Genomic DNA, 144,179 nt, shown 5'->3' on the forward strand with positions numbered 1-144,179 from the left:
CTTCTTAAACTCATAATGACGAAACTATACAAGATGAATACCAGACAAGTCAATATTCACAAATACAAGACTCTTATTATAACAACAACAAAAGTCAAAGGAAGTAGTGTCTTCTACACTGGAGCTTGCACTCGCTGACATATGTTAGATATAATGGAAAAACTATGTAAGATGAATACGACACAAGTCAATATTCACACATACAAGGCTCTTACTATAATTACGGTAACTCACACTCCCTGACATATATTAGAAAATAGGTTGTGATCCTGTGCAAAGAGGATATCCATCAATTTACCATTGGTATCTCTTCAGCATGAGAAATGTCCTTCTCTAGGTCAAAAACTCCCTTTTCAAAAAACATTCGCCTACATTTTCAAGATGTTGCCTAGCTTATACACAACCCAAGGATTAGGATACCTCGAGAATGACAGGGAATGTTGCCTACTTTAGACAACCAAAGAATTGGGATCTCTCGAGAATGGCAAAGTGTTCCCTCTCTGGCTCAAGAATTTCACTTTCAAAACGGCATTTCACTACATTTTCAAGATGTTGTATAACCTCTAGACAACCAAAGGTCTAGTACATATTTTGTGAGGAAGGTGCACCCACTGGAGCAACAAAAATTGAGGACAATTTCCTCTAAAAAGGGAGGAAAAGTAGTTTTAGTCATTTCTTATCATTAACAAGTATCTATTTTAATATTTTACAAATTAACCATTTTCAGCCCATATTTGTGTGAAGTTATTTATTAAGTAGCCTATTCAAGACTACTTTTATAATATGTGAAGAGATATCCTTATCCTCAGCAACCAATTCTGTCACAAACTTGTATATTAAATATGTACTTTTGAGTGCTACAAAGCCATAGTTTTGAGGAAGCCATTGTCTCTTTTTCACAATTTTTTGTGCATTCTTCCATTTTCACATTGGTGCGCATTGTTTTGCGGTATACAATGGGGAAATTAGTATAAAACTAGCAATGCTATCTCCAATTGATTCGTCATAGAATTTCAACTCATGCATTGTCAAAATAAAGTTGATATAAGCGATGTTAGTTAATTGCACAACTACATCCAAGAATCTCAAAATCCTTGCTGAGAGTGCCCTGGACGGCCTACCAACTCCTAAAGCATCTTCCAATAACAAATATGCAACAGTATTAGTAAATATAACTCAATGAAATCAGCAATATTATTCTTTGACCAATTCTATTTGCTCATACTGTGATGGGCAATCAATCTTCCCCCATTTTAGAACAAAAGGCAAACAAATTGGAGTCATTTGCTAGTTAGAATATGGGTTGAATGAATCTCCCAAGAATCAGCTCACCAGATGTATGTTTACATCATTCTCCAGGAACTAGCACTACAGGTGCTGAAAGGATAGCTACATGATCCATATAGTACTTTCATCTACTGGATTCTAATGTACCGATTGGTGCCATGCTTGGCCCAATGGTTCTTCAAGTCAACAGGATATTCCAAACTATATCCATCAGCAATTAACCTCGCTAACAATTTTGCAAATGCTCCTCCACTCATTTTCCTACCACCCAGGCGAGCACCCCGTTTATTGGGGTTCATTGGGAGAGGATACATGGATATAGATGTGGTGCAGCAGGCAGACTGCCAGCCACCACTACCCCACCTGTAACACTGTTGAGGAACCCCAGTGCAAGAGCACACAGGAATGGGTAAAGCTGAAGCATCAAATGTAATGGGTAAAGCTGAAGTGTCAAATGTAAAGGGTAACCCTGAAGTGTCAAATGTAGTTTTATCTTCTGTGTAATCTTGATCCCTCATTTCATGCTTGACCACTGCAAGTAGTCCATTTGTGTCTTGCCCAGTTGTGGCACCCTTTTTTTGTTGTATCTTAAACACTGGAGTTATAGGTTCATAACCATTAAACACCTTATTTGATGGAGACTCCCTCTCACCTTTTATTCTGTTATCTGCCTGATTTGTCTGCTTAGGTTGCTCAGCTACCAGAGACTCGGAGTCAGGATCAGGAAACACTTGTCCAACTGACTGGACCTTTATACCAACTAATGTTCCACATGATGGACTTCTCTGGCCGCTCAAATTCATTTGTCCAGAATATCCAAGAGCAGCTGCTGCTGCATCACGCTCCAAAAGAGCAGAGTTACGATCAGAAATGGCAACTTCCCTTTGCAAGAGAGCAACATCACGTTCTGCATAGGCAGCCTTCTTCTCTGCAATTGCAGTGTCCCTTTCCAAGATTGCTACATCTCGCTCTGCAATAACAGCCATGAGTTTCAATGTCGGATGGTCGTTCATAGATTCTTCATATGTACCCCAATCCCCAAAGTCCAGTGCATTGCCGCCTTCCATGGAAGTAAGACCATTAAAACCTTTGGTCAATTTGAACCGACTCCACTTCTATTTGAAAACTTGATAGACTGAAAGCCTTTTCCTGCAAGAATAAGCAACAAGCTTTACATATGACAACTATAATGTTAAAACTATTTTTCAGAAAATCTTCTCTGTACTCTGACTAGATTTAGAATATCCTCCGTGGGCTTACTGAATGACAACAGATCCAAGCCATGTACACCATAAATTAATTCACCATTTATTATTACGCCTTAAAGCACACAATATCTTAAAGTATCAGCATATACCTCCTATATGTAGTTGCTGATAACGTCCTCATATTCCTCCTACCAACATTTGCCAAAAAGCTAATACTTGTGGACTGAATACAAATCGATATGTTTCCCAGATGCAGATGAGGTCTGATTATCTACTTGACCATATTCCCGAAATCTACCAAGATGTAAACTTGTTTCAAGTGCTGCATTATTTCTATATGTCTAAGATTGCCAGCTCCTACAGTTCAATAACATCAGATAAGAATGTGAGATGCAGATTAAGTTTGTTCCAAGAGACATTATTTCTACATGTCTGCAGCTGCCAGCTCCTACATTTCAATAGCATCAGAGAAGAATGTGATACAGTGTGTGCCATGGTTTCCCCAACCTATTACTGCCATGATATCATAGAAGCTATGTCCATAAACAACAACGTTCAAACATTGTTATGGATCTAACTTGTACATGAATTGCATTAGATAAAATATTTGGTAGATGAAAAGTCATTATGTCATCACCTATGAGTTGTGTTCGAGAGGAGTACAGCTGATTAAATGGATCAAAATTTTCAAATGTGTGGCTAATTTTTGCTGATTGGCAAACAGTTATTGAAGGCACGAAACTTATAATATTTGTTGGACACATACCTAAAAGAGTATATTTTAAGTTATATTACCGAATGCCTAAACCAACTGAAAAAAGGATTATCAACCACTGCATTGAACCTTAGACAAACTGCTGATTGGCAAGCAGTTACTGAGGACATGAAACTTCTGATGTCTATTGGACACATACCTGAAAGAGTATGGTTTAAGTTGTATTACCGAATGCCTAAAACAACTGAAAAAGGGATTATCAACCACTACATTGAACCTTAGACAAAACAAAATAAGTCTCCCTAATGTTGAGAGTGCTCCCCAGCACAACTATATACTGTTGCCATAAATTCAAAATTCAACAAGAATGCCTGGATACTAAAAACATGAACTCAGAATCTTCCAACCTTGCAGGCAATGTCACATAACTCAGATGCAGGAAAAACCTGCAATAAAACTTGACAAATGAAAAATCTTAAAACCAAAGGTTTCACAAAATAATTGGCAAATGAGGTTTCAGAATGCACATGTTGAATTTTTCAGATACTCCCCAAGTACTTGCCAAGTCTTGGAAACATCACTGAATCATTACTAGTTTGACTGAGTTATGACTTGGCAAGCAAATGTTGAGTATGTTGTCATTGATGTCAAAGCAAGTATAGTTGGTATAGTTGGAGGTCAATGATGTGATGATGCCCACAAAATAATACAAGTGATGATGATGCAACTTAATGATGCTCACAGGATGATGCAGCTTGATGAAACCCTAGCTCTAGGGTTTGGTTTCCCTGGACGATGGACCTACCCTGTACTTGTTGAGGATTTCGAGGAATTCATCATGAAGACCACTGCCATTGGATTCTCCTCGACGAGCCGATTCCAGTAGTATGTGGATCGTCAAAAGCGGCTTTACAGTTGGAGAGATATGCTCAATCAAAGTTCGTGACCCCAACCAATGGTCCAAAACCCCAAGGGTTGCTGAGGTAGCATCACACTTTGGTTAAAAAGTTGATGATGTGGCGGTTTCTCTTTGGCTTAAAATCATAAGGTCTTTTATCATTAATTAAATTAAATAATACTATGGAAAAAGGGGCACTTATGGAAGGTTTCAAATTTATTAAAAAGTAAGGGGTTTTTGGCAAGTCATGTTGAGAAATCTAGGGCATTAGCATTAGGTGATTTCTCTTCGATTAGTAACTGCTTGTGAATGCTTTTTGCTACTTATATTAGAATCTTCTTATAGAGATAGATAGATAAGAGACACAGAATGTAGGTTATCTGCCATTGCCAAAACCTCTCACTCTTTGAGAGGAAAACCACACAAATTCTTCTTATAGAGATCCCAATTGACGAATACCAAGACCGAGACCCTTGACCTATTAGCCACTTCAAGACCAAGACACAAGTCCTCTTCCTCCTTGTTTACTCTCTCTAGGTTCCTTCTACTTCAAACTTCGTACCATAAGTGATGACATCGAACTATGGTCACTGTGTTAGTCAAGGGTACAGAACCTATCCTTCAGTTGTAACACCGAATCCTGAAGACATACCATTGAACCATATTCGTTGCCCTTTGAGACACCACCGAGACCTTTTTCCTTGTAACAACACTGAGATCTTATCACACTCTTGTGACCTTCCTTCCGAATTCTCCTAGCAGTGGTGGCATCGAATCATAGTCTGATTGTGTATCCTTATCCGAATATCAGAGATATATGCGAACTTCACTCTGCCACTGTCCATACGAAGTCACAAAGACATCCAAACTTCTGTTCCTAAAGATCCTCGTTGTCCCTACCCATCCAAGTTCTGTTCTGCGATTTAACATCCAAACTCCTCACTGTAATTGTCCACCGAAACTTCAAAGAGATATGCGAGTTTTTCACTGTGGAAATGTGAAGTGCCTTCACTCCTATATATAGTTGTTGACCCATAAATAAGCCGACCTTTGATCTCGAACCGGTGTCTCCAAATAGGTGCGCCGACATGAGTTGGTTACTTCATCTTGAAGCCGACATGAAGAGGACTTGTGCTTGTCATTGGAGGGCTATTAGACACTTTTATAGACTCATATACATTCTTCATACATGACATTGACTCTATATGACTTTTATGACAAATCCTGAAGGCTCTATATGGGAACCATCTAAAACAAAAACTCTTGCTCATGAAACCCATGAAGCAAGGCATTACAAAAATAATTTATTTTCTTCTTTTCATCATTTACAAAGATCATAATTACATGTCATTATGAAGACAGAACCTAGTTACACTTTTCTACAAGTCAAAGGTCAAATTAAGTTAAAAGGGCAATAAAAATTAAATTCAAATTTGAAACGATGGAGGACGGCCCTAATCTTTGGCTCTAATATTTTTCTTCCTTCTCATCTCATGGGTCAGCTCCAAATTTTGTTCAGCCTCTCTAGAAGTTTTTCATTTATTATAAACTGAGGCTCGTCTCATTTCATAAAATATGAATTGACAATGAAGTATCTGCGACTGTTCTGATTGACTCATTCGCTGGAAATCTTGGAGACACTTCACGCTTTCTGATGTCCATTGTTCTGGGTTTCGGCTTTTTTTTTTCTCTTTCATAGGGATTCACTAGTCATGATACATCTTTGCAGGTACCTCTTCTGCAGTCAAATAACCTTCTTCTGCGACCAACCTTATTCTAGGGATACACTCGAACTAAAGATATATGGACTCACTGGTAGCAGAACCATAAGAGTTACGCTAAATCTTATAAACCAACCCCATACTTTGTGGCCTTTGTTTTGATGGCATTTTTCTGGAACGATTTGCAAGGGTTATGAAGGTTGTATTAATTGGGTCTCAATTCATTCTATGCAGCCACGTTCTGATCAAATCAAGTGTGGATCTCGTTTATGCTTTGCCTGTGGAAATCATATATCTGAAGGCTTGGAGATATTTGAAAAAAGGTTTCGTTGAATTCATCAACCCGCATTATTATTGCAATTGCAGAGCTCCAATATGATCCGAGTTCTCCTTATTAATCCTTTAAACCTAAATCATCATTGAAATTAAACAATATCGTGTCTGTGTTTTGGAGCATTCACGTTTCTGAGCCTCATCTAAGTTTGATCCCCTCCAGCTACGTTCTGAAGTCTAGACTGTCATCAAGAATTGCTGAAGCAAGGAGAAAAGTGCACAAAACAGACATTAGGCAACCTTTTAATATTCAGAAGCCTGCAATTTGTTCCGAACTGGTGCGATTCATCCTTAACACTGAGATAATAAGAGCACAAGAATTACACAATTAATTATCAACATAAGAAAATATTTCTGCCTTTCTGAATTTCTAACAAATGGATGGTATTGGCACACTGCAATGAGATTGCCATAATTTTGAGTATATTGATCTATCACATGCTGTTGTCTTACAAATACACATTGATGATTGTTAAGAAAAATTAACGAGCTGAGTCATGTATGAACAATAGGGTAATGAGCATGTGTTATATGCTGTCAAGATGTGTAGTATGTGTTTGAGCAAAATTTGTTGTTGCAGCTAAGGGCAATTTGGTTTGTGATTGTTGAGTGATCAGTTATAACTTATAAGCATTGCCAATATCTAGCTAGGCTGAGACAATAGAAAAGGTTTGAATTGTTAATGCTGGGCTCTCTGTCTAGAAGTTGATGTAACTCAAGTGTTGCAACATTCACACATTATTATGATTTGGTCATAGTTATGATGTACTTGGCAGACTTTTGAGCTAGGGTTTGCAATACTTCTATGACAAGTTGATGTAGTTTAAGCAGAAGAACAGTTGTTGATTGTCAAAGATGCATTGGGACAATGTTTAACGGACATTGAGCAGTATGCGTGTGTTGCTGTATCTTGTAGGATTGACATGATTTATGATACACAGGGTTTGATCTTTGATGAGATAAGCAAACTTGATTATTGACCAGTGCTAGGGTTTTACAGTTTAGCCAAGATCAGAATGTTTGCTGGTTGTTCTTGATCCATATATGATAGTATTAACTATTGCTGCTAAAGGTTGTCATTTCTGTATGAGGATGCCATCTTAAGAATGACATACATTTCTTGAGACAGATATGACATTGTTGGGGTTTCACAGTTTTTGCAGAGATTTGTTGCACAGGATAATTTGCATGATGATGACCATGTTGATCAGTGATGAGCAGAAGTAGATCTTGTTGAGCAGAGATTAGATGCCGCTAGGGCTTTGGTATTGCAGAGGAATGGCTGGCCTGTTGATGTATTGAGCAGTAAAGAGCATTGGCTTGTATCACAGAGATCATATTGACAATTGAACAAGTTGTATTGCAAGTTATTTTGTATTGATATTGAGCGCAGGTGGATCCAATCTGAAAATTGTGAGACGTGGTCCCCCTGCTGATTTGGGCGGCAGGTTGGTGTTAGGGCAGGTTGGTGCCTGCATAAGGTGTTGGAGCGTCCTTCCAGTTGTAGCTAGTAAACAGTTTGTTGGAGCATCCTTCAGGTTGGAGCCTGTAAACTAGGGCGTTGGAGCACCCTTCCGATTGCAGCTAGTAAACAGGGCGTTGGAGCATCCTATAGGTTGGAGCCTGTAAACTAGGGGGTTGAAGCCTCCCTCAATTGGAGCTGAAAATATTGATGTGCATTTTATAAAGACAAATATTAAGAAGCATTCGGTCTTTTTTGTACCAAAAAGGTTTCCACCTAAAATCTGTTGTTTATTGTCTTGATGTTTGCACATTGTTGAATGATGTTGCTTATTGTTGATTTATGTTGATCCAATGTTAGTGATAATTAATGCTCTATGAAGTTAAAAATACTAACTAAAGAGAAACACTGATTCACTCCCCTCTCAGTGCTTCCAACATTCATTTTCCTCAAGTTGATAATCATGGGTGTTGACATAGACCTATAATCCACCATCTCAAATTTCTTTAGTATTTCAACTGCATGCTTCCCCTATTCAAGGAAATATCGCCTATCTGCTACCACACCTCTAACCCCAAAATGTAGTGCATCATGCCGATGTCCTTCATCTCAAACTCTATAGCTAGGTCTTTCTTGCACATCTCTATGAGCTTCCCTACCCTTGTAAGAAAGAGGTCATCCACATAAGAATCAGAATGAGTGTATCATCGCCAACTAATATATAATACAGGTTGGGATCTGGCTCACTCTTGGTGAAGTCCATACCTAGAAGATACCCATCAATTCTCAAGTGCCATTCCCTAGGTGCCTACTTGAGACCATACAAAGCCTTCTTTAACCTGCATACATGAGAATCTCTCCCATGCACCTCAAAACCCTGCAACTACTTGACATACACTTCCTCCTTAAGTTGATAATCATGAGTGTTGACATAGGCCTATAATCCACCATCTCGAATCTCTTTAGTATTTCAACTGCATGCTTCCCCTATTCAAGGAAATCTCGCCTATCTGCTACCACACCTCCAACCCCAAAGCGTAGTGCATCATGCCAATGTCCTTCATCTCAAACTCTATCGCTAGGTCTATCTTGCACATCTCTATGAGCTTCCATACCTTTGTAAGAAAGAGGTCATTCACATAAGTATCAAATGAGTGTATCATCACCAACTAATATATAGTATAGGTTGGGATTTGCCCCACTCTTGGTGAAGTCCATACCTAGCAGATACCCATCAATTCTCGAGTGCCATTCCCTAGGTGCCTACTTGAGACCATACAAAGCCTTCTTTAACCTGCATACATGAGAATCTTTCGCATGCACCTCAAAACCCTACAACTACTCAACATACACTTCCTCCTTAATCACTCTTGTTAAAAAGTGATGTCTTCACATCCATCTGATATATCCTCCACCTCATCTTTGACGTAATAGACATAATAGCCTTGATAAAAGTGTATCTAGTAGATTAAGCAAATGTCTCCTCATAATCCACTCCCTCCTTGTAGGAGAACTCTCTCACCACGAACCTAGCCTTATACTTCTCAATGTTGCCATCTGCAACATGTTTGATCTTGAAGATCCATCTCAAAGTAACCATTAGTTTTCCTACAGTCATAGGCACAATATCCCATACATCATTCTTCATAATGAAAGAATAATCTTCCTTCATAGCATCCCTCCAAACTTGTTGGTTTGTTGCCTCCTCAAAGCTGGAAAACTTCTGCAGTGGTTTGCTCTCCCCGAACATATTTCTAGGAGCTTCCACATGCTCTTCAACATCCCTAAGAGTATTCTCTACCCATCTCGACCCCCTCTTGATAGAACTAGAAGGTGCCTCCTACTCCTCTTGATATAAAGACTAAGTACTCGTTGTTGGTCATGTTGGACTCTTCTCATCCTTCGAAACCTCTCGATCCTGATCATTTGCCACTGATATGGTATCATGTGACTTCTTCAAGGCTCTATGATCAAGTCTCACATACCTACTCACCACAGTCTTCCCTTGTGATAGAATGTACACCTTGTATGTTGAAATTTGGTAGCTCGGAACATATTTCCGATTGGAAAAGCCCTTGAGGCTTTTTGGTTTGTTTGCTAGGCTTTTGCACCCAAAGAAAAACATTTAATATTTTAATTTAATTATAAGTCAGCGTAAGGTGTCAAGTCAGCTCATGTTGACCAGCAAGGACAAGAGACACAACCCTTGGGGTTTCACACCCTTTAGACAAGTATAAATAAGGCCAAAGGAGAGACTAGTGGACAAGAAGGATAAGGACATTATTTTTGTGTGTAAGGAGGCTAAAAGAGCTAGCCACATGCGACAAGCCTTTGAGAAGAGTATAGTCATAGCAGCAACGAAGAGAGGAGTATCTTCTTTTTTCTAAGGCCAAGTAGGTCTGTTTGGACAGCTAGAGGACAAGCTGCAACTGCGAAGGGGATGTTGCAGTCAGGGGGAAAGAAGGCCACAGGGCAGTCGCAAGCCTGGTTAGGATTGGTTGCTGGCTTGGTGTGGCAAGGGAGGCCTAGCTGAGGCACAGAACAACGAGGCAGGGGTGTTGGTAAGGTTTGCCACAACAAGATAAGGACAATTAAGGGTCTGCAACAACAAAGTAAGGGAGACAAGAAGTCTATTAAGGCCTGTTGCAAGCATGACAAAAGCTAACAACAAGGTGCAATAGGGTTGTCAAAGGTTTAAACAATGACAACAAAAGACCGTGGGCTAAAGGATCATGCCCAGGTAAGCTTATTTGTATTTGAGTAAACTAAAGTGGGTTGGTAATGCCCTAGGTTGTTACAACATGTTATTCAAGTGTTGAAGGTGTCTAAGTATTGGGCAGGAAAGGCTTAAGGACAAACCCTTAACGTTAGGAGTTTGGTCAAAAGGAATTGACATTGTATTGGGATATAAAGGGCCATTATCCCTAGTATGGAAGCCCTATGAGTTTTCTTGTTAATGGACTAATAAGAAACAAGTTTTGGGCATACATCTTGTTTACTATACTTCAACCTGATTTCTTGTGTAATTTCCCTATGCAAATTGTTTAAAGTTAGGCATTGCTAGAGTGTTTATGTTACCTAGCTAAGGCATAGACCAAACCTAGGGTGCGTGGATTTTTAACATGGTATCAGAGCATCTTCGAAGATCAATTAGATCTAAGATGTGCAAAGGTGTCAACTATAGGAGGGAGTTATGAGACTGTTGCAGGAAGCAACAATGTTGCAAAGAGAGTTAGCTAGGTATGCCTTGTGAGACATGGAGCAGAATGTTCAGACAAGGAATTGTAGATTATTGTAGCTTAGGGTGGAAAAATTGGAGTTCTGGTGGATTGGCGGAGAACTCGGTGCACAATAGTATGTTGAGTGGTGAGTTGCTGATACCATTTATGGACTTTTGTTGACTTGTCAAAGTAAATTGTAACAATTCGTGCCTTGACAAGGAGTGCTTTGGCATGGATGAGAAAGTATCTTCATTGGGTTGCAAAGTTGCACATCTAGTAGTGGAGCCATGTGCATATGAGGTGTTTGAACCGGGAGGATGAGCACACTTGCAGAGTTGAGTTGAAAATGGTCTAGAGTAGACTAGGCCAAGTGTTCAACCGTGGCTCAAGACTGACCTTGGAAGGACACAAGTTCAGTTGCAACATGTGCATAACTTTTGGAGAGGTTACTTTCCTGGAGGGAAAGCAAAGTGAGCCAAGGGAAGGTCGTGTAGGATCAAAGGGAGTTTGGCTTCAAAGGGAGATTGCGAGCTCAGAGTGAGAGTCAACCGCCCAAGGGAAGTCTAACCTTCAGGTTCAAGCGACAAAGTGGAGCCTTCTAGGCCATGCAAGGAAAGTCACAAACTATGCAAGGAAAGTCGTGGTGCGTGCAAGTAAACTTGCAAACCATACAAGGAAGTCTTGGTGCACGCAAGAAAATTCATGGCACGTGCAAGGAAGTCAGGCCATGTACGGAAAAGTCGTGGAGTTGGAGATTTCTAGGAACAAGGGAAGTCACGGTTCAAATGGCCATGCATGAGGCTTTGAAGCGGGAGGCTTCTAGGAGCATGGTGTCTTCGAAGATCCAAGTCTTCCAAAAGGATATGGTTGCAGACCAAAATTTAGAGGCAAGGTCACTTCTAAGTGGTGGTGGAAATACCTTCCTCACTAAGAGGGAATGTTGAAATTTGGTAGCTTGGAAGTATTTCCAATTGGAAAAGCCCTTGGGGCTTTCTAGTTTGTTTGATGTGGTTTGCACCCAAGGAAAAGCATTTAATATTTTAATTTAGTTATAAGTCAACTTAAGGTGTCAAGTTGACTCAAGTCGGACAATAAGGCCAAGAGACATAACCCATGGGATTTCACACCCCTTGGACAAGTATAATAAGGCCAAAGGAGACGCAAGTGGACAAGGAGAAGGACATTCTTCTTGTGTGTAAGAAGGCTAAACGACCTCGCTGCAAGCAACAAACCTTGGAGAGGAGTATCTTCTTTTTTTTTTAGGCCAAGTAGGGTTGTTTGGATAGCTAGAGGACAAGCCACAACTACCAAGAGGAGGCTGCAGCCAAGAGGAAAGAAGGCCATAGGGCCACAGGTTGCATGGCAGTTGCGATCTTGGTTAACGCTAGTCGCAGGGCTGGTGTGGGAAGGGAGGCCTGGCCAATGCATAGAACAACAAAGCAAGAGTGTTGGTAAGGTCTGCCATAACAAGATAAGGACAACCAAGGGTTTGCAACAACAAAGAAAGGGAGGCACGAAGTTTGTTAGGGCCTATTGCAAGCAAGAAAAAGCTAGCAACAAGGCTATCAGAGGGTTGACAACAAAGACAATAGGAGACCATGGGCCAAAGGATCATGCCCAGGTATGTTGATTTGTGTTTGAGTAATCTAAAGTGGGTTGGTAATGACCTACGTTGTCACAAGAAGTTATTTAAGTGTTGTAGGTATCTAAGTATTGGGCAGGAAAGGCTTAGAGAACAAAGCCTCAACCCTAGGATTTTGGTCAAAAGGAATTGAATTTGTATTTGACATTGTACTCGGATATAAAGGGCCATTATCCCTAACATGGGAGCCCTGTGAGTTTTCTTGTTAATGCAATGATAAGAAACAAGTGTTGGGCATATATCTTGTGTACTATGTGTTAATTTCGCAACTCGGTGACAAATTCCAATCATTGGACTAGATTGCTCTTTCTGAAAGGGACCAAAATGACCTTTGAAGCACTGGATTCGGATAAGGAAAAGTGTATTTTTGAAGTGAAGCCCACAATGTCACATTTGATCAAGTTGGCCTAGAGGACAAATTGTCCCTCCAATGCCTATAAATACAAGTCAAGGAGCCTCATTTGAGACATCATCATCACATCATTCATTCTTCTCTTCTTGGGTTCAATACTTCTGAAATTGCACGGATCTTCTTTACACGTGTGAGCAAAAGGAAAGCAAAATTGCAAGAGGTCAAATTCTATTTTGATCAACACTTTGACTAGACTAAAGTAGACTTTTGTAGACTGGGCACGGTTTGACCGATTTTGACTTGAGTTTTTGGACTATTTTGGAGGACCAAATTTCTGGGCATAAAAATCGAGAATTTCTATGCACTTTGACTATGGTTGACTTTAAATCTGCAACTAGGGTTTCAGCTACCTTTGACTTTGACTTTGACTGAAATTGGAGAGTTTTTTTACGGTTTTTGAGGCACCTTGACCAGCTGATCAAGCCACATTTTTTTACTACTGACCAAGTTCATTTGGAGGACTGTTGACTACTTGTTGCTACTACTGCTATCATTGACTTTGACCAATGTTGATTTTCACCATATTGACTATTGGCTCATGTTTTTGTTAAAATTGGGAACTAGGGCCAAACTCCATGTGGGTCATCTTATTTATGGCAGCTGATATTTTTCTTGGATCCCTCTCATTGAGAGGTGTAGGCTCAAAAGCCCAACAGTGATGTCTATTCAACCTCTACGTTTTTAGTATAAATAAAAGAGGACTTGAAGTCATTTGGGACACTTACTCGTCATGTGATCTCCTCCTCTTCACGTCTTTGGGTTTTGTTGAAGGAGAGACACCAAGAGTATACGCTAGCCTACAGATGATGCCCTAAACGCAGTGAAGGTGAAGGCCTTATACGCAACCCTAAATTACAATCATGGAGGAGACATCAAGACGCAGTTGAAGGGAGAGGATCCTAGCCGCAGTTGAAGGAGATCTTGCCATACCCTAGCCGCAGTAAAGGAAAGATTCTAGACACAGATTGAATGCCCTAATCCGCTGTCCTAGAAGGCTCCCATACGCAGTCCTAAAGGAGAGACTTAGCCACATTTAAGGGTGCCCTAGCCACAGCATTTAAGGGTTCCCTAGGCCACAGTCAACAAGGGTTTTTATGCAGCAAAGGAGGCACGTATACACAGTAAAGGAAGAGGCCTTATCCGCAGCAAAGGAAGGGCTGATCAGCAGCCCTATACGCAATAATAAGGAGGCCCTGATACACTGGTAAAAAGGAGACCAGATCTGTTGTTCAAGCCACAGTCCAACCGTGAGTTCTAACCACAGTTGAAGTAAGGATTCTGTTGTGCCCTAGCCGCAGTAGAAGGAACCATAATGCAGCAAGGTTAAGGGACTGTTTGAGCATCCCTTTTGCAACTGTGTGAGGGTGGTTTCTTCTTGTTAGAAGGCTGAGTTAAAAGGAGCAGTGGAACAAACCTGTTGGGGTATCATTGGAAGAACAAGTATAACGTTTATGCTGCTACAGGAAAACTGTGTGTTAGGCCGCAAGCCATAACACCACAGTCAAGCATTTCGTATGGGTATTTGAGGGCTCAGATCATTAGCATAATATATGGAGTTGTCGTGTATAATACTGTTGAGATCTCAAGCTATTAGAGGGTTGTATGATGTTGTTGTAATATGAGATGGACAAAGCTATTGTCATGGGTTAGTATTACTATGTTGAGGATAAGTCAGATAACAAGGATGCAGCATGGTGATGGTTGCAGCATGATGGGGGCAGCAAAGTGATGATGGATGTTGTATGATGAAGTCATTGAGTGCAGATCAGCAATGAGTACAACATTGGGTACAGATCCGTGATAAAGAGCAGCTCAATAATTGGAGCAGCTCAGTGACAGGAGCAACAACATGAAGTGCATAGCATGGTCATGATAAGTGCAGCATGGTGCAACACAGAGAGGTGCAGCAAGTGGACGAGATGCAGCACTGTGAATGGTGAAGGAGTCACCTTGGAGAATCAGTTGAAGCAACATGTCTTCAACTGATCTCATGTAGATATAGAAAGTCAAAATGTTGACTTCTGTTGTAAATGTACTATCTCTCTCTCTCTGCTGAACTATTGAAGAACATAAAAGAAGAATTGATCAAGGGTTTCCCCACATTGGGGTTTGTCCCTAGCTAGCGCCATATCTTGTGTCCTCTTGTCTTGGCTTGTCTTCTGCAATTTATATTTATGTTCTATCTGCAGTATGCTAATGTGATTGCTAATCTAAAAAAGATATCGAGCTAACAGTGAAAATTGAAATAAATTGCTCTAGCATAGAACATACCTAAAATTAACAGTTTTGGATTTTGGTTGGTAGTGTTGTTGGATAAGTCAAAAGCTGAACTTGACTCTTGTTGATGAATTTTGGATCATTATACTCTCTGTTGAACATTTGAAGACAATCTAATAGAAGCAGAATTTCAAAGGGTTTTCCCCCTTGTGGGGTTTTTCCCTAGTCTTTGACCAAATAAATGTCTTTTGTTGATTCTCTTATTGTCATTACGTTTAGAGTTCTATCTTCAATTATTGAATTGAATTGGAAGAATTAATTGTTATTGAAATTGCTTGTAGAAGAATTGAATTGGGCTAAAGTAATTGAAATAGCATAAAGCAGTGGAAAATTACATGGTTTTCGAGCTAAGTTGAAGGACAAGCCCAAAGGAGACGAGCTAGAGCAATCATCTTTGGAAAAGTTGAAGGAGCCTATCTAATCAAGTCAATATGTCTACCTCTTACTTCAAGGAAAATGAGAAGTTGGGTGACTCATCTAATTTTTTTGCTTGGAAGATTAAGTTAGGAATCATATCAAATGACAATGATGCCTTGGAGTACATATAAAGGAAAAGTTCCCGAGCCTCTAGAAAATGCTCTTGTTGCTACCAAGAACAAGTACAAGAAAGGTGAGTTAAAAAGCAAAGAAAATTATCGTTGATGGTTTACAAAATCATTTACTTGCCTATGTTGGAAATTTGAAAAAGTTTAAGGATATGTATGATAAGCTAGTTGACATGTATGAAGTTAGCAATTTGAATGAAATCCTCTCCTTGAAAGATCAACTCAAAGATATGAAGATGAATAAAAGAGAATTTGCGCAATCCTATGTCACGAGGATATCTCGTCTTAAAGATCAATTGCAGAGAGTAGGGGAAATTGTGCCTGACAAGGAGTTGGTGTTGGTGACACTTAGAGGTCTTCCTCCTATTTGGGAAACCTTCATTACCACCATAAGCAACAACAATAGTTTGTCATCATTTGATGAGCTCATTGGAAAACTCACTCAAAAATATTCAAGGATGATCTCAAGATACAAGATAAAAAAACATGAAGAAGTATAGCCTACTGCTTTCATTGCTCATAACAAGCAAAAGAAAGGAAAAGGAGGTTCTTTAAGTTCTAGGAAGCCTACTCCCTAAAATTCAAATAGGAGGAATGGAAGAGAAAAGGAATGGTTGCACATTGAATGCTACAATTGTCACAAGAAGGGTCACTATGCTCAAGATTCCCAGAGAAGAACAATGCTCCAAGATACAATACTAGAAGCAACAATAGCAAGTTCAATAATCAAAGGGAGGGAGATGATCGGAGGAATGATTGTAATGGAAGAGATGGAAGAAGAAGAAGAGATGCTTTGAATAATCGCGATGAACGCCACAATCCTCAAAAGAAGTTAGAAATTTTAGATATGAAAGTAATGTTGCTACAAGTCAATCTAAATATATCCTTATTTCCACACTTTTTAGTTCCTCTCCCCTAAATACCTGGGATAGTTGGTTGGTTAATAGTGGGGCCTGTTGTACCCATTTTGTCACAAGCCCAAGGAATCAGTGTACAAAATTTTTCAAGGATCAAAATCATCAACCAACTACATGTTGTATCATTGTAAACCCAATTTTTGCAAGTTGTAATGTAAATGACGCTAGTATGACTGTTTAATTATGTAACCACCTAGGTAAGCATTTGAATTTGGTGATGAATTTCATCCTAGGAGGTTTTTTAACCTCACCAAATTATGTGTGTTGCTAAACACAGATAATCGAAAAAGTTTTTCCTCCAACTTGAACCCCAAAGCTAGGGTGGAATTCATAATCAAAATCTTAGGTGAGTCTTAGGGTTATATCAAGTTTTTACAAAAGCGGTTTAAAAATAATTTAAGCTATTTGACTAAATTATTTTATTACAAATCACTTGGTCAACTAAATCATATTGTTTCACAAAATTAAGTAAGTCATTGAGAATATATGTGTAAAAGTGTATTCCCCCTTTGAGGGCTGAATTTGTAATCTTTGATGTAAAAAATATTTTAGTGCATGGTTCCTCATACTTAAACACTATGGCTAAAATATTTGAGGATGGAAAAAATAATTAATCCCCTCTACTGCTAATTAATTTTTTTGGCAAAAAATAAATTTAAATCCTAAGCCGGAAAATTAATTAATTTAGAGTCAAAATTCATTTTAGAGGAAATAATTCTTCTCCAAGTGGAAAATCCATGGGTCAAAAGAAAACTAATTTTTGGAGGTCCCCCACCAAGGAAAAATGGATATTTTAAGAAAAATTAAGCTCTTGGACCTTGGTGGTTGAGTCAAGGTCAAAATTTTGAGCAAATTAATCCAAAATATTAATTTTTGTATTAATTATAGTGGTTTTTAAGAAAATTTCAAATTTTCCTCAAAATAAAAGTATTTGACGGTGGAGATTAAAAGATAATCAAATATTTATCAATGGTCGAGATTATTTTGACGGAGATAAAGCCAAATAACCTTTATTTTCCACTTGGAGGGATTTCTTTATAAAGAGAAGCCATTTTGCTTCTCAAGTCATGATGAAAATTCTGGTTTGGGCTATCAGTGGATGATGTAAATTTGTAACGTTGATATTGAGCCATTGCTTTGCTAGGAACGTTTGATATCATAATAAAAAGACTTTGGGGTTCAATTCATGGTGTTCTTGTTCCATTGATCTGTGGTACGTTCTAATTATGCGTTGTCCTATATTGTGCTAAAATTATTTATGAGTTCGTTATTTCATTGTCAGTGATAAGAACATTCTTTTGATAAAATTTGGTTTTCTCTTAGGTGATCTGATTCACCATATGATCTAACAAGTCTACTTGAGAAAATATATAGTGATTTGCAAGTACACTAGCCCTTGGGCTCCAAGTTCACAGACTTTGGGGAAGAGCCAACCTTGTTTAGGCTCTAGGAATTTTTACATGGTGTTCTTACTTTGCTAAAGGGTGTGGCCAATATTCTAACTTTCAAAAAATACATTGATCCATTACCATTATTCATAATTTTATTTTTCTCAAAAAATATATTTTACAAGCATTGTATACTTGTGAATATCTTGTAAAATAATTTTGTAAATTATTTCTAACCCTTGTTTTGAAACAGTTGGGGTTTATTTTAAATTTTGTAAATAGTGGGGTTTTGGGAAAAAAATTATTTCATTTGTGCAAGTGAAATCTCAAGCCATATCGAATTTTGTGAGGGTTTCTAGCCTCCTTGAAGAAAATCGTTGGGGTTTTGAGGTGGATCTAGGCCTAGGAAGGCAAGATCCTCCCTTTAGCTTCCCTCCAAGCTCAACGCTCAAGAGGAAGCCACAATCCCTCAAGGAAGATTTTGTGGCAATTTTTAGGCGATTTTGAAAATCTGAAGCAATTGTCAATTTTGCAGGGGTCCGAATTTTTTTTTTGGCCCACAAGGCCTAGCGTTAGCCTTCTTTACCCTAGCCATTAGCTACGGTTATCCTAAAAGTTTGATTATTGCTCATTGGATGTCATCAGAACATAAGTTACATAAAAGATTTTATTCCATTGATAAACATAGCATATTGTGGAAGGATTGTTAGTCTTGATTGGATTGTTAATTGGTTAAGTGGTTTTATTGTTCTCTGATAAGAATATTAACATATTGCATGTCATGGGAGTTTCATAATCCTAAGAATTCCTAATTGTGCACTAAGTAACTCACTCATATAAGCACTAATCAATCTCAAGAATTGAATAACATCTTGAATGGTCAATATTGCTTAAGGGAATTGGAAGCCTAATTGTTTAACATCTAATTGGCATTGTGGTAATTTCTTGTAATCATCTAAATTGTTAATCTCTTGAGCAATCTTTCAATGGCCTCTTTTTCATTCTTGTATTGTCTCTAAAGAACCTTTGGTTGATTGTTCTAAGTAATATCATGGATAAATGCTCTAATCTCATTGTCATTATTGTTTCATGGTTAAATTGGATACATATTGTGGATGATAATCTATCCTTGACATATTGGTGAATTGTTATTTGGAACATCTATCTTGTTTTCATTTGGTACTTGAGCAATTATCTCTTGGATTCGTTGGATTCATCTTGAGATTGAGCACTCTATCTTGCAATTAAGATTGTCCTTTTTGTCGATTAAGTAATCCTTATTGTAACTAAAGATTAATTGTAACCAAGTACTTAAAATCATAAGCAATCTTAACTAAAGATCACTCGATCAATTTGCATTTGCATCCTAGGCCTAGACTTGCATTAATTAACTTGCCTCCAAGCATAAGCTTGGTTAATAGAAAGATAGGAACACCCTGTTACCCACCATTTCGTGGGTTATATCCCCAATAGAATTTTTTCTCCATGATGAGCCTCAACCGACAGCTAGCAGCCCCTTGCAGCCTTCTACTAGCTCGTGTGTGATTTCTCTGCCACCTGAGCCAACCATGTGGTCCCTCACCCACTTGTATTGATCATATGTTTGAAGGTGGGCCTTCCGAATCTAAAGGTATGTCTTGTCATTTGGTAATTGAGTATTGGGTTTACTTATCATGGATACTTCTGGGTATGGATTGTTGGGGGGATTTGGCGGCAAGGGTGGGCTTAGTTTATGCTCTTGTCCCCTTGATCTCTTTTGGTTGTTACCCTTGGATCTTAGTCCCGTGGGATCTCCTTTATTGACCACTTGGTTCTAGGGTGGTACTACTTGGGAAACCCCGACTTTGGGTGCGTGGTTTCGCTTCGTTATCGGCATATATTACTCCCTTTCCACTCACTATACCCCATTCATTATTTCTCCCACTTGGGCCCACATTTCCATTCTGGTTCCACACAGGGCCAGCCTCCCCATCCCCTTGCCCCCACCTTGGTTCAGGCCTAAAATGATGCCCCCGAGGTTGAAGTAGTTAAAAGAAAATAAAAAGGCATAATTGGCCAACTTTAACAGTAAATTATACCACAAAATGCAAAAGATGCTCAAGACAAAATAATTAGCGCGTGGGCAAAAGCCAATACATGAGCTCTAGCCCAATCCATGGTCATCACCCTAGTTCAATACGCCCTAGATGAGCCTTCTTTATCAATTAGGAACCCATGATTGTCCCAACCCCTGGAGGGCAATGAACCGCCCTACCACAAAGGGGGTAATCACTGCTATATCTTACACATCATGCTCTTGTCGTTTGAGCCCCAAGCAATTAATTAAAAAAAAATCATAATAGGCAAAAAGCATATAAAGAATGGTGAAAAAATCAAAAAAATCAAGACCAAGGCAACTCATGTACCACGATCGCTCCCTCCTACACATTACATACCCAGGTGTGGGCTTCCCCTTAACTAGATACCCATATGCCCCAATATGTGGCCCAAGATTGCCATCCTCATTCCCTACTCCATTCCACTTATTTATCACTTGCCACCCCCATTAGAGGGATGTACCTTGGACATACTATCCCCTTTAAGGCCTGAAACCACCTAATAAAGCACTTGGTTAAACCCCTTTAGAGCTTGGAGACACTAGCACATGCAAAAGCCCACCACAGAAGGGCATGCCATTATGAAGTGCTCACTTTGCTATCCATGATTTGTAAACTCTTTTACCGGATTATTTTAATGATTGATTGTATTGGAAACCTAGGGGACACATTGGATCTTACACACGATTACAGGTGGTTTCCATTTGGTTTTGGTCTCCCTATACGAGATCCTAACTCCTAGACATCTACATTGGCACATATAAGGTGTGCATAGAGAGCCATTGGCCGCCACAGCAACAGACAACACTCCACAGATCTTCAATGATGCTTAGAGACTACTAGCAATCCACTTTTGGGATGATGGTGATATGATTGGTACATTATGCCCAACAGGCCCCCACAGGAGCCCCACACTCTTGGCAACTGTCCCAGGACTTGTATGATGTCAAGGCAGTGTTCATTCCACCACTCGAACCCTTGCAGAGGATCTACAAGCATCTCCGATTCATATGGAGACCCATGGGGTCATTTATGTGCCCTCAAACCCACTGGGAGCACCACAAGTCTACTACTTGGAGAACAAGGGGCCACCCCCTTGTCCATCATATTCCGATGAATTTATTCCTCAGTGTGGCATTTCAAGACATTATTTAATTATTAGGCCTTTGGAAGGCCCCACGACATGTACATATTATTATTTGGCCCCTTGTGAGGCTTATTTTTACACTTGTGAGCTAGTTTGGTAGGCTTGTCACCAATAGGGGTTTTATTTGCACACTATTTTATCATTAGGGGCTAATGTAGGCCCATAGGCTAATTTGAACTCCTTAGGAGGCTATATATTGATGTTGGATACATTCATTTGGATCATCACTTGAATTGGGATCTCTCTATCTCTCTAATCATAGAGAACTTCACATTTTTTCCTTGGAGGATATTTTTGGAGATGGATGAATTTTGACGTATGGATTTGGGCTATTTTTCTTGTCTTGGAGCTTTGTCTTGCAAACAAAATGTTGGATGGATATATTCTATAACATTGTCAGTAAATTTTGACGTTGCTATTCTTGTCGCTGCATATCGCTAAAATTAAGACTAATTGCTACATATTGAAATGTGGAATTAAGCATGTTTTAGCTAATTTAATGTATGGGCCAATGTTATATGAAATAAATGTCCTAGAGATTATTTGTCTCGATAAGCTTGCATCATTTGCCCTAAAATATAAATGTTTGAAGGTCACTTTTCTTTTCTTTCTCTCGACATTGGATGAAGTTGACTTTATGGGCCCCTTTGATCAAGAAACCAAGTTCTTACTCATCATCATCCTTGACTCCATATCCCTAAGTAAATTAGGCATTGATCCCTAAAAATAGTGGTCATCTCCTTCACCTTTTTCACCTTTTTCACCTTTTAACACTTTTTCCCAGGTTTGGCCCTCAACGGTCTCCTAAGGCATCAATTTCTCAGGAATTGACCCAAGGAAAAGCTTCGATCTCCTACAGGCTACTGCATTGGTGGGTCCCTTCCCTCTCTTCCAAATTTGTTAGGCACCGATCCCTAAAAAGGGTGGTCATCTCCTTCACCTTCACCATTTTTTCCCAGGTCTAGCCCTTAAAGGTCTCCTAGGGCATCAATTTCTCAGGAATTGACCCAAGGAAAAGCTTCGATCTCCTACAAGCTACTGCGTTGGTGGGTCCCCTTCCTCTCTTCCAAATTTGAGTCAACTCTAACGGTGGAATCTCCGAGAATCTCAAGCCCTAGCTCCAAGATCAAATTTTGCCTAAGCATCCCCAAGGCTAGACCTCAACTGGATCAATTCAACCTTTTGAAGTGAATATTCTTGTTTATTCCTTTCCTTTCACCTTGTCCAGGATAGGAACATCATTAGTTGTTGCATTTCATCCTCGAACCTGGGCTGGAGCCTAGGTCCATTTGGCCCTGTGGTCCCACTTCTCAATAAAGATTACTTGTCAAGGACCATTTGGGAATCCAATCTTCCAAAGGATTATAGGGATTGAGAACCTCGTCTATAAGCATATTCCTTTTCCCTCAACCCTCCAATCCTCACTCGTTACCCCTAGAAGAACAAATCCCTTGCTTAAAAAACAAGCAAGTTCCATTCTTCACTCCATCCTTGGGAAAGGGTTTCCAGGGTCACTTCCCACCTATCCATTGACATATACTTTACAAGTGATCCCTGCACTACTAGGACTCGTCCCATTAGTGAAAGTCTGTAAAGAGCAAGGAGACATAGCTGTGGTTGTTGAAAAATCAGAAAGGCGGTAAATATTTACTTGATCTTGATAATTACTTGTGATGTTACTTGCTATTACGATTCTTTATATCTTCTTTCTTTAGTTCATCAAATAATTACACAAAGCAACAACACATAAAACAAAGAACACAAGATGTAGGCACATGCCAAGGCAAAACCCCCCTCGAGGGGAAAACCCAATCAAAGTAATTTTTCCTTTCAATAGTATTCTTTGAGACTTTTCACCCTAGACCTTGACCAAACCTTCCCTCCACACCAAGTCAGCCTCCAGAAGATTGATCTCTTTCCAGCAACTTCGACTATGCAGCAACTTGCAGCAGCTCACGGCTTCCAACAGCGGTCCAACTTGGGAGACTCCATTCTCCCAATCCAAAGCACGAAACAAAGAGAAACCCCCACCAAAATTTTGATTTTCCTTGACTCCTTAGACTCCTCCAAACTCACATTCACTTCGGCATCCCTTTAGCAGACTTTACCAGCGTCCTACTTCGCACTTCTACCCGACAAACAAATTTTTGCACTTATGCCCAGAAGAGAGAGAATGAGAAGTGATGCACCAAATGAATTCAAATTCCTTCCTTTTATAGGCTTCTTGTGGGGCTGAATGGGTCCTTAGGGTGACTTGATCTTCTCTTAGGCCGACATGGTGTGGAGGTTTCATAATTCATATTTGACTCAATACTAAACCGATTTACATGATTCAAAAGCCCAAGAAAGGTCTCTTTAAATGTACAATAATTCTAGACTCGGAATAAATCTTAGAAGTCCTAAATGGGGGCTTTGACCTAAAACATGGTGACCCAAGCATGAAACTCATGCTTTAATAAGTCACAATAATAATAATAATAATTCTTTTGACAAGTACATTACATAATGACTCAAGTACATTATTGAAGATCAAACATAGTTACTCTTTCTAACAGTGGTGAAAATGGGCAAAGCCTCCATCGTTTCCCTTAACCTAGCAATTGCCCTCTTAGGTCCCCTGTTTGTTTGAGTGGTAACACACCCTTCATCTTGTAACTTGCGAAGGGCAGACCCTCTCTAGTGGTTAACACTTTGACCTTGCAATTATCAAATCCACAGTCTCTGCAGCGTCGGAGGCATCGGGTGGTTAGATTTCAAGGGGGGTATCATTAACCAAGCCTTTGCTTGCTTCGCCTTGACTTCTCTCTACAACCTACTTTAGAGGCTAGCCTCAAAACAACTGTGGATTGTTGAGAATTCTAGGGCATTAGGATTAGAAGATTTCTCTTTGATGATAACTGCTTGTGAATGCTTTTTGCTTCTTTAAATTAGAATCTTTTCTTTAGTTAGATTATTATAGTATTCTTCTTCATCAAACAACTAGCACAGCATAAACAATAAAGAGGCAAGAGACAGAATGTAGGCAATCAGCGAGGGCCAAAATCTCTCCAACTTGAGAGGAAAACCCAAAACAAATTCTTCTTCTTATAGAGACTTCAATTGATGAATACCAAGGCCAAGTCACAAGATCCTTCTTCATTGCTTCTTGCCCATGTCAAAACAAGTCAAACCACCTTCATGCACTGCAGTTTTCGGCTACCCTGAAATTTGTACCTCTACAATTTCGTATGTGGGAGGTGAGGGAGAGAGTTTAGGGATTCTTTACTTGAAGATTTCTCTTGGTGATCTCAGCTAGCAAGGGAGATGGAATGAGACCCTTTTGATGACTTTCTTAAGGACTGATATGTTACTGCTGCAAAAACCCTAGTTTCTACCACACGTGCGAGGAGATTAACCCAAAAATAGTGCCAAATATCTTCGCTCTTCTTCTCTTCCTTCTCACTGGTTAGGAGGTTGTTCTTCTTGTGATTTTCATGCTTCTTATCTTGTCTTAGATGCTTCACCGAATTTTGTCCTAGGTGAGGCCGAGCTACCCTATATATAGTGGTTTGTTCATCAAAATAAGCCAACTTCTCCTTGTGACAAGGTCGACATGCCTTTTCTAAAACCATCCTTAGGCCGACTTCAAGGATAACTTGTGACATGGTCTTCGAGGGTTAACAAGTTTTCTTTTACAATGAATTACATTCCCGAATGGGTCTTCGATCCTTGACATTGACTTTACTAGACTTTATGACTTGATGACCAACCTAATAGCTCAAAATGGAACTTCAACTAAAAACAAAATTCCTTGATCATGAAACCTATGATTCAAGCAGTACAAAAATAATTTTATTTTCTTCTTTACATCAATTACATAAAATCATAATTACAAATGTCATTATGAACAATGGACCTAGTTACATTTTTCAACACTCCCTCTTAACCAATGTTTTCAGAACCAGACTAGTGTTCGAACCGAAAAACCTTGTCGGCCGTGAACTCGTCAGAACCAGTAAAAAACCATAAAAGAAACCGTTTACAAAAAACACAAAATATTCATATTTTAAAGAAAAACATATATATTCATGTGCAACCATATGAATCCAAACCATTTGTACACAAGTATGCAAAAGTTCTCATTTACATAGCATGTAAGGTTGCACATAACCAAAATAGCATTGAGTGCAATCCATCTCTGAACCGAAAATACATCAACAAATAGGCTCTAGATTGCCTCTAGCATCCAAAAAAAATCATGCTACAACAAATCACTACATATCATCAAAATCATTTCCTATATTGGGGTCTTCATCATCAATATAACCATTTAGGCATTAAAATAAGATAGAAAAAACATAGCATGGCATGTCAAGATTTTGTTTGAGTGATGGGTACATTTTTAGTAGTCATGATAGAGGAGTTTGACAACCAATGCCACTAACATCAAAGTACATAGAGGGCTTGGTTCTCTTTATTAAATACTAGTTCCATACCCTCATACGTGACAAAATCTAATGGAAACGTTGCAATCCCCCCAATCCTGAAAAACTGTTAAGTCTATTGAATTTTGAGTGAAAGCTAAAATTATACTTTCTCCATATGAAATCCAATGTGGTTGGACTCACTCTCAAACATCCTGAGTCATTTCATGGTGATGTTAAAAATTTAAGTAAAATGATGAAAAAAGATAAAGGAGAATGTCACTTTTACTTTAAGAATTTAATATTACCATGAATTGCATAACAATACTATGGCCATAGGCTTGATCATTAAGCTGAGGGCCATAGGCTAGCCTATGGGAGAATTAGAAGTGGGCCAAACAACAAAAAAAATAAAAATAAAAATAAGGCAATTTTCTATGTTGGCCTACATAGGTACACAAAACCGGTCTTGAACCAACCAATTCCATTACATAACAAGTCGATTCGATACCGAACCAACCTATTCTGGTTCAGATCGATTTTAGGCCAAAAATGGTTGGATCCACCGATTCCTATCTGGTTCTAGTAACACTACTCTTAATTAGGGAGGTATTCATAATCCATACAAGGTACTTGCACATTCTCAATATGAAGAATTCTTATAAGAAGAGACGGATTGGTAACCCATTTGTATAACATCATATCATCTAGCATTGTCACATAGTTAGGCCTTGACTAACAACCGTATCTCTTCACAAGATCAGAGCACAAAGCTGATGAGACCAATGATTTATAGACACCCTCATTATTTTCTCTCTTGGAACATACCCCACCCGGGTTCTCCCAGAGTATGTTCCACCAGGACTATTCTTATCTGTTAGCCTCACTCTCACATTAAAAACAATTCTAAGTCCAAATAATTAAATTAATTAAAATCAAGAAAGTTGGATTTAATTCTACCTTTCTAGATTGAGTTTGTTCATCATGGTTAGGAGTCAATTTAGGCTTAATGGGTTGAGAGATTCTCTCCAACTAGGTAGGCTCCTAAATTAGTGTGTTGTTGAGATATTTTCTCAACCAAGTTTGTTCAAGATAGATGCACTATCTTGAAACAACTTCCTCATGTATTTATATGTATCATAAACATTATTTTGATAATGAGAATGAGACACTACAGGAAAGTCTCTCATGCATTTTCCGCCATGTCTAGTTTCTCTATATTTCTGATATTTATTTTATGAGTGCGTGTGTGTGTATTATTTGTTTATTAGTTTTCTTCATGTGGTATCGGAGCCTAAGAATTGGTTAGCCAGTGCGCTTTTGGATATTGGAGAATTTGGGATGTGAAAACCCAAGGAAATGTTGAGAAGTTTGATGGGCACAATGGTGTCGTGACTAATATATCTTTTTTTCCTCGCGATCTTCAGTTGAAATGTTGTAATTGATAGGGTTACACTTGCAGTGAAATAAAGAATGCCTTTCCGACAATGCAAATCCAATATGTTGTTTGAATGAAGCATTCATGTGTTTCCAGCATAAAGCATGCATTTCTGGAATGGAAATTAAAGATGGAGAAGGAATCAGTTTCTTGAAATTGTTTCCGCAAATGGATTTGAAGGAATAAATTATGAACAGTCCAAGAAAGAACATCGAGGGAGCACAAAGACTGTGCAGTTAATTTCATTTACATTGTTGGTGATGACTTTTTGCCTGGTGACATTAAGGGTGTGGTCGCAGTCACACTCACAGTTCAAAGAAAGAATTAAGAGAGAGCTGGAGACATTTGAACTGAGGGAAAACACTGCAACAGAATTGAGAGTTTATTCGAGAGGCAGATAAAGAATTTAGAAATTTCTGCAGACATTTAAAGGGTAGAGACTCCTCTTGCTTTGTGTTTCTGAGTTGAAGACTCTGAAGCACTGTTGGAGACATTGCAGCCATGCTGAAGTTTAAAACTAAGGGCCCTGCTGATATATGGTGATTGATTGACGTGCACCATATATCTGTCATGTTGAGGTTTGAGAAGCCTTTCCCCACTATGGAGTAGTCGTGGTTTTGAAGGGAGCCTCACGACGAATATCATCCGGATTACTGCTCCCCATGGTGCAGTTCTTCTGTTCTGGTGCAGTTCTCTCGTTTGATCCAACCTCCTCCAGCAATTTATAATCAGAAGCCGAAGCAAGACTGTTCTAGACAAATCCACCGCCATTGCCAGCAGTAGCAACATTGGTTGTCCTATAACAGACTGGCGCTTAAATTGCAATCGCTTCAACTCAATTCGTCGGGCATGGCGATCGACGGATTGGGCTCGGCTACCATCCGGGCCATTGGCGTTCAACGCGGCTTAACGCAACAGAAGGCTCTCGCAATTTAGTTGCAGGATGGCAACGAGAGCACTGACCATTTATTATTGTTTATCTGCTCTGCGCACATCTATTCATTTAACCTCTGTAGCCGTGTGCAAAGAAAATTTCTGATATCAAGAATCTGGAAAGAAAGGACGACAATTCTACTCTAGTTCAATGCGATCTCAAAGATCCTCAAATTACTGAGCGACATATTGTATTTGTGGCATACTTCTCCTAAATTGCAGCCAGCGTACTTAACAGAAGAACTGCACCATGGGGAGCACACGAGAGGTTCGCGTGAGGATCAAACGAATATACAGTGGAAGGAGATAGAAATGCAAGGGATGAGCTCCGACTCGGTTCCGAGCTGCCCACATGGATAAGTTCTTATTCTGCCTGCATTTTTGTTTTATTTTATTATTCCATCGTCAAGAGATGATGTAACTGTACAATGTCGGCCATACCCAAGAACTTTTCTTAGGCCCCATTACGCTCCCTCGTGGCGATTTCGTCATCCCCGCATGGTAATTGGAAAAGAAGAGTGTTTTTTGTCTGAGTCCACATCCTCAGAAAGCTCAAAATCCTTCAGTTTTGCCTCGCCACCAACCTTCTCTTTTACGGGTTCACTATCTGATCTTTCTGGTATGGATCGATGCATTGGCTCGATGTGCCAAATCTGCTAGTTTCCCTTCTCCTTTTCAAATAGCTTTGGCATTTATCTATATATGTTGTTGTTACTTTAGTTTTTAGTTTTCAATACTGTATTTTGCCTGCGGAGCACAACACCGAGAGGCTGGAGATTCTGGACGAGGATTTTAAACATTTTGAGCTTCTAAAGTCATGGAAGGAGAAAGTTGGGATGTTGGTGATCATTTGCTATCGGATTTGATATATCACACCTGATATATGCTGCCTTAGGGACTCGCAGCGGATCCAAGAGACTAGTATTTCAAAGCGCAGCAAAATATATTGATTTTTTCGGAAAAAGGTTTTGGTCATTAACCTTGCAATACAGCAACCCCGATTTGCAGTGAGGTGGCAGCCCCGCAGCGAAAGGCTGGCGGTGTGAACCGTAAAGGTGTGAAGGTGATGAAAGTTTAATGAAATTAGTTGCACATCTTGGGAGAATATAAGATGGATGAATGGCTTTAAAAAAAAAGGAAATCTTTAAAGTAACTTCATTACATTATTTTGAAGAAAAGCTTGATCATAAATTCTTTTTTAAAGAGTAAATTTTTATGAAGAGATAAGAATGTAATAGTGAGGGTATATTTTGTAATATTTTTGGAGTGATAAGTGCTTTTTGGAGTAATAAGTGATTTTTCCAATTTTGGAGTTATAAGGGTGTAGTTGATTGTTTATGTACTCAATACTGAATAAAAACATATTTTTGGTGGTGCTTGTGTCCTAGATCCGCCCAAAATTGAATAAGGGGATCTTAGGTACACCATGTGTATGTTTGTGATGGCGCATGAGTCTTGATATTGTTTTTGTTTTGTGTCTAGTTTTGGCACTAACCTTCATGTGGTATCTTTCTAATATGGTACACATGTAGCACACAACAAATTAGCGAATTGCATGCACATAATCAATTCCAATCAAGCTCCTGTAATCAAGCTTAAGTACACAAGCACAAAGCGTCACATCATCAACTTGATAAGATGATCTTCCAAGCAAACACATTTCACATCATGTAATCAAAGCAATCAAGTTAAGGACACTACAAAAATCAAGCATTTCAAACCAAGACGACATCAACATCATCAACACTTTTTGTATCACTTGCAGATAAACATTTTTTAACTGAATTGTACGGGTGCATTCTCAGTTGTAACCGACACCCTAATTTGAATTGTTAAGGTGAATACCTTAAGTAAGTCTTCAACTGAGTCATTTGTCATTTGTCATTTGTCTCTTGGGTGCATTTTCGACAGTGTTTGACACCCTTCCTTTTTTTAAAATTAGCACATTCAGTGAGTACATTAAAGAAAACACAAAGTGTCAGTAATCAATCAAGCAAGTTCACGCAAGCCATCTAGCAAGCAATCATCATCAAACAAGTGTGAATTCTAGTATTATATTCTTCAAGTGAGCATCAAATCAGACCAGTATTTAACACAAGTGCAATAAGCAATAAATCAAGGGCGCATGTCATTCAAACAACAAAGCAAGCGAGCGTGTCATTCAAACAACCAAGCAAGCGAGTGTGTCAAAATCAAGTGCGAAAGTTCAAAGCACGACATCTACAACAAACAAGCCAGTGTGAAGTTGACTGAAGCATTCACAAATTGTCAGTGAAGCTTTCACTGAAAGCGATCGTCATCAAGCGAGCGTGAAATCAAGAGTTCAAGCAACCAAGTTATAAAACTCTAGCAAGTGTTTAAAACATCAGCAATAAGCAACAATACAAGCGAGCCTAAATTCAAAGTGAGCAAGCTAACATGGCAACACACATTCAACTATCCCAAATTCTTAACAATTTGATTTTATCATCAGCTAGCGACATGGTGAACATCAGCAAAACAACTCTTGCTGATATTCAAGTGCATCTTCAACATGCACATGAAATGATTGAGTTCCTTCCATTGGAGTCGCAACTACAAAGAACTAAGTTGCTAGAGAAGAGTGATGCTTCCAAGTCTTTGAACAATACAAATACAGCTGATGATTCCAAGTCACTGATCCAACCAACTTCAAGTGTTGAAGTGGTCCCTGATCCAGTTCAACTTTCTTCCAAACCAATTAACAAGCCATGGGAAGAAATCCGAAGTAACAGAAATCGACGAGGCTTAAGATATGTCAAAGATGACACCAACCTGCATATCCCAGATTATTTAAGGCCCGTTAAGTTCATCAGTGCAGGGTTTCTTGATCAAATAACATCAACAAGCCATGAGAAAGTTGCAAACAAACAAACATGTACGCAAACTGAAGTTGCAGTCAAACCAAAATGCCTTCATTGTCAAAGAAAAGGTCACATGGAAGATCAATGTTTTGATCTCCATCCTTGTCACCATTGTGGCAAGAAGAATCATTCATCAGAGAATTGCTACAAACAAGACCAACCTGCCAGATTAAAGATCAATTATGCATGGATTGATCCTTGGGAATGGTCGTCAACTGTAAAACGATTGTATAAGTTTTACAACAGAATTCAATCTCAACCCTTGCAGCCAACAATCAATTGAAGATGGTACTCTCATGCACCTGAAAGCGGGAGTACACCAGTGAAACACTCCTACACCTGAGAGGGGGGTCAAAAATAATTTGAAGAAGATTGTCTCTCCTTTCAGCTACCAAAGGGGGGAAAATGTTAATGAAATTGACAGTGGTTGTTAGACTGAAAGTCTTGACAACATCAGCGAAGCAGCCAGTGGGCATTTTCATCAGCGAGTGAGCATCAACAAATTCGTCAGTGGGCGATCGACAACAAAGTCAGCCGTGAACAGTTTTCAAACACAACAAAAGCAACAGTGAGTTGTTTTTCAACGTCATCAGCCAGTGGGCGTCCTCAATATTTTGTCAGTGGGCAAAGGATGTTGATTGCAAGCAAAGGACAGAGGATCATTTTTGCAGCGTGGCACCTGATGGAGTTGTCAAGCAAAATTTCAGAGATGACTCAGACTTTCAGCTGACTCATGTTCTCTTCGGATTAGAGTTTTTTTACAATCCAGCTTTGGCAGTTTTTCAAGCAAATGTTTTTTGAGGATCAACAATTTTAGCATGAGAACTTGGAAGATGGTTTCTGGTTCTTAATTTGGACTTATCATTGAGGGGGGGAATGTTAGCCTCACTCGCACATTAAAAACAATTCTAAGTCCAAATAATTAAATTAATAAAAATCAAGAAAGTTGGATTTAATCCTACCTTTCTAGATTGAGTTTGTTCCTCATGGTTAGGAGTCAGTTTAAGCTTAGTTGGTTGAGAGATTCTCTCCAACTAGTTAGGCTCCTAGATTAATGTGTTGTTGAGATATTTTATCAACCAAGTTTATTCAAGATAGATGCACTATCTTGAGACAACTTTCTCATGTATTTATATGTATCATAAACATTATTTTAATAATGAGAATGAAATTCATGAGAATGAGAGACTACAGGAAAGTCTCTCATGCCTTTTCTGCCATGTCTGGTTTTTTTATATTTCTGGTATTTACAATATGAATGAGTGTGTTATTATTAGTTTTTTAGTTTTCTACATTATCTTAGATTCCCAGTCCTCAAAGAATATCGGTCCTCCACAACTTACTGTTATCTTAAATGCCCTACCACATCCTCAAAGAGTATCGGATGTTAGATGCTTACCCAATCCTCCATTCTACTTTCTAGGTGAAGACAAGAATGTTGTGTCTATCTCTCCTCATGGCCTTCACTAAGAGTTACGGCCATTAGTCCTAATCTAGTGCATGACACATGAAGTAGAGAACCATATCTGTCACTCCCTTTTAACCAAGGATGGCCAACCCCTTCCATAAAAGGAATGTACCCAAGCTCCCTCTTGACCAGGGACTTGCTTCTAGCAGCTCTTTAAGTGGAGATCATGGGACAACCAGCTGCTTGTAGAACTCCTTCCTTTGATGTCATGAATTTCTTCTTTGTCATAGAGTCTACATCTTTCAGGACTTCTTCGTAGGGCATAGACCATCCATCACTTTCATCCATGAATCAGTCATGTCATTATTCCTTTCATTGGAAAGTGATCCATTAGTCCATATCTGGTCTTCCTTCATGCCATGTTGCCTTCTTCATGCCATGTTTCCTTAAGGATCTTTCATCCTGCTACATGGGCATCAGTTGCGGAAGACATCCACAACTCTTTCCTTGGCAGCCCTACATAAGCCCATCTAGATATTATTTAAAATAAGAAATGAACATTAAATCAAAGTTACCTTTGTGATGGTCTTTCATCATGACATCTTCCTATGAGCATCAACATCCTACATACATATTGACACATCTCCAAAAGATATATGTTCTCCAGGGTATCTTTCTTTTTTAGACTTCATCAGGGTCTTCATATATTTCATGGAGATATTATGGTCAAATCTTGCAGTCCTTGGATGTTGATTGCCTCTTCCATAGTTGCATATTTCATGCTCTCTTCACACATTTCTTTTCCAGGAACTTCCAATCAAAGTTCCCCCAATTTTAATCAACCACCTCATATTTCATATGAGGACATATTGTTGATTTTGGGTAGCATCGGATGTGATTTAGCTCCAAATTTTGTGGAGGGGCTAATATTCATGAGATCTCCAAGACCCAGAAATCGTTTGGAGAAATTCCACCCAGATGATGAATTATTAAAATAATTAATATTTTTAATCAAGTTCCTAAATCTAAACTTAGGAAAATAAAAATATTAATGAGTATAAATAAAGCTATGGGTGAGAAGCTTCTAAGAGAGGAGGATCAAGTCTGTATTAATCTTATTCGTTGATTAAGGACTTGGACTTGATCGTTGATTCATCAACAAGAAAAGTATCAGAGAAGACTTGAGAGTCATTTGGAGACACACAGGGCAATGTTTTACGACTCCGACTCGGCCGAGGATCGACTTCGACTCCGACTCCAAAACGGTAATGACTCAGCCGGCTCGATTTCAATGACTCGGTCGTTGTAAAAAATACATTAAATATTTATTTATTTTTTATAAAAAAACATAATTTTAAAGATTTTAAACATAATTTTAAAGATTTTCATTCATGTTTCCAAACACACAGCATTATAATATAGATGGAAGACAACATATGATCAAAGTAGGCTCATGAACCAATCCATTATATCAAAATGGTACCCAATGGCAATACATAGTCAACTGTCATACATGATCAAAGACTCAAAACAAAAAACACATAACCAAGTAGGCTAGAAATGGCCTCTACAACAAAAGTAAACTGTGACCAGACTCCAGTACTAGTACTACAGCTACTGGCTAGTAGCTACTGCCAGAGGAGCCAAGATCATGTCGATCAATCTCTGGATCATCATTAGAGTCAGACAGGGGGTCCATGGCTCCTCCTCATCATCATCATCTCCAACTGCAGCTGTAGAAGTGGTACCACTAGCAGGTTGTGCAACTGCAGCAGATGCAAGCTAAGATAGAGTAGATATGCGGCTGCGCTTCTGTCGTGGCTGAGCAAATGAAGCACCTACAACTGGAGTCCTTGCTGGCTATGAGACTGAGGATGGTGGATTGGGATTTGCATTCAACTGAACAACATGTTCAAGTTCAATTGATGTCTCGATATCTAAATCTAAATCAAGATCCTCATCAAGATCAAACTCTGTTGGACGACTCTCCACTACCCAATCTGATGTTGGATCAATGTCTTCCAACACAATGGGATTTGAATCAAGTCTTTTGTTCAACAAATGGTTTCATCTGAGTCGGAGGTTGTATTGGACATAAACTAGATCATTTAACCATTTTTGATCCAAACGGTTTCTCTTCTTTGTGTTACTTGGGAGCAGGAGCGAAAATGGGAGCGGGAGTGACATTTTCAGAAGCTCCTGGTTTGGGAGCGAATCCCAGAGGAGTTCGACAACCAATGTCACTAACATCAAGGTACATAGAGGGATTGGTGCTCTTGATTAAATACGAGTTCCATACCCTAATACATGACAAAATTCAATGGAAACATTGCAATCCTCCAATCCTGAAAAACTGATAAGTCTGCTGGATTTTGAATGAAATCTAAAATTCTACTTTCTCCATATGAAATCCAATGAGGCCGAAACCACTCTCAAACATCCTGAGTCATTTCATGGTAATGTTAAAAATTTAAGTAAAAGGATGAAAATGAATATTAAGAAGAATGTCACTTTTACTTTAAGAATTTAACATTACCATGAAATTTGAATAGCATATCAATAGTAGAGAGCATTTGAATGTGTTAAATAGGGTTTGGGAGGGGGAATGGACCCCAAATGACATTTAGCAAATTCATATAACACCTTGGAGTCCAAACTAATCAGAAGTCACCTTAAAAATCCATTAAAAAAATATTAAATTGTTGTTTAACGTGTTCTGGGCTGGCTTTTTGTGACTCGGCCAAGTCATAACAGAAACGGCCGACTCGGCCGAGTCAGCCATGACTCGGCCAAGTCATTGAATGACTCGGCCAAACGTACCGTTTCAAAGGCCGAGTCATGGCTGAGGATATCGACTCGGATCAACTCGACCGTTTCGGTATCGAAACGGCCGTTTTTTAAAACAATGACACAGGGCAAATACTCAGTAACCTGAGGGAAATCGATTCTCAAGGAGAAGTTCAATTTCAAAGGGAGAGCAGCAGGGTAAAGGAAGAAGAGATTATCAACATCAATTAGAGACTGAGGAAGAGGTGACACAGAGCATTTGAGAGAAAGCTCAAAGGAAAGAGTAGTGAGACAGCGCAGCTAGAGATGCAGTTCTCATGCAGGCTGATGCAAAAGTGATGCAGAGGAGGGTAGAGGGTCTCCATGGTGTTAGAACTTCTCTAGGAGGTGGAGAAAAATTGTCCCAAGTGTTTTCTCTCAGAAGTGTCTCAATATTTTGTAGAATCTTTCTTTGTAAAGAAATTGTTGCTGAAGATTAATAAATAAACCCTCATTTGTTGCACTTGTTTTCCCGCATTGGGTTTTTCGGGGACAATTGTCCAAAAATAACTATGTTGATGTGATTGATTCTTGTCCTTGTATATCACTAGTATTTTCTCTATGTTATTATGTGATAACTACAGTAGAATTTATTTTAATGTTTACTGAAGGGTTTTGTAAATAACTTATTGTAGAAAATAAGTAGGAAAAGTAAATTAGTTACTGCAGTAGAATTTCGTTTTAGAAAATTTCACATGGTATCAGAGTAGAGATCGGGCAACAGGATGAAAGAATCTGCTATGAGTCAAGAGCATGATGTCGGGGCATCAACTCAGAGGGACTCACGCAGATCTCCAGAGGAAGAAGAAAGCACGAAGAACATGGATCATGATTATTCTATGTTAGCTTCCAGACTCGAAGAAGAAGTCACTTTCCTAGCAAGTTCTACCTCCTCTAAGGTTTGGTATATAGATAGTGGAGCTTTCTGACATATGACAGAAATACGAGAATGTTTTTCGAACTCTCGAGAAGAAAAGATGAACTTCCAGATCACCATGGGAAATAAGTCAAAATGTATCGTCGTAGGAAGAGGTACTATAGTCTTTCAAACAGTAAAAGGGGATCAGCTTGGAGCAACCAATGTGCTGCGTGTGCCAAGAAACGGGATAAACTTACTCTCTGTACCTCAACTTCAAAACAAGGGCTATGATGTTTTCTTCATCAAGGAGAAACTATATGTCAAACACCTGAGTTGGAAAAAGAAGGCCCCGATAAGAGTCAGAAGTAACATGCTGTATAAATTACAGCTAGAATCTCCAATGGCACTGATAGGCAGCAGTGGGGAAAAAGATTTGAATGAACTATGGCACAGGAGGATGGGACACTTACACCATGGGGCTCTAAGAATTCTTGGAAGAACAGTAACAGGAGTTCCAGAGTTGAGTACCAAACGAGATGATGTATGCAGAGGGTGCGCACTAGGCAAGTACGCCAAAGTAGCATTTTCCAGAAGTAACAATAGGGCTAAGAGTGTTCTAAGATTGATACACTCGGATATCTGCAAACCCATGTCCACAAAATCTCTTAGTGGCGCTGAATACTTTGTCATCTTCATTGATGACCGTTCCAAAAAGATTTGGATCTACTTTCTAAAAAACAAGGATGAAGTTTTTGGTCGATTCAAAGAGTTCAAGGCTCTAGTTGAGAATTTGACAGGAAAGAAGATAAAGATATTGTGCTCAGACAATGGTGGAGAATACATTGACAAGAACTTCACTGTTTTTTGCGCAAGGGAAGGCATCAAAAAAGAGTGGACAGATCCCTAAATCTGGAGCAGAATGGAGTAGCAAAAAGGAAGAACAGGGCTATTGTTGAAGCAGCCAAGGCAATGTTGTATGATCAGGATATGCCCAAGTTTCTATGGGCGGAAGCATGCAACACAGTCATTTATGTCCAGAACATGACTCCTCACAGGGCATCAGGTAAGATTACTCCAGAGAGTGTCTTCACCGGTAAGAAGCCTGAAGTGAGTCATTTCAAGATATTTGGGAGTTTGGCGTACTTCCATATACCCGAAGAAAAGAGGAAGAAATTGGATCAGACTGCGAAGAAAGGATATCTTGAGGGATATAGCGAGAATGCTAAGGCATATAGAGTCTATCTTCCAGGGAATAGGAAGATCGTAATTCGACGAGATGTAAAACTCATGGAGGATAGAGCTTTCAGGAAATCCCAAGAAATGCCTTCCAAAGAGCAGTCAAAGGATGATCCATTGGTCCAGCCACTTTGACTAGCAAAAACTGGCACCAGTGTTTCTCTTAAAGGAAAAACTCCAGAGGTATCACAACAGGTGGAGTCTCAAGAAGAGGAGGAGCAGATAGACATACCCACTGCCAGTGGAAAAATGAGTCAGGATCTTCGACAGATACTACAAGATGTAGAGGATTTCGTTGGTGCACCCAAGAACAAGAAAAGGGAGCGTAGACAGCTAGACAGATACCAAGCCTTGGTGGCTCAAGTTGGAGAACCCTTTAGTTTTCAAGAGGTTGTTCAACATCAAGTATGGGTAAATGCTATGGTGGAAGAATATAGTGCCATAATGGTCAATGATGTCTGGTAAGTGGTACCTAGGCCTCGGGACAGGTCAGTGGTAGGTTCGAGGTGGCTCTACAAAATTAAATATGTTGCAGACGGCAGTGTGGAAAAAAACAAAGTCAAGTTTGTGGCTAAGGCGTATGCTTAAAAGGAAGGGATAGACTACGAAGAAACCTTCGCCCTGGTATCCAGGTATACTTCTATTAGATCCGTGATATTCCTTAAAACACAAATGGGGTGGGAGATTCACCAGATGGATGTCAAGGCGACGTTCTTGAACGGGGTGATAGAAGAAGTATACATTGAACAACCAGAGGCTTTTGAGACGAAGAAATCTCATGTAAGCAGGTTGAAGAAAGCCTTGTATGGGCTTAAACAGGCACCTAGAGCATGGTACGGTCAAATTGATGGTTACTTGCAGAAGATGGGATTCGTCAAGAGTGACGAAGATCCTAACCTCTACTATTTAGTTGTAGAGAATGAGCCTCTAATCCTAGTGTTATATGTGGATGATCTTTTTCTGACAGGATCATCCAGGCTCATCAAAGATTGCAAGGAAAACCTAGCTACAAAATTCGACATGAAAGATTTGGGAGAAATGCATTATTTCTTGGGGTTGGAAGTTTGGCAACGAAAGAGTGGGATTTTCTTTGGGAAAGGGAGATATGCTACAGAGATTTTGAAAATATTCAGAATGTAGGACTGTAGACCTATGGCTACTCCAATGATTACCAACTGGAAGAAGATTGATGCATCTGAAGATAAAGAAGTCGATCCCACCTTGTACAGGCAACTCATAGGATCCCTGATGTATATGGTCAATACCAAGGCGAACATTTGTTACACTGTCAACACCCTCGGTCAGTTCATGGTGGAACCAAAGAGGGCGCACTGGGCAACAGCCAAGCATGTTCTCAGATATATACGAGGAGCAATTGAACATGGACTAATGTACACCCAAGGCAATGACATCAGGCTGAGTCAGTACACTGATGCAGATTAGGCTGGAAGTTCAGTAGATCGGAAAAGTACCATTGAGTATTGTTTCAACATTGGATCAAGAATGACCTCCTGGTGTAGTAGGAAACATAAATTCGTAGCTCTGAGCTAAGCTAAAGTTGAATATATGGTAGCTAGCACAGCGTCGTGTGAAGCCATATGGCTTAGGAAATTGCTTGTGAATCTATGCAGGCAAAGGATGGAAGCGACCAATATTTTGTGTGATAATTAGAGTTGCATCAAGCTCTCCGAGAATCCTGTATTTCATGATTGGTCGAAGCACATTGACATCAGATGTCACTTTATCATAGACTGTGTCCAACGAGGTCGTACAGTTGAGGTACACCCCGATAAAAGAACAGGGGGAAGACATTCTCAGCAAGGCTCTAAGAAGAACAAAGTTTGTTTATTTCAGGGAGAAGATGGGGATGGTTAAGAATCTGTTTCAGCAACAGAAGCGGATATTATAAGGAGTTGCAATGTAGCAGTTAGCAGTGTCAGTGCTTTGGGCAACATGATGCAACTATTCAGAGGGAGTTGCAGTACAGATGTAGCAGTAACAGTTGCAGTGTCATGGGCAGCAGTACAAGGTGTAGCAGCGCAATAGATGAGGGGTAGCAAGCCAAACATCAATAGCGCAGAGGACCGATGACGTGGATCAATGTGATGCTTCTATTGGGAGGCATTGTTAGAACACATTCATCGCTAAGAGGGAGTGATGATTTTGGGTAGCATTGGATGTGATCTAGCTCCGAAATTTTGTGGAGGGGCTATTATTCATTAGATCTCCAAGACCCAGAAATCGTTTGGAGAAATTCCACCCGGATGACGAATTATTTAAATAATTAATATTTTTAATGGGGTTCCTAAGTCTAAACTTAGGAAAATAAAAATATTAATGGGTATTAATAAAGATATGGGTGAGAAGCTTCTAAGAGACGAGGATCAAGTCTATTTTAATCTTAGCCGTTGATTAAGGACTTAATCTTAGTCGTTGATTCATCAACAGGAAAAGTATAAGACAAGACTTGAGAGTCATTTGGAGACACACTGATACTCAATAACCAAAGGGAAATCGATTCTCAAGGAGAAGAAGTTTGATTTTATAGGGAGAGTAACAAGGTGAAGGAAGAGGAGGGTATCAGCATCAATCAAAAATTGAGGAAGAGATGACGCGGAGCATCTGAGAGACAGCGCAGACGGAAGAGCAATGAGACAGTGCACTGGAGACGCAATTCTCACGTAGGCTAACACAGAAGTGACGCAGAGGAGGGTAGAGGGTCTCCAGGTTGTCAGAACTTCTCCAGGAGGAGGAGGAAAATTGTCTCAGGTATTTTCTCTCAGAAGTGTCTCAGTATTTTGTAGAATCTTTCTTTGTAAAGAGATTGCTGTCGGAGATTAATAAATAAACCCTCATCTGTTGCACCAGTTTTCCTGCATTGGGTTTTTCCAAGGACAATTGTCCGAAAATAACTGTGTTGATGTGATTGATTCTTGTATATCACTGATATTTTCTCTATGCTATTATGTGATAACTGCAGTAGAATTTATTATAATGTTTACTCAAGGGTTTTGTAAATAACTTATTGTGGAAAATAAGTAGGAGAAATAAATTAGTTACTGCAGTAGAATTTTGTGTTAGAAATTTTCACACATATTATGTTGATTTCATGTAGTCAATGTGTGACCCATGCCTTCCTACATCCTTTCAAAAGAGGAGATCCTATCTTTTGATTATGCTCTCGAGATAGAGAATTATCCATGTTACCTGCAACCATATGACATGACTCTATTTAACCAAATACAAGCATACATAGCTCATTATCCTTTTAGGTCATCTAGACATTTTTCAACAACTTCCTTGATTGAAAGAACTTCAATTCCTTGATCTGCTTCACTTCTTTTGACATCATACCATCATTCCATGAATGCCATATAGGCGAGACACTTGCTTCTTCTAGTAGGTGAACCTTCCAATGAAGATTCCAACGAATGATCTTCAGATGCTCCTTTTGAATGATGTATGATGATCTCTATGTTAGATGACTTTCTTTTTCCCATAAGTACTATGAGGTTACCAAGAGCTACATCTTTCTATAGATGACAGCCATAGACTTCTATTTCAACTATCTTTCATGCTTCTTTATGATCATGTCATGAGCTCTTGCTTTCAATCGTATGCTTCTATGATGCCATCTCCTAACATGATGCATCCTATCATGTTAGGAGATGGCATACGTATCTTTTGGAGATGTGTCAATATGTATGCAAGATGGGATGCATACATATTGACAAGGGTGTCAATATATGATGTCAAGGGTGTCTTTCTTTTTTCAGACCTCATCAGGGTCTTCATATATTTCATGGAGATATCATAGTCAAATCTTTCAGTCCTTGGATGTTGATTGCCTCTTCCATAGATGCATATTTCATGATCTCTTCACACATTTCTTTTCCAGGAAGTTCCAATCAGAGTTCCTCCAATTTTAGTCGACCAACTCATATTTCATATGAGGACATATTGTGTTGATTTCATCTAGGCAATAGGTGACCTGTGCCTTCCTGCATCCGTTCAAAAGAGGAGATCCTATCTTTTGATTATGCTTTCGAGATAGAGCATTTATCCATGTTACCTGTAACCAGATGGCATGTCTCTATTTAATCAAATACAAGCATACATACCTCATTATCCTTTTAGGTCATCTAGGCTTCTTTCAACAACTTCCTTGATTGAAAGAACTCCAATTCCTTGATCTGCTTCACTTCTTTCGACAACATACCATCATTCCATGAATCCCATATAGGTGAGACGCTTCTTCTAGTAGGTGAACCTTCCAATGAATATTCCAACGGATGATATTGAAATGCTCCTTTTGAATGATGTATGATGAGTTCTATGCTAGATGACTTTCTTTTTCCTATAGTACTATGAGGTTACCAAGAGCTACATCTTTTTATAAATGACAAGCATAGACTTCTATTTCAACTATCTTTCATGCTTCTTTATTATGACGTCACGAGCTCTTGCTTTCAATCGTATGCTTCTATGATGCCATCTCCTAACATGATGCATCTTATCATGCTTCTGATGATTCCTACCATGATAGTTATATTTTACAACATAAGCTTGAAAGGAACATAGGTGAGGAAGACCTATCATAACAATATCAAAGATCTTATACTTCCCCCATCTTGAATTTCTTCCTTTTAGCTTCTTCCACTTCTTCAGTGATGTGGGCTTCTTCCCTTCTTCATTTCTTGCTTTCCTTCTTGAGCTTTGGACAGTGTCTCTTGAAGTGCCCATATCCTTGACATCCATAACATTGGATCAATGACATATTGATCTTTTTCTTGTTCTGAGGACCAACCTTGTCAAATATCCCTTTGCTTCTTGACATGACAACAAATGTTTGACCCTGCTCGTCTGATCCTGTATCACTTTTTGCCTTCAACTTGTTTTCTTCAATCTTGCATAGTGACCACAAATTATTTAATGGAATAGCTTTCTCCTCTTCACAGGCCTTTGATACAAGGTTTCCTTGTTCATCAGTTAGAGTATTTAGAACAATGATAATCATCTCCTTATCGGATATCATCTCTCCTAGATCTTGAAGTTGATCCCTTATTAGAGATGTTTTGTGAGACATGTAGGTATCCCTTCATCCTTTGATGCTTTCAATTTGCATAGATAAGATCTTAGTGATATGATTTTTGCTGTTGTTCTTTCAGAGAATAGTTCTACTAGCTTATCATATATCACTTCTGATGTCTCCAACTCTGCGATATAGGGGATGAGGGAATCCTTGATGGATTCTATAAGAATCCTTTGATCCATTAGATCCTTTTTCATATATTAAGATACTTCTTGCCCTTCAAATGGTTTGGAGACTTTGCCATTGACATGATCAATAACTAAATTTTCCTTGAGGACTAAGTCTATCCTCCTTTTCCATGTAATAAAGTTCGATGACCCAACCAACTTGTTGTTCTCCTTGCAAAATGAAGTCATTTTACTAAATTTAATTATAGAAGTAAAGATGCTTACTTGTCAAGTGAAGATGAACTCTTCAACTTGATCCCTTTTTTGATGATGATTGATGACTTCTTGATGATGTCTTCATACTTCTTGGATGATCTTCTTCAAGGATAAGGATTTTCTTTTGAGATGAAATCCTTTGCTTCAAAGAGAGGGATATTGCCTTGATATCTTTGATGATGACAACGCCCTTGATCTAGCTACCCTTGGATGAGTAGTCTTCAAGATGCTTCAAATCCAAGTCCTTCCTTTCTTGAGTAGAGATAGGGTATTTGAGGCCCTTTTCTTTGATGATGACTTGGGCGAGGATCCCAAGACTTCTTATGGTGAAGACTTCTTTGATCTAGGGGTTTGACACTTCCTTGTAGACCTTGACTTCAAAACGCTTTTTGGATGAGATGATCTTGTAGATATGTTATGATGCCCATCTAAAGTTTTGGTCCTTGAATGGTTGAATGTCCCTTGTTGAGATACCCTTCCTTGATTTGTTACCTTAGCTCTAATACCATGTTGAGAAATCTGGGGCATTATGATTAGGAGATTTCTCTTTGATGATCACTGCTTGTGAATGCTTTTTGCTTCTTTAGATTAGAATATTTTCTTTAGTTAGATTATTATAGTATTCTTCTTCATTAAACAACTACCAAGGCATAAACAATAAAAAGACAAGAGACACAGAATGTAGGTGATCAACTAGGGCCAAAACCTCTCCAACTTTAGAGGAAAACCCAATACGCATTATTTTTCTTATAGAGACTTCAATTGACAAATACCAAGACCAAGACCCTTGACACAACAACATCTCCAAGACCACGTCACAAGATCCTTCTTCAATGCTTCTTGCCCAAATCAACATAAGTCAAACTGCCTTCATTCACCACAATTCTTGGCTACCCTGGAATTTCGGTTCCTTTCGACAGACCTGCAATTTGTACCTCTACAATTTCACACGTGGGAGGTGAGGGAGAGACTTTAGCGATGCTTTCCTCCTTTGCTTTACTTGAAAACTTCTCTTGGTGATCTCAACTAGCAAGGGAGTTGGAATGGAGACCCTTTTGATGACTTTCTTAAGGAATGATATGTTATTGCTGCAGAAACCCTAGTTTATGCCACACATGCGAGGAGATTAACCGAAAAAAAAAAGTGCCAAAGATCTTCGCTCTTCTTCTCTTTCTTCTCACTGGTTAGGAGGTTGTTCTTATGATTGTCGTGCCTATTATCTTGTCTTAGATGCTTGACCAAATTTTGTCCTAGGTGAGGCCAAACTGCCCTATATATAGTGGTGTGTTCATCAAAATACGCTAACTTCTCCTTGTGACAAGGGTGACATGCCTTTTCTAGAATAATCCTTAGGCCGACTTCAAGGATAGCTTGTGACATTGTCTTGGAGGGTTAACAAATTTTCTTTTACAATGAATTACATGGCCAAATGGGTCTTCAATCCTTGACATTGACTTTACTAGACTTTATGACTTGATGACCAACCTAATAGCTCATAATGGGAGTTTCAACTAAAATAAAATTCCTTGATCATGAAACCCATGATTCAAGCATTACAAAAATAATTTTATTTTCTTCTTTACATCAATTACATAAAATCATAATTACAAATGTCGTATGAAGACCGAACCTAGCTACATTTTTCAACAAAGATTAAGGGATATATTTAGCTAGCAATATAATTAAAATAAACCAAGATTTTTGCATCACTTAGATTGTAGGACTTGCATTTAATCTAGGATAGCTAAGCATCTTGTAAGCAGTGATTGTTCATCCGGTCATTTGGTATTTAATCAATACAAAGCAAGTAGTTGACTCCACAAGGCACTGGTCTCATAAAAGAATCTAATCTAATCTTTAAACTTGCTAAATCAACCAAGTAGCTAGGCCATTCAATTTTGTCTCCCGAACTTGTTGGTTACCAACAAGTCTTGCATTCTCACATTTCATAGGGACTACCCCCCAATAGCTTGTTGTTGGGAGACAACTAGAATGAAAAGGGCGGAGATCAGAGTGACAACCCCCGCCTTGAGTCGTTGTCGCACCGTCCCTATATAATTTGAGTGACAACATTTTTTGGGCGCCATTGTCGAGGATAGACTTTTTAGTCCTTGGTTATCACGACATCCTTTCTTATCATATCATTTTGTGATCTTTCATGCTTTATTTTAGCCATCAAGCCACATAGTTTTTGGCGCTTTTCTTTATCTCCTCTCACCAATGTTTTCATCGATTTTCTATCCGCACCTTTAGCACCTGGACGTTTTGGGTTAGTTTCGTGTTTGGGTGACAACTCCATTGACTCATCCATTCACAAAAGCTTATATTAGAAGAAATCCTAGTAGCTTGGTTAACCTCGCTCCTGATCCTAAAAAGGATTTAAGGGATCTGTTAAACAAATTACATTCTAGTAAGCATTTATTATTTCTCAGACAAGAAGCCCTCCTTGACATCCACTTAATTTTCCCTAATCCCATCAGTCAAGATCTCACGGACTTCTACAAGCCTTCCAACTTCAACAACATTTAGGGATATCCTCACAACCTTCTAGATGTCGATATAGACAAGATTCCTCTTTTCCAAGGGAATAATGCGATCAATGTTGATGCTCACATCAAGAAGTTCACATCCTTCATATTAAGACATGCTCATGCTACTCAATACAATCATGAGGATGTTAGAATGAAGCTCTTTGTCCTTTCTTTAGAAGATGATGCCTTGCAGTGGTTTTTGGATAAGCCCGATGCTACTTTTGATTCTTTGCAAGCCATCTTCAATGCGTTCAAAGATAAATATGGGGACAAAAGAGAAGGAAAATATTTATTCAAGGAACTCAATTCTATCAAGAAAAGGGAAAATGAGACAGTTGAAGAGTTTAATCAAAGATTCAATGGTATTCTTAAAGATATGACTCAAGATTACAAGCCACCTAACAAAAAAATGTTGGAACAATATCTTGAGGCATTTTGTGTTGATACATCATATGAGATAAGACGTGCTAAGCCTACAAATTTAGCTGCCACTCAATCCATAGCTGAAGAATTGGAAAAAGATAAGAAAGCTTCAGGTAAATCAAAGATTCCTGATTTTGAAAGAGGTCAGGTTAGGTCTAAAGGAAAATAAATAGAGGTAGAGCATGACCCTATTAAAGAATTAACTCAAATGATTAAGGAAATGAGAATTGAGCATACTATAGAAATAAGTGCCATGCAGTCTCGACTGATTCAGATGGAACGAAATCAAACTCAGAACTGTTGAAGTTTCTAAGTTTACTTAGTTAGAAACCCTTTATGCACTTTACCTTATTTATTCCTACCTACTTGTTATTTTCCTTAACAAGTTATTTACAGTGTAAATACTGAAAATAAACACTAGTGCAGCTCAACATATTACAGATCAACAACTAAAAGAAACAGAAACAAACACACCATATGACACCATTATTTTTGGACTAATGTCCCTGGGAAAACCCAATGTGGGAAAACCAGTGCAGTTATTTAAGGGTTTTCTTATTAAGCAATATCAGAGTACTATCTGGGTGCCGAAACTAGCCTACCCAACAAAGAATTTCCTTGGCAATGATACCTCTCAATTTCTGACAAATCCCCTGGCTGAAACCCCAAATAATCCTTCCAGTAGCTACTCAGCACAAATCTGCCCCAAAAACCCCAGCGTCAACCTCCCTCTGGACTGTGTCAGCCCCTCTCTATCCCACGCTGGCCCTGCGTCACCCCGGATGGGTCTGTGTCAGCCCTAGGATGCCCTATGTCAACCCTCTAGCCCTCTGCATCAGCAACTCTGGCCTCTCTGAGGCTCTACGCAGCTCCCAGCTGCCTCTGCGTGGCCCTGCGTGAGCCCTGGCTGGATCTGCGTCACTCTCCCAGGCTACTGCGCTGCTCATCCGACACTATCTCTGCCTCTCTGTCTCTCTGTACTCAAATGCCCCTCAGCTGCATCTCCCGATCAATAATCCTATCTCTCTTAGCAAGCCCCGCTCTAGAGAATATAATCACTAATCACTCTGGTGTGTTCTCCAAGTGACCCTCAAAGCCTCCTCTTATACTTTTCCTGTTAACATATCAACGGCCGAGATTAAGTCCCTAATCAACGACTAAGATTAGACCTAGCTTGATCCATGTCTTTTGGACCATTCTAACACAGATCCATATTAATACACATTAATATTTTATTTTCCTTGAGTTTAGACTTAGGGACTCCATTAAAAATATTAATTATTTTAATATCTCCTGATTTGTTTAGAATCTGCCCAAATCCTTTCTGGGTATTGGAGATTTCATGTGCCCCAACCTCTCCACCAAATTTCGTGCCTAGAGCACATCCGATGCTACCCCAAATCAACAAAAACGTTTAGCTTAGAAATTAGAAGGAATCCTCGAACGAGCAAAGACCTCCTACTCCTCTTGAGTCTATAAAATATTGTTGATCAGCCTATTCCATTTTGCAGACCTTGTGAAAGTTTTCACGAGGAAAGTTCATATGCTCTTGCTAGAAAACTTCTTGAGGAAGGAACAAGTGAGCAGATAAATAATGTTAATGATTCAAAGGAAGGTCGTTGCGCAGAAATGATCTCTTCATCTTTTGCCATCAATAACTTCAGTGATGAGAAAGATCCTATCACACAAATGCATGGTGAAACTCCTCAAGAGCAAATTTTGGAAATTTCTAAAAGTAAAGGTTACACATATCAGAGGAAGATCAAGGAGCCAAGTCAAAATAAACAAGTTGCATTCGAGAGATATAAATCATGATTGAAAATCGATTGGGTCGCATGCATAAATAGTATTAAGGTGTTTGTCCCAGTGCCTTAACTTCTAAAGGTTCCTTCTCAAAGGGCAACATTCTCTATAGCTTTAGGCATGGCTTAGCAAGATAAGGTTGATACACATCCAAAGGATGAAGAAATCAAGTTAAAAGATCTAAATTGTTATATGACTAATGAGGATAATCAACCTTTCTTTCTCACATTAGAAGTTAATGATCGATTGCTCTATATTTGTATGCTAGATTCGGGTGCATCAACCAATGTCATGACTAAGAAAGTTATGGACCAATTGAATTTGAGGATTTCCAGGCCCTATCACAACATTTGCTCAATGGACTTGTGGCACTCATTTTGTCGAAGTTCCGAAGAAGCGAGTGTACCATATTTTTCTTCAAGGATTGAGATCATCAGCGATCACCACTATGTTATTGTAAACCCATTCTGCAAATTTTTAATTTAAATGATGTTAGTAAGACCATGAATATATGTAACAACCTAGGTAAACCTACTATTATTTTGGCGATAATTTCATCCTAAGAGGTTTTTCGTCTCACTGACTCGTGTGTTTCTAAACACAGATGGTCGACAAAGTTTTTCCCTCCAATCTCACTCCAAAGCTAGGATGGAATTTGTCGTCAAATTCTTAGGTGAGTCCTAGTATTCTAGTCGAGTTTTATGTAAAAGTGACTTGGGAATAATTTAAGCTAATTGGCTAAACTATTTTATTACAAATCACCTGGTCTACTAGATCATATTATGTCATAGAATTGGGTATGTTATTTGAAAGTGTAAGCCGAACAAATATTCCCTTTTTGAGGGTTGAATTGTAAAAATCTCTTGTAAAAAATATTTTAATGCATGGTCCCTCATACTTAGACACCATGGCTAAAATATTAGAGGATCGAAAAAATTATTTAATCCCTTGAAGTGTCAATTAATTAAATTTTCTGGCAAAATTAAATTAAAATCCTAAGACAAAAAATTAATTAATTAGAATCAATATTAAAATGTCTAGAGAAATTAAATTCTCCAAGTGGAAAAAATCGTGGGTATCAAAAGAATTAATTGTTGGACGTCCTACACCAAGGAAATATTGGATATTTCAAGAAAAATTGGACCCTTGGACCTTGGTAGTTAAGTCAAAGTCACAATTTTGAAGACATTAGCTCAAAATAATTAATTTTGAGCTAATAACATAGAATTAAATGAAAATTTTGAAAATTCCTCAAAAATAAAAATTCAACAGCTAAGGTTAAAAAATGATCAAATACTTTTAGACGACCAAGGTTATTTTGACGAGGATCAATCCAACTAGCTGTTATTTTTCCACTTGGAGGATTTATCTCTATATAGAGAGTCATTTGTATGTCAAAGCCATTGGATATTTGGTTAAGAAATTGCTGCAGACGCATTGATGTAACACTATTGTCCCGCCGGGAATGTTTATTTGAATCATAATAAAGACTTTCGGGTGCAATTCAAGGTGTTCAGAGTTCATTGATTTGTGGGATGTGCTGAGTACGGACTTTCCTATATCATGTTGATTAACATTAAAACTTGTTTTTCATTAGATGGGGATAAAGCCATTCTAGTGATAGATTTTGGGTTTATCTCAGATGATTTGATTCGCCATATGCCTAACAATTTTTCTTGAGAAATATATATAGTGTTTGCAAGTTTCCCAGTCCTTGGTCTCCAAGTTCACAAATTGTGAGCATGAAATGACTTTGTTTGGAAACCAAATATTTATGTTGTTGATTTAACTTCGTTAAGGCTATAATGTGCATTAATTTTCCAAAGTATTATTAGCCATTTATCAAAGAAAAACTCCATACAAAAATTACTTATCAAAATTTATTTTAAAACCCTTGTATATTTGTAAATTTTGTAAATAATTTGTAAATTAATTTTGATAATTGGGGTTTAGTATATTTTTGGGGTTTCAAGCATTTGTAAATCTATTTGTGCAGGTGAGATCAAGCGGAAAAAGCAAGAATAGAGCTAGATCTAGGCCCTTGAGGGTAAGATCTACTCTCTAAATTTTGTGCAGGGCCAGCCACAGAACCTTTTGTCAGAAATCGAAGAACTGAAGCAAAACAATTTTGGAGCAAGGGTTTCAATTTTTTTAGGGCTCCTAGCCCTGATTTTCTCCTCCAAACCATCAAAGTTCCTCCATCCCTCTACGTCACCCTTATTGACCTCCCTAAGGTTGGTCGTAAGCCATAGGGCTCTCGACCTTCCCTCTAGCCCTTGTCGCAAGCCCTAGAGGGCCTTCCCTCTCCCTCTGCCTTCCTCATCCACCTTCATGGCCTCTCTTCCTCTCTCCTCGGCCTTCGTCCTCGTCCGCTAAGCTCCCCTCAACTTCCTCTCTTCCCTTGGCCCCTCTGCTTGCCACTCGGTCACCTTTCTCCCTTAGGCTGCAACCCTAAAGGTCTTGTGGTTTCCTCTTTTGAGGCCTCCCTTAGGGTGCCGCAAGCCTTAGGCCCTCAAAACCCTAGGTTGTAGCCCTTAGTGGGCCTTTAGGCCCTTCCTTGCCCTAACAAAGACCTGCTTAGGCTTGCCGTGAGGCCTACTAGTCCTCTTGACCATAGCCACAGGCCTATTTAGGCATTTTTCCCCTTCCTTTTGCCCTTTTCCTAGCCCTAGTCCATCTCTGATATTTTGGAACTGAATTCTAGGTGGGTTTTGCAGAATTTTGGGCTCAAAAAGTTTGATTTGCAGGTGACAACTTCATTGCAAAATTGTGGCGAGTTTGGGGAAAGTGATCTTCAAGGATTTTGGCCTAGGGTTTGCTCTTTAAACCCTAAATTTATCTGTGTTTTGTTACAACTGCAAATTAATCATCATAACAATGATATAAATGCCCTAATAACATATCTAATTAGTCAAAATACTCTAAAATTGCATAATAAATTTTTCCTAAATTTTTGGCCACTTGGGTATTGCATATCTAACCTAGATCTAAAGTTTAGCTTACTAGAATTTCTCTGCATAACTAAATAATCAGATCTGACATTTTCTGAATATCACACCTAAGAGGGCTCAAAAGTTCAGTTTTTGGCAAATTTTTCCAAGTTTTGGGCCAAATTTGGCACTTGTTGTGGCATAAATAATTCATTCATTTTTTGTTCTACTTACTGTTGTAACAAATTAAAACAGATCTTATATAAGTCTGAACATTGCATCTTAAAGTGGGCTAAAACTCATAATTTACATTAGAAAAGTGTGGGGCATCTCATTGATCATTTGTGGCTATCATAGGCTTGTTGTTTCTCGAATCTAAAGTGATTTGGTTACTCTTGTTATAAGGATAACAAGCGCTGATATTTCTGAAATATTACTACTAATTTTGATTATTGGAAATATAACATTCACTTGTCTTGTCTTAAGCTCTAATAATTATCAAAGTTTGCACTCAAGACACTCACACATCTAAGCTCTAAGTTTCTAAATCAGTTACTTTTGACATTAGGATCAAATTGACATTGTGATTGAATCATTATTGAATAAGTGCTCTAATTTAAGTTCATAATTTTAAGAAGCTAGGGTATTTGCATCAGTTATCTTGTGGGCTTGGCATCTTGTGGATTTGATATTGGCATCATCATTGGCATTTATTTGGTTGAAATATCTTTGAAGACCTCTAATTGTTTCAATTGTGGCATTGTCTTTAAAAATCTAGCAATTGATATCTTGACTAAGTGTGAGTTAAGTTATAATTGTATACATCCCATAGTCATTAGAACTTTGTGATTATATTTGGTATCTACTTCACACTTGAGTATTTGGCACATTCTTGTTTGGTTAAGAATGTCTTTTCATTCATCGTTAAGTACTCTTGTCATAAAGAATAATCATAACTTAAGAACTTAAACATTTAAAACAATCTTAAGCTAAGAACTTTACTCATCCATCTTGCATTTCATTCTAAGAGTAGTTGCATTTAACAACATGTCTCCAGGCATAAGCTTGGTTGATAGACTCCTAGGACAACCATTTTTCATTTAGTTTGAGGGATTCAACCCTTCTTAGTGGTTAGCACAGTGACCTTGCAGTTTTTAGAGCCACAGTTTTTGCAACGCCTCATTTAGCGTGAGGGATTCAACCCTTCTTAGTGGTTGGCACAGTGACCTTGCAATTTTGAGAGCCACAGTCTTTGTAGCGCCGGAGGCACTGGGTGGTTGGAACATGAGGAGAGGTATCGTTAATCAAGCCTAAGCCTACTTCTCGTTGGCTTCCATCTCACAACCTACTCTGAAGACTCTTTCTCAAAACAGTTAAGGGAAAGGTTCCATTTATACTAGGCATATAAAATAAAATTAACCAAGATCCTTGCATCACACTTACATCTTAGGAGTTGCATTGCATATAGGCTAGTCAATCATATAAGCAATAGTTGTCCATCCAGTTCCTTGGTCATAATTTATAATAAGCAAGAGCTTTTGACTCCGTAAGGCACTGGTCTCAATTCTAAAAATAATCGAATCCATAATCTTGCTAAATTTTCATCAAGTAGCTACGCTACTCAACTATGTCTCCCGAGCAAGTTGGTTCCCAACTTGCTTTCCATCATTTCATTTATGTTGTTGGGAAATAGCTAGAACGGAGTGGGCAAGGATCAAAGCGACAACCCCCACCCTAAGCCCTTGTTGCAGTGCCTGTACAATCTAAGTGACAACAAGACTCTAAGAAGATTGAAGTCCTTGGTGTCGTTAAAGACTTATACTTATGAAATTATCACCATGGACGTAGCAATTAATGATGTGCCAGATGTGTGGGGAATTCTTCTATCAAATAAATTTGCAGCTAACTTGGGTGGATGTATTCAAATGGACTTATCATATGCTACTATTCTCGCAGCACCAGGGGGTATGGTCAGATTATACAGAGAAGTTGAAAGAAGATATCATGTTGAAAATCCAAAAAGGCCAGATGATGATTAGGAAGTTGAACCACAGGGTCATCCTTCAAAGCATAATGCAGTTGTGGCTAAGTTCTTCCAGCCTGTATATCATTTTTCTTCAACTCATTTTCTGAGCAAGAAAAGAAGACGATATGAATTTGATAGAGGTGCGCAACACAATAATGAAAGTTTGCGTCAACCAAAAAGGGTCAAGCTTCAACAAGGGACATTTGATAAGCAGCGGATCGACCTACCTGTATGTAGACAGATGTTCCAGATTGTGCCACAGGGATGTCATCTGATGCCATGGGGCATCATTTGTATAGTATTTCTAACCCTACACTCTTAATTTTGTCATTAGTTAGTTTTTATTTCATGCATTTACTTTCATGTTTTTACGCTTTGATGTGTTAGAGTAGATTTTTCTATTCCAACAAAGGTTCCATATATGCATGATGATTGTGGTTATGAGCAAATATCTACCTTATATATCTTGTTTCCTGGGATGCAAGATTTTGGATTCTCACATTACTTCAAGCAACGTGTCCCCATATGGAGCTAAATGTAGTACCCATTTTGTCACAAGCCCAAGGAAGCAGTGAACAAAATTTTCCAAGGATCAAAATCATCAACCAGCTACATGTTGTATCATTGTAAACCCAATTTCTGCAAGTTGTAATGTAAATTATGTTAGTATGATCGTTTAATTATGTAACAACCTAGGTAAGCCTTTGAATTTGGCGATGAATTTCATCCTAAGAGGTTTTTTAACCTCACCGAATTATGTGTGTTTCTAAACATGGATAATCAGCAGAGTTTTTCCTCCAACGTAAACCCCAAAGCTAAGGTGGAGTTCATAATCAAAATCTTAGGTGAGTCCTAGTGTTATATCGAGTCTTTGTAAAAGTGGTTTGGGAATAATTTAAGTTATTTGGCTAAATTATTTTATTACAAATCACTTGGTCTACTAGATCATATTGTGTCGTAGAATTGGTTAAGTCATTGAGGGTATATGTGTAAAGGTGTATTCCCCCTTTTAGGGTTGAATTTGTAATATCTTATATAAAAAATATTTTTGTGCATGGTCCCTCATACTTAGAGACAATGGCTAAAATATTTGAGAGTGGAAAAAATAATTAATCCCTTCTACTGTCAATTAATTTTTCTGGCAGATATAAAATTAAACCCTAAACCAAAAAATTAATTAATTTAGAGCCAAAATTAATTTTAGAGAAATTAATCCTTCTCCAAATGGAAAATTAGTGGGTCAAAGGAAAATTAATTTTTTGAGGTCCCCCAACAAGACAAAAACAGATATCTTAAGAAAAATTAAACTCTTGGACCTTGGTGGTTGAGTCTAAGTCAAAATTTGAGGAAATTAATCCAAAATATTAATTTTTGGATTAATTAAAAGTGGTTTTTAAGAAAGTTTCGAATTTTCTTCAAAATAAGAATATTCGACAATGGAAATTAAAAGGTGATCAAATATTCATCAACAGTCGAGATTATTTTGACAGGGATCAAGTCAACTAGCCGTTATTTTCCACTTGGAGGGATTTCTCTTGGTTTCATTGGATTCGTCTTGAAATTGAACACTCTATATTGTGATTAAGATTGTCCCTTTCATCGATTAAGTACTCCTTGTTGTAACTAAAGATTAATTGTAACCAAGCACTTAAATATCATAAGCAATCTTAACTCAAGATCACTCAATCAATTTGTATTTGCATCCTAGGCCTAGACTTGCATTAATTAACTTACCTCCAAGCATAAGCCTGGTTGATAGAAAGATAGGATCACCCTTCATCTTGTAGCTTGTGAAGGATAGACCCTTTCTAGTGGTTAACACGGTAACATTAGGGTAATTTTAAGGTCTAAAAGAGGTCTCCTAAGGAAATTATAAAATAATAGTGGAAATAATAAAATAAGATTACATTACCTCATCAAATTTTAGACGGAAGAAAGAAAAAACTACCTTTTCAACTCATATTTTCAACTTATCTCCCTATGGGTTTACTCAAATTTCGAGTGGGAACACTCGTTGGATGTAGAATTTGATTCCTCATCCAATGAGTACCCATGTTGCATACTTTCGATGGACCCTGCTACACGAAAAATGAAAAATATATGTAAAACGTCATTGCAATCACATTTTTTTCATGTATTTCTCATTTTTTGTATAGTAAGGTTCATTGAATGTATACAACATGGGTATTCTTTGGATGAGGAATTAAATTTTGCATCCAACGAATACTCCCGCTTGAAATTTGAGTAAAACATTATGGAGATAAGTTGAAAATACAAGTTGAAAAAATAGTTTTATTATTTTATTATTTTTTGATCTTTTTACTTTTTTACTCCAAAAATGGTGAATCATCCCCCATGGTTGACATCATCATCTTGTATCCTATTGGTTCTTATAAATTTTGTTTTGACTGTACATTTTTTTAGGAGGCCCATTTTAGACCCCAAAATTCTTCTAATGCTTGCAATCGTCAGAGGCACCAGGTGGTAAGATTTCAAGGGGAGGTATCATTAACCAAGTCTTTGCTTGCTTCAGCTTGACTTCTCTCTACAACCTCCTTTAGAGACTTGCCTCAAAACAATTGGGGATTAAGGGATATATTTAGCTAGACATATATTTAAAATAAACCAAGATTTTTACATCTCACTTAGATTGTAGGGATTGCATTTCATCTAAGATAGTTAAGCATCTCGTAAGCAGTGATTATTCATCCGATCATTTGGTATTTAATTGATTCAAAGCAAGTAGTTGACTCCATAAGGCACTGGCCTCATAAAAGAATCTAATCTAATCCTTAAACTTTCTAAATCAACCAAGTGGCTAGGCCATTCAATCGTGTCTCCCAGACTTGTTGGTTGCCAACAAGTCTTGCATTCTCACACTTCATAAGGACTACCCCCCATAGATTGTTGTTGAGAGACAACTAGAACAGAGAGGGTGGGGGTCAGAGTGACATCCCCTGCCCTAAGTCGTTGTCGCACCGTGCCTATACAATTTGAGCAACAACAGGGCCTCTCATAATTTCTCTGGGTATAAGGAGGTTCTCTTTAATTTGGTAGAGAGGGAGTCAAGTTTAAAGATTATTCTTGGAAACAACTCCACTCATCCTATTAAGGGATTTGGGTCTATTAACTTGGACTCTGGGGAATCTGTTTTACTTCATGATGTGATGAATGTGTCGGGGTTGAAGAAGAATTTGGTATCTATATCTGCGTTGGAGGATAAAGGGACAAGGGTCACCTTCATCAAGGGAAAAGTACTTACTTGTCCTGTGGGATCCTCTATGAGAGATGCTTTCATATTGGGATCTAGATTTGAAGGACTCTATAGAGTCACTAGAAGACCTCTTCTAGCAATGGTCCATGATATTAATCATCAAAGTATGTTGTGGTGCCGAAGATTGGCTCATCTCCATTATGAAGCTCTTTCAAAATTGAAGAAATTGGTCTCTAGGATCCCTGATGTTCAAGCTCAACATGATGGAGTATGTCTTAGTTGCGCTAGTCGAAAGAAGACAAGGGGACCATTCCCCTCTAGCAAGAATAAGACTAATGACATCCTCCAACTCATTCATTCTAACATATGTGGTCTAATGTCTGTACATTCACTTGGTGGCCATCTCTACTACATAACCTTCATCGATGATTTCTCAAGGAAAACATGGATATATTACTTGAAGCACAAGGATGTAGCCTTTGAAATGCTCAAGGACGCTTTGATCGAAAATCATATAAGGAAGAAAATTAAGATCTTCAGGTCCAACAACAGTGGACAATACATTTCAAATGATTTCATATATTTTTGCAAGGAAGGCATCAAGAAGGAGACGATTATGCCATGTAATCCCGAACAAAATGGAGTGGCTGAGAAAAAGAATAGGTCTATTGTAGAAGTCGCTCGAGCCATGCTCCATGATCAAAATTTGTCGAAATTCCTTTGGGGTAAATCAACAACTACAACAGTTGTCAGTATATGTTCAAAACAGGGTACCTCATCAAGCATTGGACAATAAGAATCCCGAAGAAGTATTTACAAGCCCGACATTGGTTATCTCCGAATATTTGGCTGCCTCCTATATTTCCATGTGCCGAAAGACAAAAGAAACATGCTAGAAGCCACTAGAAGAAAATGTACATTTGTTGGGTATTGTGAAGATTCCAAACCATTTAGAATATAGATTCCTAGTCAAAGGAAGGTTGAAATTAGTAGGGATGTAACATTTGATGAATATGTCGCCTTTGGAAAAGCAAGCAACCTTCCTCCGCCTCCTCGTCTTGAGAAGAGAAGTGATGAAATGGATATTCTAGAAGGTCCTTCCGTGCCAAAATCTGGGAGAGACATTGTTGATGATCCCATGGTCCCCTTGGATCCTCCTCCATGTGATCCCTTTGCCAGAAAGAGGCCACTTTGGCTTCATGACACTTTGGAGGATGTTGAGAGACACATTCTAGCGAGAGGGACTTTAGAGAAAGTAAGAAGTTATGCAGGTATCAGGGATATGTCGTAGCAATGTGTAATATGATTCAAGTTGAGCCTCATACCGTTGAAGAAGCCATGAAAGAAAAAGTTTGGAAAGATGTTATCGCTGAAGAATACAAATCAATTATGAAGAATGATGTATGAGATGTCTTTCCAAGACCGAAGGGAAAGCCTGTGGTGACTTCAAAATGGCTATTCAAGATCAAGCATGGAACCGATGAAAGCATTGAGAAATATAAGGCAAGGTCTGTGCCAAGAGGATGCTCCCAGAAAGAGGGAGAAGACAATGATGATATATTTGCTTCTGAGACCTGATATACCATCATTTGTTCGATTAGTTTCCCTTGCCACAAGTCAAGGATGGACCCTTCATTAGATGGATGTGAAGACGACATTCCTCCATGGCATTTTACAGGAAGAAGTTTACATTGAAAAGCCATAGGGATTTGAAGTGGAGGACCGAAAGACTCATGTTTGCAGGTTGAAGAAGGCATTGTATGGCTTGAGGCAAGCCCCCAGTGCATGGTACACTTGCATAGATAGTTACTTGGTGAAGATTGGATCCACAAGAAGTAGAGTCGATCCTAACCTCTACTTCAAGGTGGTCCAAGGTATGCCCTTGATTTTGGTTTTATATGTTGATGGTCTATTTTTGATAGGTTTTGAGCCCCTAATAATCGAGTGCAAGAGGGAGTTGGCCTCTGAATTCGAGATGAAGGACTCATGCACTACTTCCTAGGCCTTAAGGTGTGGCAAAGGCCTGGTGAGATTTTTCTTTCACAGGAAAAATATGTCGTGAAGTTGTTGGAAACATTTAGAATGACAAAATGCAAGTCCCTGCCCACACCAATGGAAATGAATTTCAAAAAGCTATGTGGAGAAGCTGCAGGACGTGATTTGGCAAATCCATCCGAGTATAGATAGTTGATTGGGGCTTTGATGTTCTTAGTGAACACCCATCCAGACATATGTTATGCAGTGAACACGTTGAGTCAATTCATGACCAAGCCTCTCCATGCACATTGGGTTGCTGCCAAACACATTTTGAGATATTTGCATGGGACGATCACCCTTGGTCTGAGATATTCTGCTAGAGATGTTCGACTTCATGGATATACCAATGTTGACTAGGCAAGAAATGTTTTTGATGGGAAGAGCACTTCAGGTTGTTGTTTTAGCCTTGGATCTGCCATGATATCTTGGATGAGCAAGAAACAAAAGTTTGTAACCTTGAGTGCTACCGAGGTTGTGTATATTGTCACTAGCATGGCTAGCTTCGAAGTAGTTTGGTTGAGGAATCCCTTTGGAGAGTTGTTTGAGCAGGTCCTGAACACTATAATGACATATTGCGACAACAAAAGTAGGATCTGATTGGCAAAAAATCTCGTATTTTATGACAAGTCCAAGCACATAGTTGAAACTATATAGTTCCAACTCTCTTCACTACACTCTTGGCATTGTTTCTAAGATCCACAATAAGATCTAGGTCATCCTCTATCAAGTTGGCAAATAACTCCCACAATCCCATCATATGATGAGATGCTCCATTGTCCACAAACCATGCACCTTGCCAATGGTGTTGGAAAAATATGCCACCAATGGGAACTCTTTCTCGAACCTATTAGCAAACTCGTTCACTTGTGAGTCTGTTGATGCACCAACCTATGACTTTACCTTTCCCTTCTCCTTATTCGGACATTGGCCTGTATAGTGGCCAAACTTGTGACATGCAAAGCATTTCACTTTGCTCATTGCCTTCTTTTCTCCAACTCCTAAGGTACTCTTTCCTCTTAGGTTCTTCTTGCCCTTCCTCTTGCCCTTCCACTTGCCCTTCCTTGCTTGATTGGCAAGGGAAAGGTTATCATCATCACACTTAGAGTGGTTCCTATAAAGGGACTCCTCTCGAATATCTTCTTGTATGAAGGCATCCCATAACCTCTCCCACTCAGGTAGGTGCTCATGCGCTATAGCCTATCATCCCTTTTGACAAAGGTTTCCCATTGAGGTTTGAGATATGTAGCAATTGTGTCCAACTTGGACATATTCATGTTCCTTCGCTTCTCCTTCAACACCATTTTCCTGTTTGCATTCACATTAACATAATTTAGTCAAAACCTCCCACATTTCCTTGGTAGATTTCTTCATGGAAAGATGAGGGATCACATGATCCTTCAACCCATCCAGGATGATTCTCCTACCCTTCACATCCTTTTGATTATGGATGTCCAATTGTGGAGCATCAATTGGAGGGGTGGCTGTGCTACTCACAAACTCCCAAATCCCATTCTCCATCAACACTAACGCAATTCTCTCCTGCAATGACTAAAGTTGGATGCACCCCCTAATTTGTCTTCAAACCTTAGCCTAGTTGCAACCATCCTCCCAACTTCCAAATCAATTACTCAAAACCCTAGAAAATAACTACTGGAAATAATTCCTTTACTATTGTAACCCCTTATGACAAATCAATATTTTTACTCCTAAAAGTTTTCGTACTCTAATACCATGTTATTTTTTATACCAAATCTAATTTGATTTTCCTAGTTGCTTATTTTATACCAAAAAATATATCAGATAGTAAAATGTTTTTCTAAAAAACTACTAAAAATAAATGCACTTGTATTTTAACTTTAAAATGAACTTACAATAGAAAATAAATGGAAAATCAGTCACATAAGACAACACAAAAATATGCCCAACAAATTTTCCTTCACTTTCTATTACTCTAGAAAATTAGGGCCTCTTTTAGTAAGGAACCCGTGTTAAAAATATGCAACTACGGTCAAATTCCACTTTGGACAACTCACCTGATAGAGATAATGATTGCATTGAATACCTCTTTTCGAGAGGACCAAAATCGACCTAAAGATCACTCAAATCGAATAAAGGGAAGTGTACTTATGAAGAAAAGCCCACATGTGCACATTTGATAAGGTCGGCCCTAAAGAAAAATGGACCACCTTGAAAGGCTATAAATACAAGTTCCCTCTACTTCATTTGGACACAATGATGATACACTCTTCTGTCTTGTTTTTGGCTCGCGCAGGTTTGAGGCTCATCCGCGAAGGAATAGGTTTGCTCTGAGGTGAAATTGTAGGCTCCAAAGCTCACATTTCAGATCTAAGGTTTTGGACCACAGTCGCAGGCACAACACAGAAGGATCTCGACCACAGTGGCTCCGACAAAGGCTCATGCACATGAGTGGAGCCTTCCAGTCGCACAGACATCTCACTATGAATGCGACCGAGTTAGGGCTTTTCACAAACATAGTCGTTCGCTCGCCACAGATCAGATTCGACGACATAGTCGCTTGCTCACCATAGATACCCCAGTCACTCACTTGTCAGGCTTAAGGGTGCGACTAGGTTGCTAAGGTCACTCAGATGACTCCTCCATGCAACTGGGAACTAAAAGATGAAATCCTTGTTGTCCGAAGATTCCGCTCAGTGACCGTAGGGTTCGACAGTTGACTGTGGTCAGTGACAATTCAGTAGGGATTTCAAAATCAGTGTTTTGAGTATGAGCTTTGTTGGGTTAGTTTCATGGATGTTGTAGTTGGTTTTTTGTCGGTTAGCTCCATAGATGAAGATATGGATCATTGTACTCTCTTTTGCTGAATCATTTGATGACAATCTATAAGAAGAAGATTTTGCAAGGGTTTTCCCCATAGTGGGTTTTGCCCTGGTCTCTGACCAATTCTGGTGTCTCTATATGTGGATGCTTTTCTCCTATTGTTCCTTTATGTTTCGCTGCATTAATGATGATGATATTGTTCTTTCTACATAGTTGCATATGTTGCTTAATAATGATGTATATATGAATGACGCTATGGGGTGAACTTAACGTATTAATGAAGAAATGCAATTATCAAAGAAAAGAACAATATAGCTTTATGAAAAAATAACATGGTATGAGAACTAAGCTGAAGAAAAGTCATGGAAATCACCCCTATGATGAAACTCTTGATGGAAGTAAGAAGAGGACGGAGGAGATCTGAAAGAATTCTAGGGTTTGAAGATAACCTTAGGAAATTTGTGTATTAGGGTTTGGTGGATATTATGAGGTTAGGGTTTGAGAGAAACCCTAGCATGGTCAATGTGAAGATGCTCAAGCCCTTGTGACAGGTTTGATGTAGCCCTAGATGGGATAGTCTTTATTAGGCCTGGTTGTTGATAGAGTTGGTTGAAATAGTGAAAGCAACATTGTTATAAGTTCAATGGACAATGATGGCTCTTGAAGGCTGATTCAAGAGGGAGATGATCACCTCTCATTGAAGCTAAATATTTTTTTTACTTATGAGGCTTCTCTATGTCTTTGCTTTTGTTTACACTTATGGATCTAATTATTGTTCTGACTATTACTCATGTTTCCTGTATATATATTTGAGTATTTGGATGCTTCTAACCTCTTGATGAGTTGTGATAAGTGGATCCTTCTTGAGGATCATCATTAGTGCAGGAAGAGAATGACTAGTGTTGGAAAAAGGTAAAAAGGTACCTAATGAAAAGGTGACAATGTGCTACAAGCTGACTATATAAAATATGAAGGTACACAGGTATTTGAATACTACAAGGTACGCATGATATATTATATAATGTTTCAGCTATAATATTGAATGGCAAGGTAAGCCCTAAGGTATGATGAATATTTCATTCACAAATGGTTCTTGCATACATATGAAAGTGATTTGGATTCATGTTTCTTATGATGAAATGGTGCACCTGGTATTGAACATTTTGATCATGATGAACTTCTTAAATTCTATGAGGCTACTTAATGTTGATCTTTGATATATTGGTATACTTGATGTTTGGCTAACATCTATTGTTTTGGATATCTCGATCCTGTGAAGAAGGCTAGCACCTTGATTCTAATAAATGGTAACTTGATACTTGGCATGCATCTTTCATTATAAGACATGATGGATTTCACATAGAAGGTTAGCTCATTGATTCTTATACATGACACTATTGATAATGCTTGTGATGAGCATGATGAAAGTAAAAAGGGTTGGTATTCAAGTTAGGGTTGAATACCCTAACTTGATGATAGAAGCATAACAATATGATTATCATATGGTAAAAGTTGAATGACTTGACTTGATCCTATTGATAACGATAAGTAGGTAACCATAATGATGGAAGTTTAACAATAAGTTTGATATTCATAATTTTCTTGTTGACCTTGGTAAGTTAGAAATTATGCCCTATGGTAAATTTGGATGACTTGATTTAACGGATCAAGCTATTTAAGTGATATTGTGTTCATGATCTTTGAGTGCGATGTCATACCTGTTAGCTACCCTTATCATATGACTCTAACCCTTGACAAAAGATTGATGACACGATGTGATGACGTAGTAGCTGATGTTAGCATGTTATGACCATGACGGGTATATGTTTGACTTTATGATCTATCAAATCTGCTGATGTATGATAGTATTATAGACAGGTTGATGACATGAATGAATATGCCTAAAGTGGATTCCCATTCAGAGGGAGAATCTCTCCATAAGACTCTTACTCCTATTATCATTTGCATTATATGTATATCCTTTACTATCGAAATATGATTTATGGGTATGAATAGACAGATATCTGACATTGTTGATTTGCAACAAAGGTCTTGATGTGAGATAGTTTTATCTCACTCTAAGCCTCAGTCGCACGAAAGAAAGCTTACATGTGTAATTGTAGCCTCCCAGTCGCACGGAAGCAAGCTCAAGGGTGCGACAGAGGCACCGAGTCAGTTCTGAGCTAAGGTTTGGCAGTTGGGAAGCCACAGTCGCTCGCATAACATTTTGAAGGGTGCGACTATAATCTCCCAACCGCACCAAGGAAAGCCTATGAGTGCAACTATGCTTGCTGGACACAAAAATGAATTTTTGTGCATGAGATCAGAAGTTCACTTAAAGGGTGTCAGTCCTACAGATGTGGAGCAAACAACAGAAAGACCTGTGAGCTGGAAAGTTTGAATGTTTGCGATAATATGAATATATACACTGAACTTGTGCTTGCAGGTGACCGGGATATGCATACATGTTTGTCATTATGTTTAAAGTTTGTGCTGCAAGAGTTTGACATGATTTAGCTTATTGATATAGATGAGCAGCATTTGGAGTTTTGACATGATGCTTGATAATGACTTAGAACTTTGACTTGGTGTTGATATATGTTCTGTACTATAGATCTCGTTATGATAGCAAATTTGGGATTTGACATGATGACTAATGACTTGATTTGACGACTGATGATTTGCCTTGATGAGAATGATATATGAACTTCCAATGACTAATATTGGTATTCGATAATGGTTTTGTATTGGCCTCCTCGTTCTTAGCACATTGGTTGAAGTATTGACAGTTGTGATTTAGTATGAAGTTATCTCCATGAATGGTTGGAACCTGCATGATTTATCGTTGTTGTATGCATTTGCATCTAGTGACTTATATTATGATCATGAGAATGACTTGATGAAAGTTGGATTGATATTGTTTGATAAATTGTTGGCATGACAATGGAAGAAGTCATGACTTGATGAGAGCTTTACCTATCACTTGGTCTAAATAATCTGATACTGTGATATTGTGTTGATCTTGATATTGGTTCTGATCTGGCATCTAAACTTTGATAAGCTGACTTAGTTGATTTGATTACACAATATTGATTTATGTGAGATTGAGCATATTGGTTGGGAAAAGTGTGATGTTTGCAAAGAGCATTGTATGAAGCAATCATGGCATGATTAATCGATTTCTGAAGTTGGGAATGTTGAAAGTATAAATAGGTTCAGCCTTCATAATGACATGTATAATTGTGATTTTATGTAATTTATGAAAAATGAAAAATAAAAGTATTATTGTAATGTTTGTCTCATGGGTTTCACGAGCAAGGAATTTTATTTTAGTGATGGCTCCCATTGAGAGCCTTTAGGATTTGTCATCTAGTCAAAAAAGTCAATTTGGAAAAAGTCACCTCCTTCAAGTCGGCTTTAATAGAATAATAGAATCTCTCAAATAGACACGTCGGCTCATCTCAAAGTCATGTCGGCTTATTATTGGCTCCAACAACTATAAATAGGGCAGTTCAGATTTTAGTTAGAGATAGAATTTCAGAGCAAATTTCGGTTGTCATCAAGTTTGCAATTCGGTCAAGGTTTAAGGTAGAAAAAGGAGTGCGAAGATCTCATAAGAAGTATCTCTATCTAAGCAAAGGAGGAAAACAAAAGGAAGATATATTTGGGACTATTTTAAGGACTGATCTCCACTCACACGTGCAAGGAAAAGGGTTACTACTGCAGAAAAAGGGCCAAAGATCTTCTTGTTGTGATAAAGGCCTAATCAAGAAGCATTCAAGAAGCTGAGTTGAAGAAGAAAGCCTTCCAGTCCAAGCGAAGGAGATAAAAAGGTTAGATCACCATATGTGTTGCAACTAGGGCCGAAATAAAGTGCAGATATGAAGCAGAAGTAAGTCGAGATTGAAGGGTAGCCAAAAAGAAGGAAGAAGCAAAAGTTTGCCTAGTATTGACTTGGGAAGAAGAGCAGTGGAAGGGAACTTGTGTCTTGGTCTTGGGGAGGCAAATAGGTCAAGGGTCTTGGTCTTGGTATTCGTTAATTGGAATCTCTATAAGAAGAAGAATTTGTTTGGGTTTTCCTCTCAAAGAGTGAAAAGTTTTGACCCTAGCTAATAGTCTATATTCTGTGTCTCTTATCTCTTTATGGTTTATGCATTGGTAGTTGTTTGATGAAGAAGAACACTAATAACCTAATTAAAAGAAGATCATAATCTAAATAAGTAAAAAACACTCACAAGCAGTTACTAATAGAAGAGAAATCACTTAATCTCTATGCCCTAGATTTCTCAACAGGGAAAAGATAATCTATATTACGAAGCTATTGAAGTATTGGAAAGTGGAAATGAAAAAGGCCTAATCAAGAAGCATTCAAAAAGCTGAGTTGAAGAAGAAAGCCTTTCAGTCTAAGCGAAGGAGATAAAAAGGTTAGATCACCATATGTGTTGCAACTAGGGCCGAAATAAAGTGCAAATCTGAAGCAGAAATAAGTCGAGATTGAAGGGTAGCCGAAAAGAAGGAAGAAGCAAAAGTTTGACTAGTATTGACTTGGGCACGAAGAGCAGTGGAAGGGAACTTGTGTCTTGGTCTTGGAGAGGCAAATAGGTCAAGGGTCTTGGTCTTGGTATTCGTCAATTGGAATCTCTATAAGAAGAAGAATTTGTTTGGGTTTTCCTCTCAAAGAGTGAAAAGTTTTGACCCTAGCTAATAGCCTATATTCTGTGTCTCTTATCTCTTTATGGTTTATGCATTGGTAGTTGTTTGATGAAGAATAACACTAATAACCTAATTAAAAGAAGATCATAATCTAAGTAAGTAAAAAACACTCACAAGCAGTTACTAATAGAAGAGAAATCACTTAATCTCTATGCCCTAGATTTCTCAATAGGGAAAAGATAATCTATTTTACGAAGCTATTGAAGTATTGGAAAGTGGAAATGAAAATCCTTCAACACTCTGACTGAATTTCAAGAAGTTGTGAAGAGATATTATTGAACTTGACTTGGCAACCGACAGTTGATTGTTTGAACATCCATTCGTATATATATATGATGTGCATAGAGTTTGAGTCGATTCATGATTGAGCCGCTTCATTCACATTGAGTTGTTGCCTAGCATCCTTAAAATTACTTGCATGGGACACGCCTCCTGTGATATGTGACTACTTGGGTGTATTGATGATGATTAGGATCGTTATTGATGAGATGAGCACATTTGGATGCTACCTTAGTATGAGATTTGTCATGATATCTTGGATGAAAGGTCCATAGCATGACTGAGGTTGAGTACGATGTTGCTAGCATGAGTAGCCATGTGGTAGGATGAAGAATCTCCTTAGAGATCCGTCTGAGCAAGATCTGGATATGACATGGATACATTATGATGAAAAAAAGTGGGAATTGATTGGCAGAGAATCCTGCATATAGTTGGGACTAAGATACCTTCATATATTGAGACAGTGTTGTTGTACGAGACAAGCCTAAGCTTGTGGTTGGCACCTCCTTGAGAGGGAGGATGAATATGGTATCCTTTTATGATATATATATGATTGTTTATGTTCTAATATGATATTTGATTTGATGTCCTTCATGAACAGGAGACTGCTACTATTGCTACATGATGATCAAGTTGGTACCAGATGTGAGTATGATGAGAGCATCGTTGATCAAGGACACTAAGCTAGTTCTTGCCCCCTATCTGAGCTCCTACGGTGAGGAATCGACATAGAGGACTCCTGGGGTTGAGGGAACTCTAGACAATAGCGTATCACCCCTATATGTTACCCATAGGGTTGGAGTAGTAGCTCACCCTATCTTGGTCTTTGTAGAGTATACACCAATTGGCATCATACCCACAAGCAGGGCTTGTTGGGATTGTCCCTCCCCATCTAGCCAACGGGTTGAGGAGGCTTGGACGTGTGTGATCTTTACCTCTTGGTAAGTCAGGTATCTCATCCAAGCCGGATTATGACGCAGGTGTTCTACCACACGACTGCTTAGAGTTGTAAATGGGAAGATTAGTACACAATAAGATTGGGTTGAGATAACCCTATGTGATTCCGGGTTGAGAATGAGCTCCCTGATGTGATACTAGGGTTGATATGTTCTCCCCTGTGTGTTTAGATATCCTATTGCTCGATATGGGTTGTAGATGTACATCTCCCCCATGAGATTCTGGGTCGAGATGTGCTCCCTGATGTGGTTCTAGGTTGAGATGTGTTCCCTGATGATATGCTCTCTGATGATGATGCGTGTCGTAGATCTGACTCCTCCTTGATGTTTCCAATTCGTAGTCGACTGGCAGAGATTATGGGTAGTACCCCGACGAACTAAGGGTGGTAGCTTCAGATTGGGCAGGTTGTGCTTTTGACAAGAAAAGCACTTCAGGGTGTTGCTTCCGATTGGGTTTGACAGTGGTGTTGTGGTTCATTCGAAAGCAAAAGTCAGTTGCTTTGAGTTCTTCTGAGGCTGAGTATATGTCTGCTAGCCAGGCTAGTTGTGAGGCTATTTGGCTTCGCAAATTGTTGTATGGCCTATTTGATCAAGGGTTGAGACCAACGGTTATTCACTGTGATAATCAGAGTTGCATTAAACTCACGGAGAATCCAGTGTTTCATGACAGGTCAAAACACATTGACATCAGATATCATTTCATCAAGGACCATGATCAGAAGGGGGCAATGAAGCTGGAGTATATATCAACAGATGAGCAAGTGGTCTATGTTCTCACGAAGTCCTTGCCAAGAGGCAAGCATGTGCACTTCAGGGACAAAATGGGTGTGGTGAGAAACACTTTCCTCGGTAAGAGGGAGTGTTGATTTTTAATGTACCTTGGACAAGTAGTTTCCCATGGGTTAGTCTCTACCTAGGGAAAAGTCTCCAAAATAATTTTTTTCTTAAGTGTGACTTTATAAAGTGAAAGTGACTTTATAAGTGGTAAAGTCAATGTTAAATTATAAAGTGAAAAATGACTTTAGCCAAAGTACAATGTGGGTACTTTATTTAATGGGTGAGTTAAAAAATAGAAAGTGAGAATTAAATGCACATTTATTCTCATCCCTTGATCTAATGAATCTGAGCCATTAAATCTTAGGGTTGCCCAAAAGTCATTTAGGGAAACAAAAGGGGGAAAAGAAAAGAGAGATTGCTGAAGGAGAAATTTGTTGTAGCAAGCTAAAGGAGTGATTTCTGAGCAAAGCTAGGCATGGAAATCAAGGATTAGAAGACAGCAGAAGGTACAGTACAAACAACATTGACCTTTGTGAGTTGCACGTCGTTCAAGAGAAGTTTTTGAAAAAAAATCCACACAGTTCGTACAACGGTATGGAAATCTGTACAATAGTATATGTACAATACATATTTTCAGCTTCAAGTGGGCACGAAAATCGAGGCAAATTGGGCACAGTTTTCAAGGAGTTTTGGGCTGAAGAGATACATTGTATTTCATTGTTTTGTTTTGTCTACAAATGTATTTTTCCTAAACTTGAAAGATAAATAAATTTGAAGAGTTCTCTAACAAGTTTTCCCTAGAGAAGATTGAAGGGGTTTTGCTTGCGTCTAAGTTGACCAAAAATCTGTGTATTTTTATGTGTGTTGCTGGCCTGGTTATGTCCATATTTATTTTCAGCATGTGTTGACAATCCCATGTGTTTTAATCTGAAAGTTACATTTCCAGAATTCAATATGTTGAATGTATGCTTATGGGAAAGGGCATTTAACTGAATGGGAGTGATAAGATGAAATTAAAATCAGGTTGGGATTGTTGGAAACTTTTTTTAGTCATTAAATTTCAACATATATAGTGATCAAAAGGGGGTCGAATGGGTTCCTCGTAGGGGCCCAAACAACTTCAAATAACATGAGGCCGATTTAAAATATTTGGAGGCAAAATTTTAAAATCCAAATTTTCCAATTTCTTTTCAAGATGAAAATACTGATCATGGCTACCATATTTCCAACACTCCCTCTTAGCCAGGGAGGTACTTTTCATTTTCTCTCTCAAGGTCAATCTTCCCGACCAATCCATGGGTCTCCCATCCCACAGCCTAAGGGAGAGATCATCAGTATCATGATTCATCATAAGGAAAGATACATGGCATCAAACATATCCCACAAGCCACAACCCCATGGCATCCAGGTCAGTGCCCTACTGACCAGTGGGATCAATCAATGAGGCCAAACCAATCATATGCATAAAGTAAATCTCCCCAACCAATCCATAGGTCTCTCGATCCATGACCTAAGGGAGGAAACTTGAGATTAATCATATACACAAGGTGCATCTCCCCAACCATAAACAAGGTTTCCCGGCCCATAGCCTAAGGGAGGAAACTCATCCTTCTCGACCAAACCATAGGTCTCCCAATCAACACCTAAGAGAGAGATCACAAAATCATTGTCCCCAACCAAACTAGTTTCCCAATAAAAACCTAAGGGATCACTTCAGGCCACAAAACCAAGTTCCCCGACCAAAGTCACTGGTCTCTCGGCGTACAACCTAAGGGAGTGACAATCTTCCCAACCAATCCATAGGTCTCCCAACACACAGCCTAAGGAAGATTCACAATGCTACCAATCAATGTTCCCTCTCCACAGGTATTCTCAACCATTCCAATCTTCTCAAATAAACATCAGCAACCAGCTCAACAGCAAAAAAGTAGCCATGGTGGATTTTAGCACTTTATCAAACATTCCAGCAAACAACAACATCCAACGATTCATTCAACTTCAGTTGGGGCTTCTCACAAAGGCAAACATCATCAACCATGGTTGAATCCAGCAGATAACAAGTGGCTTCTCACAGAAGCAAATATCAACCTGCTCATCAACCAAAAAGTGTGCCATAGTTGAATCTAGCAGAAGATCAAATAGATCAGCAACCAACTTCACAAATCAGCTACATTTCCAGCTCCAATCATGCTATATGCAGTAGGACCACCCATGTCATTTAGACCAACACAGCTCCCAAAATTCATCCAGTCTAGATAGAGTTAGCAATTTCATTTATCGGTTGTTGAATAAGCCAATCAAATCAAGCGCAGAGTTTCGCAACTTCTTCAAATTTTCCCTAAGCAAGTGTCCATGGACTCTCAGTCCATTATACCACAACCTCAACAGTGATTTCACCGGGCTCATGTCATACTTTCAATCTTGTAATTCTTCAATTAGCTCTCTCTTACACTAGACGAAGAGGAGCTCAATCCTTGTCAGAAACATATCACCAACACATAGCAGAAAAATCACAGGCTTGTCTTTAACATATTTAGATTAGCATCGCTCTTCAAAACTTTTCACCATCTTCATTAGAAATGTGCTTCAATCAAGTTGATCTTGTCTGCTCCCTTTGAGTCCAAAGTCCATCCAATCATGAGTCTTTTTGTCACTTGTTCTTCCATTTATTAACAACAATTGACACACCTTGGCAGTCTTCATTATGTACCTGCAAACCTTACTAGGAGGCCTTGGAAGAACAAATATAGCCAAGCAAGATATACAGGGGCACGGGACTCATAATGAAACAACAAACAACAAAGTACTTTATCTCATGAGAATTTGTCAACTTCTTGATTTTAGTCTTCTTGGGTCCAGTCAACCTCATTCAACTCATCAAGGAGTTAATCTCGTCCACATCATCATCATCAAGGAGTGCATACCATCATCAAAGAGTCCACGCCATTAAGGAGTGCATACCATCATCAAGGAGGCTATATCATCATCAACACCATTAAGGAGTTAGGGTTTCTTCTTTCAAGCGGTCATAATCAGTTCTAGAATTTGTTCCATAAGATTTAAATTTTCTTCTCCAAACCCTACCTAAGGTTTACAAACCATAAACAATCCAATGTTAGTAACGATTAAAACAATAAGGGAAATGCAATATACTTATCTTTTGAGATCATGACAGCTCACTCTTGATCTTGAATCCAACCTACAAACCAACCTCATCATCAAGATGTCAAAAAATTCTAAGAGTTATAGTTTCAAGCAGAAGCAATCAATTCATAAGCCCAGGGTTTGCTCAACCCTTTTTGTTTTTATAGGTTTTTGCAATCTTATTAGCTAGAGTTTTGACTCCAAACCCTAATAAATCTTTAGGGTTTACAAACCCACTCATCCTTGCACTCAATTTCATCATTATGGAATTTCATTAGCTTCATTGCATCCATCACGCAACTTTATCATTTTCATTCTCATGATGTCACTTCTTGCTAGGGTTTATAAACCCTAAGTATTCCAAAACCAAAACCCCATAATCTGAGCAAGATCTTCAACTTTTTGAACACTAGATTCTTTACATCATTAGTCAATCAATATTCATCATTGATCTCTTTGAATCAAGAAAACTTTATTCATAGTAGTATTTTTCCTCTTTACGATGCAATAGACTTTATTATTCTAGGCTTGATCATAAAAGCAAGCCCTTCAAATCATAATGTCTGTAGTAATCAAAACTGGAAAACAAGAACCGTAAAAATTTTGATTTTGTACTTACCTGAACTGCTATCTGATCCGGTGAAGTTGATGATGCTGCTGCTGCTTTGCTCCAATTACCCAGGAGACCAATTCCACCCAGCTAGACTGAGCAGAGACTGGCTGCTCAATCAAGTAAGCTTCTCACAGAATCTCACTGTCCCCCGTGCCCAGAACCTCAGACGGATTAAAGCTCTTCCAATGGCGGACCTCTCTCACTGCTGAATTCCTCCTCCTGGTTTCTAACTCCGTTGTTCTAGCCCCCCTCTCGGTTCGGACCTCTAGTTTTTAACTACGGGCTTGGCGGCGGCCGCCTTCCTACCTGCAGCCATCGCCTTCCCTCCTTCTGACACGCCTTCCATGCATTCTGCGGCCCTTAGATATTTCTGCCTCTGCTGTCATATGTACTTTGTTATATATATCCCGTTTGGTTTATGCGTCCCCTTTTATATAAGGGTGTTTCTTTTTTGATTTTATTTTTATTATAAAGTTTAATTTATATATTTTATAAGGTTTAAAATTTATATTTATAAAGTTTAATCATATTTATTTTAAAGTTTAACTCATATTTGTTTTAAAGTTTATCATATCTGTTTTAATATAAAGTTTAAAACTTTATATTAGTGGATTAGTTTAGATGGGTCGTTACATACACTCCCCCTTCAGAAAACTTCGTCCCGAAGTTAGAGTTTTAGGTTTAAGGTTTTAATGAACATGTCTTTCCCTATCCAGGTTCCCAAGCTATTCTAAAATCATCCTATCCTTCATAATCTCTTCTGCTCCCATCCTATCCGTCCTCTACCGGAGTATGCCATGGTGTCAGTGTTACTGACCTAATCATTCATAAACTCTAAGGTGACAGCGTCGGCCACACCGACCTAATTCCCAGTAGGCATCCAGCAGTCATCATCACACGTCTAAGGGAGCGTGACTCACACAATCCTCCCATGACTCCAGGGTTCAGAGGATAAACGGTGGGCAACACCTCCACCCCTCCCAGTAGAATTTAGAGTTAACACCCTATCATAGAATCACTTGGAGCTTTAATTGTTCTGAGGTTTTGTCATCATGTGGTCATCCCGGTAACTGTCTATTACCTGCAATCATACACTTATCCATGCATCCGTAAAATGTGCATCATCATATTCAAAATAACTCACATATTATTCCCTTATGAATTCATTTATGATACTACAGTACAACATATTTTGCCATATTCCATGCATGTCTTTTGACTTTCATCTAGAATGTATTCACTTCCTGATTTCTATCCCATTGATCATATTGACATGTATAAATAAATCAGATCTATAATATCTTAATTTCTATCAGAAGTAAAATCATTCAACTGTCTTAACTTTACTTCGACAACTATAATTTAGTAAAATGAACCACATATATTGTTTTGGTATCCATGTACCAGCAGGACTTAAACATATATTATGCCACAAAATTTCACGTTTATCTATAATCATTCAAAATGTTTCTGAGTCTCTGATTGTAGTGAAGTAAATATATACTAAACATAGTTTAAAGTTCTTCAAAATGGACATAAATTAGGGTATCTCTGACATATGTCCTCTGTATTTTCCCAAGTTGCTGATCCAGGACTATACTTGTCCCATTGGACCTTAACTTGGTCCACCAGGCGGTTCCTCAGCTGTCGAACTCTACGTTCCAATGTACATAACGGTTCGACCGTTATGACTCCCTCGTCCGATACCTGCAATTCCTTCCATTGAAGGTTATGAGATAGATCAGCTATATAATGTCTTAATACAGAAACATGAAATACATTATGAATTCTATGCAGGTGAGGTGGCAGGGCAAGACGATAGGCAACAGGTCCCACTCTTTCCACGACTTTAAATGGCCCAATAAATCGGGGTGATAACTTTGTCCCTTTTCCGAATCGAATAGTACTTTTATTTGGTTTGATGCGGATGAAGACCTGATCCCCTACTTCATACCTCCTATCAATTCGGTGAGCATCAGCATAACTCTTTTGTATATCCTGTGCTTCCTTCAATCGTTGTCTAATTTGTCTTACCTGCACTTCCATTTCATGGATTAATTCTGGTCCTATTATCACTCGATCTTCTAACCTGTCCCAACTTAACGGTGTTCTGCAAGGTCCGCCATATAAAGCTTCAAATGGAGGCATTCCAATCGAGTTGTGGTAAATGTTGTTGTATGCGAATAGACTAAGGGTAAATACTTTTCCCAGTGTGATTGTTGATCCATCACATACATTCGCAACATGTCTTCAAGTACTTGATTTACTCTTTCAGTTTGCCCATCAATCTCAGGATGGTAAGCAGTGCTTAAATTTAGCTGAGTACCTAAGGCTGTTTGCATGCAAGTCCAGAATCTAGAAGTGAATCGCGAATCTCTATCGGATATAATCTTTTTAGGTACTCCATGAAATCTGATAATTTCATTTATGAATACTCGAACTACGTCAGCAACATCGAAAGTATCTCTTATGGGAATGAAATGGGCGCTTTTTGTTAATTTATCCACCACTACCAAAATGGCATTGTGTCTTTGAGAAGAGGTAGTCCAGTGATAAAATCCATAGAAATGGTCTCCCATTTAGACATAGGAATGTCGTGGGGTTGTAAGAGGCCCGCTGGGTGACAATGATCTGCCTTTACTTGCTGACATTCCAAACATTTTGCAACAAATTGAGTGATATCACGCTTCATGCCTGCCCAAAAGAAGAGTTTCTTGGTATTCGCATACATTTTCCCTACTCCAGGATGAGCACAATATATTGCTCTGTGGGCTTCCCCAAGGATGGTATCTCAAAGATCTTTATCATCAGGAATATACATCCTTCCATGAAATCATAAGATCCCATCATTTTCTAATTCATATCCCTCAAATTTAGATTCTTTTGCCCTAATACCTTCAAGACTTGCTCTCACCTTTAAATACCAGTTGTCTTTTATAAGATGATCCAGTACTCGTTGTCTTAAGTCTACTTTAATGGGTATGAGAGAAAATATCCAAGGTCTCCTGCTTAAAGCATCTGCTACTACATTTTCTTTTCCCTTAATGTATGATATTCCGAAGTCATATTCACTTAGGAATTCACTCCATCGCCTTTGCCTGGCATTTAAGTCTCTTTGGGTGAACAAATATTGTAGACTTTTATGGTCGCTTTTAAGTGTAAAACTTCGTCCCACTAGATAGTGTCTCCAAATCTTTAAAGCTAGCACTACAGCGGCTAATTCTAAATTGTGAGTAGCATAGAGTTCTTCATGAGGTTTTAACTTTCTGGAAGCATATGCTATCACTCCTCTATCCTGCATCAACACTGCACCCAGCCCTTGTTTGGATGCATCAGTACATACTGTAAAATCTTTGTTCATGTCTGGGACTCTTAGGATTGGTGCACTGGTGAGTAGTCTTTTGAGTTCAGAGAATGCTTTATTACATTCATCGGTCCATTCATACTTAACACCTTTACGCTGAAGGGTTGTAATTGGCTTTGCGATTTTGGAGAATCCCTCCACAAATCTCTGGTAATAACCGGCTAAACCCATAAAGCTTCGTATTTCATGTGCATTTTTCGGTATTGGCCATTCCATGATCGCTTTTACCTTCTCAGGACCTACTGAAATCCCTTCACTTGATATGATGTGACCCAAATAATGAATCCTTTCCTGAAAGAATGAACACTTGGATAGTTTTCCATATAACTGACGTTCTCTAAGACAGGACAATACTATCCGCAAATGATCTTCATGCTCTTTCTTATTCTTGGAATAGATGAGAATATCATCTAAAAAGACTTGCACAAATTGATCAAGATATTCACGGAAAACAATGTTCATAAGATTCATGAATATGGCTGGCGCATTTGTTAACCCAAATGGTACCACACTAAATTCATAATGTCCAAAACGTGTCCGGAATGCAGTCTTAGAAATATCATTTTCAGAAATCCTTAGCTGGTGATAGCCTGATCGAAGATCAATTTTTGAAAAGACAACAGCTCCTTTCATTTGATCGAAAAGATCGTCGATTCAAGGCATAGGGTATTGATTCTTTACTGTAGCTCGATTCAAGTCTCGATAATCTATGCATAATCTTAAAGATCCATCTTTCTTCTTCACAAAAATTACAAGAGCGCCCCAAGGTGATGTACTGGGCCGAATATGTCCTATATCGAGTAGTTCCTTCAATTGAATTTGCAATTCCTGAAGTTCTGGAGCTGTCATTCTATAAGGCGTTTTAGAGATCGGTTGGTTACCTGTTTTTAATTCAACAGTGAGATCCAATTCTCTTACCGGGGGTAACCCAGGTAGTTCTTTTGGAAATACATCCGGGAATTCGGCTAACACCGAATATTGTTCTAAGGATGGCCCTTTTCCTTGGCTTACTTCTTGAATTACATAAGCCTGACAACCTTTCCTTAAACAACGCTTCATCTACATTGCTGAAATGTAGCGTAAAGAAACTTCCCTCTTGATTCCTTGAATTTGGATTACTTCTCCTTCATCATTTATGCCTAGAATCCTTTTCCCATAACAGTCTACCCAAGCTTGGTGAGCTTCCAACCAATCCATACCTATGATAAGATCATACGTTCCTAAGGCTGTGACATAAACTTTTAGTTTAGTCGTACAGACCCCTAGATCGATTTTGCATTGATCCACACTCAAGCCCACGGTTTGGAGTTCTCCTGAGGCCATTTCCACTTGATGGAAATCATTTTGTCTACGAGCTGCCAACCCACATTTGTTTAATGCATATGACGAAATGAAACTATCTGTGGCACCAGTATCAAATAAGATTTTGAGTTTTATACCATTGATAATACCTGAAGATTCCACTACAGTGGATTGATGGGCTGCTTGGTCGTGGTTGACTACTGCATGAATTCTATGATTACCTCGATTGTTTGATATCGGCTCCTTTCCAGTCCTATGCAATATATTCGATGAAGCTTCTGGGCAGTCACGTTGAAAATGCGGTCCCCCACATCCCCAACAATTAAGCTGCGTTGATCCTCTTGAATCAGGACGTGAATTTCTAGAGAACGAGCTTCGTCCTCTCATGTTGATTCCTCTCGAATTTCTTCCTCTACTGGCAGTCCCTCGAGATGTCCATGGACTGGTGTTTGATGATTCCGCGGCTATAGTGTTTACTGCCATGGGAGCTCTTGTCCCTATATTTCTTGGGGTAAACCTGTTACCGTAAGGTGGCCTCGAGCTATCTCCTCTGAAGAAGTTTCGGGGAGTCTTTCCCGGAAATCCTGATTGTAAAGGCCTTCCGGTTTTTAAACTGGGTATCAACAAAGCATATTTAGCAGCATTAAACAAAGCATCTGGGCATCATACTGATACAGTGTCATGATACTTGCAATGCAAACCCTAGCAGAGGTTCATTGTTGAGGATACTTCAGGGGTTTGTCCTCCACGGTTGTGCCTTCAATCTGCTGATATATCTTCCAGATCATACCTCAGATGTACTGGTATAAGAATGCCACTAAAGATGTCTTCTTTAATGTTCTGCTCAACAACACCAGTACCTTCTAAAGATCTTGACAATCTGTGACAACTGACAGTAATAGAGATGCGAGTATACTGAATTTACTGGAGATGCGAGGATACTGAATTTACTGGGTTCACAAGTCTGTGCTTTAGCAATCTTCAAGCCTTCAATTTAATATTATATTCTTCAGATCAGGGCTGCTAGAAACTATCAGAGTTTTGCTTAGGATTGTAGCACAAACATAGGCTTCAGAACTTTCAAGAACACTGGTTAGGGCTTCTTAAGGAAATCGAGACATACTTCAGACAAGTGCACAAGTGGCTACAGGTGGGCAGCGCATAGCCCTCAGAGAACAAGCACTAAACTATACTGCTGCATGAGAATTTTCAATGTATACGCTGATGAAGTAAAATAGGGTCAATTCACTATAATCTTCAAGGCCAAACTATCCTTTCAGATTGGAACACTAACAAGAAAACCACCAAACATTTGATTTGACAACAGGTCACTAAGATGAAACTAGAAGCTCGACCAACTGAATGACTAATTTTGCATGGTTTACACAGGCTTGCATATGGATTCTATAACACAGTCAACCCTTGTAATAGAGAGGCTGAAACTCAGCAGGCATAGGGTTGGAAACTTAATAAAATATAGCGAACACCATAGCATTTGATCTTGAATCGAATCTTTAGGACGTAGAGACAATATGCAATGTTTAAGCTAGCTTCAGATTCAGTTTTCAAAGGTGTTGAATGGCCATAGATATGCCCAACGAATGCTGCTTCTGATCATCGAAACTGCTCACTAGGTCGCAGATAATAGATAATCAAACCTTCTTGAATTTCCTCATGGAAATCCCAAATCGTAGGTCTCGTTTCCATCTATCCATTTCGTATCTAAGTTTCATCCAAATAGAATCGGCCAACAAAAGAAAACAGACACACAAAAAAAATATAAAATAACAATTAAACTAAAAACAATTACAAATAAAATTTAAAAGGGAAATAGACTGTAATTATAATTTATCCTAAATATAAATAACTGAAAGATGTAAATTTAAAAGCGAACATATGCCATACCCATATATGAAAATTTAATTTGTTTTTAGATCAAATAAATCCCACGCACGTCCAAAATAGAATGATCACACGAAAGAGTAAAAGCTCCGATATGAGAAATGAGCCCTAATGCCATGTGAAAATTTCAAGCCCTAGGTGTCTTATGTCCTTATGATCTTAATCAAACAAGTAGATAGTGAATTTAATTAATGTTGAAATTAAATTTCTGAGTTCAAACCATAGTATCAATCACATAATGGCTAGAAATTAAAGAGTAGAAACATAAAACCAAATCCACGCATACACAAGTAATTACTCCTTCAAATCAACTTTTTCATTCTTTTGAAAAAATTACAAGGAAACCTCCACAAACTTCCCACAAAAAAACATCGCATGATTATCATAAACACCTCGAACTTGAGTAGAACAATCTATCGATTGAGTACAATTGTACTACTAACTAAACATACTTGTGTACTGTACATTTGTACAAATTGTACCACACGACTATATGGATTTGTACTACAACTTGTTGAAAGCTACTTCGATTCACCTCTGCACAAATCCCTATGTCCCACCAAGACTCTGGGACGGTGGGGACATGGGTATGGGGAAACGCACAAGGGGGATGTGTGGGGTAGCATCAAATTTTAAGAAAATTTAGGGGAGATGGGGGGGTGTTGAGGTATATAATTTTTTTAATAGATATATATATATATATATATATATATATATATATATATATATATATATATATATAATGAAAGCATAAATACATTGATCCATACATAATTGAATTAAATAATGAAATACATTAATGCATACTCGTCACTCATATTGATACATCATTCATCCATACACCACAAGATTCAAAATTAAATTCACACTGCACTGCGCTCCTCAGCACCTCACTGCTACTAGTCCGCAACTATCACTCTAATCTGACTGCATCACTGACTTTGATCCATCCTACTACTGAATACTATGGGCCCCTGTAGCAAGGTGATGATCCATGAGGACACCTCAATGGACCTTGCCCAACCCTTTGTGAAACTCTGGGACTATAACTCCATATCGCCCCACCTCACTCTAGAGATATAACAGCACAAATGGCAAAATCTTCCTCCAACCTGGAGGATAGCTTGTTTATCTCTGCGGATGCTGCCGCCTGGTCCTACTTCTCCTGCTTGTCCTTCTTCCTAAGAGGAAACTAGTTACTGTAGTGGCCAAACTCGTCATACTTGAAGCATTTGACCTTAGATAAGTCCTTCTTCTTCTTCTCCCCTTGTCCCTGGCTGGGACACTTTGATGCTAGGGTCACATTCTCCTCTTCCTTCTCACCCTTCTCGCCCTTGCTACTGCTCTCGTTCATGGTGCTCTTTAACAGAGCTCGCCTCAACTCCTCCTGTTGTAGCTCTGACCACATCCTATCCCATCTAGGCAATGTGTCTTTGCCCAAGATACTTTGGACAAACACTTGTCACTCCTTTGAGACATTGTTCAATGCCAAACAAACAAGCTCTGTTGGTTGAGGCGCCTCCCTAATGGCTGCAAGCTGATCTCGGACCTCCTGAATCCTGGTGAGGAAGGAGTCTATGCCTTCACCCCTCATCATCCTCATGTTTCTTAGCTTCTCCTGCAGGAACATCTTTCGTTGCTCGGAAGTGTTCTCATATAGCTGGACAAGAGCGCCCACATCTCCTTGGCAGTATTCTTGCGAGATACATGTGAGACTATATGGTCTTGAACTCCATCCAGGATTAACCGCTTCACCTTTGCCATCTCTCTCCTATATTCCTTTAGTTGATGTGCATCCTAGGGTACTGCCACCACATTATCTACATAGGTTTTTAGGCCATGTTCATTAAGCAGGAAGGACATCCTAGCCTTCCAGATGACAAAATTAGAGGCTCCCTCCAACCTATCCTGATCTCTAAGCCCAATTATGGCCATATCTGAAACCGATCGAAAATCTCCCTCTTTCCCGCTGCTCGGTTGCTAAGTTTGCTACATGCACTCCCTTCTGGAGTGAGAAACTCTGCTCACAGCTTTTGCCAATCTGCAATTGGAAAATCGGATTTCTAGAACTCAAAACCCTCTGAGATAAATTATCTTTATGTGTTCCTTTCTCTTCCACACAACGCTGATTCTACTACTGCAAAACCCTCCTGCACCTAAACAAGATATCTTCCTAGTGAAAAAACTTGGGTTGCTACTCCCCCTACCTGCTGGAATCACTCAACTGGCAAGCTGATTTTTTCTGCTAACCTGCACTGAAAAATCGAACTTGCTCAAGCAATTAGCATTGCCTAGCTTAGTCTTTGCGCAAACCTCAGAAATTCGTCTTGTTGCTCCAGCTGAACAATGAATTTGTGCTTCCCCGTCTGATCAAAATAGCTTTGATACCATGTGAAAATTTCAACCACTGAAATTCTATTACAGCAATTGGAAATTATTCTTCTAACTGTAAATTAATTAGCAGTTTATTTGCACGGAAAATAACGAATAATTCACAGTGCAAACTTCACAAATTAAATTATGCGGAAGATAAACTGGAAACTGAGAAAATACTACCACACACACACAAAAAATTTGACACCGTTGTTTTTGGACAAATGTCCCCGGAAAAACCCAACTTGGGAAAATCGATGCAGCGGTTGAGGGTTTTTATTATTAAGCAGCAATGAGAATTTCTGAGTACAATAAATATCGCCAAACTGGCGAATCTATCCAAGAGGAATACTGGCAAAAATTATCTGAGGGAATTTACCCTCACTCTGAGCAATCTCGGCGCTTGACTACCTCTAAAGCTAGCCGTCCAATCAGCTCTGAGCAAGCCCTGCGTCACCCGAGCGCTGTCCCTCAAATGCTCTGCCTAAATAAGTTGCTAATCTAGTCGTCCTACTTACTACTTTACCCTCACTTTGAGCAATCCCAGCACTTGACTACCTCTGAAAATCTAGTCGTCCAACCATCTCTATGCAAGCCCTGCATCACCCTAGCGTAGTCCCTTAAACGCTTTACCTAAATCAACTGCCAATCTAGTTGTCTTGCCTGCTGCTGACTGGGAAAATGCTTCTTCGGCCCTCTAGAAAACTTTCCTGTCCTTTGGAACTAAAAACGCCTTCCTCTTCAACTGGATCGAATTGCCCTTTTGAGGCTCTGTGTAGCCTCTTGGAGAAAATCTCAGCCTCTTCTTCCTAACTCTCTGAAACTAGAAAAATTCCTCCGAACTCACACTCTCTACCCCTTTTGTCTCTGCTTCCCTTCTCTAGCTCGAACTCTTCCGACAACTGCTGTTGCTCTTTGGAAAAATCATACTACCCAAGGAAATCCATCTCAAGTGTGTTAAGTGTACGTTCTCCATCTACCCATCAACCTCCTCTTATAATCTCCAGTTGAGACACCAATGGCTAAGATTAAAACATAATCCATGGCTGAGATCATTTCTGGATCGATCTGTGTGAGTTTCTAGATAATTCACACCATTCTCAGTTAATATTGATTAATTAACCGCTTTTCCTAAGTTTAGCCTTAGGAAATATTTAAAAATAGGCCGATAATCTAATTGAGACACTTCTAGGTGGAATTTCCAAAAATGATTTCTGGGTTATGGAGAATTTTTGTGTTTACCCTCTCCACAAAGTTTCAAGACTAGAACACCTCTGATGCTACAAAAACTAACACCCTAGGGATGAATATTAAGCTTCCCCACTCATACATTATTGTTTTCAAGCAAAATTAAGGGGGGATGCCTAGCCCTTTCTGAGGGGGGGCACCCACAAGCACCCCTTTTGGGGAAACGCGTCCCCCACACTCGCAAAATGTTTCCCCCTATGTCTCCTTGCGTCTCCCCAAAAGGGGGACATGGGGAAATGTTTCCCCGAGTGTCCCCCAATCCCAGGTGTGTGTGAAGAGTGGGGTGTGTGTACCTGTTAAGTTTAGGTATGTTCTATGCTAGAGCAATTTATTTAAATTTTCACAGTTAGCAATCACATCAGCATTACGATAAACTGCAGATAGAACATAAATATAATATGCAGAAGACAAGCCAAGACAAGAGGACACAAGATATGGCGCGAGCCAGGGACAAACCCCACAATGTGTGGGGAAACCCTTTGATCAATTCTTCAATAGATCAGCAGAGAGAGAGAGAGATAGTACAAATACATGAGATTTTATGACAGCAGTAGCAAGACCATCATTCTACTAATGATGACAGTTCTGAGATGCAATCCTGAATTCTCATGACAGTCTTCAACCAATAAGAGTGTTGTAGCAGATCATCAATCTAGTAACCCTCACAGCTGCAACATTCCACTGATAGCTTGCAGCACCTGCAAATCTGATAAGAGCACAAATAGCAGCCCTAAATAGCCTTTGCTATGATGCCATGGCCTTTGGCCTAGCACATAGCAACTTCTGTAGCATATGTTCTCAAAACAGCTATACAAACATCATCAACGCAGCAATATGGGACTATAAGAACTCAGCTTAATGTTAGCACCTAATCCACATATGCTATTCAGCCCTACACTGATCTTTTCTAAGCCTTAAGGTCAGACCTTATGACTGCGGCTTCATTATCTAGCAAACAGTCTTAAAACCATGTGTTGAACAGCCTCTTTCATCACGATGTTACCTACAGCAAACACACTATCTTTTCAGGCTTATTCACACTGAGATAAGACCCCTTCTTGCTGCGGTTAAGGATCTCTTCTTGACTGCGTCTTAGGGTTCTTCTTGACTGTAGTTTAGGTCTTTGTTGCGGTTCCATTACTAGGACTGCAGCTTTAAAAGCCTTGACTACTACTATGACTGCGGCTTTGACAACCTTGCCTGCAGCTTCATTATTATGACTGCGGCTTTGACAATCTTGCTTGCAGCTTCATTCCCATGACTGTGTGATCATTATAGTGGACAGACTTCCGACATTCATCCTGTAACTACTCACTGTAATTTTCCTTGAGATATGTCTTTATTACCAACGTATAAGTGTCTCTATGACCTGTGCATAAGAGTCTCTATTAACTGCGTATGACTGCGTATAGATTGTGCGTATATATTATGACAGCATATGTGTTGTGCGTACATAACTGCGTATGCGTATCAGGTGACAGCGTATAGTTTCCATAACTGAGCGTATAGACGTCCACGCTGTGTGTAAGGTTTCCTTAATTTCGTATGCGTATCATGACAGCGTATAGTGTTGTGCATACATAACATCTTCTCCTTTACAGCGTTTAGGGACGTGGCTGAAGTTTAGGGCTGCGTGAATCTTCACACTGCGTATAGGCTTGGCAGCTACAGGTCTCCTTTCAACTGCGGCCAGATCTCCTACGAATTCTTCTATGCTTGATGACTGCAGCTCTTCTTCCTCCATTGACTACGTGAACAAGTCTGCGTTTAGGCTGCTACAGGCAGCGTATGAAGGCTTCTTGTACAGCGTAACAATGCCTCCCTTGACTACGTTCAGATCTCTGCGGCTAGGGCAATGTACAGCAGCTAGGGCATCACTTGAAGACTAGCATATCACTCATGGTATCTCTCTCCTTCACCAAAAACCCAGACGTGGAGAGGAGGAGACTACACATGAAGAGGTGTCTAAAAGACTTCACATCCTCTCTTATTTATACTAAAAGCGTAAGGTTGAATAGACATGACGTTTGGGCTTCTAGAGCCTACATAAGTGCTGGTCGGCTTGATAATAATTACATAAACAAAATAAATTCATATCTCCATAAATACTTATCGGAATCGGATGATCTTTGGATCAATCCTACACCTCTCGACGAGAGGGATCCAATAAAAATATCAGCTGTCAGAAATAAGCTAACCCACATGGAGTTTGGCCCTAGTTGCCAATTTAACAGTACCACACCCTAGGGGATGCTCCCCATGGAACACTTATAAATCCCCCCCTCTTTATCTCAATGCTCAACTTGATCAACAATTCATGTGTGAGAGAAAGCCTCTACCTTGACCTATTTTTATACTTTTAGCTAAAAATTTGTTTTTGAAATTACTCCTAGTATGAGTCATGCATGAGACACACTTTTTAGACTCGACTGTTAAATATAAGACTTTTCACAAATATCTCAAACAACTTCTCGCACATTCACACTAAATCTGTGTGAAAGTTCCTATCCAAGTTATAATTATCTGCAAATTTAGCACTCTTTCTTCCTTTGATCTTCCAGCTAACATATATGTTAAAAATAGCAACAAGAAAATCCTAATTTAATTTGTCCTTGAATTAAATTGTAATTCTATTCTCATAGCAACTTGTAACAGTTAACTAAGTTAAGTTGGCTTAATTGGCTCAGTAAATTTCAGTTGGAAGTCTATCTAGAGTCATGTAGAGTGATCCCTAAATTTTAGCAGCTCAGGTTGAGTTCTTATTGAGTTGTAATTATTTAATTCAGTTTAACTGAGTTAATTTCAGTTAAACTAGTTATAACTGAGTTAATTTCAGTTAAACTAGTTATAACTGATGGAGGAACTAGTGAGAGATCAAGTGAATTAAATACGATTTAATTCAGATGTAGTGATCAATCAGATAATTGATAGTTCACTCATAAATAACTCATGCATGTCAGTTCAGAGGAAGACCCAGTTGAAATTAGAGTTCAAGGACAATGTACTATCAGTTGTAAAATCATCTAAATTAAATCGATGGTGCATGCAATCAAAGGAAGGCCTATGGATGGATTGCGCAGTTATGAGTGAGGAGTTTCCTAATTAAATATGGGCTAATTCCCAAGGGTACAGCACAAGGAAGTAGGGGCTTGTAAGGCAATAGATTTGGCTAAGTATTGGCTTGATTTGATTTCTGAAACAGTGAGATAGATTGTACTTGTGCAGAGATTGTTCGGGTTGAACAAGCATTGTATTTTCTTCTCAGATCTTCTGGTTAATGCAATATACAGATAGCAGGGGTTTTTAGTTGAGGTTTTCCCTAGAAAATTATTGTGTTATGTGTGATTGAAATTCTTCCTTTTCTGCTTCGTGATTTCATCGATCAATTTTTGTTTCCGCTGATGAGTAGAGTAGATTCAAGTCAATTGTTTTAGCATATCACAATATGCAGTTTGAATCTACAATAAAAATCTACATGGTATCAGAGCTGAAATCACTATAGAAGAGGAGAATACGAGTTTGTTGTGCAGGTGAAATCGAATTTGCAGTTTCATACTTCAGAGCCAACAGGATGTCATTCTACGGTTTGAGACTTGAGTATGCCCTTGAGGGTAGCTCGAATTACATAGCTTGGAAGGACATGATGGAGGCAGTGTTGGAAGACAATGGGCTGAAGGAATTCATAGATCATGATATCCCGAAGCCTCCAACATTTGATGCTAAAGATCTGGCAGAATGGAGAAAGTGTGTGGCAAAGGCGAGAAGGATTATCCTAGAAGGAGTTTGAGATCATATTGTCTCAAATCTCCACGGTAAGGAAACTCCATTTGCAATGTGGAAGGCATTGACAGACCTGTTTCAAAACAGCAGTGACCATATGAAGTTGACATTGAAGGACAAGCTCAAAAAGATCAAGATGGAGAAGGGCGACTCAATTCTGAAGTACTTGACCAAGTTCACCCAATGTCGGGATGAGCTTGGAAGTGTCGGGGTTATTGTTGCAGAAGACGATCTAGTGAGCCTAGCACTTCTAGGACTTCCCAAGAGCTGGAAAGGCGAAGAAAGTGAAGGGGAAGTCATCCCATTCCAAATTAGATTCCAAACAGGGCGGTAAGAAGAAGGACATGTTGAAAATTAAATGTTTTCACTGTCACGAACTGGGACACTATGCTACAAAGTGTCCGCACAAGAAGTCAGTAAGAAGCCTTCAAGAGGAGTGGCAAGTGAAGATCTTGCTTCACAATTCGAACTAGATTTCACCCTCATCGCTTGCATTGTGTCATCGATGATGGGTAGTGTGTGGTACCTGGATAATGGAACCTAATTCCATGTGACTGGCAGTAAAGAGCTCTTTAGTAACTTGGTGGAGAAGGACCTCCAAATGCGCATCGAGATGGGAGGTGATGGGAGGCATAGAGCAACCGACATCGGTATTGTTACCTTTCAGAGGGAGTCTGGTTCTCCCCTCACATTGAGAGATGTCATGTATGTTTCGAGTTTGAAGAAGAACTTGGTTTATGTTGCCATGTTGGAGGATCGTGGCTATGATGTGATATTTAGCAAGGGAAAGGCTTTCCTTCGTCACATAGCCACAAAACATGTGAAGTGAATCGGGGTTTGAGTGAAGAACCTCTACAAATTGGAGGTAGAAGATTGTATTGCTTTGAACACTAAAGTAGAGAAGGTGCAAAGTCGAGATATCGGTGCATTGTGGCAAAGAAGATTTGGTCACTTGCACCATAGAGCTTTGAAGATCATGCAACAAATTTCTACAAGACTTCCCAAGGGTACACTAGAGCAGAGAGACACGTGCAAAGGGTGTACATTGGGGAAGTACATCAAAGCTTCCTTTCGTGATAAAGACAGTCGAGCGCAAGAGATCCTTGATCAAGTTCACTCAGATGTGTGTGGACCGTTCTCGACAGTATCCACAGCCAAGCACAAGTATTATGTAATATTTGTTGATGATTTTTTTCGTAAGTGTTGGATTTTCTTCATGCAGAAGAAAGATCAAACGCTCGCTAAATTTTGTGAATTTAAAGCACTTGTCAAGAAAGATACTAGCAGGAAAGTTAAAGCTCTCAGAAGTGATAACGGTGGAGAATATGTGTTGAATGAATTCAATAACTTATGTGCAACAGAAGGCATTCGACGAGAGTTGATAGCACCTCATAACCCACAGCAGAATGGGGTGGCTGAAAGGATAAACAAAAGTATTGTGGGAGCGGCATGGGCGATGTTACATATGTTGAAGGAAAGTGTAACTAGGCTCGGTCTTCATAAATGTACTTTTGATATTTGTAATTATTCAAGAAAAGAAATATTATTTTATAATATATGTCAATGAGTTTCTTGCTCATTGAAATAGGTCTAGCACATGTAAAAGTGCTACAGGTAAGTCAAATAGTCAAAAGAAAATATTGAAGGCCTTAAGGGCATGTTACACCATGTATGAATATATATTTAAGTCAAAGGGATAACCTCCAAGCAAAGTCAAGTCTACTCCTATGCAATGGCACCATCAAAAAGCTCCTTCAAGCATGGTACACCACCTTGAAAACTATCTGAAGTTTGCTCAACAAATCAGCATCCAAACAGCACTCAAAGTCGGCCTACAAACAATCAATCAAGTCGGCCTAAATGGAGGGACAGTCCTCTATTTATAGAGGTTGTCCACTCCAAATACAACGCACTACTCAAGCTCTGAAATCCGCAAGAAAAAGAAAGGACAAGAAGAACGAAGGAAGTAGAGGTAAAGGGTCTACTAGGGCAGCGAAGTAACAAGGAAGAACAACGAAGATTGAGGGACTATTTCTAGGGTATACACAGTCACACGTGCGAGGAAATGAAGGACAGTCTGCAGCTATAACAGCAGTGAGATCACAGTTATATATTCTTCTTTGTTTGGGCTAATGACTTAGGCCTATTAGGCCTCATACTCAAGCGAAGAAGAGGGTCTCTCTAGCGAAGGAAAAAGGAGCCAAAAGCTTAAAGGAAACCTCCCACACATGCGAGAAGGCAGGGTTGCAATACCACTATATCAAATTTGCACTATACATCAAGAAGAAGCTCGATTGGGTCAAGAGAAAGAAGGTATACCCTTGGTGAAAGATCTCACTAAGGATCAAAGATTAGTGTCTCTTCTAGAACTAGTATAAGAGAGCCTACTAAGGAGTAGAAGAACGAAGTGTCGAAAGGAGGACGAAGTGTCAGAAAACAAAGTGCCGAAAGAAGTGCCAGGGTATATGGTGCAGAAAGGAGTGAAGACTTGACTAGTGCTTGGAGGATCTCTTTGTCAGGGATCTAGGGTTTGGCATTGATCAATGGAAGCTTCAATAAGAGAAATTCACTAAAGGGTTTTCCTCTCAAGAGAAGAGAGGTTTTGGCCGTGGCAGAGAGCCAACATCTTGTGTTCTTGTTTTGGTAGCAATTTGATGCGGTACACACATATGCACTAATAAGAAGAAGAAAAAGAATAAGCTAAGAAAAAAAGTAAAAAGACTCCACAAATTGTTATCAAGTAACGAAGAATCACACTACACGACTTTGCCCTATATTCTTCAACAACATGATCAGGGCCTATCGTTGCACTTGTGGATTGAAGCATGCAACACAAATGTTTATTTGCAGAATAGAAGCCATCATCAAATTCTCAGGATGAGTACACCAGAAGAAGTTTTTTCAAGTAAGAAATCAGATGGCACACTTCATGATCTTTGGTTCATCAATCTACTGTCATGTTACCAAGGATGCACGGAAAAAGCTAGAGCCAACTGCTAAGTTGGGCATATTTGTGGGGTACACTAATACACCTCACAACTATCAGGTGTACCTACCATCCAACAGGATAACAGTGGTTTGTAGAGATGTGAAGTTTGATGAAGAGAAGGCCATGAGATGTTCCCTTGAGAGGGAGCTTCAGTTACATGCAGTTGAGGAGCTTTTAGCTCCAAAGGAAGAACCTCATGATGATGTGGAGCAGCCACATGCAGAGGAGCAGAGAGTGGAAACACCCACTCATGCAGAGACTTCCAAAGATGGGAGAAAGTGCACCAGAGACGCTAACAGAGTGTTGCATGATGCTAGAGAGAATGTGGGAGCACCCACATCACAGCGTAGGCAGAGGAAGTCACCAGAGCAGTACACTGGCTACATGGCTCTGATGAGTGAGAGTGTAAAGATTGAACCATCCCTATTCGAGGAAGCAGTACAACAACCAGTGTGGGTTGATGCCATGGTCGAGGAGTATGACTCCATTATCAGAAGCAATGTTTGGGAAGTGGTCCCAAGACCAGCATACAAGTCAGTGGTGAGTTCCATATGGCTTTACAAGGTAAAGCAAGCAGTAGATGAGAGCGTGGAGAAACACAAGGCCAGATTTGTGGCTAGAGGGTTCTCTCAAGTGGAGGGAATTGATTACGATGAGACATTTGCTCCTGTAGCAAGGTACTCATCAATCAAATATATTCTAGCATTGTCCGCATAGATGGATGGAAGATACATCATATGGATGTAAAGACAACATTCCTCAACGGCATCATTGAGGAAGAGGTGTATATTGAGTAGCCGAAAGGATTTGGGACCTTCAACAGACAGTCACATGTATGCAGACTTAAGCGAGTGTTGTATGGACTCAAACAAACACCCCGCGCTTAGTACACCAGAATTGACAGTTATTTTGTCGGGTTAGGATTCACCAAAAGTGAAGTAGATGCGAACCTTTACCATATTGTGGTTGAAGGTAAATTGTTGATTATAGTTTTATATGTCAATGATTTGATTCTGACAGGTTGAGAAGCTAATTACATCTTGCAAAGAGGATCTCGTGAGAGAGTTGAGATGAAGGACTCGGGGCTCATGCATCACTTTCTTGGTATGGAGGTATGGCAAGGAGATGAGGCACTGTTTGTCTCTCAGGGCAAGTATGCCAACAAGATACTGAAGAAGTTCCACATGGAGAGCAACAAACCCATGGAGATTCCCCTAGCAGGTAACTGGAGGAAGGAGGATGCTACTTCGAGTGAAGTAGTGGAGCTACTATTTATAGACAGCTTGTGGGTTCACTTATGTATTTAGTGAACACACGACCGGACATGTGTTTTGTAGTTAAACAACTTAGTCAAGCCATGGTTAAGCCAACCAAATTGTATTGGAAGGCAGCTAAACATGTGTTGAGATACCTCAGAGGCACCACTCAGTTTGGTCTTTGGTACAAACGAACAGAGGGAGTGAAGCTTCAAGGCTTCACAGATGTAGATTGGGCAGGGAGTCCATCCAACAGGAAGAGCACATCAAGGGGAATCTTTAGCATTGGGTCAACAGTAGTTTCTGGGTACAGTAGGAAGCAGAGATCAGTTGCACTCAGTTTAGCAGAAGCAAAGTGCATGGCTGCTAGTCAAGCATCTTGTGACGCTATCTGGATGAGGAAGATCCTTGTTGGGTTGTTTGGTCAGCAGATGGATCCAACAGTGATTTACTGTGACAATCAGAGTTGTATCAAGCTCTATGAGAATCCAATTTTTCATGATCGGTCCAAGCATATTGACATCCGGTATCGTCATCTACGAGATTGTGTGCAGAGGAAAATCATGTTGCTGGAGTACGTTCCTACAGAGGAGCAGGATGCAGATATTTTGACAAAGGCATTGTCAAGATGCAAATTCAAGTTTCACAAAGGTGGGATTGAGGTAGCAAATAATCATTTTCTTGTTAAGAGGGAATGTTAAAAATAACAACAAGAAAATCCTAATTTAATGTCCTTGAATTAAATAAGGAATTAAATTGTAATTCTATTCTCATGGCAACTTGTAACAGTGAACTAGGTTAAGTTGACTTAGTTGGCTTAGTAAATTTGAATTGGAAATCTATCTAGAGTCATGTAGAGTGATACCTAAATTTTAGGGGCCCAGGTTGAGTTCTTATTGAGTTGTAATTATTTAATTCAGTTTAACTAAATTAAATTCAGTTAAACTAGTTCTAACTAATGGAGGAACTAATGAGAGATCGAGTGAAAAAAATGGATTTAATTCACATGCAGTGATCAATCAGATAACTGATAATTCACTCATAAATAACTCATGCATGTCAATTCAAAGGAAGACCCAGTTGAGATTAGAGTTCAGGGACAGTGTACTATCAGTGGTAAAATCATTTAAATTAAGCCGATAGTGCATGCAATCAGAGGAAAGCCTATTGACGAATTGCGTAGTTATGAGTGAGGAGTTTCCCAATTAAATATGGGCTAATTCCCAAGGGAACAACGCAAGGAAGTAGGGGCTTGGAAGGCAGCGAATTTGGCTAAGTATTGGCTTGAGCTTATTTGTGAAGCAGTGAGATAGATTGTACTTATGCAGAGATTGTTCGGGTTGAACAAGCATTGTATTTTCTTCTTAGATCTTCTAGTTAATGCTATATACAAATAGCAGAGGTTTTTAGCTGAGACTTTCCCCAGAAAATTATTGTGTTATGTGTGATTGAAATTCTTCCTTTTTTGCTTCGTGATTTCATCGATCAATTTTAGTTTTCGTTGATGAGTAGAGTAGATTCAACTCAATTCTTTTAGCATATCACAATCTGCAGTTTGAATCGACAATAAAAATCTACAATATAATGCAAATTTGTTTAGGTCTAGATCAAATTTCCATAAGAGGTTAATACTCTAGGGTTTTCAGGATCTATACCCTATCCAAAGACTAGCACACTCACTCTCCTCCATTTTTCAATTGATATATACTACAAATTTGTTGAAGTGCATCGCACATTTCCAAAACAAGTTGGTACTCTCATATTTTTGGGTCTATAAAGATGACTTGACATGTATGGATTCAAAATGGTCATTTCCCCACCTAAATGGTGTTGATTATGATATTTCGCCAGAGTAAACCATTGTCCTTTTTTGGAACAAAGGTTAGTGAATGAACCCAATAAAACTGTTTTCTACAAATATTCAAGGCATGACTTCTTAGTTTTAAATTTCAACATGTTTGGATCATGTACATGGCCCCTCGTCAAGGTGATATCTATATGATCATTTTACTCATGCAATGATTGAAAGCACAATTGTTATTTTTGATGAAGTCCTTAAGTACCCCACCACATTTGGAGATGCTCTTTTTGTTCCAAGTGTTGGTGGTTTTATAATGCATGCTTTGGTTGGCAATGCAAGGCATGCTTCTCAACTATTGGAGTTGGTTCATGGTGACATTTCTGTGCTTGTGACCACTAGCTTGCAAATGGAAGCTAATTGCTTTCTCACCTTCTTTAATGTGATTTTCACTCATAGATCTATCCCATTATCTTTAATAGATGATTCTATTAAAGATGACTCTCCGCATATAATCGAGGATCTTTCCTCTCCACATTATGATGTTGCTCTTTTTTGGATATACTATATTAAACAACTTCATCTTCTAAAACAACTTGTAACGTCCTTTATACGTTTAGTGAACCAACATGCTTCAATAGATCTTTCTTTATACCTGTGATAAACGCTACCTTCACCAAGTTGTGGAACCATGTTGATGTTGGAAATATGGCATTGGCAGGGAGGTAGGGAGGTTGTTTGCTTGTTGTAGATGTAGGCCAATATCTTATAAATGATTGAAATTAATATATAATTAGTTTAGTTAGTTTAGTAGATTAATAAAACAGCAACCTAGTTTATAAATATAAATTAGTTCAGTAATGTAATAATGACATAATATAATTAAATACTTTATATAGTAAATTTATAAATTATAATAATGATATGAACTTTAATATTGATAATATTATTTTATAATAGTTTAAATTTTAAACTTTAAGCTTTCTTATAAAGATTATTATAAACTTTAAACTTAATTATAAACTTAAAACTTTTAAGCTTTAAGCTTTGTTATAAAGATTATTATAATTATAATAATAATAGCTGTAATAATAATTAATTATATCAACTTAATAATAATACTTATAATAAATTTTATAATAATAATTATAACAGTTTAAACTTTATAATAATATAAAGTTACTTTTATATAGATGTCATGAGTAATGACTAAGTTTATACTTTTAATAATATGCTAACAGATATGGAGATAATCTTTTAGAATGTTGCTCTATATCACTTTTACAGTTTTACTTATCACTAACATGTTCTATATTACTTTTACAGTTTTACTGGTCACTAGCATGACGTACTATATAGTATAAATTACAACTTATACCTGAATTATAAATGCAGTGTGATAGACATGGAACCATCACAAGCATGAGAAGACTGAGGAGCAGATGTCAGTAAACACCGATGCATCATTTCAGTGTTCAGATTTATATATTTTCTAATGACTTCAATTCTAATGTTTTGATTCATGAATTATTTTAATTTTCAACTGCAAATGCGTTTTTTTAAATTTAAAAGATATTATTATATATTTTTGTACTTGACGTATCCTGGCTTTTCAAAAATCTAGTGGCTCTGTATCCGAATCCCTGTCCAGGTCATTATCCTGGTAACATAGTAAAAGAGGACAAGATAGGAAGAGTCTATCACACATGAGAAGAAACCAAGAGAGTTGAAGGAAAGGTGCATTGAAGGAGAAAAACAGCAAATCGTACAAGTCCTAATACTGTTGTAACCACCTTTTCTCTAGGCATAGGTAATACACCTTCAAATCTGACAGTGTGCTTTTAGATATAGCTGTACGTTGTATTATTGGAGTTGTGCTTCTGTGTTTAGAGGATAGAAGGAGAAGCTTGCTGTCCAAGAAAGGCAGAAACAGAGTAGGCCGTATGGCTGTAGCTAAACCCTCTTTTACACGGAGCATACACTATTGTTTGAGGTGTATTTAGTGACCATACATTTGCTGGTTCAAGCAGGCTGCACAGGTCACCTTGTAAGCTTTGACTAAAGGAATGAAAAGACAGTTAGAAGAATACATCCCTTTGTATGTGTTTTATTTATTCCGCTATTCATTATTCCAGCTGCAATGTGACTGATGCAATGTTCAAAAAGTTGATTTTTTGCTGTTGAGTTTTTTTTTGAGTTATTAATCAGAGAACAATAGGACAGCTGTCACCTAAGCTTGAAATATTTACAATGTCTTCTCTCCAAGGGTCTCTTGTTCAAATTAAGGGGGGTTTTGTGAATTGGGCTGACCTTAATTTGAGCTGGGTATATGCATAAATTCACTCTCACTTTTGTATCTTGGCTAAGGACAATCTATATTCAGGCTAGGTATCTACAGAGCCACTCACTTATATTTGAACTCTCTCAGCATTATTCAATATCTCTGACATGTAATGCAGTTAAGTATCCATACGCCCACTCTCGAACTATATCCAAGCTTTTTCAGCTACATTCAAGCTCTCTCAGTGATACTCAAGTTATACATAACCTCACTCTTTTGTAATTCTTCCACGGTCAATTTTGTATCAAGTTGAGTATTCACGAACGAACTCTCTCATTTGTATCTCATCCTTATTCTCCATGACTTCCAGCTCAGCTAAAGGAGGTTGGAATGATGGTATAATTTTCACATACAACCATGGCCACCCTCATTATTATTGTGTTAGTGTGTTTCTACGGTTTGGCTTATAGTCAACCTAGTTGACATTAATTTATTATACTGCTAGATGGTTTAGACCGACCTAGTCATCATGTGGGTCAATAACCCCTCCTGCGAAGGGCATCCTAACTCTTGAGTTATGTATAAAATAGTAAAATACACACTTAAGAGCTATTTTGCAAATCAATCGATCTAATAAGCAAGTGATTATTTAGTTAGCCCATGGGCACCATCTGAAGGGTTTTCTTTCTTATTCTTGGGTTGCATCTTCTCTCTACACACACTTATAGATTCTCTCCCTAACGCACTTATAGATCAGCTCTAATGCACACTTGATAGGGTCTTATGTTCTGGTGCCCTGGCGCTTAGTGTTTTCCTCGTTGTTTATTACAGGAATTAGGGTTTTACACGTTGGTTGCATTGACCTCGACACCCCAATACTGTGCAATAAAGACTCCAGTGAACTTGATGAAAGTCTTTGCCACATTCAATATTTAGCCCAAATAAAGCTTCAGAGTGATTTTTCCAAACGCTGATAAGCATTGACTGAAGAAACCCAGCAAAAAGAGTAAAACGATTGGGGTATACTTTTCACGGGATCATTGTAACTAGCAAAAATTGATTTTACTGGGAAATCTGTGTTGATTCTTGAATATAGATTAGTAAGAGAATTTTCAGAGTAATTGGGCGATTGTCAAAGTCTCATATCAGACTAACAAAGATTGACGCAGTTTGAGAAAACCATGTAAAATGCTTTCGCTAAAAAGGCAAACGTCAAGGACATAGATGAATGTTTTAGCAGTCATTCTGATGAAATGGCGATCAATGACGTTCAATACATTGAAAATCATGAGATCTGATACGGTGGATCCCCAGTTACGCAGCATTAGCAAGTCGGAAAAGTGGCCAATGTCAGCAGAGTTTATGGACGAGTAAAAACAGACAACCCTCTGAAATTTAAATTGAAAATATTGTAATATCCAAAATGCCTTACAGAACAGCCCAACAAACTAAGGTCTCCATTATTTTTCTCATTATCCTAATAGATCATTACAGAAATGACAAAAATCCTATCAATTTATCAAAAAAAAACTTATGGCCGGGTTTATAAAGCCAAAAATGTGAGACCAGGACACTTTGATTTCATTGGCGTTATTGGGTTTGGTCGGGGATCTCCAAAGCTCAAAACCAACTACCTGTGGATAAGGAACTTGACCCAAATTCCAGGCTCTGAGAAGCTCGATAGCTCAAAACCAACTACCAATCAATATGGGACTTAAGCCAAATGCCATATGGGCATTGGCCAAGGTACACAAGTTATAGAAATTTAGCTCATACTGCATGGAACTGTATGTAGAGTAGTGAGTATATGAAAACAAACAAATAAAGATAAAGATAGCCACATGAAATGACCATCAAAAAACAAACCAATGCAAAGAAAACCAATAAACTGAAAGTACTTGTTACAGAATAGCAAGAATACATTAAATTTACTTGGAATATGGACTGTACGCAAGCCTAATCTCATCAAAATGTTAAACACTCGATATCTGTACATACCCAATTCAAACCTGCTAAATCCCAGTTGAAATCCTCGATACGGAATTTGGACCTGGCAAAACCCACCTAGGATCTGCTTTTGATTTTTGCTCTGGCCCGAAGCATTGTTCGATCTCGCAACACTACAGAATACAAAAGGCAGTGCTCGGCCTTCATTTTATTTTTAAGCAAATTTGTAATACCATTTTTTTGTGATTTTCACCCAAACAAAATTCATGTGTCTTCCCCCCTGAAAGAATTGACTCTGTTGCTCTGCTATTGATTTACTGCCGGATTACAGTATGCGCGTGCTGTACGTCAAATCATAACAGCGGTTGGACACGTGTAGAGGTGGAGGCACTGCGGTATTCGGCGGAAATTAGGGATATTAGTGTCTGTTGGGGTGTCCTTTCGTCAGGGGAAAAACACTCGGGGTGTTGTCTACGGTTGATACAAAGTGCAATTTTTCGGTTCCCTCGGGTCAAACCGAGGGAAAGAACTCCGGTGAATTCGGAGAGCCACTTTTCAATCAGAAACATGAACAGCAAGTGACTCGATTACAGCGCAGACGCATTCAATGACGTAAAGGAGGTTATACGTTTTTTATTTTTATGTAATTTGCTTAAATTATTGTTATTGAAACTAAAATTTTAAATATTTTTTTTGTGATTAAGGTTTATGTGAATAGATTAATTTTGAGGATGAGTCACACTTGTTTACAAGTATTATTTAAAAAAGAGAAATTGTATTAATTGCGAAAAACAATAAATTTTTAATTATTTTATCGGATTTCATTAAAGATTTAACTTAAAGTTGAAGAAACACTTTTAAAAAGTGATTTCACATATAGTGATTGCACCCATAAAGATAATATTGTATTTCATTTTAGTAAAGATTTAACTTAAAGTTGAGGAAAAACTTTCAAAGAGTGATTTCACATATGGTGATTGCACCTATAAAGATTATAACTACAATAACATTATGGTAAATGATTGTGTGATTAGATTCAAATATTATCCATTTTCGTTTCTTTTAAATTAAAAGAGTTTTAAAATTATTGAGTGGGAAGTATTAATATGTTTAATTCTCATGAAACCAATTTCAATGTTATTGAAAATAACTCACAATAAGAACAGCCCCAAGAGTTAGCTCAATTGGTCAAATCAAGTGCCTCGCCAATGGGAGGTCACAGGGTCAAATCCCGAAAGCTCTTGGGGTTAGGTCAGTAAATAGGCTGAGGGGTGTTGATGCCCCCCGAAAGCTCTTGGGGTTAGGTCAGTAAATAGGCCGAGGGGTGTTGATGCCCTTCGGGTGGCGTCCACTCAGTGTTTATTAAAACGGTGTTGATGCCCTTCGGGTGGCGTCCACTCAGTGTTTAAAACCCTGGATGTAGCGGCTACCCACTGACCCGGGTATCCGTGAACCAGAAAGTGAAAAAAAAAAAACTCACAATAAGAACTTAGGTTTTGCCTACTTATAAAAATAAAAAATTATAACTAAAAATTTGTGATTAGATTTAAAATATTGTCCTATCTTGTCAACAAACAAAAAACTTACAACAAAAAAAATTGTGATTACATCCAAAATATTGTCCATTTTGTCTTTTAAATTAAAAGAGTTTGAAAATGATTCCATGCCAAACATTAACATGTTTAACTCACATGGCAAAGTATTAACATGTTTAATTTACATGACACAGTCTCAATGTCATTGAAAATAACTCATAACAAATATTTTTGAAAAACTAAAGGACCAGAAATATTCTCTCATATACATTCTTTACACTCTCTAATCTGAGTATTTCATTATAATATTTAATGTCAATTTTACTATGTTTCTAATTTTTTCTATTTTTCTTTTTTTGTCTATTGAATATAAGAAATTAATTTATTATAATTTTAATAAATTTTAGATAATTAATTTTTTATTTGAGACGTGCATTTTATAGTCCAATATGAGAGAAATGTATAATTCCTTCCATGCTAAACTTTAAGTTGATATGTATCTCTTTTAAAATAAAATAAAAATCTTCACTAAATAAATAAATAAACATTAGTTATAATAAAACAATAAAACAAAAATAAATATGCATGTTTGAATGGTTTTTAATTAGAACATCAATAATTTCACTATTAGTAATTTGATTATTATTGATATTACAACCCAATATGAAGGAGATGTATAGTTCCTTCCATGCTTAACATGGAGTTGAAAAAAATAAATATATTTTTTCACTTTCATGTATGAAAAAGATGTGTAATTTCTTTTACTTTTCAAAAATATTTCAACATAAACCTTAAATAAAATATTTGAATATCCCCCCTGTATTGGGTGACGAGGTATGCAATAGGGGCATTGTCACCCTCGCCCACTAAGGGCAATCAACATGGCAACCCAACTATGATTATGAAAAAACATGGGAGCAATAATTTTCAGTCGTGGCAAGTGCGAGGGTGCAATAAATTTGGAAGGGTGGTCAATAGTGGAAGTTCGTCAGTCACATGCAAGGAAGGCTAGATGACAATGTCCAACCCATCATTTCATCATCCATTCTAGTCCTAGGTGCTTAATTTCCCTCTTTAGGCACCTACTCATGGCTTTAAATCTTTGGTTGGTTGACAGGTTGGGCTAATATTCCCACTGTTACATGTTGCCCTTCTCATTCCTACATGTCCGTCGGGATTTCACAAAGGTAGAGTCTCCTTAAGGCCCTGCCTTCTCTAGAGCCTAAGAGTCTTCTTTCCTCTCTATTATGAGAGTATTTGGTCCGGGTTTCTTTGGTTGACATCATGCTTCAATGATGAGCTTAATGTCATTGAGGCGGGTTTGGTGGTTCTCGAGCCAAAACAAGGGTTGAGACCTTAAATCATTTATTTTGAGAGAATATTCCAGTCATATTCTAAGAGGAATTATGAAAAATTGAAGCTCACATTGTAGTGGAGAGGAATTGTCTATCAAATTCATAGGTTTTAAAGGACATTAAAGACTGGGTGCTTGACACAAGGCACACCTGTGGTAGGAAAAACTAGTATTTGTTAACCATTGACCTCTATTGGATAATGAAAATGATGTTAGGGAGGGTGATCATGGACAAAAATTATGCAAAGGAAGAATTTATGTTATGTTAATGTTGGATAAAGTGGTGCTCAACTACAAGAGAATGGGAACCTATCTCAAAAGGATTAAAGATGCAATAACTCTAGCTCCATGTACAAGTGATGGTGACTAGGTGGACGTCTTTGCCTCCTCCTAATATCTGCATGATTTGGTCCTCTCCTTCTATTAGGTTTTTATGTCATGGTAGCCCCCTAAGGATTGATTCATATAGTTTAATTTCAAATTGTGTCTATGTTTTTAGGAGACAGTGTGATTTTTGGGTTCATATGAGTGTAGAACTTCTTATGTTTTGTCTTTCTTATATGATTCACACTCATATCATTTTTGGATAGATACCCTATTGTTTTGTTAGTGTTTTGATTTCCAAAGTGGCAGGCTACTGGCAAGCAAGGAGAAGGGTCAGATGTCAAGTTTCTATGATAATAGAATTTAACTTATGTGTGTATGTGTGTGTCCATCTTAACTAATATATTTCAATATAGTTCATATATACTTATATAAAGTGAAAGTATATATATGTATATATAGAATATTTGACCATAAACAAAATATATTAATAATTAAAAAACACTTTAATGTGGACAACATGATTCATGAATAATATATTTCAATGTTCATGTTGAGTAAACATTTCAAGTCCATTATGTATATATTACATAAAACAATTGAAAATAAATGTCAATATCAATTATGTAAATGAAAATAAATAAATAAAATTGTGGTTAAAAAGATTTTGCATAGTGCAAGTATTTTACAATTTGGTCATTTTTCAAGTATATTTTTTAGTAAATTTTATTTAAAATCCAATAAAGAGTTAGAATTTCAAGTTTAAGCTAAGTATTCTACACAATTCAAGCCTTCAAATGGATTTTCAATGAACTAAATTCATTTATGCATTCAAAAATGCAATTAAAAAAAAAAAAAAATATCTCGTGAAGAATTGTATCATTGAAACATTCTATTGATACATAGTGTGTGTGTGTTGTTCAAAATGAAGGAGATGTGCCAAGTATTTCCATGGTGTGTGTGTGTGTAGAAAGAGTAATTGGGGGATTGTCAAAGTCTCAATCCAGGCTAACAATGATTGATGTAGTTTGAGAAAACCATGTCAAATGTGTTTGTTAAAAAGACAAATGTCAAGGACATAGATGAATGTATTAGCAGTGATTCTGATCAAATGGCTATCGATGACATTCAGTACATTGAAATGCATGAGATCTGATATGGTGGATCCCCAGTTATATAATATTAGCAAGTCAGAAAGTGACCAATTTCAACAAGGTTTATGGATGATTAGAAACAAAAATCCTCTAGAATTTTAATTTGAAATAAATATATTTTTTCAATTTCATGTGTGAAAAAGATGTGTAATTTCTTTTACTTTTCAAAAATATTTCAACATAAACCTTAAATAAAATATTTGATTATCCTCCCTGTATTGGGTGACGAGGTATGCAATAGGGGCATTGTCACCCTCGCCCACTAAGGGCAATCAACATGGCAACCCAACTATGATTATGAAAAAACATGGGAGCAATTATTTTTAGTCGTGGCAAGTGCGAGGGTGCAATAAATTTGGAAGGCTGGTCCATAGTGGAAGTTCGTCGGTCACATGCAAGGAAGGCTAGATGATAATGTCCAACCCATCATTTCCTCATCCATTCTAGTCCTAGGTGCTTAATTTCCCTCTTTAGGCACCTACTCATGGCTTTAAATCTTTGGTTGGTTGACAGGTTGGGCTAATATTCCCACTGTTACATGTTGCCCTTCTCACTCCTACATGTCCGTCGGGATTTCACAAAGGTAGAGTCTCCTTAAGGCCCTGCCTTCTCTAGAGCCTAAGAGTCTTCTTTCCTCTCTATTATGAGAGTATTTGGTCCGGGTTTCTTTGGTTGACATCATGCTTCAATGATGAGCTTAATGTCATTGAGGTGGGTTTGGTGATTCTCGAGCCAAAACAAGGGTTGAGACCTTAAATCATTTATTTTGAGAGAATATTCCAGTCATAGTCTAAGAGGAATTATGAAAAATTGAAGCTCACATTGTAGTGGACAGGAATTGTCTATCAAATTCATAGGTTTTAAAGGACATTAAAGATTGGGTGCTTGACACAAGGCACACTTGTGGTAAGCAAAACTAGTATTTGTTAACCATTGACCTCTATTGGATAATGAAAATGATGTTAGGGAGGGTGATCATGGAAAAAAATTATGCAAAGGAAGAATTTATGTTATGTTAATGTTGGATAAAGTGGTGCTCAACTACAAGAGAATGGGAACCTGTCTCAAAAGGATTAAAGATGCAATAACTCTAACTCCATGTACAAGTGATGGTGACTAGGTGGACGTCTTTGCCTCCTCCTAATATCTGCATGATTTGGTCCTCTCCTTCTATTAGGTTTTTATGTTATGGTAGCTCCCTAAGGATTGATTCATATAGTTTAATTTAAAATTGTGTCTATGTTTTTAGGAGAAAGTCTGATTTTTGGGTTCAAATGAGTGTAGAACTTCTTATGTTTTGTCTTTCTTATATGATTCACACTCATATCATTTTTGGATAGATACCTTATTGTTTTGTTAGTGTTTTGATTTCCAAAGTGGCAGGCTACTGGCAAGCAAGGAGAAGGGTCAGATGTCAAGTTTCTATGATAATAGAATTTAGCTTATGTGTGTATGTGTGTGTCCATCTTAACTAATATATTTGAATATAGTTCATATATACTTATATAAAGTGAAAGTATATATATGTATATATAGAATATTTGACCATAAACAAAATATATTAATAATTAAAAAACACTTTAATGTGGACAACATGATTCATGAATAATATATTTCAATGTTCATGTTGAGTAAACATTTCAAGTCCATTATGTATATATTACATAAAACAATTGAAAATAAATGTCAATATCAATTATGTAAATGAAAATAAATAAATAAAATTGTGGTTAAAAAGATTTTGCATAGTGCAAGTATTTTACAATTTGGACATTTTTCAAGTATATTTTTTAGTAAATTTTATTTAAAATCCAATAAAGAGTTAGAGTTCCAAGTTTAAGCTAAGTATTCTACACAATTCAAGCCTTCAAATGGATTTTCAATGAACTAAATTCATTTATGCATTCAAAAATGCAATTTAATATATATATATATATATATCTCGTGAAGAATTGTATCACTGAAACATTCTATTGATACATAGTGTGTGTGTTGTTCAAAATGAAGGAGATGTGTCAAGTATTTCCATGGTGTGTGTGTGTGTGTAGAAAGAGTAATTGGGGGATTGTCAAAGTCTCAATCCAGGCTAACAATGATTGATGTAGTTTGAGAAAACCATGTCAAATGTGTTTGTTAAAAAGACAAATGTCAAGGACATAGATGAATGTATTAGCAGTGATTCTGATCAAATGACTATCAATGACATTCAATACATTGAAATGCATGAGATCTAATATGGTGGATCCCCAGTTATATAATATTAGCAAGTCAGAAAGTGACCAATTTCAACAAGGTTTATGGATGAATAGAAACAAACATCCTCTAGAATTTTAATTTGAAATAAATATTTTTTTTCACTTTCATGTGTCAAAAAGATGTGTAATTTCTTTTACTTTTCAAAAATATTTCAACATAAACCTTAAATAAAATATTTGAATATCCCCCCCCGTATTGGGTGATGAGGTATGCAATAGGGGCATTGTCACCCTCGCCCACTAAGGGCAATCAACATGGCAACCCAACTATGATTATGAAAAAACATGGGAGCAATTATTTTCAGTCGTGGCAAGTGCGAGGGTGCAATAAATTTGGAAGGGTGGTCCATAGTGGAAGTTCGTCGGTCACATGCAAGGAAGGCTAGATGACAATGTCCAACCCTTCATTTCCTCATCCATTCTAGTCCTAGGTGCTTAATTTCCCTCTTTAGGAACCTACTCATGGCTTTAAATATTTGGTTGGTTGACAGGTTGGGCTAATATACCCACTGTTACATGTTGCCCTTCTCACTCCTACATGTCCGTCGGGATTTCACAAAGGTAGAGTCTCCTTAAGGCCCTGCCTTCTCTAGAGCCTAAGAGTCTTCTTTCCTCTCTATTATGAGAGTACTTGGTCTGGGTTTCTTTGGTTGACATCATGCTTCAATGATGAGCTTAATGTCATTGAGGCGGGTTTGGTGGTTCTCGAGCCAAAACAAGGGTTGAGACCTTAAATCATTTATTTTGAGAGAATATTCCAATCATAGTCTAAGAGGAATTATGAAAAATTGAAGCTCACATTGTAGTGGAGAGGAATTGTCTATCAAATTCATAGGTTTAAAGGACATTAAAGACTGGGTGCTTGACACAAGGCACACCTGTGGTAGGCAAAACTAGTATTTGTTAACCATTGACCTCTATTGGATAATGAAAATGATGTTAGGGAGGGTGATCATGGACAAAAATTATGCAAAGGAAGAATTTATGTTATGTTAATGTTGGATAAAGTGGTGCTCAACTACAAGAGAATGGGAACCTATCTCAAAAGCATTAAACATGCAATAACTCTAGCTCCATGTACAAGTGATGGTGGACTAGGTGGACGTCTTTGCCTCCTCCTAATATCTGCATGATTTGGTCCTCTCCTTCTATTAGGTTGTTATGTTATGGTAGCCCCCTAAGGATTGATTCATATAGTTTAATTTCAAATTGTGTCTATGTTTTTAGGAGACAGTCTGATTTTTGGGTTCATATGAGTGTAGAACTTCTTATGTTTTGTCTTTCTTATATGATTCACACTCATATCATTTTTGGATAGATACCTTATTGTTTTGTTAGTGTTTTGATTTCCAAAGTGACAGGCTACTGGCAAGCAAGGAGAAGGGTCAGATGTCAAGTTTCTATGATAATAGAATTTAACTTATGTGTGTATGTGTGTCCATCTTAACTAATATATTTCAATATAGTTCATATATACTTATATAAAGTGAAAGTATATATATATGTATATATAGAATATTTGACCATAAACAAAATATATTAATAATTAAAAAACACTTTAATGTGGACAACATGATTCATGAATAATATATTTCAATGTTCATGTTGAGTAAACATTTCAAGTCCATTATGTATATATTACATAAAACAATTGAAAATAAATGTCAATATCAATTATGTCAATGAAAATAAATAAATAAAATTGTGGTTAAAAAGATTTTGCATAGTGCAAGTATTTTACAATTTGGTCATTTTTCTAGTATATTTTTTAGTAAATTTTATTTAAAATCCAATAAAGAGTTAGAATTTCAAGTTTAAGCTAAGTATTCTACACAATTCAAGCCTTCAAATGGATTTTCAATGAACTAAATTCATTTATGCATTCAAAAATGCAATTTAAAAAAAAAAAAAAAAAAAAAAAAAAAAAAAAAAAAAAAATTATCTCTTGAAGAATTGTATCATTGAAACATTCTATTGATACATAGTGTGTGTGTTGTTCAAAATGAAGGAGATGTGTCAAGTATCTCCATGGTGTGTGTGTGTGTGTAGAAAGAGTAATTGGGGGATTGTCAAAGTCTCAATCCAGGCTAACAATGATTGATGTAGTTTGAGAAAACCATGTCAAATGTGTTTGTTAAAAAGACAAATGTCAAGGACATAGATGAATGTATTAGCAGTGATTCTGATCAAATGGCTATCGATGACATTCAATACATTGAAATGCATGAGATCTGATATGGTGGATCCCTAGTTATATAATATTAGCAAGTCAGAAAGTGACCAATTTCAACAAGGTTTATGGATGATTAGAAACAAACATCCTCTAGAATTTTAATTTGAAATAAATATATTTTTTCACTTTCATGTGTGAAAAAGATGTGTAATTTCTTTTACTTTTCAAAAATATTTCAACATAAACCTTAAATAAAATATTTGAATATCCCCCCTGTATTGGGTGACGAGGTATGCAATTGGGGCATTGTCACCCTCGCCCACTAAGGGCAATCAACATGGCAACCCAACTATGATTATGAAAAAACATGGGAGCAATTATTTTCAATCGTGGCAAGTGCGAGGGTGCAATAAATTTGGAAGGGTGGTCCATAAGGGAAGTTCGTCGGTCACATGCAAGGAAGGCTAGATGACAATGTCCAACCCATCATTTCCTCATCCATTCTAGTCCTAGGTGCTTAATTTCCCTCTTTAGGCACCTACTCATGGCTTTAAATCTTTGGTTGGTTGACAGGTTGGGCTAATATTCCCACTGTTACATGTTTCCCTTCTCACTCCTACATGTATGTTGGGATTTCACAAAGGTAGAGTCTCCTTAAGGCCCTGCCTTCTCTAGAGCCTAAGAGTCTTCTTTCCTCTCTATTATGAGAGTATTTGGTCCGGGTTTCTTTGGTTGACATCATGCTTCAATGATGAGCTTAATGTCATTGAGGCGGGTTTGGTGGTTCTCGAGCCAAAACAAGGGTTGAGACCTTAAATCATTTATTTTGAGAGAATATTCCAGTCATAGTCTAAGAGGAATTATGAAAACTTGAAGCTCACATTGTAGTGGAGAGGAATTGTCTATCAAATTCATAGGTTTTAAAGGACATTAAAGACTGGGTGCTTGACACAAGGCACACATGTGGTAGGCAAAACTAGTATTTGTTAACCATTGACCTCTATTGGATAATGAAAACGATGTTAGGGAGGGTGATCATGGACAAAAATTATGCAAAGGAAGAATTTATGTTATGTTAATGCTGGATAAAGTGGTGCTCAACTACAAGAGAATGGGAACATATCTCGAAAGAATTAAAGATGCAATAACTCTAGTTCCATGTACAAGTGATGGTGACTAGGTGGACGTCTTTGCCTCCTCCTAATATCTGCATGATTTGGTCCTCTCCTTCTACTAGGTTTTTATGTCATGGTAGCCCCCTAAGGATTGATTCATATAGTTTAATTTCAAATTGTGTCTATGTTTTTAGGAGACAGTCTGATTTTTGGGTTCATATGAGTGTAGAACTTCTTATGTTTTGTCTTTCTTATATGATTCACACTCATATCATTTTTTGATAGATACCCTATTGTTTTGTTAGTGTTTTGATTTCCAAAGTGGCAGGCTACTGGCAAGCAAGGAGAAGGGTCAGATGTCAAGTTTCTATGATAATAAAATTTAACTTATGTGTGTATGTGTGTGTCCATCTTAACTAATATATTCAATATAAGTTCATATATAATTATATAAAGTGAAAGTATATATATGTATATATAGAATATTTGACCATAGACGCAGGAGGAAGATGGAGCGACTCTCGCGTAGACCATCCGTGCGGTCAGGGTTTGGGTAGGGTTTCTGAACCCTACAGGCACTATCTCGCGCATCGCTTTCCCATTGTTACATCTTGACGCTGGACTCCCTCCGTTACAGCTGCCTGTACATCCGCCGTTCGATGCTGCTACGTTTCGTTGCCGTTTGGTTCTTACCTCCAGGACTCCCGTTTACCTTGAAGTTGTATGCAGTCAGGTAACTTCACGGACGTTAACTGCACCAGCTATTTGTTTATTTTACATTGGGGTTTTTTACTGTGCCTTGTCAACCGCCGGGACTTCCTGCACCGCTTGTTTTGCTCACCGTTTCGAGAAGCCATTACCATGGATGACTTGGAGAGTGTGGACTATTCCGCGGATCCCTTGGAAGGGGTCTCCATCTGGAGAACTCCCAATGCCAGCTCAGATGGAATATTGTATGGTTATTATTCTGGGGTTTACTCTCAGTATGTGCATGGAGAATCCTCCAGATCCATGCCCGTGGTTCTTCCGGACGACCCGCCCACCTGGCCAGCCCTCTCGACGCCTCCTCATTCCCCGGCGACCCTAGGGTTTGCTGCTGGTTCTTTAAACCCATCCCTCGGGTTAACTCCACCGACTATTGGCTCTTCACACCTCGCGTATAACCCTAACCTGGCTCTGGCTACCTCCGGCTCTGTGGGTTACCTTGGTCCCTCATCTGGTAGTTTCTCATCCGTACCTCCCCTCTCGGATCCCCTATCCGGTATTTCACTCGCCCCATTCGCTGGTATCCCTGCATCCTTTCATCCTTCCATACCATCCCATACGCCTCCATCGGCTCCACATCCTCTGAGGAACCCTTCTCATTCTGGAGGCCCTAGGAAGAAAACTAAATGTTTTAAATCACGAGAAGCATATTACTTCCTCAGGCTGGAAGAAGACATTCAGTGGGGCGAAGCTATGGATTTCGCGGACCGGGTCTTAGTTGGTCGCATTAGGGGACGGAACTATACGGCGGCACGCTTGAAAGCATGGGTTTCTAAGGTCTGGGGACATCACTTAGTAGATCTTCCGTTTGTGCAGACATTTGTGAGGGGATGGTTTGCACTTCGGTTCGCGCGTGCCGACCACACAAACTGGGTTTTGTCCTCTCACTGGCATTTTTACCATGCACCTGTGTTGCTCAAGCGGTGGACTCCGTTATTTGATCCTGAGACGGAGCAGATTGGGGTTGGCCCTATTTGGATTCGGCTCCCAGGTCTCCCCCTACAATATTGGTCAGAGGAGATTTTCAAACGCATTGGCAACGCCCTGGGTTCCTATATGGGTTATGACAATTCATATCTCCAGACTGGTATGATGGCATATGCTAGGATTCTTATATATATATGGATACTCGGGGAGGACTATATGAATACATCACCATTCAGTGGAGAGACTCAGCGCGCAGGCAGATCATCGACTATGAGGACATCCCATATCGTTGCCGCAGATGCCACAAAGTGGGGCACCTCTACAGAGACTGCCCACTCCTTCGGAAATCCCATCGGCAAGCACAGGAGGAGGCCACAGAGATTGACAATTCGATTCCTTTGAATCAACAGCCTGAACAGCCTCCTGTCGCCCCTCAATGCACTACAGGGGATGCTGCGCCAGCTGAAGGTAATGGACCCACTCATTCAGTACAAGATCCTCCGCCCCCAGCACCGCCTTCGTCCTCAGAGGCTCAGGACCACTCACTGAACCCTCCAAAGGACTCTGCGGTTATGGGTATGTGTTTATTTTCTTCTCCTATCTCTTTCAATTTGCATGCATCCTGTATATCATCTGTCATCACACTTGCTGATCCGCCTGATTCACACACCCCTCATTCGCTGTCTCATACATCTCTCACCTGCTCGATACCACCTCCCCCTCCCATGGCTCCCCCATCCCTGATCTCATCGACCTCCTCATTGATCAAGCAATCACCCCGGTACGCCCTCCGTCCCCGGAACAAGGATAGGGGACCCGATGTGATCGGCCTTGACCCTATAAATCCTCCTTCACATCTTAAGATAGGCCGTGGTCGTCCATCCCGAATTACTAAAGCCAGGAAGACGGCTGATGAGGAGGTTGCCCTCGGGCGACAGCATACTATTATTGGGGCCCTTAGAGCGAAGGATGGCCCTCCCCCTCCCTCCTTATGAAAATCCTCTCCTTCAATTGTAGAGGGTTTGCTAGTTCCTCTAAAAAACTAGCCCTTAGGAGGCTTATTACCTCGGATAATCTGGACATCATTTTCCTACAAGAGACCCTCTGTCCTATGGACATACTTGTTCGCACCCTATCTTCTTGGCTTCCGCATTGGACCTTTCATGCTCTAGACGTTGCTGGCCGTTCTGGGGGCCTTGCCATCGGTGTCTGCAACAAATCCATTGATATTTGCAATTATTGGGGGGGCAAGGGTTTCATTGGTATTGACATTCACATTCATTCTCTGGATCGGGACCTCCGTCTGATTAATGTCTATGGACCCTGCACTGATCGACTCACATTCTGGAGATCCTTATTTGAGAGGCAGCTGCTGCAAGCAAACAATATTGTTCTGGGAGGGGATCTTAACTTCTCCTTGGGATATTGTGAATCATGGGGGCATATGGCACAAGTGGACTCCCTCTCAGAATCTCTTTCCTCTCTATTGGAAGACCACCACTGGGTCGACATCCCGTCAGCCATACTCCAGTATACCTGGTCCAATAATAGAAGTGGGGAACAGAGTCTGGCTAGGAGACTGGATCGATTCCTTATTAAAGAACATCTATATAGTGATCTTCCCAGGGCAAGACAATGGGTAGGAACAGGGGGTCTATCGGATCACAGACCTATCTTCCTTGAGATAGATGGCCTTACCCACAAGATCAAAAGTCCTTTTAAATTCAATGCAGCATGGCTTCGAGATCCCTCTTACATCCAACTGGTACATGAATTCTGGCAAACTAACCCTATTCGGGAGGAGGAAGACTTACCTTTGGGTTTTGTCCGGAAGTTAACTGAGCTCAAGCTGGTCACTAAAAGGTGGGCTCATCAGAGGAGGATACAAGACAACCATACTCTTATGGAGGCAGAGAGAATCATATCGGAATATGAAAACTCTTCTACCGGGAACTTCAACACGCCTGAGGAAAAGGAGCAGTATAATCTACTGATAGCCCAACGCACCCAAATCCTGAAGGAAAGAGAAGAAAGTATGAGGTTGAGAAGCAGGGCTATATGGCTCACAGAGGGTGATAATAACACTAAATTCTACCACAAATTTGCCAATGGGCGCAAAGCTATCAACACTATCTGGGAACTTAAAGATGATCGGGGACATACAATCTCAGATCAACATGATTTGGCAAGACTGGAAACTGAACACTTCCGGGGCATTTACAGGGCTCCTAGGAATGCTAATATTCTGGAGATCATGCGCATTGCAGAGCTCTTCCCCAGATTTGTGGACCAGGAAGATTCGGATGAGATTCTTAAGGAGGTGACCATGGAGGAACTTGAGGCAACTCTGAAATGGTTCAAAAAGGACAAAAGTCCTGGACCAGATGGATGGACAATCGAATTTTACATCTCCTTTTTTGACATATTGGGACAGGACTTACTGAGCATAGTGGAGGACAGTAGGAAAAGAGGCAGAATATCATCAGCCATTAAGTCTACTTTCATCGCCCTCATACCTAAGACTGATAACCCTGTCACATTTGACGATTTCAGACCCATATCATTATGCAACTGTCTTTATAAGATTATTGCTAAGATAATCGCCAATCGAATCAAGCCCATTCTCTCTCAGCATATATCTTCAGAACAGTTTGCATTTCTACATCACAGGCAGATACATGAGGCCATTGCTTCGGCCCAAGAGCTCATGCATACCTTGCACACCAAGAAACAGAAGGGTATGATCCTCAAAGTCGACCTTTCTAAGGCTTTCGACCGAGCCAATTGGTTGTACCTTAGGCTTCTGCTCACTCATCTTGGCTTCCCTTTCGACTTTATCAAATGGATGATGAGCTGCATTTTGGATGTCTCGTACAATGTTCTCCTCAATGGAGAAGCGGCACCTTTTTTCACAGCAGAAAGAGGGCTTAGACAGGGATGCCCCCTATCTCCTTTACTGTTCTTACTGATTATGGAAGGGCTGAGCAGGATTATCTCATCCACCAAAGCTCGTCGACAGCTCACAGGCATCAAAATTGTGGATGATCTCTACCTAACACACCTCCTATTCGTGGATGACATCCTAATATTTCTCAACGGCAGCATAGGTGACTCCTCCTCCCTACATAACTCTTTTCGTCTCTTCCAACAGGCTACGGGTATGCAAATCAACAATAATAAATCTTCTATCACTACCATTGGATGCTCGGCACATGAAGTTAACTTTGCCTCACAGCGTTTTCCATACGCTAGCTTGGAGCTGTCGGATGGTATTAAGTATCTGGGCTTCAGACTGAAGCCAGCGGGTTACAAGATAGCAGATTGGTTATGGCTCATATCCAAGGTGGAAAAAAGGCTACAAGTTTGGTACCACAAATATCTCTCGAGAGCCGGCAGACTTGTTCTCATAAAGGCAGTCATAGAAGCTACTCCGGTGTATTGGATGGCCCTGGCCTGGATACCCAGAGGTATCCTGAATCGAATACAAAGTATATGCTGTCGTTTCCTGTGGAAAGGGCACCAGACAGGCCGCATTTTTGCATGGGTTAAATGGGAGACTATCACAAAACCTAAGAGATGGGGAGGATGGGGAATCAAGAGATTGGCCATATTCTCCAAAGCGCTGGCTGCTAAGCTAGGTTGGAGCCTACTAACAGCTGATAGTCTCTGGACTAGGGTGGCACACTCTAAATATATCAAGCCACTATCTACTCTTGATTGGATTTGCACCAGACCTGGGCATAGCACGCAATATTCAAACATTTGGAAAGCTGTCATGGACTCTATTCCCTTACTGAGGGAGGGCATTACATGGCGAATCAAAGAAGGGAATGCTGTTCGGATAGGGGTGGATCCCTGGGTAGGCTGTGGGAATGCACACAGACTTCCGGCGGAGCTGGTGCGCTATCTCAATGACAGAGGCATCATATATATTAAACATATCGGGGACCAAGCTAACACCACTTTTCTCCAGCAGGCTTGGTTAACTGACAGAGCATTGAACCTGCCACCCCAGTGGATGGAAGACTGGAAGGACTTTATCTCTGCGCTCAGTCAGGCCAATATCAGACTCCTGGATGGACCGGATGAAATTATATGGGCACATGCCAAACATGGTGTGTACACTCCTAAGCTGGGATATCTTAAACTGATGGAGACATACATGCCAACTGATACCCACAGCGCATGGAAGACGATCTGGAAGTTAAAGGCTGCTCCAAGGACAAGACTTTTAATGTGGAATATATTATTTGACAAAGTCCCGACTGGTTCCAACCTCATCAAGCGATCCTTCTATGGGCCATTTCGTTGTCACCTCTGTTTAAATGCTGAAGAGACTACGGAGCATCTATTCCTCACATGCACCACGACCACACATTTTTGGAAATCCATTACCTCTCATATCCCTCAACTGAAACATTGGCACGGGGCATCCCTACAGGAGGCATGGTCCACCTGGTGTGCTGAACATTCCGGCAAAGCCAAAAACCTCCCTCTGTTGATCTGCTGGGCTATTTGGATAGCCCGCAATTTATCCATTTTCCAATTGAAGAGAACCCACTGGCCTTCGGTCATCCTCTCTATTGTTGCTGATTACAATCTGATACCTGATGAAGTCACCGCAACTACTCCTAGAACTCTCTCCCCGATTCCCATTGATCACTCAAAACCTTGGGCTTTTTTTGATGGATCGGCCCAATCTGATGGCTGTGGGGGGGGCGCTACTCTTCATTTAAATGACAGGCATAGTTATAAGATTCAAATATACCTTGGCAGAGGCACTAATAATTATGTTGAGCTCATTACAGCCATACATATTATACATTTTGCTATTCTTAAACGTTGCAGACACTTACAGCTATTTGGAGATTCAAAAGTTGTTTGCAATTGGCTTAACAGTGCATCTCATTGCCATGCTTTTGCTTTAAGACATATTTTGGAGGAAGCCAAGAGATTGACTATGTCCTTTGAATCTTTTGTCTGTCATCATATCTACAGGGAACAGAACACTTCTGCAAACCAACTCTCCAAAGAGGCTGCGCACAGAATAGGAGAGGACTGGTGGATACAGGAGGACACTGACGGCACTTATTACCAGTACTATCATCGCCCTTTTGAAGAACATCATGAATGATGGGCTATATAGCCCATATATATGCAGATAGTTTTTTGTTATTTTCAGTTTGTAGATACAGACCTTACTGTACATCTTTTGTTTATATATAGTATATATTGCTCTCTGCGAAGAGCAAGTCATCAAATTTTGTTTCTTTTTGACTGATATATCATGCTCCCTGCGTGGAGATATAATTAGCAACAATGAACTCGACAGGCACCGCCTGCTATTGAATATGCTACGACATCTGCAAAATGTAATTTTCTTAAACATTAATGGAAATTACGACTTTTTCCCAGGGGGAAAAAAAAGAATATTTGACCATAAACAAAATATATTAATAATTAAAAAACACTTTAATGTGGACAACATGATTCATGAATAATATATTTCAATGTTCATGTTGAGTACACATTTCAAGTCCATTATGTATATATTACATAAAAAAATTGAAAATAAATGTCAATATCAATTATGAATATATTATATAAAGTAAATGAAAATAAATAAATATAATTGTGGTTAAAAAGATTTTGCATGGTGCAAGTATTTTACAAATTGATCATTTTTCAAGTATATTTTTTAGTAAATTTTATTTAAAATCCAATAAAGAGTTAGAATTTCAAGTTTAAGCTAAATATTCTACTCAATTCAAACCTTCAAATGGATTTTCAATGAACTAAATTCATTTATGCATTCAAAAATGCAATTAAAAAAAAAAAATTATCTCGTGAAGAATTGTATCACTGAAACATTCTATTGATACATAGTGTTTGTGTTGTTCAAAATGAAGGAGATGTGTCAAGTATTTCCATGGTGTGTGTGTGTGCAGAAAGAGTAATTGGGGGATTGTCAAAGTCTCAATCCAGGCTAACAATGATTGATGTAGTTTGAGAAAACCATGTCAAATGTGTTTGTTAAAAAGACAAATGTCAAGGACATAGATGAATGTATTAGCAGTGATTCTGATCAAATGGCTATCGATGACATTCAATACATTGAAATGCATGAGATCTGATATGGTGGATCCCCAGTTATATAATATTATCAAGTCATAAAGTGACCAATTTCAACAAGGTTTATGGATGATTAGAAACAAACATCCTCTAGAATTTTAATTTGAAATAAATATATTTTTTCACTTTCATGTGTGAAAAAGATGTGTAATTTCTTTTACTTTTCAAAAATATTTCAACATAAACCTTAAATAAAATATTTGAATATCCCCCCTGTATTAGGTGACGAGGTATGCAATAGGGGCATTGTCACCCTCGCCCACTAAGGGCAATCAACATGGCAACCCAACTATGATTATGAAAAAACATGGGAGCAATTATTTTCAGTCGTGGCAAGTGCGAGGGTGCAATAAATTTGGAAGGGTGGTCCATAGTGGAAGTTTGTCGGTCACATGGAAGGAAGGCTAGATGACAATGTCCAACCCATCATTTCCTCATCCATTCTAGTCCTAGGTGCTTAATTTCCCTTTTTAGGCACCTACTCATGGCTTTAAATCTTTGGTTGGTTGACAGGTTGGGCTAATATTCCCACTGTTACATGTTGCCCTTCTCACTCCTACATGTCCGTCGGGATTTCACAAAGGTAGAGTCTCCTTAAGGCCATGCCTTCTCTAAAGCCTAAGAGTCTTCTTTCCTCTCTATTATGATAGTATTTGGTCCGGGTTTCTTTGGTTGACATCATGCTTCAATGATGAGATTAATGTCATTGAGGCGAGTTTGGTGGTTCTCGAGCCAAAACAAGGGTTGAGACCTTAAATAATTTATTTTGAGAGAATATTCCAGCCATAGTCTAAGAGGAATTATGAAAAATTGAAGCTCACATTGTAGTGGAGAGTAATTGTCTATCAAATCCATAGGTTTTAAAGGACATTAAAGACTGGGTGCTTGACACAAGGCACACCTGTGGTAGGCAAAACTAGTATTTGTTAACCATTGACCTCTATTGGATAATGAAAATGATGTTAGGGAGGGTGATCATGGACAAAAATTATGCAAAGGAAGAATTTATGTTATGTTAATGTTGGGTAATGTGGTGCTCAACTACAAGAGAATGGGAACCTATCTCAAAAGGATTAAAGATGCAATAACTCTAGCTCCATGTACAAGTGATGGTGACTAGGTGGACGGCTTTGCCTCCTCCTAATATCTGCATGATTTGGTCCTCTCCTTCTATTAGGTTTTTATGTCATGGTAGCCCCCTAAGGATTGATTCATATAGTTTAATTTCAAATTATGTCTATGTTTTTAGGAGACAATTTGATTTTTGGGTTCATATGAGTGTAGAACTTCTTATGTTTTGTATTTCTTATTTTATTCACACTCATATCATTTTTGGATAGATACCCTATTGTTTTGATTTCCAAAGTGGCGGGCTACTGGCAAGCAAGGAGAAGGGTCAGATGTCAAGTTTCTATGATAATAGAATTTAACTTATGTGTGTATGTGTGTGTCCATCTTAACTAATATATTTCAATATAAGTTCATATATACTTATATAAAGTGAAAGTATATATATGTATATATAGAATATTTGACCATAAACAAAATATATTAATAATTAAAAAACACTTTAATGTGGACAACACAATTCATGAATAATATATTTCAATGTTCATGTTGAGTAAACATTTCAAGTCCATTATGTATATATTACATAAAACAATTGAAAATAAATGTCAATATCAATTATGAATATATTATATAAAGTAAATGAAAATAAATAAATAAAATTGTGGTTAAAAAGATTTTGCATAGTGCAAGTATTTTACGATTTGGTCATTTTTCAAGTATATTTTTTAGTAAATTTTATTTAAAATCCAATAAAGAGTTAGAATTTCAAGTTTAAGCTAAGTATTCTACACAATTCAAGCCTTCAAATGGATTTTCAATGAACTAAATTCATTTATGCATTCAAAAATGCAATTTAAACGATAAAAAAAAAATTGTCTCGTGAAGAATTGTATCACTGAAACATTCTATTGATACATAGTGTGTGTGTTGTTCAAAATGAAGGAGATGTGTCAAGTATTTCCATGGTGTGTGTGTGTGTGTAGAAAGAGTAATTGGGGGATTGTCAAAGTCTCAATCCAGGCTAACAATGATTGATGTAGTTTGAGAAAACCATGTCAAATGTGTTTGTTAAAAAGACAAATGTCAAGGACATAGATGAATGTATTAGCAGTGATTTTGATCAAATGGCTATCGACGACATTCAATACATTGAAATGCATGAGATCTGATATGGTGGATCCCTAGTTATATAATATTAGCAAGTCAGAAAGTGACCAATTTCAACAAGGTTTATGGATGATTAGAAACAAACATCCTCTAGAATTTTAATTTGAAAATAATGTAATCCAAGAGGCCAAAATACCTGATGAACAACTCAGCAACCATAAGGTATCCACGATTTTCTCATTCTCATAATATATAATTTCGGAAATGGAAAAATCCTATCAATTTATCAAAAATCTCATGGTCGGGTTTACAAACCCACAAATGTGAGACCAAGACATTCTAATTTCATTGTCATTATTGGGTTTGGTTTGTGGATGTTTGTGCATCTCCGAAGCTCAAAACCAACTACTTGTGGATATGGAACTTGGCCCAAATGTCAGGGTTTGAGAAGCTCTATAGATCAAAGTCAACTACTTATGGATATGGGACTTAAACCAAATGCAAGATGGGCATTCACCAAGGTACCCACTTTATGGAAATTTAGCCCATGATGCATGGATTATATATTGAGTAGTGAGTATATGAAAAACAAATAAATAAAAAGATAGTCACATGAAACAACCATCAAAAGAAAAACAAACCAATATTATATTAAAAAACAACAACAACAATTAATTGAAAGTACTTGTAGATCAAAACCAACTACTTATGGATAGGGGACTTAAACCGAATGCCAAATAAGCATTTGCCAAGGTACCCACGTTAGGGAAATTTAGCCCATGGCGCATGGACTGCATGTGGAGTAGTGAGTATATGGTAACAAATAAATAAAAAGATAGTTACATGAAACAACCATAAAGAAACAAAACAAACCCAAATATATATATATATATATATATATATATATATATATATATATATAATAAAAAATAATTGAAAGTACTTGTTTTTTTTCCAAAGAAAAAAATCGAACTTTTTATTAAAATAAAAAGTTACATAGTATATGCATTAATGATCTAGGTGGATGTTGGTGGCCGCCCACCTATCCCATTTGGACCCCCACAACTGTCTCTTTCAGTTTTTCAGTTTCCTTAATTATAGCACAGTTTACTATTTTTAGCAGTTTTTCGGGTCCTAAACTTCCGGAGCCGTTTTGAGGCCCTAAACGACGTTTTTTGGGAAATCCACCGCTAACGATTTTTTGAATAAAAATCGTCTTTTCCGTCGTAGTCCTCGGAGAGATCTTTCCAATGGGCTATCATACGCGTCAAACGGAGATAATACGACCAATTCGCGACCCCGGGAAGTTGGCTGTCCAACTCACCCCAAAACGGGGCCCACAATTTGGCGTTTCATCTTCTAGGGTTAGGTTTTGGAATGTGAAGGGTTTTCCATTGTTTTCCAATAATAAATAGGCCTTCGAGCCTCATTGTAAAGATAGTTCGAAACAATTCAGAGGCATGTAGTCGGCACATCTCTTCTCAGAGATAAGCTACCATCGCCTTAGCTGGGTTATTTCTATTTGTAAGCATATTTCAGTATTCTCCATTAATGAAATGAAGTATTATTTCCGCTGCATCTCTTTTTTTATGGTTATCGCATCTCTGTATTTATGGTTATCTCTGTAATCTATTGCGTTCCTGCTTAAATCCGGATCAATTAAGCATTCAATTTGGCTGTGTGAATAAATATCATACAGCCCCCAATATACAACCCTGCCTAAAAGCAGAAAAAGAAAGAGCTGCTCCTACTTTCCGGAGGGCAGCCCAAAAAAGAAACCCAGCTGGCCTAAGTCTTTCTGCCCTTCTTCTTCTCCACTTTTCGCCAACCATCCGTGTTGGGGGTGGAGTCAATAACGGCAAGCTGATTTCCATTGAACTCATTGGTTGCTCCTTATCTCAATCCGATCCTTCAGGACTGTGACTTCGTTTATTACCACTTATTTCCAGCTGGAGTTCTTGTTCATTTTCCTCATTAATCTCCTTATCCTTATTGTCCTTATCTTTATCCTTTGTTGTATTTTGTTCTTCTTTCTTTGCTGTAGTTGCCTTCTTATATGCAACGTCTATGTTCTGCCATCCTTTCGGCTTCCTTTGTTGTTGCTTGCTTTTGTTGAGGTTTGGACATGCATTGTACAGATGACCTGTTTGTTGACATCCCTGGCATCTGAAAGCTGTATTCTCATAGTCCAAAGGTTGTTTCCACTGTGTATTATTGAAATTCAGGATGATGCTCTCAGGTAGTCCTCGGCTGAGATCTACCTCGACACATATTCTGGCAAAAGTAAATATCCCTTTTATATGTCTCTCTCTGTCTATCTTTAACATTCTCCCCAAAGTATTTCCAATTTCTATTAGAACCTTTGAATGCCAAAAATGTAAAGGAAGATTATGCATCCTAACCCATACTGGCATCCTTGATACCACCATGGTGTTGGCATCAAAATCAGGAAACCAAGGGGTAATAAAAAGTCCAGCACTGCCCCAGAACCATGGCCCTTCGTTGAGAACTATTTCCTTTTCTTCTTCTGTGCCAAAACATACTATAAAAAACCCCTTAGGGTATAGGTAGATTTGGCAATTTTTTGTCCAAACCGAGTGGATCCATTGATACAATGCATCAGTTCTAGGCCAAAAGCCATTAAATCTACAAATAACTGCATTTTTTTGTAGATCTGAATATATATTATTTACCTCTGGTATTTCGATGGAGATAGATGGGCTCTCTGACATTTGATCTACAATGTACTGCCCCGGATGTTCAGTGACAGCTGTGGGGTTTTTCCCTTTGCCTTTCACTGCTTCCTTAAATGACCCTTTGCTTTGCGTGCTAGTTCCAGCGTTTTCGGCTCCTCCTCGTAATCTCATATTGAGAGTGATTGTAGAGCCTGGCCTGATGTTGTATTCTTGCATGGTTCTGCATTCCTGCAGCGATCTGCCCTCATTTAACAGGTGTTGTTCCTCAGCCGGGTAGCCAGTCTGATCTGCGATATTATTCTTCAGATCTGAAACCCTGTCGCTGTCATAAGTCCAGATCATGATTGTGTTTCCTTTTGGTGTCTTTACAAAGATTTGGAAACCGGATCTGGCAACCTGGGATGGCTCGATTCTTGTCAGATCTAAGCCATCCAACTCCGTATCCGAGAGGATCAGATCTGCGTCCATGCGGAATAGGCCCCGATTCACTGGTTTGTAAGCCAGATCTGGTGAAAAGATGGCAGATCTGGGGTTTATATATCTTCCCACTGTGGAAGAGAAATGTCCGCCTCCAACCAGCAATTTCCCAGGTGCTGCCTTAGCAGGTCCAATGTGTAATCTGGCAGCTCCAAAGCATTCAACAGTGATGTCATGCAATCTGATTGATCCTGACCCAGTAACACTCTGTTTCCCCTTCTGTTGCCCAACCGTCCTGAAGATCTGAAGAATCGGGTCTTGACTGTTTTTCTCAACTATCTTTCGGTACTCGCAGACGACCAAAATGGGTTGTCTGATGTCCGTGGGGAGGCCCCAGATCTGGCCATCCGCTTGATAGTTCTCATCTTCCCATACGCCCGTGCAGTCATATTTTGGACCTACTGCGAGATCCCTACTCTGGTCACTTTGCATCCATCCAGCCGAACGGTGGCAGGGGTTTTTATTCTTGCCATGGATCTTGCTCAGGGGGATCGGCTTACAGATTGCCGCTGCCCTGTCCGGGAGGTCAGTTACGGGTGCAAAAGCGGATTCCGCAGCGAGGATAACCTTCCGTGTGCCGCATTGCTGATAATGTTCATAGAAAGTCTGCGCATGCTCGTTTTGGAGATGTGGAGCCTCAGCTTCCAGCAGATTCTGGGGTGATCCAGCCTCTGCGTATGCGGCCGCGTTGAAAACCCTAGCGCGAGGTGCCATTCTTGATCTCTTGTCCTTCGGTTATTAATCCCAATTGAAAGTACTTGTTACATAATAGCAAGAATAAATTAAATTTATTTGAAATATGAATTGTAAACAATCTGTAAATACCTAATTCAAACCTGCTATATCATAGTTGAAATTCTGGATACGCAATTTGGGCATGGAAAAACCCACCTAGGATCTATTTTTTATTTTTGGTCTGGCCCAAAGCATTGTTCAATCTCGCAAACCACATAATACAAAGGCAGTGCTCGACCTTCTCACATTCTTAATTTTATTTTGAAGCAAATTTGTAATCCCATTTTTTGTGATTTTCCCAAAAAAATATCCCGTGTCTTCCCCCCAAAAGAAGTGAATTTGATGGTTTGTTATTGATTTTCTCTCTGCTTATTATTTGCAACAATATAAACTATAAAATGGAAATTGTAAACTCAAAACGAGAACTCTAGTAAAAAAAAACAAAAAACAAAAACAAAAAACTGTCCAAAAACAAAAAGTGTTGATGTTGGAATAATGTTTTATTTTTTGGCGTAAATTTTCAACAATTTTTAAAAATGACAATAAAAGCCAATAAAAACCAAATTTTTTGTGCGGAAAAACACCCTAAAACGAGAAATGTTGATGTTGGAATATCAATTTTTTTGGTTAAATTTTCAACATTTTTTAAAAAGGCAGTAAAAGCCAATAAAGGCTTATTTTTTTGTGCAAAACACCATGAAAATGAAAAGCGTTGATGCGCCTTTTTTCAGGGTAAATTTTCAACATTTTTTAGCAATGGCGTTAAGGATAAAATATCATAACTCTAAAAAACCTTAAATTCCAACGATTTTCAGACATGGCATTAAACATAAAATATCACATCTCTAAAAAACCTTCAAATTCCAATAATTTTCAACCATGATGTTAAAGATAAAATACTTATAACTATTTTCAACCATAGCATTAAAGATAAAATATCATCACTCAGATTGGACCTAAGCGCTCTGATGCTGAAGCGACTGTGGAGAAAAAACCTAGAAGCCGCCGCCGCCGCTGAACGAACCTGTGCTTGCTGCAGCGGGCTCTGCTACTGACAGTCCTATGGAGGCTGTTGCAGGAGGGGAGAGCTCTGCCTCCCCTCCAATAGGAACAATACATACTGACAAACAACACAATGCAGAAATACGGCACTCTGCAACCGAAGACTTAGAGAAGGAACAAGACAAGCAAAAGACGCCAGAAGGGCAGACGTCCTTAGACAGAACTGTGGAAGATGAAGAAAGCAATGGTAGGCAAAACGCAACCGGCTCCTTTCAGACAAAAGTGACTTCAGCGACTTGTATCCCAAAGGCAGCGGATCCGATCAAGATCGAGTTACCAAGCCACCATATCAATGGGGAAATCCAATTTATGCAAGACTACGCACTCATTGGAAAGTTCTTGGGCTTTTGGCCCACAGAAAAGGCCTTACAAGGTTGGATAGCCTCCAAATGGAAGCCCAAAGGACAAGTTACATTACAGCTTGGCCCAAAGGGCTTCTTTACAGCTATTTTTAACTGCCTAGAAGACAAAACCAGGATATTCGAAGGAGGCCCGTACTTCTTCAACTCTTCAGGTCTATATCTAACGGATTGGAAGCCTCGATTCAATCCAGACAAAGAAGACTTTAGCTGGGCCCCTGTATGGATCAGAATGTATTCCCTTCCGGTGGAGTACTGGAGAGAAGAAACGCTGGCAGACATAGGCAACAAGCTGGGATCCTTCATCAAAGTGGCCACTGAAACCAAGACGCGCAAATACACCTCTTACGCTAGGATCTGCGTCAAGATGCACCTCACCAAGACCTTAGCAGACACGGTAAGTCTTTTTCACGATGATTATGAATGGAAACAGACTCTAGATTATGAGCACATCCCTTTTCGTTGTAGAAAATGTCATGAGCATGGTCACCTCTTCCGTGACTGCCCCTTAAATGTGCAGCCCAAATTCCCATCCAGTGATGGTAACCTGGACCCTGATGGTTTCACAAGAATCCCCATCCGTCGCCGACAAGGAAAAAAAAACCAAGCTAATCCAGCTCCAGCTTTCAAAGCGCCCCCTCAGAATCGCTTCTCCGTTCTAGCCTCACAAGACATTCCAAACAGCCCCAAAGCGGATATCCCAGAACTGCTGCACCCCACCCAACCGTCCCTCAACCGCTCTGAGCCGGCCTCATCTAAATCTGCACATCCTCCCCATGCTGAACAACCCACCTCTGTCTCAGGGCCAGGGTCTCTAATCATTTCCAAAGGGAAAACCATGCTAAGCGAGCTTCCTCAAGCGTCGGATATGGATCTAGATGCAGCCCTAGCACTAAGTCTTCATGATCAATCAGTGGAGGACGCCCTTATTGCCGCAAATGACATGGAGGAAGATCGAGAAGATGTTGATCTAGAGGAATTTGATATATCTAAGCTTGACATATCCAAACTGGAGGCTGCATGCAAGCAAAAAGAGTATAACTCCATCCCCCCCTGGCAATTAGACAAAATTGAAGGAGTACTCACAAGAGTACAACACCATAAAAGTTTGGGCATCCAGGGAGGCAGTCATTGGGATGGAAGGAAAATCATTAAAGAACCAAAGAAAAGAGGCAGAAAAACAGATCTACAGCGTACAATAGCAGTAGGTGAAATACTCATGGATTCGGGGCAATTCCCCAAGTTGACCAAGTTCTACAAGCCCAAATCCCCGTCTACATGAAGCTCATCTCGTGGAATATAAGAGGACTGAACAGTCCCGCAAAACACAGAGTGATTAAAAACATGATAATGCAAGAAAAACCAGCAATAGTCTTTATTCAGGAAACAAAATGTAGCAGCTCAACAATAGATAGTCTCAGCAACAAAGTCTGGGCAGGTAGCAGTTCGATCGCAGTGGACTCCTCTGGGGCCTCCGGTGGTCTAGCCATTCTATGGAATCCACAGATTGTGTCACTTGATAATTTTCATGCCACTCTGCATCTCATTCAAGCAACATTCCACCTCATCGGTACCAACATCCATGGGCATCTTACTAATGTTTACTTCCCGCAGACAATACAGCAAAAATCTGATCTCTTGGACACGATTTCCCTCCTCAATGCAAACAGAAACTTTCCTTTATGGATTGGAGGAGGCGACTTCAACATCATAAAATCCATGGAAGAGAAACAAGGGGGTAGGACCAGGCTAGACAGTGATAGCAGTAGCTTCAAGCAATTCATACAAGATAACCGACTCATGGACATCTCCACCTCAAATGGCATCTTCACTTGGTCGAACAAAAGGAAAGGGGCTCACCAAATTGCATCACGATTAGACCGATTTTTAGTTTCAGACAATGCCATCCACCTCGGAGGAGATTTCAGTGCCGAGATCATCCCACAAGGAGGCTCAGATCATTGGCCCATTCTTCTCCAATGGTCCAGACCTGGCAATTGCAGCAATCGACCATTCAAATTTGAAGCCTTCTGGCTCACTGACAACAATTTTAAGGCAGTGGTCAAACAAGCCTGGACATCCTTCATCCCGCCAGCAGGAGCTAAAATGTATCAGTTCCAACAAAAGCTGAAACATTTGAAGCAAACTCTCAAAATTTGGAACCGAGATCATTTTGGCAACATACAGCAGAACAGACAGAAATTAGAACAGCAGATGAAAGAATTACAACAAAGATTCATTCTGGAAGGACGCACCGAAGAACAAACTCAACAGGAGAAAATCCTTTGGAGTCAAATAGAGGAGCGGCAAAAACAAGAAGAAATTTTATGGCGGCAAAAGTCGCGAATAAGCTGGCTCAAAGAGGGTGAGAGAAATACTAAATTTTTCCACAAAACGACCATCCAACGGCGGATGCACAACAAAATCACCTTTGTTAACAATCAGCAGGGGGAAAGAGTGGAAGCTCATGAAGATATGGAGAAAGAATTCACCGGATATTTCAGGGACATACTAAAGGAGCCTAATGGAAACAGAGATGAGGCAATCCAAGCTATCACACAGCACATTCCAAAAATCATCAATGAGGATCATAATACTCAACTGCTCCAGCCAGTCACGCTAAAGGAAGTAGAAGATGCCATAGCTCAGCTTAAAGACGGAAAGGCACCGGGGCCTGACGGATTCACGGCCAACTTCTTCCATGAATTTTGGGATCTCATAAAAATTGAAGTCTGGGATCTGGTGGAAGAATCCCGAAGCATGCATTGGGTACTCCCGGCCCTCAACTCAACCTTCATTGCTCTGGTTCCCAAAGAAGCAGCCTCAAACAAACCGGAGAAGTATCGGCCAATAGCGCTCTGTAATGTAATTTACAAACTAATCTCAAAGGTTATTGCAAACCGTCTCAAACCACTCCTACCCTTGCTTATCTCCCCAGAACAGACAGGGTACGTTGAGGGTCGGCAGATCATGGATGGAATTATTCTATCAAACGAAGTCATCCACTCTTTAAAGCTTCTCAAGAAACCAGGTATGCTCCTCAAATTGGATCTTTCGAAAGCCTTCGACAAGCTTAGCTGGAAATACATTCACAAAATGCTCTTAGCCTTTGGCTTTAGTGCAACCTGGACCAGATGGATCATGAACCTCATCACTTCGCCAAGCTTCTCTGTAATTTTGAATGGATCCCCCTCCCCTCCTTTCCGCCCCTCTCGTGGCATCCGGCAGGGGGACCCTCTATCTCCTTTTCTCTTTGTTTTAATGGCTGAAGGCCTGAGCAGGCTCCTCAAATCAGCAGTATCCTCTCATACCCTTAAAGGAATTTCACTTCATGGTCGCTCTCCTCAAACGCACCAGCAATTTGTTGACGATACAATGCTCTTTGGACATCCCTCTGCAAAAGAAGCCTCTGCTTTCAAATCCCTTCTATCCCTCTTCTCTGAAGCTTCAGGCACATCCATTAACGCATCTAAATCACAACTTTTTTTCTTTAACACCCCCCCCTTCTTGCAAAGGATTATAGCCAGGATTCTGGGATTTACAATTTCCCACTTGCCATCAAAATACCTCGGCGCCCCTCTTACCGACTCAGCAATCAAGCAGATATCTTGGAGATCGTTATTGGACAAATTAGAATCAAAGCTTTCATCCTGGACTTTCAGAGCATTAAATCTGGCAGGCAGACTTGTTCTCATCAAATCAGTTCTACAAGCTATGCCGCTTTATTTATTTTCTATCTTAGCAGCTCCGAAAGGGATTTTAAAAGAAATTCGTAATCTTCAGAGGAACTTTCTATGGGGATCCACTAGCTTGAACAGGAAATGGGCTCTTGTCAAATGGACAGAGGTATGCAAAACCAAATCAGAAGGAGGGCTAGGTCTTCGAGATCCGCTCCAAAGCAATAACACCATGGGAGCTAAAATTTGGTGGAATTGGGTTTCCAAGCCAAACACCCCCTGGGCCCAATTATGGCAAGCTAAATATGCCCGCGGCAGTCAATGGAATGACCTCATCAGAATCAATCCAACTGCGCAGGGATCTCTTATTTGGAACAACGCAAAAACCCAAAGTAGCTTCATACAGGATCATAGCTTCTGGGAAATTAATTCGGGCAAGACAGCTCGATTCTGGGAAGATTCATGGCAACAACTTCCCAAATTGGCTAATCTGTTCCACAAACCTCTCTGGCAGGCTCAAATGAACCAAGCAAGCATTCCTTTGGTACACCAGTTCTGGCAGCCATCTACAAATCACGACTTCCAATCATGGAAACCGGCGCGTCTCTGGCAAGTAGATTGGCAGGGAGAAGTGTACACAGACATAGATCAGGAACTTAGCAATAGGCAGATTCGCCTCTCGAATCAGCAAGACAAACTCAGATGGGGCTACACAACCAAAGGTACTTTTACAACCAAGGAAGCTCATCATCTGCGCTATTCCAATCTCAGGGCGGTTAAAGATCAACTATGGGAGCAAGTATGGCAAGCCGGGCATTGGCCCAAAATTTCAACCTTTCTATGGCTTCTCAGCAGAAAACGTATTCTTACCTGGGACAATCTGATTAAAAGGGGTATTGTAGGGCCATCCAGATGCCCAAATTGCAACATAAATTGTGAAACCATCAATCATTTAATGGAAGAATGCCCATTAGCAAAACAAATCTGGGAAAAAGTCGAGAAATGTAATATGAGAGCACACCCCAGGCTGGAGGACATAACAGAAACCATAAGGACCTGGGAAAAATATCCATATAAGTGCCGGATCCTTAACTCCTTATGGCGCATTATACCAGGATTTCTATATTGGACACTGTGGAAAGAACGCAACCACAGAATCTTCAATAGCACTTCTAGATCCATAGATGATCTCTGGCTCCAGCTTAAAAAGAATTTACAGGAAACTCTGGCCATCAAAGTCTGGAGTGATGATGATATGCCGGAAAATCATCAGGAGCGCTGCATTATGAAGGAATGGAATCTCGATCTTAAATCCTTAGTCAAACCGACCACTAAACCTTCTACCAGATCCGCTTCACCTTCCTTTTGGTCCCCGCCTGCACACAATTCCTACAAGCTAAACTTCGACGGGGCGGCCAAAGGCAATCCAGGCCCTGCAGGCTTCGGAGGAGTAATCCGCCGACATAACGGAGAAGAAATGCTAGTATTCTATGGCTCAATAGGGAAAGATACAAATAATGCCGCGGAGCTAGAGGGTCTTTGGAAAGGAATATGTTTAGCTGAACAGCATCACCTTTCACCTCTAGAAGTAGAAGGCGACTCTCTCATTCTTATAGAGGCAGCTAAAAGAATGCAAGCAGGAGCTAAGGCAGTCAAAATAGCAAAGAGCTGGAGACTATTAAATCGTCTGGAATCCCTGGAAGAAAAGCTCCACGCTCCCCACAATCTATCCTTCCATCATGTAAGAAGAACAGCTAATCAGGTAGCCGATCGGCTAGCTAATCAGGGAGTGTCTCAGTCGACTCATTTCTTCTCCGGCTCTTTGGATATGGTTGAAGATGACAAACTCAAACAGGAATGCATCTCTTTGGTGCACAAAGACATCCTTCCCCCGGATGCGGGTGTCCAGCATGCGTGAGTGGCAGGTAGCCATTAAGGCTCTACCGCATCTCGATACCTGTCTCAACGCCAAGGCAGAGAGCAGGTACAAGTATGCGATGGCAATCAGAAGGCATTCAAGGCTCCAGGCAGTTGAGGTTAAGGGTAAACAGAGCACGGTTGAGGTTGCATTGATGGCGAGCGAGCCTGCTCCGGTCTCGAGGAGATCTGAAATGATGAAGCTCGATACGAAGCATTTGGTGAGGGCGAAATTATGGTTATATACTGATACAGCAAAGAATGCCGTCAAAGGTATGTTATCTGCAGTTGGCAAAGGGCAAACCACCGCTCTGCAACATCACCTCCAGCATATCGAGCAGAGTCTCCGGGAGCTTAAGTTGGATCCGGTGATGCGTCGTCGGGGTGTGCCTTGCCGTGGTGGGCGTTTAGGAGTCCGCTACGAGACAGAGAGGGAGGAACCACCTCCGATAGCTCCTATGGCCACCATCTCCCCTTCCTCTTCCAGTTCTGAGGAGGATTTTCTGCTCATGAGGGATTCCTATCAGTCTTTCCGCCTACGCATTCCCAGAGGGCTCCTTCAGACGGATGTTATGGTCAATTTCACTGTGTATCTTTCAGAGGCACCTCCTATCAACCCCTCATGGCCCTCCCCTGCTTTTGATAGTCTCCACAGTAACGAAGTTCTGCTGGGGGATATGCAAGGAAGATTGCATAGGATGCCCCGTCCGCAGGCGCCCATGGAACATGTCGACCAGCCTCAGCAGGCTCAGAATCAAGAGAATTCAATCTGTGATGAATCATTGATTGCAGAACCGGTTCACGCTCTTCAGGGTTCGGAGGGGCATATTCAGGTGGATGAGGAGTCAGTCATATGGCTCGATCCGCCCAGCCCGTTGCAAAGGCAACCGCCGACGACGCCCAGTCACCCTTCCTAATTCTGTTCGAAGGCGCTGCTCCAGGTTTCTGTTTTTGTTTTTTGCACTTGTCTATGTTGGTCAATTTCTCAATCACACTCAGTTCCAGCTCTAGGCCCATAGTGGCAGTGTGTTAAAAGTCCGCGTTAGTAAGGTTTTCGAGTCTGTTTTTGTGAATTGTAATGGTGTCCAAGAGGCACATCTGGACATTTTTGTAATGCTGTCTCAAATGTCTGTTAGTTTGTCCCAGCTGTCACAGTCTGAGGGTGGCCTGGTCCCCCTCCGTGGATGTAAATTATGTAAATATTTTCCTGCTTAATAGAAGTTACTTTTACCCAGAAAAAAAAAAAAAAAAAATATCATGACTCAGAAAAACAATAAAATTTTGACAAATATTCAACCATGGAATTAAAACTCAAAATCATGACTACAAAGAAACCTTAAGCTTTCAACATATTTCAACCATGGAATTAAAACTAAAAATCATGACTACAAAGAAACCTTAAGTTTTCAACATATTTCAACCATGGCATTATGGAAAAATTACATGAAAAGGAAAAGTTAAAAAACGAGCATGTGAATAAAAGAGTCATTATACCAAGAGTAATTTAATTTTTACATGCTTAAAGTATAGCAATTTTAAAATCTTAGTCTAAAACAACTTGACACATTGCAACAAAAAACTAAAAATAAACCATCAAATTGACACGCATGTAGGCAAAAGCGACCCATTACAATGAAAATTAAAAAATCAACTATAAAATTGACACATTGTGAGGGCAGACTTGATCCATTATAACAAAAATTTTAAAATCGACTATCAAATTGACACATAATGGGATCAGGTTACTAGTCGAGGATCGACATGGGCCTTATAGAAAAAATTAAAATAAAACAAAACAAAAAATAAAAATGAAAAAATACAAAACTAAACAAAAATCAAAACTAAAAAAGCAAATAAACAAAAATTTAATAAAAATAACAAGTAAATAAAAATTTATATTAAAACATTAAAAAAAAATTACCCTAAACACAGACACACACATATAACACAAAAAAATCAATCAAACAAACAAAAAAGATATAAAAAAACAAAAAACAAAATTAACTCATAAAAAAAACAAACGTTATAAAAAAACAAAAACAAAAAACCTTTTTTTTAAACATAATTTAAGAAAAATATTAAAAATTAACACAAAAAAAACATTAAAATAATTAACAATAAAAATTAAAAAAAATCAAAATAATTAAGAAAATTAAAAATAACAAAAACATAGGCCTTGCATGCAGCGCCTTGGGCCCCCTAGGTGTGAATTGCCCAGGGGGCTCGAGGGGTTGTTGGCCAAGGCGGGTAGGGTTGCCCTAGTCCACCCAGGGGCCCTGAGGGGCCACGTATTTTTTATTTTTTTGATAATTTTAATTTTAATTATTTAAAAAATAATAATAATAAAATTTTAATTGTTTTTTTAAATTTTTATTTCAATATTTTCTTTTTCAAAAATTTTAATGTTTTTTTTTTCTTGAAAAAATATTTTAATGGTTTTTTAATTTTTTTTTAATGTTTTGTTTTATATAATTGTATTTTTTCTTTCAAGGATTTTTTTAATTGTATGTTTTAATTTTTTTAAACAGTTTTTTTAGTTATTTTTGCTTTAAATTTCATCTAAATCATTTTTTTTTGGAAAAAAAAAAACAAAAAACAAAAAGCAAAAAACTTTTAATTGTCATCATCTTTAAATATAAAATTTGTATCATCTTTAAATGTCATCATCATTTGTTTCCAACTTTTTTTATTCAATTTTTTCATAAAAATATTTTATTTAACATGTCCTTTTTAGCAAAAATGCTCTGAAATTCGTATTTGTTTAATTATATCTATATGCAAAATGTGTATTTTTGTGGGGATGTTTAAAATTGTTATTTTTTAGTGACAATTGTTTTTCGTGTATTGAAGTATTAATTAATAATATATAAAAAATCTTTTTTTTTTTTTGACAAGTTCGGTTGCTGTATTAATCTCTGAAAAAAAGTGGGAGTCAGGACTCCTTAAGTACAATAGATGCCGAAGAAGTTCAAGATCTGCGGAGTTACATAGCAGAAAGCTCTCCTTGATCCTGCTTGTTCTTGTTTTAAATGATTCTCGACAAGAATAAACTCTTACAAATTGAAATAGCAGAAATTGACAACGACAGTTCATTTTTGGTATATGCTAATATGAATTTGATGCTGAGCTGAATAATCTTTCTGCTTTCTACTTGAGGAATTCAAGTTTTCGCTATTGAAGCAATTCTTCAAAAGATTCTGGGCTGCTTTGAGCACCTCCTCCTGGCTGCCTCTTATCTCGAGTTGAAGAAGATAGATCCCATGCTGGCCAAGATATGAAACTATGGTTGACAGCGTATTATAATTAACAGAGAGGTGTTCCAATAGCATCACTCCGTCGCCAGAGTCCGGTAAAGTTGCCATCATATGAGTTGAATGAGCTGAATAAGGCACTGAGGGATATTGGTGAGTGGGGCAGGGTAGTCGAGAATCGGCCTTGGGAGAACAGGCGGGATCCATATGGGATCGGAAGAAGGCATGAAATCTTTTCCAGAAAATTGTGAAGGCTGAGGTGTAACAAGAACAGGTGAAGGTAGAGCAAATTAGTGACAGAGCGTTAGAAAGATCGATTCTGCACCTAATTCTGATGGATATAAAGTAGTAGCTGAATGTCTGGAAGGGGTGAGGCCACTTCTTGGCATCAGACCAGGAAGGATTGAAGCAGAAAATAGAGAATCGATTCATGGCAGAGATTGTTGGCTTACCACGTCGTTGCAGCATAGGCTGCCCAAAGATCTTTCGCAAGCCCTATTTGCATGCCGGTCAGCTTGCTTGTTGATGCGGAGGCATGTGACTCAGAGGGGAAGAATCTTCCAAATTATTCCAAAAATCCAAAAAATTTATAGGCAAGGGAGTGGGGTCCTTTAGCCTGCACTTTCTATGTTTTCTTAGTTAAAATTAGAATAAATTCTAGCAATAAATCATGCTATTTGTAATAGAGCTTTCAAGCTTTAAATCACCTGTAAAACATGCTTTTATTGTATTGGATAAGGACGAGAGGGCCTATCCTTAATTATAAATAAAATGGCAACAAAGCTCTCATCAGACAGAGGAGAGGGGCGAGTGCCTTAGTTTTACCTTGGGAAATTTTTGTTCTCTCGACGTCTCTGATTTAATGACTCTGTAGAATGTTTGCATAGTTTAATTTTAAGATGCATTAATATGGTTGAACCGATGACCGGTTTTCCTCACGCTGCCCATACTCTATATGAATTATAGGAATCGAATTTCTTTTTGTTTATGTCTATCCAGGCTTGGATTCGGTTGCGCATATACCTCTGTCTATTCCCTGAGTTCTAGCGATGTATATTTGATGACTGTAGCGGATTAAAGGTCTATTACCATACGCTCTCAACATCGTGGTTATGATCTATACTGGCGTAGGAGATTTTAGGAACCGGTGAGGGCATGCTCTGTTCATAAAACCTGTGGCGAAAGGAGGATAGCGTAATAAAAAGGGCGAGTTCCAATTTGGAACCGAAACAATATAAATTGTGTATATATATTTCGGGGAATCCGACATCGCAGGGACAACAAAGTTACCAACTGTATCAACTGCGAAAAGGCAGAACTGGCGAAGTCTTAACCACAGGTCATAAGTGTATCGGGTCCGTTTCAAAGACCTTTGTTTGTGCAAGAGCGATTTATATATACATCGACCGGAGCCAACATAACAGGCGGGGACATACAGCGGTCTATCCATAACAACCGAGCCTTCGCCTCTGTAAAGCTCCGCATATACACATCACCGGTACAATATATATATATATCTATATATATATATATATATATATATATATATATATATATATATATATATATATATATATATATATATATATATGTGAGCCTTGTCTATGGTAAGGCCGATGTGACATACATACGAGCCTTTGTTTCAAGTAAACGTGCCGTGGTTATATACATATAAAGTGGATATATATATGTTGTGTGCATAAGTCCTCCAATGGGGTATCTCTTTTAAGAGTCCCCTCAAGAGCCACGGCTTGATAATAAGGCTCAATGGTGGGGTTTTTTTTTAAATGAAAAATCAGATTGATGACTGATGCGCCCAGTTCAGAAGCAGGGGAAATTGACGAAGACGTTGAAGAACTCGCTGACAGATTGAGGAAACTGACTCTAACGCCTGCACCCACACCATCATTAGTGGTATCAGAGCCCACAACTGACATTGAATTGAATCTCAGGAGCAGAAGAAGGATGGCTTTCAGAGTTGGAAGAGGACGAGGACGTGGTGGAAGAAGACGACCTGCTGCAAATGCTGAACTATTGGACAGTGGAAGAGTTGCGAGATAGAGTGGATGCATTAACTTCAGATAGAAATATAGATGATGGAGATGTCAGTGAGCCTGAAATTGAAGATGCTGAAGAAGAGGAAGCTGTACAGGTTACTCCTGAGATGAGATTCTTTCAGTCAATGTTAAAATCCACAGCCAGGCCATGGAACCAATTAGTACCAGTGTATCAAGGAGGATTGAATCCAGAAGAATTGATCGACTGGATCAACAGCATGGAGGAATTCTTCGATTACGAGGAAACATAGGATGAGAAGAAAGTAAAGTTTGTTGTCACCAAGTTAAAAGGCCATGCAGCGCTCTGGTGGGATGGTGTACAGGCGGAAAGGAAGAGACTTGGTAAGCAGCCAATCAAGAACTGGAGCCGAATGGTAGCAAAGTTAAGAGGTAAGTTCTTGCCAAGTAATTATCAGCAAACATTGTTTAGACAAATGCAAAATCTTAGACAGAGAGCTTTAACAGTAAAAGAGTATACAGAAGAGTTTTATAAAGCAAGCATAAGAGCTAGAGAAGCCCAAGACACATATGAGAAGGTAGCTAGATATATGAATTGCCTCAGAATGGACATTCAGGATGAAATAAGCCTGCTGTCTCCTAAAACAGTAGAAGAAGCTTATCAGATAGCGCTGAAAGCGGAGGAAAAGCTCATAAGGAAGCAGTCTGCCAGAGGGAGAGGGACTTTCAGAGGAAAAGGAAGTCAAGGTGGTAGAGGTAGATCTACAACACCTAGAGATGGAGCTAGCAGTAGCTCAACCCAGCATGCACCTAGAGAAGGTGATGCAAGAGGCAGAGGGAGTTTTTCCAGAGGAAGAGGAGGCAGAGGAAGAGGCAGAGAAATAAGATGTTACAGGTGTAACAAACTGGGACATAGAGCTTTTGAGTGCCCAGAGAATGCTGACACAAAGCAGAGGAATGCAATTGTTGCTCCAGCTGAAGTAGAAGCACCAGCGGCAGCGGTAGTAGAAGAAGAAAACACACCAGAAAGGGGAGAATCTCTGGTGGTAAATAAAGTTCTACTTAAGCCAGTGAAAGAGGTGGCTGCTGAACCGCCACAAAGGAAAACTTTGTTCAGGACAGTGTGCAAAGTCCAAGGCAAATGTTGCCAGATGATCATTGATAGTGGCAGCACTGATAATTTGGTCTCTACAGAGGTAGTGGAGAAATTGAAGTTGAAGACAATGAAGCATCCAACACCTTATAAGGTGTCATGGCTACAAAAGGGACATCAACTGTTGGTAAGTGAACAGTGTGAAGTGGAATTTCAAGTGGGCAAGTACAAGGATAAAATTGTTTGTGATGTGATGCCTATGGACGTGTGTCATATATTGCTTGGGAGGTCTTGGCAGTATGATAGAGGAGCTATACATGACGGGAAGCGAAACACCTACAAGTTTGGAAAATATGGTGTTAATCATACATTGTTGCCTTTGCAAGAAGAAGATGTATCGGGACAGAAGACTGATCCAAAAACTCTGTTGCTTGGAGGGAAGGAATACTTGAAGGAGATTGAAGAAAATGAGGTAAATTTTGCTGTGATTTGCAAGCCCAAGGTAATATTGACTTCTACTAAAATTTCTGAATTACCCATTGAAATTCAAGAAATGCTGGAGAATTATTGTGATATTATTGTTGATGATTTGCCTAATGAATTACCGCCAATCCGAAAAATCAGTCACCATATAGACTTGATTCCTGGAGCAAGTCTACCTAATAAAGTATCATATAGAATGACTCCTGCAGAAAATGAGGAAGTTAAGAAACAAGTGCAAGAATTGCTTGACAAGGGGTTGATTAAAGAAAGCCTGAGTCCTTGTGCAGTGCCAACAGTGCTGAGCCCGAAGAAAGATGGAGGCTGGAGAATGTGTACCGATTCAAGAGCCATCAATAAGATTACAATCAGGTACAAATTTCCATTACCCAGAATTGAAGATTTACTGGATTGTTTATCTAGCGCAAAATATTTTTCAAAGTTAGATCTTAAAAGTGGTTATCATCAGATAAGGATAAGAGAAGGGGATGAATGGAAAACCGCTTTTAAGACCAATGAGGGATTATATGAATGGAGAGTAATGCCTTTTGGGTTGTCCAATGCACCAAGTACATTCATGAGGCTTATGAATGAAGTCCTTAAAGAATTTATTGGTAAATTTGTAATAGTATATCTGGATGATATATTAGTCTATAGCAGATCCAAGGAAGAACACTTGAGGCATTTAAATTATGTTTTACAGAAGATGCAGCAAGAAAAATTATTGTTGAATCTGAAGAAGTGTTTATTTATGAAAGAAGAGCTGGTGTACTTGGGATTTGTTATCTCAGCTGAAGGATTGAAGATGGATCCAGAAAAGATCAAAGCAATTGTGGAGTGGCCTTCACCCAAGAGTATTTTTGAGGTAAGGAGTTTTCATGGTCTTGCTAGTTTTTACAGAAAATTCATTAAGAATTTTAGTAAGATTAATGCACCTATTATTGAGACCATAAAGAAAGATAAACAGCCATTCAAATGGACTGCTGAAGCAGAGAGAAATTTTCAGCTGTTAAAGAGGAAAATAACTGAAAACCCTGTTTTGGTTCTCCTTGATTTTAACAAAACTTTTCAAGTTAAGTGTGATGCCAGCGCAGAAGCAATTGGAGGAGTTTTGAGTCAAGAAGATAGACCAATAGCTTACTTCAGTGAAAAGCTAAATGAGGCAAAAAGGAAGTATTCTTCTTATGATAAAGAGTTTTATGCAGTGGTACAGGCACTAAAGAAGTGGAGGCATTACTTAATGTCGAAGGAATTTATTCTTTACTCAGATAATCATGCATTGCAGTTTATAATGCAACAGCCAAAACTCAGCCAAAGATATGCTAAATGGGTAGAATATCTTCAAGGCTTTCATTTTGTGTTGAAACATATAACTGGGCAGTCAAATAAAGTTGCAGATGCCTTAAGTAGGAGAAGTGTATTTCTGCAAGAAAGTCAAATCCAAGTGTTGGGTTTTGATTTTCTTAAAGAATTATATAAAACCGATTCAGATTTTAAGGAGGCATTTGAAGCTTGTGAAAATCCTGTTTTGGCGGACAGGAGCAAGTGGCTAGATTATTTTATACAAGATGGATTGTTATTCAAGAAAAACCAGCTGTGCATACCCAGCTGTTCAATGAGAGAAAATTTAATCAAAGAGAAGCATAGTGGAGGACTTGCATGACATTTTGGGAGAGAGAAGACCTTTGAACAGCTCAACAGATTTTACTTCTGGCCCAAAATGAAATCTGAAGTAGAAAAGTATGTAAGGAATTGTAAAGTCTGTCACTATGCAAAAGGAAGGAGCCAAAACACAGGGTTGTATATTCCATTGTCAATTCCAGGTAGGCCTTGGGATATGATAAGTATGGATTTTGTGCTAGGATTTCCAAAGACTCAAAGAGGCTATGATTCAATTTTTGTGGTAGTGGACAAATTTTCAAAAATGGCACACTTTATTCCATGTTATAAAACTAGTGATGCTTCTCACATTGCTAATTTGTTTTTAAAAGAAATTGTAAGATTACATGGATTGCCCAAAAGTATTGTGTCAGACAGGGATTCAAAGTTCGCTGGACATTTCTGGAGAACAATATGGAAGAAACTGGGAACTAAATTAAATTTCAGTTCTACCTATCATCCACAGACCGATGGACAGACTGAAGTTGTGAATAGAAGTTTAGGCAATCTTTTGAGGAGCTTTACTGCAGAGCATCCAAAGCAATGGGATCAAGTGTTACCACAAGTTGAATATGCATATAATGATTCACCAAACAGGGGCACAGGACAGAGCCCATTCCATATTGTTTATGGAATGCACCCAAGGGGGATATCTGAATTAAGGAATCTGGGAAAAGAAGAATTAAGAAGTGCAGAAGGTGAAGACTTTGCTTCGAGAATGCATGCGATACATGAACAGGTGAAACAACAGCTACAAGACAGCAACATCAAATATAAAACCAGAGCAGACATGAAGAGAAGAGAAATGAACTTTGAAGTTGGAGACTTGGTTTTAGCACACCTCAGAAAGGAGAGATTTCCAAAGGGAGAGTATAATAAATTAAAATCCAAGAAAATTGGACCATGCAGGATACTGAGGAAATTCTCTGCAAATGCTTATGAGATTGAATTACCACCTGGTGTGGGAATATCACCAATTTTTAATGTTGCAGACTTGTACAAGTATGAGAATGAAGTTGCAGATGACACAGCACAAGATCAAGAGACTCCAGAGATTGACTGGGTAAAACAGTTACCCACAGCCAAGAATTTACAGCCAGAAAGAATTCTGGACAAGAAAGTATACAAGAAGACAAGGGCACGAGAGTATTTCCAGTATCTGGTGAAATGGAAGGGACAGCCGATTACTGAAGCTACTTGGGTTACAGAAGACATTCTACAGAAATTGGGCAAATCTGTAGATGAGCTCATGGACAGGAGCCCATGAAGAATTTTTTCCTCAGGAGTCTGATGCGGGAGCATGAGGCTCAGAGGGGAAGAATCTTCCAAATTATTCCAAAAATCCAAAAAATTTACAGGCAAGGGAGTGGGGTCCTTTAGCCTGCACTTTCTATGTTTTCTTAGTTAAAATTAGAATAAATCCTAGCAATAAATCATGCTATTTGTAACAGGGCTTTCAAGCTTTAAATCACCTGTAAAGCATGCTTTTCTTGTATTGGATAAGGACGAGAGGGCCTATCCTTAATTATAAATAAAATGGCAACAAAGCTCTCATCAGACAGAGGAGAGGGGCAAGTGCCTTAGTTTTACCTTGGGAAATTTTGTTCTCTCGACGTCTCTGATTTAATGACTCTGTAGAATGTTTGCATAGTTTAATTTTAAGATGCATTAATATGGTTGAACCGATGACCGGTTTTCCTCACGCTGCCCATACTCTATATGAATTATAGGAATCGAATTTCTTTTTGTTTATGTTTATCCAGGCTTGGATTCGGTTGCGCATATACCTCTGTCTATTCCCTGAGTTCTAGCGATGTATATCTAATGACTGTAGCGGATTAAAGGTCTATTACCATACGCTCTCAACATCGTGGTTATGATCTATACAGGTGTAGGAGATTTTAGGAACCGGTGAGGGCATACTCTATTCATAAAACCTCTGGCGAAAGGAGGATAGCGTAATAAAAAGGGCGAGTTCCAATTTGGAACCGAAACAATATAAATTGTGTATATATATTTCGGGGAATCCGGCATCGCAGGGACAGCAAAGTTACCAACTGTATCAACTGCGAAAAGGCGGAACTGGCGAAGTCTTAACTATGCATCATAAGTGTATCGGGTCCGTTCTAAAGACCATTGTTTGAAGCGGAACTGGCGAAGTCTTAACCACGGGTCATAAGTGTATCGGGTCCATTTCAAAGACCTTTGTTTGTGCAAGAGCGATTTATATATACATCGACCGGAGCCAATGTAACAGGCGGGGACATACAGCGGTCTATCCATAACAACCGAGCCTTCGCCTCTGTAAAGCTCCGCATATACACATCACCGGTACAATATATATATATATATATATATATATATATATGTGAGCCTGTTTGTGGTAACGCCGGTGTGACATACATACGAGCCTTTGTTTCAAGTAAACGTGCCGTGGTTATATACATATAAAGTGGATATATATATGTTGTGTGCATAAGTCCTCCAATGGGGTATCTCTTTTAAGAGTCCCCTTAAGAGCCACGGCTTGATAATAAGGCTCAATGGTGGGGTTTTTTTTTTGAATGAAAAATCAGATTGATGACTGATGCGTCCAGTTCAGAAGCAGGGGAAATTGACGAAGACGTTGAATAACTCGCTGAAAAATTGAGGAAACTGACTCTAACGCCTGCACCCACACCATCACTTGTTGAGATTTCGGAGGATATGATGGTATTGCAGGTTGCCCAGTGTTTGATTCAGGAGCTGGCATCTCTGGATGATCTGCTGTAGGAGGTTGTTGGGTGACTTATTTTGATGAATCATAAGGCTTATGACCACCGAGGAATCTCCAAAAACCTTTACAGTTCTTATCCCAAGCCTGCTAAGCTGAGTTAATCCCTGATAAAGAGATAATGCCTCTGCCCGATTGTTGTATAAGTTCCCAAGACCCCATTCATAATAGAGAATGCATTCCCCATTAGCATTAAGGATCAGGCCTCCCGCTCCAGCTATTCCTGGATTTGAGTTAGATGCTCCGTCAAAAAACAGGAAATAGCTGTTGCAGTTCTGCAACCAGTTGGCAAACTCCTCCTCCTTTAGCCTGATTTTCCATTGGTGGATTTCCTGATTGTGCTGGACTTTCTCTGTCTTACCTTTCTGAGTGCCATTGTTTTTGTCCAAAATGTAGCTGATGAAATTTCTTTCCTCAACACTGTATTTAGTTACATCTATGCTGCTGTGAGTTTTGACTGAAATGGTTTCGAGCGCAAGGTTCTTTGCCTTGTTGCTGACAGTTTTTGATGCTGTGCTTTTGTCCTTGAAAAATCGTCGGTTTCTTGCTAGCTAGATACTCCATAGCATAGTGTAGGGAAGGGTGTTCCAAACTCTCTTCACTAGATTGCTTCCCTTATTTCCCCAGGGGCAGTTCTTTTTCCAGGCAAGGATCATTTCCACTATTGAATGTTGGGAAGTCCATGGAAGCTTATCAACAAGTTCTAAGTTTTTCCAACAGTCCATAGCATAGGTGCAGTCGAAAAATAGATGATGCATGGTTTCCTCAGCGCCACAGCAGTTGGGGCAGCGAGATGGCCCATTAATGCCCCTCTTCTGCAGGTTCTCTGCTGTTAATATCTTCCCTTTGAGAAGGGTCCAAGTAAAGAATTTGTTTTTGGGCAACGCCTCAGATTTCCATACAATTCTCCATTGATTCCATAACGGTATGTGGTGGGTGCTGTTGTTGATATACTGGTGGCCTGCCTGAATAGAATAATTTGTTCCTGTGGGGTCCCATTGGAAGCTGTCCTTCTCGTTTTTCTTGATAGGTGCTTTGCCATGAAGCAGAGACAGAAGAGCAGTTAAGCTGTTGTTGATTTCACTTGGGCTAGCAGGGAACGTCCATCCAAGCCAAAGGTGAGACAAAGGGTCCCATCTAGAGATTTGGTCCAGATAGAATATCCCTCTGTTGTTGAGGAAAGTCAAGATAGGAATAGCTTCGTTGTACCTGTTTATTGGCTGCTGTCCCAAGATTTTATCAGCCCCAATGTTTATGCTAGATCCTCCCCTAGGAACTTTGGAAATATTCTGAGTCATCATTGGAATAGCTTTTTTGCACAGTCGCGAATTTTTTTAGGAATCCCTATTGGGTATAGCTCAGTCAAGGAGTTGCTGCCTGGGGAAGTTTAGATATTTTCTTTCCAGGACCTGTTTCCACCACGCCGGAGGGCCAGTGATGAGTCTCCAAATTATCTTTCCTCCAAAGGCAAGATTAGTGAAAGTGGGAGACCTAACACCGAGACCCCCTCTTTCTTGAGTCTGAATGACTTGTTTCCAGCTGACAAGGTTGAATTTCTTCTTGTCGTTTTCCCCCCCTTTCCAGAGAAAATGTCGTAGAACAACATCCATTTTGTGAAGGAAAGAGGCAGGAGCTTCGAAGAGAGAAAAGCGATAAAGGGGAAGAGAGGAAATACCTGATTTCAAAAGGATGAGCCGGCCTGCTGGGTTGAGCCACATTGAACCCCATTGTTGAACTTTCCTCTTCATCTTGTCGATGATGTTGTCCCAGGTTTCTGCTTTCAAAGGTCCTAGGCTCACAAGCATGCCCAGGTAAGAGAAATGAGTCCAGTCTAGATTGCAGGAAACTCCAAAGATATTTGCAATGTTGTGAATGACCTGATTAGAAGCGTTCCATCCATAGATACAACTTTTTTGCTGGTTGATCAGGCCTCCGGAGTACTCCATAAATCTATCAAGAAGAGACTTAAACCTTCGTGCTATGGTGATGGAGGCTCCTCCAATGAGCAAGGTGTCATCCGCGAACTGAGAATGATTGATGTTCATAGTTCCATTTCCAAATTTTATTCCTGAAATGAGACCCACTCTTCTGTTATGGTTCAGAGCTTGACTGAAGGATTCCGCCATAAGAATGAAGAGATAAGGGGAAAGGGGGCAACCCTGTCTGAGTCCCCTGGAGGATTGAAAGGCATCGCCCGGCCTTCCATTGACCAGAGGGGAAATCCAAGGTCCTGAGATGCAAGCTGAAATGAGACTGAGGAAGGGCGACTCAAACCCCATCTTTCTTAAAACTGCAAAGAGGAAAGAGCGTCTGACTCTATCAAATGCGTTGGCCAAATCAAGTTTGAGGATGAATCCTTTCTCGTTCCTGGATAGACTTGAGTGAATAGCTTCCTGTACAAGCAGAATAGAGTCAGTTATTTGCCTATTGGGCAAGAACCCTCCTTGATTTTCAGATATCAAAGAGGAGAGGAGAGGTTTGAGTCGAGAAGCCAAGATTTTAGACAAGATTATATAAGAGGCGTTGCAAAGAGATATGGGCCTAAACCGGGAGAAGGAAGAAGGTCGATTTTCTTTAGGGATGAGAGCAAGAAATGTTGCATTAGTATAACCCCCTATCTTTCCCTTCCGCTGGATCCACCTGATCATCTTGATTAGGTCCTTTTTTATTAAACCCCAGAATGCCCTATAAAAACATATGGGGAATCCGTCAGGCCCGGGCGCCTTGTCAGGATTCAGAGTCCAAATCGCACTTCTTATTTCCTCCTCTTCGATTTCTTTATTCAGGCTATCGTTCATATCCTTGGTAAGACCTTTGGGGAGGTGTTGGAGAAGGTCCTCGTAATCCTCATCTCCTTTGGTTTCAGTGAGCAGATCTTTGTAGTACTCTGTAGCAGCATTTCTAATGTCCTCTTGGGTGTTTCGTTGGTTGTCGTCCTTATCCAAGATGGAACAGACATTGTTCCTGATTTTTCGAGCTGTGGCCTGCTTATGAAAAAATGCAGTGTTTTTATCGCCTCCTTGGAGCCAGAGCTGCCTGGATTTTAGCCGCCATTTGGATTCTTCCTCCCTGTTTATATGACTCAGTAGAGAGTAAAGGTTCTTTTCTTGTTCCATACTCTGCTAGGAGAGTCCTTGTTCTTCTATCGTCCTCTGGATTTCCTCTAGTTCACCTTTAACTTTCTTTTTGTTCTCCTCAGGTTCCTTATAGCTTACTCTTGCCCATTCTTTGACAGCTTGCTTGACTTTTCTTTGTTTGGTCTCCCATATGAAACCGGGTGACCCTTCTACATGTTGATTCCACGTTCTCTGGACTATTTCTCTAACAGCAGGCACCTCATTCCACAAGGGGCTATATTTAAACGGAATGGGTCCTAGGGGGCATTGGGACTCCAGCGTGAGAGTAATGGGATGATGATCAGAGGCAGAAGAGGGGAGAACGGTGGCATATCCCACGTAGAAAGAGGAAAGATAAGAGATATTGATGAGAAACCTGTCTAATCGTTCCATAATGTTGCCCGAGCCAAGTCTGCGGTTGCTCCAAGTGTACCTACGGTTCTTTGGGGCCACGTCCACTAGATCATGATCTTGCATGATAGCTTCCAGCCGACCTCTGAAGGGATCTGGAGAGAAGGTTCCGCCCCTTTTTTCGTTTGCATGCAATATGAGATTGAAATCTCCAGCCACTATGATGTTTGTGTTTTGCTCACTATCGATACTGGCCTGAAGATCGCCCCAGCATATCTCCTTTTCTCTGTAATGATTGGGCGCATACACGTTGTAGATGATTACTGTTTGGTCATTCGTTCTGCTTTCAAACGTTGTTCTGATCCAATGCTGCTGTAGGTTTACTGAGTCACAGGTCCACTTGTTGTGATCCCAAAGGGTGGCAATGCCTCCCGAAGCGCCTCTTGCATCGCTTACGCACCCTTTGTATTGATTTTGCTGGTCTATAATACTTCTCATTGCTTGTTGATCCTGCTTTGTTTCCTGAATCAGTAAGATTTCTGGCTTTTCGCTGTGTATTAAACCTCTGAGGGCGGAGATTTTGGAGGGGTGCCCTAACCCCCTACTGTTCCAAGACAGTATTTTCATCATTGGGAACTTGGCGTACGGAGAGGTGCTCGCCTCTCTTGTTCTTTATGGTTTGTTTCTTTTTCTTGGTGCCCCTGAATGAAGGACTCTATTGGTGTTTGAGTTCCCATGGCTATGTCTTTCTGGGCGTTCTCGTCCCTGTGTTGCTTTGCTGATTTCCTACCTGGTCCAGGCTTCTTGTAGGTATCGCTCGCTGTTCCATGCTCTTTAGTGCTGCTTCTGGTGTGTCTAGGATAGGAGGGTTCAAGAGAGACTTGCGAAGAGGTGATTAGAAAGGGGGGGGATCAGATGGCTCGGAAGGGTTCAGGGGGGGCTGAGGGGGGTCCATAGAGGGTGGATCAAGGGAGGATAAAACCAGGAAGGGATTAGAGGAGGGGGGGATCGGAGGATCAGAAGAGAGATGGATAGAAGATGGAGGGGAAGATGAAGATGGTCGAGAGGCAGAGGGAGCTGAAGGAGCAGATTCCTGGGGGGGTTTCTGAGGAGGAACATATTTCTTCTTTTTGACCGGTTCCCATTGGCCCTCTTGGTCCTCACTTTCTGCATCAACGAGTTTGGGACATCTATTGGCGAAGTGTCCATATTCGTGGCAGACCTTGCATTTAAAAGGTATCTGCTCATAATCCAGTTGCTGGATATGGCTCCACTCGTCCACTTTCAGTTTTATTGCTTCTGGTATACCTTTGCCAAGATCCACTTCGACACAAATCCTTGATCAGGCCTGCATGTTGTCTTTTGTCTCACTACGGTCGATGTATTTGCCCACAACATTTCCGATGGCACGAACAGACTCATCTCCCCAGCAATGAAGGGGAAGGTGAGGGAGACGAACCCAGACCGGGACAGCGCTGGGGACGTCCAGTTCAGGATCAAAATCAGGAGTCCATTTGTTGAGATAGAGGCCCCTGGAGTCCATGAAATAGGGCCCGTTTCTGAAGATTAAGTCCTTATCCTCTTTAGATTCGAAGTGGAAAGTGAAGTACCCTTTCCCACAGAACCTGATGGAGATTTTCCCTTGGATCTTGTCGGCCCAGTTTCTTTCAACCCATCTTTGTACCGTTCTTGGAGAGGGCCAGAGGCCTGTGAATTGGCCTATGAGTCCTTTTTCAGCAAGAGACAAGGCCGCCATGCGCGGCAAGACCGGAGGCAGTTGAACTTCCTGAAGCACATCTAGCTTCTTGACAAATCTTGATAAGGCGGGTCTGGGGCGCTGCGGGGGCAGGGATTTTACCAGTTCTGAAAACGCCTTTTGAGAGTCGAGCCCCTCTAGAGACGGATCCGAGGGGGCCATGGCCAAAGGCATGCGCTCAGGCAGGCACAGAGCAAGGGTTGCAATCGCGCGCGCAGATCTGACATTCTAGTGCGTGGATCAAGATTTCTATCACATGGGCAGATGCATAATTTTTGTTCCATTTCTGAAAACAGGTCATAATAGGGATTCCGAGCAATATTGACTAAACTGTGACAATTTCAAATTTTCGCCAATTTTTTTTTGTGATGGATCATAGTTTGAGGGACTTGTATAAATTTGATGGCTCTCATCTAGCCAAATGGCTAGCACAAATGGAGAAATGTTTTAGTTTGAATTACATCATGGATGATGAGACTCGGCTGAGAATGGGACAAATGTACTTGAAGTATGAAAGATGGCAATGGTGGCAAAGGCATCAACATTGCTATCGAAGGCCCTTGACTTAGGACATATTCACAAAAGCTATTATGGACCACTTTGACCGTAAAAGTAATCTTGTTGATAAGCTCACACAGACAGACACACTGCCTAGCATAGATTTTATTTTGACAGAAAATAAGGAAACCAAGGAACCTAAAGGGTTATTTTCTGCTGGTGTCTCCTTATTGCAGGTTCATGGATTGATTCAGAAAGAGAAGATCATTGTTTCTATAAATCCTAGTTGCAAGCATAATTTCATCCATGTTAATTTGGCAAAAAAATTGCAAGTTCCTACAAAAAACATTGAAAACACACAGGTGGATGATGAGGATGTTCAAGTGTATAAGGATTTGAAGATTTCTACGGGTAAGTATGTGTTGCATGGAGATTTTTATACTTTAGAGATGGATAATATGGATGTTGTTTTGGGATACCCTTGGATGGAATCGGTGGGTACTATCAATATTAATGTGCAGAATAAATTCCTGAAGCTCTGGTATAAAAAGAAGAAAATTACATTACAGGATATTTCCATCAATAAACAGGTAGAGTACATGGAGGCTGAAGCAGAAGATGTTCAAGGGACTGACATATCAAATGATGAGCCTTTGATGATCAACAATCAAACACAAACAGAGGCTGAAGCATAAAATGTTACAGGAAAATCAGATGAGGGCTTAGTGGTTGAAGTCATATTGGAAAAGAAGACACCACAACAGGCACCACAACAAGGTGAATTAAAGAAAAAGACACCGTGGGTTAAAACTTCAACATATCATCACCCACATCACCCCGCAAGAAAACAACCAACAAGATGGCAACCAATTAGCCACAAGGACAACAACCCCCATATGACGAATAGCGAGGAGCGAAGATCCACCTACTACACATCAACACAGAAGAGTTGCCATGGTCAACTTCCATCTCAAGCGAGCGAGGCACCAGCGAGATCGAGGGCTCACCTTTCTCTTAGATGGCTAGATGCACGTGCATGGTACCAGTGGACTACTCTTTTGAGTAGATCTTATTATTTGTGTTCTTCCAATGTTTTGGGGACGAAACATGCTAAGGGGGGTGGAATGTTATATACCTA

At 39.2% G+C, this 144,179-nt stretch overlaps 1 protein-coding gene across 2 annotated transcripts; it reads right to left on the reverse strand.

The window, feature by feature from the left end:
• Positions 1-1,025: 1,025 nt before the first annotated feature.
• Positions 1,026-95,792, reverse strand: LOC149213501 (uncharacterized). 2 transcript variants are annotated; one of them, XM_089392035.1, is made up of 3 exons: positions 95,266-95,792; positions 2,645-2,852; positions 1,026-2,436 (listed from the first exon to the last, which is right to left on the reverse strand). In XM_089392035.1, the coding sequence occupies exon 3, from the start codon at positions 2,352-2,354 to the stop codon at positions 1,416-1,418; it is 939 nt and encodes a 312-aa protein (XP_089248161.1). In that variant the 5' UTR covers positions 2,355-2,436; positions 2,645-2,852; positions 95,266-95,792; the 3' UTR covers positions 1,026-1,415. The 2 variants fall into 2 exon arrangements, with proteins under 2 accessions (XP_089248161.1, XP_089248160.1); XM_089392034.1 differs by lacking the exon at positions 2,645-2,852.
• Positions 95,793-144,179: the final 48,387 nt, after the last annotated feature.

Source organism: Pinus tabuliformis, chromosome 1_1, assembly GCF_031772625.1.
Source record: "Pinus tabuliformis cultivar Carrire ecotype Pingquan chromosome 1_1, CPIR1, whole genome shotgun sequence".
NCBI classification, from domain to species: Eukaryota; Viridiplantae; Streptophyta; class Pinopsida; order Pinales; family Pinaceae; genus Pinus; species Pinus tabuliformis.

What these genes read in the sequence shown, in the direction of transcription:
- LOC149213501 (XM_089392034.1), bottom strand. Translation starts at nt 2,354, where the DNA reads ATGGAAGGCGGCAATGCACTGGACTTTGGGGATTGGGGTACATATGAA.